The sequence below is a fragment of the Columba livia genome, chromosome 4 (genome assembly GCF_036013475.1).
Source record: "Columba livia isolate bColLiv1 breed racing homer chromosome 4, bColLiv1.pat.W.v2, whole genome shotgun sequence".
Lineage (NCBI taxonomy): Eukaryota > Metazoa > Chordata > Aves > Columbiformes > Columbidae > Columba > Columba livia.
Genome location: NC_088605.1, coordinates 25,630,184 through 25,746,329, shown reverse-complemented (window position 1 = coordinate 25,746,329; position 116,146 = coordinate 25,630,184). Strand labels below are relative to the sequence as shown.

General features: G+C 38.8%; 3 protein-coding genes across 6 annotated transcripts; 1 reads left to right on the top strand and 2 right to left on the bottom strand.

Annotated features, from left to right (window-relative positions):
* Positions 1-1,102: 1,102 nt before the first annotated feature.
* On the top strand, positions 1,103-34,028 carry BEND4 (BEN domain containing 4). 2 transcript variants are annotated; one of them, XM_065060785.1, is made up of 5 exons: positions 1,103-1,773; positions 10,284-10,850; positions 23,593-23,684; positions 27,592-27,832; positions 31,066-34,028. In XM_065060785.1, the coding sequence occupies exons 1-5, from the start codon at positions 1,419-1,421 to the stop codon at positions 31,281-31,283; spliced, it is 1,473 nt and encodes a 490-aa protein (XP_064916857.1). In that variant the 5' UTR covers positions 1,103-1,418; the 3' UTR covers positions 31,284-34,028. The 2 variants fall into 2 exon arrangements, with proteins under 2 accessions (XP_064916857.1, XP_064916858.1); XM_065060786.1 differs by having other exon boundaries at positions 1,253-1,773; positions 27,592-27,761; positions 31,066-32,743.
* A 10,300-nt stretch (positions 34,029-44,328) lies between these two features.
* SLC30A9 (solute carrier family 30 member 9) lies at positions 44,329-81,119 on the bottom strand. Of its 2 annotated transcripts, XM_065060784.1 has the most exons (18): positions 80,850-81,026; positions 78,787-78,963; positions 75,300-75,362; positions 72,531-72,630; positions 71,060-71,152; positions 70,604-70,686; positions 69,501-69,559; positions 68,639-68,706; positions 63,846-63,948; positions 60,184-60,239; positions 58,705-58,840; positions 58,260-58,299; positions 57,750-57,821; positions 57,186-57,293; positions 55,748-55,913; positions 49,442-49,571; positions 46,850-46,963; positions 44,329-45,341 (listed from the first exon to the last, which is right to left on the bottom strand). In XM_065060784.1, exons 1-18 carry the CDS (start codon positions 80,944-80,946, stop codon positions 45,297-45,299), a joined length of 1,710 nt encoding a protein of 569 aa, XP_064916856.1. In that variant the 5' UTR covers positions 80,947-81,026; the 3' UTR covers positions 44,329-45,296. The 2 variants fall into 2 exon arrangements, 1 of the variants encoding a protein (XP_064916856.1); XR_010472193.1 differs by lacking the exon at positions 49,442-49,571 and having other exon boundaries at positions 45,110-45,341; positions 80,850-81,119.
* A 9,539-nt stretch (positions 81,120-90,658) lies between these two features.
* On the bottom strand, positions 90,659-99,641 carry TMEM33 (transmembrane protein 33). Of its 2 annotated transcripts, XM_065060787.1 has the most exons (8): positions 99,500-99,641; positions 99,352-99,416; positions 98,116-98,210; positions 97,503-97,690; positions 96,485-96,552; positions 95,576-95,709; positions 93,842-93,925; positions 90,659-92,460 (listed from the first exon to the last, which is right to left on the bottom strand). In XM_065060787.1, the coding sequence occupies exons 2-8, from the start codon at positions 99,406-99,408 to the stop codon at positions 92,331-92,333; spliced, it is 756 nt and encodes a 251-aa protein (XP_064916859.1). In that variant the 5' UTR covers positions 99,409-99,416; positions 99,500-99,641; the 3' UTR covers positions 90,659-92,330. The 2 variants fall into 2 exon arrangements, with proteins under 2 accessions (XP_064916859.1, XP_064916860.1); XM_065060788.1 differs by having other exon boundaries at positions 99,352-99,584.
* Between the last annotated feature and the right edge of the window lie 16,505 nt (positions 99,642-116,146).

The following is a 116,146-nucleotide window of genomic DNA, read 5'->3' as shown; positions in this document are numbered from 1 at the left end:
TGTCAAAAAAATCAAAATCAGAAACAACCCAGCTCCTTCTACACCTTGCACGAAACAAATGCCCAGCTTGTAGAAGTTAGCTGACTTTCTGCAGGAGAGGGGCCAAAGACTGCAGGAGTTAATTACATCAGCAGAGAAGGGCTGCTTTTCATTTCCAGCGAGCCCAACTCTGACTAAATAAATAAAGCTGAAATGGGAGAGCAATGAGCACAATAAGTAGCCGAAACTCCACGTGATGACAGAGGAATGATTTCCCACCGCCACCGCTTAAATATAACTAAGGTGTTCTGTAATTTTACTTCCAAAAGCCAGAGGGCTTATTGTAATCCTGATAAATTATAGCAGCAGAAGCAGGAGAGAAGTGGGACAGAAGAAGGGAAATGTTAATGCAAAATATAAAATTGCCTCACAGAAAAGAATGGGGAGAGCAAGCAAGCGGTTTGTTATCGTTTATTTTTCTTCAACATATCATTCAGTTTCAGCTGTCTCCCATTGCACCCAGATCACCATTTCTCAGAAACGTCTCTCGATGGCATCTCATTCTCTTCCTGTCTTTCACCAGCGTTTCATTATTTCTTAACTGTCCCTGAAAGGGTCTGGGCAGGAGGCGGAGGAGAGAGGCAGGCAGACGGGAGAGGGACGAGGCTTCGCCTCACGTGTCACCTTATTTAAGCAGTTTCCAAAAAGCGGGCGGGGGGAAGAGGGGAGGAGGAGACGTTGCAAATAATGTTAAATGTGATTAATCTCCCGGATTCCTGGAAATCTGACATGCATGAGTTACAGCGAAACCTCCTTTATTTCTCCATGAAATGCTTTTGCATAATGAGAAAGAAAATGTCCTCTGTGCCCTAATCAACTCTGACAGGTCCTGGACTCCCAAATACTTTTATTTATGGCATTATTTATTTTATCCCTAATAACCGGGGAGGCGGGCCCTCGACTCGCTCCGGGCTGGGAGGGGATGGCCGGGCGGCCGGCGGGGCACGCGCGGCGGGGCTCCGCGCCCGGCGGAGGGGCCACAAAGTTTTTGCGGCGGCTCCGCGCCGCGCGGGGCGGGGCGGTACCCCGCGGCCCCGCTGGGCCGGGCCGGGCCGGGCCGAGCTGGGTGGAAGCGGGGGAGGCTCCGCGGCCGTGCGGCCCCGGCGGCGGGTCCCGGCTGCTCACCTGCCCCCGCGGGGGAGTGCCGGGGGCGGTGGCAGCGGCCCCGCCAGGGCCCGCCTCCCCGCCCCGCTGCCATTAGCAGAGATTACCCTAAACACTTGCCGGTCGCCGCCCGTCTCCCTCCAGGCATTGGCGCGGCCGCCTGTCAATCAGGCCGGCGCCCCGCCGCGCCGGGGCTCCGCCGTGCCACAGAGACGAGCCGCGGCGGCGGCAGACACAGCCCCGGAGCGGGGCCGCGCCGGGGGAGGCGGCGGAGGATGGAGGAGGAGATGCAGCCGGCGGAGGAGGGGCCCAGCACCCCCAAAATCTACAAGCAGCGGGGCCCCTACAGCGTCCTGAAGACCTTCCCCGGGAAGCGGGCGGCGCTGGCCAAGCGCTACGAGAGACCCACCATGGTGGAGGTGCCCCGCGGGCGCGGAGCGGGGCAGCCCTTCCCGCACGCCGCCGAGCCGCTGCCCTACGCGCCGCACGGCCCCTTCCCCAACGGGCCCGCCCGCCCCGCCGCCGCCCCCAGTGCTGCCCAGGGCCGCCCGCCGCCGGCCCCGAGCTCCTCCGGCCGCTACGGCCCCTGCCCGGCGGCAGCGGGGGGCGGCGGCGCGGAGCTGAGCGCAGGTACCCGCAACTCCTCCGCCGCGCAACTTCGCGGGGCACTTTGCAGCAGGCGGGAGCGGAATGGGGGCTGCGGGCTACCCCCCCCACACACGCTCCTCTCCTGGGGGGCTGGCGGCGCGCTCGCCCCCCGCAGGGTTTACCCCATCGGGGCTGGCGGTGCTGGGCGCTCCGAGGATGGGTGCGAAGGGAACTCGGCGAGCGGCTGGGTCCGTCCGTCGGTGGGCCACCGTTAAAGTTCCCGGGGACGGGTGGGGCCGCTGTCCGGCCGGCATCGCCCCCGGGGCGGCGGGGGGGAATCGCTGCTGCCCCCGCTGCCGTCGGGGCGGTGCCAGCAGCTACTCGGGACTTGGCGGGGCAATTGGCCGCCGGCCGGTTCGCACCTGCGGGAGCGGCGCCGCCGTCTGCGGGGCGCGGGGGGGGCCCGGGCCGGCCGCTCCGCCGCGGTAGCGGCTGGGGAGGGCGGCAGACTGGGGCTGGCTGCCGGGGGGAGCTGCTGGTAATGGAGAGGCTGCTGTGGTGGTGATTTTAACAGAAAGAAAACAGATCGGCTGCTTGCCTGCACCGTTTTCCTAAGATGCAGCGAGGAACAGGAGATCAGATGTTTTTATTTATTTTTTTTCTTTAAAGGTGTAAGATACCGAGATACTGAAAGCATATCTTTCTTCTAGTGATGGCTTGGAGTTAAAAACCACGTAGATCTTGATATGCAACCTAAATTTGGCATCAGGAAATGGGAAATTGCATCTTTAAGCAGAGTACAATCAAAAATGAATTACAATAAATCCTATATAATTGCATAGGTCATTCTCTTTAATGAGATTTTATTAACCTGACTGTCAAGCTTTTGAGTCAGGCAGATATTTTATCTTCTTCAACTGATAAAAGTGTCAGCTATAAACCACCATATAAATATTCATAAATCTACACATCTGTGGCAGCCTATCAGCATCATTCTTTTGGACATTAAAAGCATTCTAATTACTTTCTGTCTAGCAGAGCTGAAATGCTGCCTGTTATAGTATGTGCTTGGCAGGCATGATTGCTTTTGTTTGCCATCACAAATAGCAGCATCCTATTTTATATACTGATGGTCCAGAATATATTCAGGGTTTGACTGAACAGGATGAATATTATGAAGCACCATCTGGTTTTGATAACATCGGGTATATTAACTCATCTGTTAATTTTTGACACATCATTGATTTATTTATTTAGAAAAATTGGATCCTGTTTTTGTATGTTGCTGTTTGCCTTTGTAACAAATGTGATGACATTTCCTTACTAAACAGGGAGATATGCCAGTTAATAGGATATATGGCTGTGTTTTAATGCCTGTTTTTGCTCAGAAGCAGCTGTATACTGGATGAATTTATTATGTCTTGTTACAGATAATTCAAGTACTTTACCAAAAAAGTTTAGAATAGATTAGGCTGAAAATTCACAGCTCTGACGCATGGTCCCGTGACCCATGGAAGAAGGTCATCTTTTCTTTTTTCTTGAAACTACTTCTTATTTTAAATGCCCAAGTGGTGGTAGTTCAGTATTTTTTGTGGCCCAAAATCAAAATGCTGCTTATGAGTGTGACACCTATGTTTCTTTACAGAGGCACATTATGCCATGGAAAACATTCAGCTGTCTCCTAGATGATACATGGGGCCATATTCACAGTGAAGCTCTCTGGGCTTTCATGAGCAGAAGTTTGGACTTTGTTCTGCCTCTGTAGATTGTGCTAGCCAAGAGCTAAAGCAGGCTTCAGAGTTTGTCATTGATTCAGTCCTGTGCTAAAAAAAAACAACCAAACAACCATAGTTAAGGGACTGCTCTTTGTGCACTGAAGTTCTGTGAAATCCCTGTCCCGTCACCTGCACATCCAGGCTTTACTTTTACTTTAGGTTCCTATAGAGGTCCCAACATACCCTTTTCTCAGCTAAGGCTTTTAAGTCAGAAGCAAAACAGAATAGGAGAAAACAAAACAAAAACTTACTGTGGTGTGCTGAAATGGAATTTTGAATAGAGTCAAAGTTTAGACCTTTTGGGTGTTGTAGTTCCTGAGGTGCAGGTGCTTTGCTGAGCTATGGACCTATCATTCCACCTTTGAGATTAAGAAATACCAGGTGCCTTGTGTTGGAGGAGCTGTAGCACAGTTAAGCTGAGCAGGGAGCTGTCGAGGGGTAGCAAGTTGGGGCCTTGAGGCTGTAGAATCATTGAATGTCCTGAGTTGGAAGGGACCCATGGGAATCATAGAGTCCACTTCCTGTCCCTGCGTATGGCAACCCCACAGTTCACACCATGTGTCTGAGGGTGTTGTCCAGTCTCTCCTTGAACACTGTCAGGCTTGGGGCGGTGACACCTCCCTGGGGAGCCTGTTCAGTGCTCCACGACCCTCTGGGGGAAGAACCTTTTCCTCATGTCCAACCTAAACCTCCTCTGGTACATCCTCCTGACATTCCCTTAGGTTCTGTCACTGGTTGCTAAGGAGAAGAGTTTGGCACCTGCCCTTCCTCCTCTCTTTGTGAGGAAGCTGTAGACAGCAATGTCTTAGTCTCCTCTTCTCCAGGCTGGACAAACCAAGTGACACTTTTCATAGGTCTTCATCTCCAAACACTTCACCAACTTTGTAGCCCTGCGTATATATGGGAAGTACTTCCATCACGTCATCCAGAGCCCTGAAATCCTCTTAGCAAATGTGTGATCCAGTTTAATTGCTCAGGCTGCTGCTGGGGAAGCAGAGCTGGGGTTTTGCCCCTGGGGATGGGGTGCTTTGCATGTGCTCCATGCATGGTCACTCTGTGCTTTGCCCAGTGCCTGCAGGGTCTCTGCCCAGCCATCTCCTGGGTTCCTCGCAGCAGCAAGGGGCACAGACTTGGCCCTTTCCAGAACACCTTGTTGTCAGAGGTTCACCTCCCGAGTGGTGGCTGTTGTAGTGCAGGAAGGATCCTTCCCTTAGCAGGTATCCAGCTGCAAGTCTGCTGGGTTGTTCTTCACAGAGCAGACAGTCACCATCCATGACTACTATGATTTTCCCACTTAGCTTGGTCATAGCACTTAGCAGCTATTTATTTGAGTGAAGAGGTGGAGGGCTGTAGGTCAGTTTTATAGGGATACCTGTTTCATAAGCTCAGTTTCAGAGATTCCTCCCTGTTGCTGATACCTCTTCACTTGTGTGGGCAACAATGAGCAAGCTGGCAAGTAAAGCACCATTCCTGGGATGTCTAACTCTGCATTAGCAACTTAAACAATTAATGCAGTTGATTCTTAATCCTTAGGCATGACATTTCTGTCTGCTTCGGATTCAGAATACCAACTTTGTTTCTGAGAGTTGGCACCTCAAACACAGCTTCCATATTTTGAAGCTTTTCCTGATGGTTAGAACTCTTTCCAAGAATGAACGGTTTCTTCCTCAATTCCTCTTGAAGACACAGCCCTGATTTCCATCTCCAGAAGAATTGCAGAATGAGGGGTTAGGTGCAGGAGGAAAAGCAGGTGTGCACCCTACACCATGGTGAGGAAAGCTCTCACTTGAGATCCCATCTTGTACGGAAATATCCTGCATGAGAAATGTCATCTTATGATAGGAAATGTGGAGCTGCACAGCAACATGAGCTTTCTCTTCTAGTGAACAGTGGTTATGCTGACTGCTGCTGTGGAGTAAGCCACACAAATGGATGCATTCAAAGCACCAACAGATACCCATTTTATCCTGTAAAATATTAGTTCTTTCTTAGTCTATTCAGATTTTCCTGGATGAAAATAATGTTTGTCTTATTGAATATTTACATGCTACATTTACATGTGTCATAGTCTACCAAAGAAACTCCATTTCCTTAGGAAATCATGATGCAGACCTTACAGTGTGCCTTAAATTTTAAGATGGAAAGCAGAGAAAGAACAGAGCTGTCTTAGACAGCTTGCTCATTGTTGCCCACACAAGTGAAGAGGTATCAGCAACAGGGAGGAATCTCTGAAACTGAGCTTATGAAACAGGTATCCCTATAAAACTGACCTACAGCCCTCCACCTCTTCACTCAAATAAATAGCTGCCAAAAACATGGCATGTTTAACATGACCAGTTAATCAACCTTTATCGTGTCCAGACAGAAAAAAAGGTTTTTATGCAAACAGAGAAGGTGAAGATCATAATTTTGGTCTTAGACAAGAAGCTGGGAACCCTCATCTGGAAGTAGATCTATTGGATCAGTCCTGAAATGGCCAAACACTTGTAGTCTTCATCCGCTGGACTGCCTTGGTGATCTTCATGCAAAATGCCCCAGAAATCATCACTTAGTCAGGATCGGGGGGGTGCCAGATGCTCTTGAGTTTTGTGACTCAGGCATAGATGTTTGCAGCAGTGTTCATATCTAAAAGCATAATGAGAAAGTCTGTATGCATGGATGAAGCCATTTGAGGGGTGCAGAGCTGCTGCCCCAGGACCTAAGGAAATAATAATATTATTACAATCCAACAAATAAGGAAATACAAATCATCAGGTGAGAAGACAGAAAACACTGCAAGGTGAAGAGTGAGATGATTGAAATTGCTAAGGAACCTGGACTTTCAAATCTTGCTGAAAATTAAATAGCAATGAATACGTTCCCCACAGGCGAGAATATACAGTATTCAGACCCACTCAGTAGTTATAAAGATGGCTTTTTAAACCTTATGCGCAAGATTACAAAGGAAACTATTGAAGAGACACGATCTGGATCCAGAGCCATTGAGACCCAACACAATGCCTTATTAATAAAGCTGTGTGGTCTTAAGTATTGAAAATATCATCAGGTGTAAGAAAAGCTGATGTTATACCTGCCAGTCTTTCCAAATATCTTTTCTGATGCATTGGTGTAAGTTGTCAAGTTGAGTTTCAGAAGTTTGCTCTTTCTAAAACCCTGGTTTTAGTCTGGCAGTTGGATAGCGAAGAAGCCCCATAGTTCGGCATCAATGAGGAAAAGATGTAAAGATGAATGCTATATCCAGGAACTGGTACCTGATTTACCATATGATAGTGTCTTCTGGCTGCTTGCACTCTCAAATAATCTAGTTAGGAATACTTAACACTTTTAGCAATTTAATCCTGATGTATTAGCACTTTATGGGCTTGATCTGGCAAGTCTACCTTCAGGCAAAAGTCTAGTTAAAGTCCTTAAAAGTTCTGTAAGACTAAAGAGTGCAAGGTCTGAGTCATTAGAATTACATGGTTGGTGAGCATCATAATAAGGAAAAGGAATATCACAATAAGACTTTATTAAAGTGTTTACACTGTTTTAGCCTGGTGGAGTCTTCAATAGAATCGTCCTTTCCTAGAAAATATACACATTACAGTAAATCAATTAAGAATCATAGATCAGTGATTATTCAATAATATTCACATAAAACCAACTTTTTGTCATTTCTTAGGGACTAGATGTTGCACAGTGCCTGCATTTCTAATGACAGTCAGCCCATAAAAGCTGAAATCCCGGTTTCTATGATAAATGCTAAATGGCCAGCATTTGTTTTTTCTCCTATACAAGAAATAACCATAACTATCTTTCTCATTTAGGATTGTTCACACTGTGGGTACATGTACTGTTGTTGGTGTAGAAGTCACATTGAAGTGGTACCTCCTTCAGCACAGAGATGGATGTTTCCAGAATGTGTGCTGAGAGCATCCCTCACTATTGCTGCCCAGTGGCACCCACAAAAAAAGCATTTGCAAATCTTTCTGCTAGCATTTCAAAATAGCCCTGCCTTGTCATGACTTTCATTTTTGTATCTTTGAGTATGGGTTAAAGTTAAGAAAAAGAACAGTAATTGCTGTTATTGTGTCTTTGTAGTTGATCTGATACTGAAGATTAAATCAATACTGTCATTTCTGTATAAAATTTCAGCTATTATCACAGTGAATATGCCTAATGCATTCAGTTTTACAACAAAAGTAATCATTAATTTTATCTTTTCTGATGATAGTGTGTATTACAGCATTCTTCAGAACTGATATTTGAAATGTCAGGTTACTTTTCGCTGTATTTTAAGAGAAACCATAATATTAGTCTAACATATCTTATACTAATCTAATCCCTTTCCAGTTTCATTCATATTTTCTCTCCTTGAAACAAGGATATGCGAAGAATGAGTAACTGTTTTGTCAACAGGGACCATAATGATTAAAATACAAACAGTAAATATGACTTCAAGTCTGGAATCGGATTATAGGATTAAAATGAATGAAAAACTGCTCCGTAGTAGGATTGCAAAGTTCCAATTAATATCATCCTGTAATAATTTTAAAGGGAAAATGTGGGAAGTAAAGAAATCAGGCAAAGAAAGCACAGCTTAATGTTGTTAGTGATGCTTGAGTTTCTTCATTTTCTTTTGGTTTATCAGTAAGTTCAACCTAGAAAGCTACAATGTCACTGGGGTTCCATGCTTTTGATTTACATTGCACCTGTTGTGCTGGGTTATTTTGTACTTGCATTGTAAAGGTTAAAGACAGCTGGCCTTAGGTGAGTGCAGTAAGAGGAAAGGAGGGACAGCAGGTATGGAGGCTACAGAGCACCTGGCACCAGCATCCACTCGCAGAGAGCATTCTTAGTATTTTGCATCGAAGATGTGTTAGAGTAATCTTTCCTGGTTCATCTGAGCCCATCTGTAAGGGTGTGGTACGACTCATTAGCACAGGAGGCTGATTGCAAGGATGCTTTAAGGGGTCTTAGGGCCACCCCAATCCTTCAGGTGCCAGTGGGCTCCCTCTGCTTGGCCCTGGGCAGCCTCATTGCCCAGGGCCACCCCAATCCTTCAGGTGCCAGCGGGCTCCCTCTGCTTGGCCCTGGGCAGCCTCATTGCCCAGCGCTGAGCATGTGCTTGTTCTAGCAGCCCCAAGTCCCTCTTCATACAGGTGAGTTCTCAGGAGGTCACATCCATGGGTTAGTGCCAGGGAGGTCTCCTCGGGCTGCATTCGAGATGGAAAGCATTTGTATGCTGCTTCAGCCCTGCCGTTTTTACAGAGATCTGGAGAGTGGTGAAAATGCCAATTAGTGTTGTTTCAAATATTCTTCAGGCCAGCTGTACTAACCTCAGTGTGAAGTAGATTTTCCACCAGAAGGTATGTCTTTTGGATCATGGAGAAGTACCGTGGGAAGTGCCATTCTGAATGTTTCTGTTCTTTATGTATTATCAGTGTGATGAGGCTGTGCTTTCATCTCTAGTGATGAAGTTAACATAAATGAAAGTCTGGGGTGCTTAGTCTCATGCATCTGTAGCAGGTTGGCTTTTCGAAAGTCAGTGCGTTTGTCACTTTCTAAAAGTCAAGCCTGCCTGAGAAGAGCTCTCCAAATTTGGCAGCACTTAAATCTACCTTCTTTTTTTTTTTTTTTTTTTCACGTTTTCTCCTGCAAAATGCTAGCTGCATGATTTTGGGCACCTAGAGGAACTCAGCCAAGAATAAGCTAGGAAATTTGTGAAAGGCATTATTTTGGGGGGTGAACCTAGCAAGTCATACCATCAATTAGAGCCAAATGTCTTGGTCATTTTCCATCTGGGTCTGAGAACTGTTAGAGCAGATTGACTCTACATACATAGACAGTCAGAAATGAACCATCCTACTATAGAGGTTTAGGCTGTAGCCGCTATTGCTCCCTGAGATGTGACACCTCGTGTCACTAGAGGCAAGGCTGACTAGGTGCAGGGTGGCATCCTTATCCTGTTTCCAGAGCTGAGCTGCTGCCGCCAGAAAGTGCTGCGCAGCCCCAAGCAGAGTTTCCTGATTATGTCCAGAGCAGCTTGAAGAAGCGTGCACTGCTCTCCACCGTGTGATATTGGCCTACACACAAACTCTCAGGAGGTCAGCAGGACCGAATTCCCCCTCTGACCAGAGTAGCTTCAAATTGTACATTTTATACCTTTCCTTGGTGTAAGAAGAGCGTTTTGCGCTTATCACTCTTGAGTTGTTCTTGCACAATCCTGGAACCAAGAGGAACAGAAGCACAGTCCATAAAACTGAGGGTGGGTCACAGGAAGTGTCCCACGTCCAATGTCATGCAAGTGCAGTAAAGATGAAAAGGAGAAAAAACAACACTTGGAAGTCTTGTTGGAGAGGAGCAGGGCATAGGAAGAAGTTATAGTGCAAAGTCCTGCAAAAATGTGCAGGTAAAGCCCACCAGCAGCTTGAAACAGGCTTCCATAGAAATAATAACTTAAACTTTTACTTGTAGCAAATCGGATGGAATTTGTATTTTCTTCCTCATTTTCCTGTCTTAATCTGTCTGAAAGAAGATGGCAGTAAGCAGTGACTATCATCACAATGCATTTCTGATTAACAGCAAGGGCACAAGGGCACTCTCAAAATAGAAGCAAAGTCGGGATTGTTTTAAATCACAGTGTTGCAGAAGTATTAAAGCAGAAGCCATATTTTTAATGTGTTCAGAAATAAAATGCATGCTACTGTAAAGGGTTGTGTACATTCATCTAGCTGCTACTGCCTAGCATAACCTTTTGCATCAGGTTTCTGTGATTCATCTTTTCTTTTGTTTCAGAGAGTCGAATGATTCTGGATGCCTTTGCCCAACAATGCAGCCGGGTTCTAAGTCTCTTAAATTGTGGTGGAAAACTACTGGACAACAATCACTCTCAGTCCATGATTTCATGTATAAAGCAGGAAAACCCAAATTATAGTGAAAGACAAGAGCAATGTCAGCTTGGGAAAATGGTCCATAGTCAGACGTCAGACATTTTAGACATAGAGATGCAGTATATGCAAAAGAAACAACAAACCTCAGCCTTTCTGAGAGTTTTTACCGATTCCCTTCAGAACTATTTGCTTTCTGGGAACTTCCCTTCTCAGAACACCTCATCAGTAAATGATTTTAGCCATTTGGCAGATGTGGATCCACTTTCAACCTCTCCAGTACACACTTTAGGTGGATGGACATCTCCAGCAACATCTGAATCACATGGTCACCCATCATCTTCTACACTTCCAGAGGAGGAAGAGGAGGAAGAGGAAGAAGGTTACTGCCCTCGGTGTCAAGAGCTAGAGCAGGAGGTAATTTCATTGCAACAAGAAAACGAAGAACTTCGTAGAAAATTGGAGAGCATTCCAGGTAAATAATCCTCTGCCATATAATATTGTCACTCACTGATAGAAACAGCTTAGAAAGGAGTCTGTTTTAAGTTCTAGTTGTCTTTTAAGGTCGCAGTCCTAATAATCAAACACTGGAATTTGTCTCCATCCAAAATTCATTTAGCTGTGCCCACTGGAAAATTATCTGCTTATACTCATCCATACAAATTGTGAATCCTATACTAGTGAGCTGTGTTCAGGATGAAATGTACTTGTAATCCCAAATATCAGGTGATTTGTCATGGCAATTTCAAACATATGCTTTTATACTTAATTATCTGTATTATTCTTTAAGTGTTGTTGCAGTTTATAAAGCTATTTCATTTTTGGGGCTCCTTTTTTGGTTACTTCAAGAAACTATTCAAAGTTACATCCATATTTTTATCCAAAATAGACCTGGCTTCTGCCTCAAACAGTATCTCTTAAATTGTTTGTAGTTGAGTGAGAAGCATAAATACATCTCCTCCCATTCATCTTCAAATAATACCTGAGAAAAGGTTTCACAACAAGTTCTCCAGTTCAGCAATACCTAGTTGCCACTGGGGGAGAGAAAGCAGACAGAAAACCTCATCTAATTGAAACACCCTCTGGGAAAATCTTCTCTTGCCCCTTTAAACTTAAGACTTCTCACTGTTAAGTTCCTCTGACATACTTGAAGACTGATATTGGATGAGAATGAAGTATCTTGGGCCCCTATCCTCTAAACTTTAAACAGGCAAAAATGGACCCCAAATAATACTACTAAAAGCAAACTGAAATTTAGAAAGGAAAATAAGTAGACAACAACTTCTGAAATCTCTGTAAGTGCTACAGAGCTGCGCCTTTGCTAGCTAAGTTTGAGATGCCTTGGGTAGGTCCATGCAAAGTTCACTGAACTAATCCCTGAATAGTGAGAAAGTCATTTCGCGTGGGCTACAAGAGAGAAAGCACTCCAAAGCTGCTAACTACGCAGAAGGGAAGATGGCAGCAACCAACCACTGTCCAAAGATGTATGCACAGTTGCAAAGTCCAAGCAAAAAGCAAGCAGTAGTTTTCATCATTCTTTTCCCCAGCTATCAGTGATGTATTATGAAATATTTGTGGTTTTCTGTTGTGCATTGGTCCCTTGGCAGTAGCAGCAAATCCCATAACCAACATTGTGCAGTGCAGAGAAAACCCAAAGTTTACAATACTTTCCCCACCCCTCTCAAAATCTAGAGTCGCCATAACTCTCACACTCTCACTGGATTCAGTAGTGGTTTCTACATCACACAGAAACACTGTGTGACAAATGTGACAAAGGGAATTGTGTGGACTTTGACTCCTGTTAGGTCCTAGCTTCAGTAGAATAACACCAAAGATTATCATTAGGGTCTATAATCTCACCTACAGCTTTAATTCAATGACCTGTATTGAACCCAGTGATGTTTTCAGTTTTGGCTAGAGCGTAGTTTATATTTGGGTCAAGTAATATCTTGGAAGTCCTCCAGTCTGGGGTTGGAGACTCTGGTAAGCAGTGGCTATACCTCTTACTCTGACAGTTGGCTCCAGTGGAATTACACTGGTGAAAACGTATGCTGAATTCCCTGCCTGGCTATCTGCAATCATCTTCTAGTCATTGACTTGTGCTTTGCTCCACTAAGTGAAGTGCTGTATAGGACTGGGTGCTTTTTTTTCCAGATTAAGGTACTTAGAGATTGAAAGCTTTCCGTCTAAGCAGAGTTGTTTAAAATTCTTCAAATGAGTTGAAACCTTTTTGTAGTTCTTTACTAATTTCTTTGAAACTTGGGCACTGGAAATACATGCCTAAGTGAAGGTGAGTAATTTCTTTGTTCCCACCTGCAGTCGCCCTGGTCATTTGGCCATTGGTTGTGCAGCTGAGCTGCTCATTCTGTGTGCATTTCTTTCTACACTTATGTACTTTGTATTCAGCTGTGTTGGTTCACTAAGTGATATAGATTGCTTTGGCTGCCCTTTTTTCCCCACTGATGCTGGTTCACCAATTTTCTGTATCATCCAGAATTTTTTTGGTTGTTTTTAAATTAACTTTGTGATCCTGGTTAGAAATGTTGAATGGTATTGGGGCTGCTGTCAGTCCCTGGTGAGCCTTGCTAGAAACACTTCTGTTCATGATGATTCCCCCACTGACAAATACTTGAGGTGTCTGTAGCAAGTTCTTAATCCATGTGTGCTCTAGTCTACTGATGTTATGTGTTGCCGCTTCTGCAATCAGATAAGTCATGGTAGTAAGCTAAATGTCCTTCAGGAGTCTAGTTATAGTACATCTCTTCAACCTAACTTTTTCAAGCAAACCTATAATCTCATCAAAGAATGACAGTCGGGTTAGTCTTGACAAGATCCACTTTCCGTAAGACCGTTTTGACTGGCATTAATTATATTCATGTTCTTTAGCTCTTAGTCAATTGAATCCTGTTGCAATTGCCTGTATTTTACTAGGATTAACATGAAGCTAAGTAGCCAGTATTTGCCTGGGTCATCACAGTTACCCTTCATCACATTCTAAAAGAGAGAGAAATATACATAAATACAGTCCTTTTTTCACCTCTTGGGAGTAATCAAACACCTTGTTAGTGGTATATCAGAGGAAGCAGACAAACATAAAATAAATGTGCAAGGATGTATGACCTCATCAGCCAACATAAAATCAACAGCAGCTGCATCTGCTGCCATCTGGGTGACATATACAAATAGGTCTGAAGTGACCTATGTGTTTGGGGAAGTGTTAAGAGCCACAGAAGGTGCCCTCAGATTTTGCTACATGTTAGGACAGAGGTCTGAGCTCCCCAAACAGTCCCACAGCCACCATTGAGAAAGGCTGATCAAACATCTAAAGGAAGTCTCTGCCTCCAGTGCTGATTTTGCTCCAATGAGCTTCTGTTACCAAAGAAGCTGGCAGAAATTTTTGTGGGACTTGAAACACCCAACTCTGTATGTAACCAGGCACAATGCTCATTCTGTGAGCAGGCTTTTTTTGCCACTCAAGACATGTGCCTCAGGAGGGAGCCAGAAGGCTCTCTGCAGAGGGTTTCAGTGGTGTTTGCCACCATCCATCACATCAGAGTCATCTCAGAGCACAAACTTTCTTCCTTGCTCATTCACGTGTCCCACGCTGGGCACCTGGCAGGCCAGGCAAGGCAATTAGCAGCTGTGATGGCAGCCAGATGAGCATGGAGGCTGCCGTGCTGTCCCATCAGGCTACTGAAAGAGCACATATTTTTGACGTAGGTGATTTCCCTCTCATCGCTGGGGGAGCCAGGCCGGAGCTGCTCACTGAGGCTGGCCGGGGAGCCTGCGGGGTGCGGGGAGACGTGCACCGTGCCCTCCCCATGGTCCCTGGAGCTCCCGCCAGCAACTCTGTCAGCAGCAGATAAAAGCACCAACCCTTCCTTCTGCTCTGTAACTGTCTATGAATCACTTTATCCTTTTCCTGAAATACTTTTTTTTTTTACTTTCCATATGCAAAAGCCCCTTTTAAAATCCATGAGAGTTTGAGGTCTAAAAATAGTTACCACTGTACATCTCTGCCTCAAGCTCTGCAAAGCACCATTTGCATGGCTCACAAAGAGACGACCGGGAAGAAGCGTGTTTTCTCAGCAGATGTAAAGGCAACAACTTTTTTTTTCTTCCTTTTTTTTTAATGAATATTACACAAAACATCCTCCTGTAGCTTTTGAACAGAGAAAATAAGTTTTTTTCTGTTTTCAGGACTCTGCCCTGTTGCTGTAAAAACCTTTTAGTCCTATAGGTTCTTTTTGCCCTTAGCCTAGCATGACTCTTTGGCAGACACCACTGGAGAACAGCAATTACATGGGTGAAATATTGCATATGCTTTGGTTGTTGGGGTGTTTTTATCTCAAAAAATACCCATTTGACTTGACTGAAACAATACTTAAATTTGTGTGAAATCTTAATTGTTTCAGCTATGAAATAAATGAAGAAAAATTCATGTTTCAGTGGTTTGGTTTTAGAGCAATATGACATCTTGCAATTTGTGCAGTTTTCCCCAAATTTTTTTTTAAGGCAAAAACATTAACTGAAGATTTTCAGTTCAACTGAAAAAAAAAAGAGAAACATTTTTGTTCAGTGTGGGTTTTTTGTCTTGTTTAAAAAACACTGAAAGATTTAGTAATTTCTGGAAGAAGTTTGGCAAACTTGTCATTGTCTTTTCAGGGTTTTGAGACTGTCAAGAACAGAGCAAAGTAATCTATCTATATGAGCAGAAAAATGTTTCCTAATCTCTTTCCTCTGTATGAAAATTACTAGGGCTCTGATACATTCCCAATAGTAAAATTAAAGACTTATTTGTGAAACTGCATGTAAGACCTGGGTGTAGACCATCTAATATCTAAGGCTATTAAGCAGTTCTTCTTCGCTGTTGTCAGTATGATCTTCTCACAGCTTTCAGCCTAGAACAGAGAAAATATTTTCAGATGGTTAAAGCAAAGGCCAGGAATCTTGAGTGAGGGTTTGCCTCCAGGTGCTCCCAGCTTTGCTATGTGGTTTGGGTCCAACCAGCCGGAAAGTAGTGAAAACGTACAAGTAAGTAAGGTAAAGCAGTGTGTGATACAGTAATTATTCTTACCTCACAAGCCTGGCAGCAAAAAATACCCCACTGAAAGATGGAAGACTGAGGGTGAAAAAAACCCTCAAATGTAGAGAGATGATAACCTACAGAGAAGATGTTCATGGTGGCTGGAAGCAGCCAAAGCAAAGTGGGATCTGCAGGTAGAGTTAATATCAATGTAATTGAAAAAGTCAGACGAGTTTTCTAGAAGGTTTAGTGTGCCGAAGGCTTGACTCTTTTTCCTGACTATATCGGATGATCTAATAAAAGATATTACTTTTCCCTACAAATCCTGTCTCCTTTATACTTTCAGAGCATCGCATTTCCGAAGAGCCTACCACAGCCGCAGCGTAGATAAAGCAGCCATCAAGGGTTGTGACAAACACTTTTTCATGTGCTTTCTTTTTTGTCCTTTTTCTTGATGTTCACGTTTAACCACTTCTTTGGTCTCCTTTGATGTTCTGGATGTTTTGGTCTGATCTCTGGCCTTGTTCTGCTGTTCAGCTTCAAAGTGTTGAAGTTACTTTGGGAAGAGGGAGCCTCGATTGCAGTCGCCCAGTGTTTGGCACGAGAACCCCTTTGAATTTGCAGCACACCTTTGCTGGCAGCTTGGGGGTGCCAGCTTAGTTTGCTAAACCAGCCTGAGTACAAAAACTTACTGAAACACATAGCTGCAGCAGACCGGGGCTTAATTAGCTGTTTTTTCCATGCTTCTGCTTAAAAACCCATGAGAATTCGGGGAGGCAGGTTTCTTTGCCTGTCTTGGGGAGAAAGAGCTGGTGGGAGCTTTGTGGAGGGCTGGTCGTTCAGCCTAGCAAAGCCACACTCCCTGATTTCAACTTTGTTTTGTGTTTTGCAGGTCAGTATTTAGCATTTTAGTGACACAAACTGCTATCCCTGCTCACTGGGGGCTCCCCTGTTGTTTTATCAGCAGTATGAATGTGTGAAGACGTTAACAGGGGATTTCCCTGTCCTGAAAACATCATGGCTGAAAGGGAGGACAAGAAGAGTTACTTTCTATTAAGCAGAAGAAAAGTTAGGGAGTGCAGATAAAAGTAAAAGCCACAGGAGCATGTGGTAGCATCGCTTAAATGAGAGGTGCACAGTTGCCTTGTTTTATCTCATGTTGTTCAGGCAGAGGCGTACATCCCAGGGCCGTATGGAAGTGGCACATTCTTTCTTTATTTCTGGAAGAAATATTCTTGCAAAATAAAATGGAAAGAAATACAGTAGTTTTTCAGATGCAGATTAACAGAAGTAAAATGGTTTTCCACTCCACCTGGAAAACACAACTGAGAGGGATTTTAAAAGTAATGGGATATTTGCTATAATTTTTTCTCTCTTCCCTGCTTTTGGCAGGCGCAAGAGGTCAGTTTAGGCAATCTTTAACACCCTTCTGCATGTAATGTCAATTCTTCTGCTTTCTGCTGGCTGCTCTCATTAAGAATGTGTGCTGGTTTTATTTTACCATCTAATTACGAACATCCAAATTTGCAGAGTCTCGAGCACCAAGATCAGTTCCTCATTACTAACACCATCTCTCCTCACCCCTCGCTCTTCTTCCAGCTCACCGCACCCCAACAACTTGTCTTCACAGGCTGTCCATGCAGATTTCGCTGGCTTTCAGCTGACTATTGAAATAAATGAGCATATGAGCTAAAGTGATCCAAGTTGTGTTATACTGCACACTTGTCCAAATCTCAGGCAGAGAAGGCATCTCTGTTAATGTTACAAGAAATTCACACTGCCATCTAGTTCGTCAGCAGTTTCCGTATCATTTGTTACATCTTTTTGACAGTTGAGCATCAATTTAGAAATGCCCTGCAATGAACTCAGAGTGAAGAATTGCTCAAGGTCAAGCAAAGGAGGATGCATTGCAAAGCTGAGCCAGTCTTAACTAACAGCTGCCAGTCTGAGTGAGGTGGGTGCAGATGTACACCCTTGCCAATCCTTCTCCTTGCTGGCGAGTCAGAAGTAAATAGTCTTGAGTGCTAAGGGATTCATTTTCTGCTGTGGAAAACACCAGGAGGAATACTAGCCAGTGTCAGCTACAGAGCACAAAATCTCATTAATTAACAGAATAACCAGATTTGTTATTGTCTGCTTATGGGGGCTGAGGCCACCATGGGTAGAGACACGGCTGAGCCAGGGGTGAGGTATCCCTTCTGGCGAGGGCTGTCTGATGCCCTGGGAGAAGCTGGAGATATACCTTATTTACGTTGGCAATATGCCTTACTTACAGCAAGCCCAAGCATCTCTTTATAACACTGTGCTTTGGCAACAGAAACAGCCCCAGAGTCTGTTACACTGGAAGTCGCATTTTAGGGAGAATGAGCCTTCATTTTGACAGATACCGATATGAGTGGCTCAGTAACATACATAATAGAGATGTTTTTGGCACTTTGTAAACCGTTGGAAACAATTATCAGAGCCAAAGGCTAAAAAAAAAAAAGAGCGGCTGATAATTGGGAAATGTTTAAAGCATGTTGTTGAAGAGCCTAAAAGAGTATCTGGGAGAAAAATTTTCACACTGGTTCTGGAAACAACCAGTTTAGAGGCAAAGGAAAGGAACAGTGAGTATCATAACAAGTGGAGTAAAGTGGAAGTTGATGGTGATGAGTAAAAAGCAAAGGTTAGGATCTGTGGAAAACTCCACTCTGTAGAGAAGATATTGTTTCCTTAGCAAATTATAGGACGAATATTGAGTCATAATAACAGTATCAGGCTGTTATCAGATGGAGATAGTGGGTTATGCCAATAATAGAGGACTGCTCATTGCATATTTCTGTTCTGGTATTCATGGGGAGTAAAATGATGCAGTCACACCACCATACAATGATGATGGTAACCAGGTAGAAATATTTTCCATTTCCACCATAACTCTGGGTGTTAGTACGCATTCAGTAGTGGCTTCAGGTGGGACTGCAACCTCGGCTGTCTTTTACAACTTCTTCCAATGTCAGGGACAACCTAAGAGCTTGTTAGTCAGCGCCAGAATTGCTGGCCCTTTTAGAAATGTTGAAGACATGCTGAGCCCAGCTCAGGTTGTAAGACAGAGTGGTTCAAGAGCAGAGTCAGAAGTCTCACTTTTAGAGACTGGCATCGCCAGGGGAGCCTCAGCACAGACCGCTGAGAGCAGCTACTACTTGGGCACACCAGCTTCTCGTCCCTAAGAGCCCATCAGCTTCTTACCAAAAGCATTAGGCAGCTGCTACCGAAGTGTGATTTTGCCAGAATCATGAGATCTGGACAACCCACTTCACGAGCTAGAACAAAAACACGAGCTAGAACAGCAGTAGACAAAGAGGGCTCTGACTATGATTTTCTTTGTGCTTTGGAATATTTGGGATGCTCCAGAAGACTGAAAGACACAAATACTGTATGTTTTCTTCTTTAAAAAGGACACATAAGGTGTCCCAGATGATTGTCAGCTCATTGGCCTGATCCTGTTCCCAGATGAAGTAATTGCACAGCTGATGCTAGATTAATAGAGTACTAAAAGAGAATAATAGTTAGTATCAGGCAACATCTTGCCAAATTATGGTTTTGATGAGATGAAAAGTTTGGTCGATGAGGGTATTGCAGATATTCAGGGTGTTACATAACATTACATTTTTTAAAAAAGTTATTAAAAAAATGCAGATGCATTTGTATTCAGGCCATGATGCAGATGAATTTCTGGAGGGAGTCACAGCCTGTGTTTTTAATACTTCATTGGCGAAAGAAAGCATACAGTCATTGCTCATGGCTTGTGGGTGGTGCAGAGGCAGCAGTGCATGAGGAAGACCATGAGAGGTGACAGACTCAGCCGAATGTGGTGTGGCTTTAACATGTACTGAGGCACAGAGAACATGGCTTGTTCTTGGTTTCAGCCCCTGGAAAATGGGTATTGAGAAAGACTTTTTGGAGGCTGCGGTGGCTGAGTATTGAAGCACAGAGTGTGGTCTTTGGCTGCCCAGACGTGTAGGTAGGTGCAGGGACTCTGCTTTTAGCATGAGCCCAGCATCTCAGGAAGGTTATTGTTGAGTTTGGCAAAGAAAAGACAGATAAATTATTTGACCACTAATTAGAAATACGTAACAGGTGACAGGCTTTTACAATTTCTTTTCTGATGATTTATAAAACCTAATTGAAGGAAAACAAAATGCAGACTTGAATTAAGGTGAATGTTTCTGAGAATGATCTATTACATACTGTAACAACAAACCAATGGTAGAATCTGCATCTGGGAAATGATGACTTGAGTTGTACTGTGTTTTACCTGCTGATGTAAAGAGGATTTAATCTGGGGAGTTGCTGCACCGTGTGGCAGGTCACACTGAGGGATCACACCCTGGCTTTTGGCATCAGCACAGTCAGTGGCCTCCACACCGTTCAACTGTTTATTAGGAATTAGGATACTCTGCAGAGAAAGCTGTGACAAGCTATGCCAAAGCAGCACTTACTACAGCGTACAGATGCCTAGAATAACAACAAAGTCTTACAGCTTGGATCAATAAACAACAAAGACCTGCTACCTCTTGTGTATGTCCTGCTTAGTCACTGCTTAGCGTCTTAGCAAGGCCAGCCTTCCCCAGCACACCACGTTCCCTGGAGCATCTCCTTCTCGCCTTCAGCTCCTGCAAAGATCGCACTCTTCTTTCACTCGCTGCAGGCCAGGTTACTTTGCCACTTCCAGTGTCTTTTCTGAGTAACTGGCACTTTCAGAAAGTAAAGGCCATGGAAACTTCTTCCTAATGGGCAGGAAAATTACTGCCTCCACACAGGCTTTCTACTAAATTATGACAAGCAAGTGTGGTTTCTACATGAGCATCTCTCCCGTTGGTTTCAGTAGGCACAGATCCCTGTTGGTGGTGTTAGTGGGAGTGGGTACATGCATAAGCACGCAGAGAATCCGCTCTCGGGGTTATGGTCTTCTTAACTCTCCAGAGACCACATCAGAGTCAAAGAAATACAAAATAAATAAGCTAGTAGGTTCAAATGATTATTTGTACTCACAGCAGGGAGCTGCAGGCTCTCACAAAGTTATGTTTGCTGCAGGGTTTGGAGGTAACAGTTCCTCTTAACTCTCAGCAGAAAGCATGTTTGTAGAGCCATCAGAAAGACAGAGAAGCAAAACTGAAGCTTTGACTCTCAGCCTCATGTTACCCAGTTTGTGGCTTCCTTTAGGCTTTAGTTAATGTGGCAGCCCAAGCAGCTTGGCTTTGTAAATAGCATCTGGTGTTTGAAGGGCTGAAGTTATTTGTACCAACAGCCGACAGTGTGATGTATGGTGGCTTTACAAATCAAAAGTGCTCAGAGACCCCCAGTAACTAGAAGGAAAACAAAATCATACAATTTTGTGGTTGAAACATGAGTGCTTTTGTGAAGACAGAAGTATTTATCAGCTTCGGCCAGCTTTTAGTACCTTTGTATTTCTCACCAGTAATGAGAAGCGTTTTATTAGCAGAATACAGTTAAAGTAGAGATGTACTTCATCTGCTAGGGACACAGCAGGTTAAATGATTTCCTGGTGTCTTCTCGCTTGTGCCTCATCCCTTTGGAGGAACGTAGGTAAGTACATCTTTCAGATAGCCTGCAGTGAAATTACTTACTGTGGGTAAAATACCATCCTGCTGTGAGATCAGCCCCTAAAAATTAGAGATTTTTTTATGCATTATATTCTGCTCCCTTTCAGGCCCCACATTGTTTCACATAATTACAGGTAATAGTACCAAGTACAGCTGAGAGCCATCAAGACATCACCAGGGACTTTTGCTAATAGAGATAACCAGACAAGCAAGTGCAAACTTCACAGACTGTTTTAAGGACAGCTTCAGGGGGACCAAAGAAGTCTAAAGCTTCCAGGTACTGCTGATGCTTTGGCAGCCATGTCCTTAGTGAGCTTGCCAAACAAAAAGTAGCATATATAGAGCAGGAAAGGGATACTTTGCAAGTGTCTCAGATTTCCCAAATATCACTCAACTGTCCTCCAGGTCCAAGTATTGAGCATCTTTTCTTTCAAGCAGTAATACAATCAGCCATCATAGCACAATAGTCCATCTAGCCCCTTCCATCCTCACAGGGGATCCAGGATCTCACAGGAGATGCTGGGTACGCACAGTAACTTCCACCCAAATGGGAGGTTTTGCTGAGCTTGTCACAGGGTTTCTGATGCTGCTTGGGATGAGATTTCATGATCCTCTTTCTTGGACACCTGCTAAATCAGTGAGTAACCTCTGCATGAGAGTTCCCAGTTTAATCTTCATTTTGGACATGCCAGGTAGCAAACAGTGTAAGAAAAGGGTCTCAAAATACAATCTTATCCTTCAGCCCATCCACATGGAAAAAGAAATATTTTCTTTTTTCCATGTATGCTTTCCTATGTATAAAAATGGGGGCACAGGAGAAAGTCAAATCCTTTTTTGCCACACCTTCTTATGAATATCCAGTGTACTATTATAAACCATTACCTGTGGTTATTTTTCTCCTTTATTCCATGTGAGAACTTGGTTGGTTGGTTGCTTGCTTGCTTGCTTGTTTGTTTTTTATTGTGGCTATATGCTAAATACAACAGCTCTCGTTACAGGAAGGCCACAGAATGTGTTGGTGGGACTATTAAGCTTGACTGCCCTTCTGACTTTATAATAATTGAAATGTTTTCTAAAATCATCCATGGGGTTTTTTTCCTATGGGAAAAAAGTATCCATGCTCACGTACTTGGGCAGAGTCACTGTGTAGCAGCTACATCACTGAGACACTGCCCTGGTCTGGCCATGAGCAGTGAAGTCACTGGAGAAATTAAACAGGTACAAGTCACTTGAAATCCTAACTTCTGCCTAGTGCATAACCCCCTGCGGCAAAGTGTGATATGTCAAATGGAGCAAGAGTAAATACACGGGTGGCTTGTCTTTACGGAGGAGTCAGCATGGAGTGAAATGACACAGGACTTTATTCTCGATGCGAGGCACTTTGCATGACTTCTGTATGTGGAGTACTGAATGTAACGCTGCTTAGCCTTTAGTAAAGGGTCTGTTTTGCACAAAGTAAAGGTGTTTTGCACCGTCTGCCTAGACAGGGCCATAGTTATTGCACAGTGTCACTGCCCACGAAAGAGTACAGAATATATGTAAATCCTGCCTTGAGACGTTCCCAGAGATTTCAGTGCTTGCTTTCAGATTGCCAGCTTAAGACAAAACCTAAAATGCCACATTTTTCCAGGTGTAAAGGCTAAATGCCAAGATTTTTTTTTTTTAAAGGAACACTGAAATATTTTTTCAGGAATTTTAGCTGAAGCTAATATTTCCTCTGAATATTTTACAAAAGCAACCCATATGAAATGTGAGAGTGATAAGGTACCTTAAAAACTGTGCTTATGTAGTCTTGCACGAATCCGTCATAATGGTGGGTTAATATCTGTTTAATTCTCCTATGATGTTTCAGGCTCAGGAGAAAAGCACTGTATCTCAAAAATACTCCAGAGTTAATCAGGGATGTGGCAGCATCTGCTTAAGAGAGACCCGTAATTGAATCATCCCTAATTAACCTATCACCTCAGCAGAAGGGAATAGGACGTTGATACCACTACTGAAATGGATGAGAGTGATGGGAATGGAAAGGGGGGGAGGTTGTGGGAAAGAGAAATAAAGCAATTTGCCTAACACCTAGTTTTGTAACAAATTTGGGAGGAGGGAGGGAAAAGAAATTAAAGTATATGAATCATTAAATCTGTTCAGTATAGTTAATCAGACTGTGGTTTCAAAAACATTTGAGCATATTTACATGGTAATCAGTACATGATTTAGGTCCAAGAAATGTTTTCTCCTTTGTATGGTTTGGGCTGTTTACAATATTTACAGATTTTTTTTTCTTATTATCATTAGTGCTGACCTAATTTGTATTTGTAATAATTATCATTTCAAACTAGGAAAATAACCTTCGAAAGCTAGTGGGCAGAAAATAAAAGCATTATCAGAGATCTCAACATAGGAAATACAACATCTGTTGTATATTTATTGAACGAAATGACTGCACAAATCAAAATGAGAAGTATTTCCTATTTGAAATAAATCTCACAGATGTACAAAACAGATCCTGAAGAACACTGCTTGATATAATATTGTTGTTCTATTTTGTGCTAGATAGCTAATATACAGTAATTGCAATTTGTTTTGTGCAGTGCCCTGCCAGACTGTTTTAGATTATTTGAAGACTGTACTTCAGCATCACAACCAGCTTATGGTACCACAGCCAACAGACCATCCGACTGAGGTAGTATACAGTGAAGACGAGCTACATCTCTGTATGTCTGACAATTCATTGAAAACATGTAGGCAAATAAGTCAGCGGGTGCTGGAAGAATATATTTAGTAGTAAAAACGTAATTAAAAAAAAAAAAGGTAAAACCTATTATTAAAGTGTTATTCTTAGGTACAGTAATCCCTCAAATGGAGTAGACTCACCACTAGTATAATCTAGGATGAGTTTTACTGAGCAGAATGTAAATCCTTCCATCAGCACCAGCTGCACTTGCCTTGCGTGGAGAATTTTTCTCACTTTTATGGGTGCACTTTAGGCTAGGGCTGGCCTGGTGAGAACCAGAGCTGGCTGATTGACGGTGGCTGCCGCGGTGGCTGTGGGTGCACAGAGGCTGCAGCCCATGCTTGGGGGCACCAACGTGTCGTGTGTATGGACACATGTCTATACACTCAGTGTAGCTCTCATGCAGCCCTGCAATGGTTAACTCTAAAATACACGTTGCCTTCATTTTGCAGACAGACCCAAATATAGACTTCTGCAAGTCTTTGGAGTGCTCTTGGTTTTCAGCAAGCATCCCAAACAAAATGTTGAGTGTTGACAATTTTGTACTTGATACAGAGTTTGGGGATTTTCGTAATTATGTTGTGTTTAAAAGCACTGCAGTGCAAAAGCAGGAAATATAAGTCCTCCCCTTCTCTATAAGATAGATGTATAGATTTCTCTATCAGCTCTAGCGTAACGCACGCTCCAGTGTGTTTCTATCCAGGCTTGTAAAAATGCCTCAAATGAAGTGATTTTTTGTTCAGACTTTTCTATTTTAGACTGTCTGTATTTGAGGCTCTTGCTACACATTTTTGTATATGTAGTGTATATGTGTCACTACCTGTTATTCATGCAAACAGAATCAGAAGAGGGAAGACAGGTCTAGTCTGACTCCCCTTTGCACATAAATGATACGTAGTGCAAGCCTCTCATAGTCCAGCTTACCGTAGTTTCACTCAAGTTGCTTTGCAGCAGTTCAGGATGTGCATCACTTTGCTCCTCCGTTCAGTATTCATATTTATATACGACATCAGCTGTTATTGCTCAAATGTATTCCAAGGATTCATTTTCCTTTTTCTAATGCTCTTTTGCTTAACTAAAATTTTCAAGCACTGTAAAAAATGAGGCTTTTCTGTAATATCCCCCATGAAATAGCTTGTCATGATGTGACAGAATATTTATTCAATTAAATACATAGATGCTAATATTTTATTCATAAGCTTAATCATGTACAAATACAGCATGAATGCATTTGTACTTTGGTTATTCCTTCACGATTGGCTTATTTAATTTTTGGAAGGTTTTCTATTTGTTTTAGTTTAATGACTGCTGGACACACCAAACTGTATCATATATTTACCAAGAATCTTTTGCCCAGAAGTGTTTTACTTTCAGAGAATGTAATGAAATTGTATCTGTAGCAGGAACCCAGTAATCAGTTAACAGGGTAGTATAACACGGACTCATGCCTTTGCAGAAGGAGAAGGAAAAATACCCTAAATTTCAGGGGAAATAAGAGAGAAGTAGAATAAAATTGGGACTGAGGAAATTACACAAAATTTACTGCCGTCTCCTCAGTTAACAGTAATGTGAGCTCTCATGAAATTTAGATGTTGGGCTTTTCTGAACCCTATTTCCATCAGTGCAAAACATTTAAACACAGAGGTGACTTTTAGGTTAGCTTGCTATTTAGCAAAGCCACACATGAGCATCCATCGCTAACACACATGAGCAAGCCTGTAGCCTTACATTACATTGCTGGTTTGCATTGTGTTCCTCCTGTCTGCCAGGGCTCCAAAGCAAGGCAGTGCCTACAGAGTTAGCTGCAGCTTGTTCTTTGCACAGTTATCAGTAGGAAAGACCTTGCCTCACTGCAGTTTTTTTAATAGGGAAAAAAGTAGGTTTCAGGAGTCTCAGGTAGGAAAATAATTATATATAAGGGATGCTGAGCTAGCTGCTGAAAAAAAATCAGTACCACTGTAGGGATCAGATGGTCCAGTGTATTGCCGCTGTGATCGAACAAGGCAAGGAGATACCAGGGAGCAGTCACAGTTGCTTCAGCATAAGAGCATCACACCCCCAAAGAGCTTCCCATGCTGCCCCCCTGCTCTTCCTCCTTCCCCAACCCCCTTTCCACATTGGCAGAGGACGAGGAGCTGGGCTGGTTGTTCTTTCTACAGCAGAGCTCCCCAGCCATACTGTTGGCTTCCCAGGGGTGCGTGTACCCAGCAAAATTAAAGCAGGTTCTTGTGTCATGAGCGGAGGGGGGTGAATTGACCCTGGCTCTTTTGCAGCAGCAGGAGGAGACAAGCAAAGTGCAAAGAGAAAGCCTCAGATTATAGATAGAGTTGGACTGTAGGTGAAGGGTCTTTCTTTTAGGGTTTACAAGCTTGGATTTACAAGCTGGAGGGTTGAGATGTTTGGGGAGAAGGGGAGGGGCCCATCAGACAGACAAAGCCCATCTCCTCTATATTTTGGCTTCCTTTGCAGGGGTTTAGATTTGCTTGTAGCTGCCTTTGTCAGCAGTTTGCACCAGGCAAGCAAGTAGCAGACAGTCACAGAGGCTCAGCTCCCGGTGATGCTATCCCCCCTGGGAGGTGGTGGGTACCCTGAGTCATACCAATTCTTCAAGGACTCTCATCACAGTCTTCACTAAATTCAACCTTCCACATATTCATCAAACTTGCAAAAAAAATAAAAGCAAATAACCTGAGGAAAAACTTCAAAGATGTTCCCAAGCTGGCTGCCAGGATGCTCTAATAAATACAGGAAAGGAGGCAAGGGTATTCCTTAAAATAGTTTTAAGGTATCAAATATCTGGAAGCAAGGAGGAGAAATTTGTAACAGTTGCCCATAAGTGCAGCGTGTGGATGATCACCTCTATTGAGCCTCAGACACTTTTTTTTTCTAGTTAACAGTGAGCTCCTGTCTAAGCTTGGGGTTATGCAAATGTTTTACTAATTGGGCCTCCAGATTTACGTGATTTAATAAAGAGGTATAGCTGCAAAAGTGCATGAGTCTCTAGGAGGGTTTGGTTTAGGTTTTTTGTGTACTTCAATTATTTCAAGTGTATTAGCAATACCGTTTTATGTTAATTGGGTAATCCTGAACTATAGCATTTTATGGGCAACAAGAATTAGATAAAATTTAGGTACAGTTGACTGAAGAGGGCTTATAAATGTGTGTGGATTACAGGAATTCCCCAAATTAGCCCCACAGCATTCTTTCAACGTTGGAATATTGAAGCATACAAGTTATGAAGGTTAAAAGCAGAATTTTTTTCCAGCTGACATGGTGGCATTTCTGTAAATCTATAATTTGAGTTAATAAGGCATTCATTAATAATAATGAAGCTTTTAGTTTTCCCAGTTCCTTTATTTATTTTCTTTATATTTTTCACAGTAACATAACTGCTGTCAAGTTTCAGGTGTGTTCTACAGAAGTAATAAATTTATTATAAAAATAGACCAAAAGAGTCACCTCTGAAGTAAACTGTCAGCTGCAATGAAGTGATCCATTTGATCACACTCTTCAAAGACCCTTCTTATGCATTTTAACAGACTAAGAAGAAAGGTTATACTTAAATAGTATAGCTAGTCACTGGTTCTTAATTCTTTTTAACCTACTTGTTAAAGTGGAAATTATCAATAGCCACCTCTCAAAAAATAGTCCTTGTACCTCACCAAATGCAAGTTCCTAGAAAATTGAAATGTAATTTTAAAAGTACTTATTCACAGTAAGAGCAATTATGTGTTCACTTCAGGATGTGTTTTGCTGTCAGTATTGCAGCTAGTTAAAAAGGGTATTTTTTATTGCAACTGACATCTTTACTTATTTGCCTTGTAAAATAAGCAATGAAAATATTTCACTTTTTCAGGGGAGCAAGCAGTTGCTGAACAACTACCCCGTCTACATCACTAGTAAACAGTGGGATGAGGCTGTAAATTCCTCCAAGAAAGATGGACGACGGCTCCTTCGCTATCTCATCAGATTTGTTTTCACAACCGATGAGCTTAAGTACTCATGCGGCCTTGGAAAAAGGAAAAGGTCAGTGCAGTCAGGAGAGACAGGTCCTGAAAGACGTCCTCTGGATCCAGTTAAAGTAACATGTCTCAGAGGTACTGCATCTTTTCGCTCAGTGTCCACCATATGTGATCTCATTTCACCACATTGGCTCTGCCTCAATAGAAGCGTTTAGCTGACAGTTGCAGAACTAGAAAGGGTTTCACAGGCAGGTAACAAACAGCCAGAAACCCCCTGTGTTGTTGGTTTTGTTTTTTATTTTATACATACATAATCATATGTATGTATTATATATGTGCACTATTTTTTAATGGGAAGAAATAGCACTGCTTATTTAAAATAAGAGACAAATACAAGGGCACAACAACACACTGATACACTTGAAAAAGAAAGAGAATCAGGCAATCCTAATAACGCTCTTTTGTAATAAACTAACAGGGCATTCTTTGACACTGATACACAGCAAAACTAACCAAAGGAGTATTTAGAGCCTAATGTGTAGTGAGTGTAGGGCACTCAAGGCCACAGTGCATCACTGGAGTTAAAAGCTAACTGAGTTTCAGAATAGGTTTGAATATCTTGTAGGGCAAATAACATCTACTGGTTAATTACGTACAAACTGTATACCAATGCATTGTCAAGGATTTAAGTTCTTTTTTGCGTACTGATGCACCATTGACTGAAAAATTTAGGGAACAACTTTCCTTGATGTTTAGCATAAAAGGAGGCAGAGTTTTTGCAAGCATTTCACAATGTCAGAGGGCAAGGATGTTGGACAATACAGAGAAAAGGTCCAGACTGAGAAGAATTATCTGTTATGGCAGTTCATGCTTTGGTTTCCTGAAATTGTTCAAAAGGCCTGATACTGAGCGTTATAATGAAACATACAGAACAGGACTTTTTAAAGGCCAGTTAAAAACATGTTTGTAGTAGCATTTGCATTTTAGAAATGCATATGCTTATAATTTCTTTAATTAACTCATAGTTAACTTTATAGTATTTCATGAGCACACACACAGAATTTTGGTTGAACGGACTTTGAGAACATTCTACTAATCAGTACAGTGTAAAAAGCTATATTTTTGTCAGTCAGTGATAAAAATACCTTTAGTTATCCAAGTGGAGTCCAAAGTTGTTATATGCATCAGACAGAGCCTCTTCCCATCTAGGACAGAAGAACCCAACAAGGCCAAGTAAATAAGACTTGGGGTACACTGATGTAACCAGGTAACGAACTCAGATTTTACATACAGCCAAATTAGGCAAAGAGGCTCTTTTTTACTACAAAGGAGCCTGATAACCTGTCCTATGATGCTCTACCAGACCAGTCAGAGCTTAAGAGAAGGGCAAGTCTATTGCACATCATGCTGCACAGAGGTCTGGAGCAAGATTCAGGGTCCCAGAAGTTCTCCTGGAAACTGAAGGCTGAATACAAACTCTTTACTAAACTACTTTAAATTTCATCTAGTGATTTATGCACAAGCAGAGTGATAATACCCATATGTTCCACTTTCTTTTCCCTGCCTCCCACCAGGACTATCAGTAAATTCACCTGTAGATGGACTTTTGCTTATGGTCTCTCTCCTTTCTGGTGCCCTGGACATAGAGTATGTGTGGAGTGCTCGTTTCGAGAAGGAGAAAGGCCAGTTTCCTTAATTTTCAGGAACTTGAGGAGGGAACCAAAACATTAAGTATCTAAGGATGAGTTAAGAAAGCAGAGTAGACAGCTCTCCCTTTGGCCTTCCGTGCGTGGGTGGGAATGTGACAACTTTCTCCAGTGCCAGGAGTTGGCCACTGGTGCTCACTCACTTGCAAGCCGAGGCAACAAGTGTCTGACTAATTTTCAGCACATCCTGTTATGCCGCCTCACCATAACACAGAGGACAAACTGCTTCTCTCCCTGCACTCAGAGTAGTTTAAACATCTATAAATATTTTTAATAGATTCCTGCAACTGACTGATATCTGGAACCAGCTTTAAAACAACCTGGCATACTTAAGTTATAGCATTACACCTTTATATAGCGGGTAACCATTTCTCTGAGAAAAACACCGGTCTGCAGAGCCTCACGTGAACATAACTAGGTAGGGATTACTGTTGCCTGTGTGGATTTCCAGGGAAATGAATTTAAAAACCAAGATAGCTATCAGTTTTGCAGACACACTGCTGGAGGAGCTTTGCAAAAATCACGTCCTCATTGTCCAACAGATGAGATAGCTTGCAGGCACGGGCACTCACGTAAAAGCACTGCATTCCATTGCCTCGAGATGCGGTGACAGCAATGAAGTTACCTTACGCCACTTACTGTGCTGTTGGCTTGTCAACAGTAGAAAATAGAATTTAAAAATATCCTGGGACACACAATACCATGTGAGGGAATAACTAATGTTACAGAATAAATAAGAAGCTCAGTTTCCATATGAGTTACAGTGTATTCAATATATGTAATAAGGTGCCCTCACATTTAGAATCGTATTTGGACATTTCAAAGTCCAAATACACCTATTTGAGCTATGTCTAGCAGTTACAACTCCAGAATTGGTAAGATGCCTTCTGCAAGCTTAGCCTATTACATGTCAAAGAATCTGAAAAAATAAATGTAAAAAATGCAATCATCACATACAAATAGCTATATGTGGAAGCAGCAGCTACTTAAATAGCCAAATTACATGCAGTACAATTCATTTTCTCCTGCATTGAAAACTATTGCAAAGCTCCCCAAATTAGCCCTCTCATCTCATTTAGCTATTTCTAAGGGAAATTTAGTCTCTGAAAAATAGGTGTCAGATTCAGGAAGAGGGAAAGAGCAGGACTTAAAATGAAAGATATTCCAAACAGAAAGGAGCACCAAACTGAAAAATAATGGTAGTGACAGGCTGTGGGCTACTGCAGCCTGCAGATGTTGAAGCAGCCAGCAGAGGGAGATCATGAAGATCCATGAGAGTAATCACCTTAAGGTACAAATACACAACAGGTTGCAAATGAAGTACATCCTGGTTCATGTTAACTCCCACATGTTTTGCACATGCTGAATCACAACCACCTCTTCGAATTAGTTCTTTTTATTTCCACAAGAAGGGACTTTACCTCCAGGTCCCATGTATCACATAGCTCAGGTATAACAAAATACGCTGCATGTGGAGGAACACACTTGTGCAGAAAGAAAATAGGTCCAAGTGGCATTATCATGACATCCCTCATAAGGCTTTACTCCTGCTTAAGTAGAGCAGTAATGCCCCTTTCTTGTTTCCCATCAGCTTTAGACACCTGGGCGATAGCAAGTTCCACAAAGACAAGTTGTTTTTTATCCATGCATGTTTTCCTGCAGAGTTCATTAGGATGCATTGCACTTCCAACCCGGACTGGTGGATGCCATCCGAAGAGCAAATAAACAAGGTATTCAGCGACGCAGTAGGACATGCTCGTCAAGGGCGTGCCGTGGGGACTTTCCTTCACAATGGGAATTCATATTACGAAGGGACTGACCACCCAGGATCACAGGACGAAGTCTTCAATAGAGGTATGCAAGATGGATCTGGTGATTGATGGCAGTGAGAAGATCCTCATACAACAGTAGCAGCCACTTAATTTAGGAGAGACTATCTGTTAAACATACTTATCCTGCTGTCATTTAAGAGTCCAAAGCATGTTTGAACACATACTGCTTACATTTCAGCTTCTTCATCCTACCATGTCCCAGTTAACAAAAAGAAATCCACTTCCAGACCTGCTATGTGGAACTTCTCAGTGCCTATTATTTGCAAATCTTTCATAGCACTCTCAAAGGGAAATTGCAGCTCATTTGATCTAGTTCTAGAGGAAAGGTCATTTTAAACTATAAAAATGTCAAAATAAACAGCAGCTACTCTCTTGTCTGCCTACTGATAACAAACCCAAGTCTGGACCCAGAACAGCTAGGTACTATTTGCTTTCCTTGAGTAGATGTAAGAACAAGTCTGCACGCTTATAACAAAAAAAGAAGTGGTCTCCCACTTCCTAACAGAAAATACCATAATTATAAATGCTACCTTAAAATATAACACAAAATGAAAAATGCAGGGACTTCCTTAAGCCAACTCTGCCAGGAAATTAAGCTTCCCGGGTAAAACAGAAGCACTCGACAACAGCAGAATCCTTCAAAGACCCAGAACAATAACAGGCACTTCTAATAGATAAAAATTGCTTTGTATATCAGATAGACACTATATTTATCTAGATTTCTTGGGGATTAGAGTTGATCATGACAGTTTTCATTAAAACAAGATTGCTAAAAACAAACTGCCATTTCAGAATAAAGGTTTTCCTTTGTCTATTCCTATCCTGCAGCCGTATTATGTAGCTTTAGAGGCTTTAAATTGCCTTTTCTTGGTTTTGCTTTCATTTGCGTTATATATCCATTTCTTCAAATAGATAAGGCAATGTGCTGGTCTTAAGAGTCAGATGCTCAGAGTTGCATTCAGGGAGGGGCTGGGTAAGAAGCACCTAATTTAACCTTCTGTTGTAAGTAAACACAGGGTCCCAAGTAATAGCTGCAAGAAAAATTCTGATGTGCTACAGCAGAATTCATAATGGCACACAACACTGGAAGCTGATTCCAGCTTTAGAAAACAAATCAGTCCACTGAAAACTTTTAATTTTAAAGGCTTAGGACTCCATTGTCCCTCCAATTTGATGCACTCCAGAAACACACAATGCCAAAGAAAGTAAACCCTTTCCTTTCCACATCAGGACGTTTCCATCTCCTTACTCTTGTCCGGTCGCTCAGGCCGGTGCTGGTGTCCTTCACAGCCTGAACCAGCTCTCCTTGAGTCAACATTTCCCCTCTGATGGGTACAGGGAACTGTTTTTTTGGAAAGAAAGTTCACTTTGCTTTTAACCATCCTTAGTGCTACCTCATCAGCATTGACTCTCCTGAACACTCATACTCCCCAGCTTTCCTAGGCACCTTGCGCACGCCCCAAGAGAAGCTACTAATTGCTCCTTTCGCCCTTCTCTTCTTCCCAACCTTCTCCCCATGCACCAGGCAGGAGACACCCAACCCCTTTCTCAAAGATAAGGAAGGTCCCCATGGGGTGAAGCGCTCCACTAGCTCCGGCCTGGTGACAGATGGAGGGCTGAGGCAGTCTTCTGAAGTCTGGCTCGCCCACACGATGGTTTCTTCCCACCATCTGCCTCCTCTTTGCTTGTGGTTGTGACCGGTCTCTCACAGCCAACCTGCAGGGTGTCCCGGAACATGGGCTCCACCATGCACCACAGTAGACGGGACCTCAGCCAGCCAGTATAGGCTTCAGGCCCTTAAATGTCCAATACCTCTTGATTATTTTTATTTCTGGTGATTTTTTAAAAGGTGGTTGAAAGGCACTCAGTTGACCCAGAATAACTCATTTATTTTCTAAAAGTGAATGAGCAGTTTAGTCACACTGGACCTCACCAGGCCCAGGGGTTTGGGACACCATCCCTCACCACAGGCAGGAGGTGACCGTCTCTGAACAGTCAACGTTGCGTGGTGGCCTCCAGCAAAGAAACTCAGTGTATAGAAATGTCACAGTACGGATAATCCTATAGTAGCTTTTCAGTGTTGAACTTACACATTTTTTTAAAAAAAGAACTATAATAGAAGATGTTACATTGCTCAGATGGTGTAAGTCTTGCTGGTCTGTCTTTAATGTGGTGACACTTGCCAGTACTACTTGGTAAAACATGTCAGAATGTGAGTCGACATTATACTGTAAATTTGTCCACAGCAATATGTATCATGCTGTATTTTTGTAAACATTGTGATGGTTTCCTTTTAAATGTTTAATTGTATGAGGTCAAAAATACAAATACGTCATTTTTAACAGTCACAGAACAGAATTACTGGACTGGACAGACCTCTCTCACTTAATAACTTGAAGATTTGCTGAACTTACTAGTAAGCCTAGCTTTATTTTTAGTGTAAAACATGTAGCCAGCCTCCTGGAACCACTCACAATCCTCTACTCTCATATTGTGCAAAATAACCAAATGTATAGTTTCATCCTGAAAGCCACTTTAGCACTAGAAATGGCTTTGCAGGTTTGGACCTTTCTTTACAAAACTCTGCCCTTAGTTGCTTGTGTGCACTGGCCAGTGATGTGAATTGTAGTTACAGACAAGCATTAGCAGACACCAGCTCATCTTTTTTTGTTCATGTTTGGTTTTAAAATAACAGAGCACAACAACTTTTCTCAGTTGTCTTTGTGTTTAATTACCATCATGGCCACTCGACTCTTGACACACTCATTTCATTTAAAAAAAAAAAAAAACAAACCTTCCACAACAGCTTATTTTGATTAATTTGTTCATGAGACATTTTACATTCATACACATTGAAGTGTCTAAATATCCACAAGATGTTAGGTGTAATAGTACAGGACCTGAAATAAGGGATAGCACATAAGCCCCCGCAGAGCGAGATGCCCGCATTTAGGCGGTGTGCTTTCTAAATCAGCACATCCCTTCCCAGCTCTGGATGTCGACAGCCGGCTTGCGACAGAAGGAAACTGCTATCTATCATGTCACTCCAGAAAGTCCCAGGAGGATAGAGATTCTTGTCTTATCCTTCCATACTCTTTAATCTTACTGTCATTTATGTATCTGCCTTCTCTCAAACTTTGTGTAGCAGTACCGCACTCCCATCTGTGCCAACATGCCTTCGCTATATTTTCTATGACAAATATTTGTGGAGAAACTGTGATTAAAAAACCATTAATCCTGATATTTTTATTGTTATGGTGTAGTTAATTCTATGAATACTTTCTAATGATGATTGTACTGTGTAGAGTAAGTACAAGCTAAGGATAGACCTTTACCAGATATTGTAAAAAAAAAAGTGCATAGTGTAATATAGACTAGTAAGGTTTTTGTGACGATTTCTATAGGATGTGTGAATTGTTTTCTATGTGGCAACACACATTTCTTTTAAAGAATATAAAATCTTAGAGAATTTTTTAAACAGCCAATATTTTTTAATTATAAAGACATTTGTTACCTACAGTTTACTATTTCCGGTGTTAATTCTAATTTGAATATTTGTTTTATTACTACATACCTCCAGTTCCATTTGTTCTGTTGCATAAATATGAACAATAAAAGTTGGTCTCTGGTTAATCTCTCTCTTTCTATATAGGCATTATGTCAGTGTGACACCTGTCACAACTGGCTCTCAATATATGTATATATATATATATAAATATATATATATAATTATAAGTTTTAGACCTATATTTGTATAAAAGGCTAGAGTGTTGTCTTTTATGTTAAATCCTTGTTTGGTATGAAGCACCAGCAAGCACAGTGAAAGATTATGAAGAATTAAACTATGAATACAATATAAATCATTTTCACCTCAAAATATAACCACATATATTTATGTGCTGGCTAGATAGAAAGACTGTTCAGAGAAAGTACCCATCTGCAATCTTAAGACCTGGATTTTCAAGTGGTGAAGTTTAAATCCCATTTTAATTCAAATTTCAGTGATGGCGGAATGTCCCGTTTTCTTAAATGCTTTAGAAAATCCCGACTCCAAATAATTTGTAGAGGAATTAGGGTGACAAACACCCAGCATGGCAAACCCCTTCTGCTGGGCTGCGAAGCAAGACGGGTCTGGGTCTGACCGCAGGCTGGTGCCACCATCAGAAACAGTTGCAAAATATTTCCATTATAAAACAACGCTTTCAGGTGCCTGTAATGTTGCAATACTAACTAGGGTTGGGGTAGTATTTTCTAGACTATTTTTTGTGAAAACCCTTATTAGTGAAACCCTCACCAAAATTATTTCAGGTGATTCTGCAAAATCTAAGTTTAAAAAAGTGTGTTAAACCCTCTGAAAAAAAGGACAATTAACTTCTCTGTAAAGTTTTAACTTCCCAGCCCTTTGGGCAATGACTTGAAGTATCAGAGGGCAGATGCAGAGGCAGGAATGAAGGGGGACAGGCAGAGGGGGAATGGCAGGGTCATGGGACAGGACAGGCAGCAAACCAGCAGGGAAAGCTGTCAGGGAAGGAGAGCACAAAGGTGTGCAACTAGAAGCAGCAGTTGGGTTTTCAAAGCTTGGAAAGATCCACACAGAGGTGAGATCTAACAGCAGAGTCTATAAAAAGCTGATAAATGTGAGAGGTAGCAGCTGGGGCTGGAGAGGCAGGGAGAAGAGTAAGGAAGGGGTCCCTGGGGTGAGGGAGAACCAGGCCTGGGAAATAACTGATGTGGAAAAGGCAGCACAGCTGGGGGTGTGATTCAGTGTGGTTCAGTAATGGCACATTTTACCACTCTTCCACCTGTTAACCATACTGGCAGGGCAATAGTTAAACCATGCTTCTGCTCTGCCATAACACTGGGCCATTCAGAGAAGCACAGCCCACTGCTGCAACTATACAACTATGCAACTCAAGTGCCAAGATGTCCCCGAAGAGGATCTTTATGGTCCAAGTCAACCATTGAATCTCATGAAATAATTTAGTTTTTCACTGATTTTCTTAAAAAAAGCTCATGTGCAAGCTCACATTATAAAAATATTTGTAATATTTTGATAAGATCAGTTGCAAAATCTAGCCCTCAGGAGTTCAGCTAGGCAGGAACTGCTGTTTTCTCTGCTACCTTCCCTCTGCTGAGGCACCTCTGTGACCAAAGCCAGTGGAAGGACGGTCAGAATAGGAAGTGCGTCCACCACAGTGAGGAGACTGAAACATCAGCATTCCAAGAAACACAGCATGAGATGATATGTTTCAGCCTTCAGCCCACTGCACCTAAAACCCAGATAGTTCTACCTCTCCATGAGTGTTTTGTGAAGATTAGTGCTACTGCGGAACCAGAGCTATAGTGCGAAGCACAACAGTAAAACCCTTGAAGAAGGTAACAAGCCTTCCTGCAGAGTAGTTTGAGTGCATGCAGTACACAAAACCAGGCCACAGATCAAATCATGAGGATAAACCAGAACATCAATCTCTGAAGGAGCAGCATCCTTCTGTGGGAGGCTGGGGTGCTGAACAGCTGCAGCACTGTGGAGTAGATGCAAGGACTCACAGGCACAAGGAGACTGAGGTTATGTTAGCAGAGCAGCTTTAATTTTGCTCTGTCCTAATATCCAAGTCCTTAAGATACTGCCTTCGCAATGTCCTCTTCTCAGAGATTTGCAATCATCAAGCTCACTCAGCATGGATGACAATGGAAGATGAGTACTGACTTGCAAAGTTTAGCTTTGGTTTGTAAACATGTACATAAATGACATCTCAAAAGGAACAGCAAAGAAAGAACTCATCTTTCCTTACCTGGCACTTATGCTCATCAGCACCATGGGTGACTACAAATGGTTCCTGAGGGCTTCAGCAGAAGGAACGTATGAATACATCTTCAGGTGTCAATCATTTAAATCTTACTGATACAGCAAACCAACACCACTGATGAGTACTCCTTGAGGGTGGCCTTTTTAAATCAAAGGTGCTATCTTGGTTATTTGCTAGCAAGTTCATACACGAAGAGCTCTCCAGGGACAAATCCTCCTTGCTGCAGCATGGAGTCCCCTGGCATACTGGGCACATCTCTGAATATGACCTTGCCCTATGAATACAAAAACCTTCCTCAATAACCTTCAACATCTGAAGTATAAAAGCAGCTTCTACTACAGATGTATGGCGTTAAGGGAAAAAAAACAAGCACAACCAAGCACAAGCAGCCACCACAAACTAGGAGTTTACTTAACTAAGTCAAGAGAAAAAAAAAAAAAATGTGACATGAACTTACATAACAATGTTGGAAAAAATCTAAAAAGCCCCTTTGTCCTTAAAAACGCTTTACTCTCACTCATCTGACAGATAAAATTGCCACTACTAAGGCAGCCTTTTTAGAAAAATGGAAAGAAATAGTTTTGCTAATGATTCAAAGTAGTTTCCCATTAGAAAAGTTATTATTAAATTTAGTTCTCATTTAGGAACAGGGTCATAGTACAGTAGAAAGTCTAATTAAACCTTTCAAAAATGCCTTGTAGTAACTTTAAGTGAAAAACTGAAAAGTCTTCTTGCAAAAGGATGTGAACCTGAAGAGCCAACAACTGAACTAATTATTGAACTGATGGAAAGAGGGATTATTTTTCTAAAGGGCAATCCAAAGTGAGAAGCAGAGCAGCAAGCAGTTCTAACACAATCTCTTGATAAGAAGGAAGTGTAGGAAACACCCAGGTTGTCTTTCCTGTCCACAGCCATCAGAAAGACAGTTCCAGTGAGAGACTAATCTTACTAATTGGTGTTGGTATCACCACCCAAAATAATGCTGCTCAACATGAGCTTGTGACACGCAGTCTTCAACAATCCCAGCACCACACATTAATATCCAGTGTGTTCCTGAAAGAAAATACCTTGAAAAAGGGAGTTTCTTTTAAGAGAGAAATTCCAATGAAATGAAACACCTTCATCATTTCAGACAAAAATGTGGTTATTGACAGGTTCATCTTCAAGTCACAGGTTAACCCAGTTTATTTTTGAATGCAGAAAACTGGTACCTGAAGCATTACCTGCATGTGCTGATGAATTTGAGTCTTCTAGCAACCTGAACTTGATCGTTACGGCTGAGGTGAACAAAAACCTTCTCATCTTTCCTGAAGTACATTGCTTGACCACCTTATTTCTCATAGCTGACACCATACAGACAAAAACTCCGGTTTTTCGAGTTTCTCCAGTTTAACGCGCAGGCTTCTTCCTTTTTTGTTTCCTCTTGACAACCTCACACAGATTTTTTTCAGCCCAAACAGAAGTAGAGATGACCAGTTTTCATCAGGATTAATGATAAAAAAGGCACTTTAATGAAGCAGACAGTATGTTAGATCCTAAGCTGACTAATTTCAAGTCAATACCTGGCTTTGCTGGGATTGTCATGTTACATTTGTTACCTAAGTCTAATACATAAACTCAACCTCCTCAAGAAATTCTCCATACTGTTGACTACACACAACTAAGGAAGCCATCTCTCTTACTACCTTTCTTGACATCGTCTTTAGATCTGGCCCAGGACAGCCGTCCAACGGTGCCCTGAGGGGGTGAACAGGATGAAAGGCACAGTTGCCAGGGAAGTTCAGAGTATTAATAAATATGGCTCGGCTCTCCTAGGCAGGTTGCTCACGTACTGAGTGCACACTATTTAACAGAGTGTATACTGTCGACAAAGGCAAATTGAATAACTAGCACAAATAGATGGATATAACCTTTGTTTTGCATCTATACAACACTGATATATGCATTTTGAATTCAGAAATGTAGCAAATCATCAACTGCCTAAAGCCACTGTTATTGCTTACCTTTACGATATACATAAAATCACTTGAATTAACAGAACACAACCTTTACTGGCTATGCAACATTTTACTGAATAATTACAACTTGCAGACATTTTACAGGCTGGACGAAAGAAAGAACATATGCAGAGAAATATTTAAATGCCTACACTTCACAAATCAAAATGACTTCCCCATACTAATCTGAAGTAAACAAGACACAGAATGAAAAAGCCAATACACCGAATGGGGCGAAGAGAATACATTCAATTAAAAGGTTGCATGGAAAAACATGGTTCAACTTTGAGATTGCCCTTTGAAAGTTCTACCACCAGTGAAAATCCTCACCCTTGACTTTCAACTTTAATACAATTTTGGTAATAGCCAAAATGTTTTCCTAATGCTGCTTCTCACATAATTCTTCAGCATCTTTAAGAGACACTTACAAAAAATCCTTTATATTACATCATTTCTACAACATGGCGTATTTTTTTTTCTTCTGTCTCAAGGTTTGAAGCAGCTGATCACAAACTCAAAGCTTTAAACATGATCTAAATTTAGGTTACAAAAATCAAACATATCCTTGCTTGTGGAGCTGAATTCCACTATTCTAACGGACACCTTCTCCCCATAACAGCACTGGGAATGCTGGCAACACAAAAATTTGATCAGGCTTACTGTTAAGGTAACACTTCTAGAAAGTAAACTAGAACTTTTATTTTAATTGGTGGGTTTGATTTCCACAGAAAAGGAATTGTCCTCAAGAGCATTGTGTAATATAGAACAATTTACTGCCTATCTACTATAAGCTATTTTTTATTGTCTGTGGTATTTTAAAAATATACATCCTTTTCACATTACACTTTGAATGTTTTCTTAAATCATCACATTCTGCAAAGGAGTTAAAAAATCTTGCTGATCCACAGACATTTAAGGAACCTGAAAAATATAGACTGACATATTAACCAATGATCACAGTCTGTTTTAAGAATACCATAGACCTTAGAAAACCACACCATTTTTGCCTCCCCACAACATCTTCAGTATGGTGCTTCAATCATTTTCTGGCTGAAGAATCATTTTCTCTTTAATTCACTCTGGCTCCCGTTACCACAATTAAAATTACTCACCCTCCACACCTCACCAACAAAGCTCCAGACTGAGATTACACCATCACCCTTAGCAATAAGACTAAGTTTTCAGAGGGCAAATAGGTTTATACCTGCAAAGCTGAAGACCATATAGGGAAACGGTTAAACAGAGGCACTGATTTTCATCAAAGGAAAAAAGGAGATGAGTTTTTCCTGGGAGTGGGATGGAAGAATCACCTTCTTAATACTACTAAGGGCATGTCATACCACATCATTTTATGCATTCTAACTAAATACAATTTCTTACTGTTCTTTTCCTCTCCAGTCATCATTTCTTATTTCTGGCCACATTTTTTTAGATTGTTCATATTTTTCTATTCTCCAGTGCTCAACACCTTAGGTTTTTTTCCCTTCCTTGTATTCTTTTCTTTTTACCACACACTTCATTATAGTTTCTTTTCTTTTGCTTCAGCAAAGCCTGATTGACTGCAGTTACTACAGCCTATACAACCTGGCACATTTTATTTTCCTCAAAGGACATTCATTTCAAAAATCTAACTATTATGCTTTAAAGCCTGTTTCCCGTTTCTCTATAAAGATATAGTCTACTTTTGATCTTAATCATTTGTGTCTCACTAACAAGAACGGAAAAATTACTTAAGCTACGCAATCCCTCTCCACAAAAAAAATCTTTTTGGTACACCTCAACTTCTCATGTATATTAAGCAGGTAAACTGCAAAAGAGATGAGAGTGCTACTCTCTGCTCAGAGCTAACAAGAAGAATAGAGGCAGCACGTTACTTAAGCTAGAAGAAAAAAAGCACGTTTTTATTTTATATTCGCTTCTGCAGTGCGGGCCTTTAGGCATGCACAGAAGTTCACTTTTTGTACAGGAGTCAATATTAATCAATCGTTCTATCAAGCCAAAATGCCTTCAGCACATATGACTATCAAATGAAATACTCTTCTTTCAAATCTTAAACAATATGCTTCTGTGGATTCTTTCATAAGAAACACATATAAATCAACTTTAGAAAATGGATTATTTAATTGATAATTTTCAAAAATGGCCACAGTTTCAATACACAAAAGCCTAAAAACCCTTTGCCGCAAGCCTGCATTGGATGCACACATCATTAGCTCAGGTACTTCCACAATGCAGATTTTTTTCTTTGTTATGGAAAAATGTAAGTCAGCTAAAATGATAACAACTAAAGAGAGCACAGAATTGCAATCAGTGTATTATCTAGACAAAACACACGTAAAGCTCTTCCCTATACTCTTCTTTATCAAAGAGAGGCCAGTAAAAATCTCTCAGTAAAAACTCAGTCTTCAGATATAACTGAAAAATCTGCATCTGCCAGAATCCAGAAACTCTGGTAGTTGTGGCTAACGTGATTTGTAGCTTTCAAAACAGGAATCGCTATTGTCAACTATCCACGACCAAGAAGTACAGTACAAAATCCAGAGATCAAGAGTAGCATCTAGCCCTGATATTAAAAAAAAAAGGCTCATCATGGCTTCCTCCTCTAAAAGTTATTAAAAAAATAATAAAATCTGTGCAGGAATTCAAGGAAGGAGAAAAGCAGAGGCTAAAAATCCTTCAGCTTGAATGGAGTCACAGAGGATAAATGATCCAAGTTGTCCTTAAAACATAGGTTCTCCTGTTCCCTGAGTCCCTGCTACTCCTAGACCAGAACAGAGAGCAACAGTCTCTGCTAATACCGTAGGCCACTGAAGCAGTTATTACAACAAGCTTAATGAACACTTTACAAAGCAGAGGAGTAGAGGGGGACCACATCAAATACTGAATTCCACAGTGTATTAGGGAGACAATCTAGATTTGAAACAATTTAAATTTGAAAATCACTTCAGAATTTTATCTTTTCTAGAAAAACAAATTATACAGGAAAACAGCTATTACTAATGTCCAGACAACTTTGACTTAAAACACATTAAGATCATTGGGCATGTTGGAACACCAAGACAATTTTTTCAAACACTGCAGGTTTTACAGAATTATGAGACATTGCACAACACGTAAGCATCTTTCACAAAGCAGCGGACACCAGTACTTTGAACAACATTTGAAAAAATAGAACCTGCAAGGTCATTCTACCGAGATAAATTTTAGAAGATCACACCTTAATTGAAAAAAATCCTAGAATGTAACTTCATTGTTAGCTAAATCCTCACTCCTCCTTAAAATCAATCTAAAAGAAACATTACATTTGTGATAAAGAAAAAAAAAAAACAAAACATTCCTCCACAAGTTTTCTTTAATTCTGAGAATGCTATTTCATGAGTGTACTAGCTGAACATTTTCCACAAAAAACACTAAAATAAAAGTAAACTAAGTACTTGGACCCACATCATCTCAAGTTTTAGATCATAAAGACAGAAAAGGAAAAAAAAAGCAATAAAGATATCGAAACTGTTAAAAACAATCTGCAAAGTATAATATATATTGAAATGTAACGCTTCAGAATTACTTTTCCTTTCCCACCTGACAGGCTCAATGAATTGACATTTTCATCCAACTGCAAGACAGGCAAACTCACAAGGTACCATCAACGCCAGCCTGCATACCATCTTGTGGTACATCACCATCCAGGTTGTTTTCAAAAATGGAACTGGGTCCTCAAACTACACAACTGTTAGATACCCAAAAACATTCAAGTTCTGGATTCTTAAATTTAACATATTGTGATGCTATAATCAGTAATGTAACTAGGAGACCAGGACTTGAATTTTATCTTGGAATACAAACAAAAGGTCTGTGGATGGGTATGCTTCTGTCTCAGATAAGGAAATTAAGACTAGAATTCATAGGAATTACATCTCTGATGAATAACAAAGCATTTTTATAAGCTCTTGGAGCAAATGCTCTGTAAGAATATAAACTCATGCCCCATCTTAAACAAGATTTGGGAACGCCTCAGTATTGAGATGACATTTACTAACCTCTCAGTGAAACTCCTGCCCTGAAAAGCACATACTACCACTACTCATTCATCAGTAACTCCAGCACACAAACCACTCTGATCATACTGGCTGGCTTCACTAACCTCCCCAGTAAGAGCATATTCTCAGTTTGACTTCTCTGCAGGTTTTTAAGATTTCTAGAATAATGGGTTTACCAACATGTTTATTCAAATTCAAAATCCATTTAAATATTCTAGGAAGAAGGAAAGAGGTTATGCATTATCAGATTCCAGTGCTCTTCATGAATGAGACGAACATCAGCAGAGTGCATAATGAAATGAGATGAAGTTTACATGGAAGAGTGAGTAGAAAGGTAAATGATTTATAACGTGCTAAAATATGCCTTATTTACTTGATACAGTGTTACCTTTAGACTGCATTTCAAATCATCAGGTTTAAATATACTAACTAGTTCTACAATAGGAGAAAAGATAAAGCCTTCTTTCAGATTAGACATAATAATACACTATAAAGAAGCCACCAATGAACTGGAATTATAGACTAAAGAGCCCACTTTGCCCACAGCTACTGTATGTAAATCCCCATCTGTAACTAAACCCTGGAATGTTTTTCTACTGAAAGTGACCAGCATGCAAAGTGCTTTGCAGTTGTCAGAAGGCATGCTATTAATATTTTAAATTCTCATAGTTCACTGGTGACACTTAGTATGAAAAAAAAAAAAAAAAAAAACATTTTAAAAAGCTTTTAGTCAAATCTGTACATATTGGTCTCCACAATTATTATTTGCTGCAATGTTTATAATTTTATCTTAAATTGATGTTTGAAGATTTGTGTTTCTTATCAACATTTCTTCCTTAAGCAAGTCAGTCATTACTCAGCGACTGAGTCACTAGGAGGGTCTTACTACCACCTCTCACCCATGAGGAATTCTCATTTTACTGAAATATGTTAAAGTGCATAAATGGTTTCCCTCAGAGTTATTTATATGCAGTGATTTCACATTTCAACTTGCATGATCAGTACCCTTCGCTTTACTAATAAAGACTGGGTCTCAAAGAATCTGGTACAACTTGGGTGCCTACTGCAGAAAGGCTTGAGGCTGATTGTGTGAAGTGCTAGAATTGCACATTTCAAAGTTATAAACTCTAAGCACTTATCTCAGGATTACTGAGGACCACTGATAGATTTACTTTCCCAAACAAGCAAGGTCAATTCTTCAAAAACAGAAAGTGGTTTAGAATTCAGATAACAGAAAAAGTCTAGAGGTAAATAAATTAAAAATACAATGTATTCATTTGTTTAATTATAAATAGTTCTAATACATTTTTTGCTATTGTAACTTCCAACTACATCTCTTACACCTTCTAGCAAAGACCATTTCTGACAAGACAGTCTATTAAAAGTATAAAAAGCAAAAAGTGCCAGGTAACTTTTAATAGGCGCTACCATAAATATCTCCCAGATTACATCTGAAGACGTTTACAAATAAAAGAACAAGTGTCAAAGTAGAGAATAAAGAACAAAATTTAAACCAGAAGAAGTTCACTGAAATCTCTACACAGTAATTTCTTCACAGTAACTTAAGGTATTCTGGCTAACCACATACAGGTGACTCCACTGAGGAGAAAAATCTTATTTTTCTGAAGTGCAGCTGGTAATTGCAATGGTGGCAAAAAGCAGGTTTCCAGATCATGGTACTTGACAGAAGGTCAGTGCCTGTTTGAAAGAACTTATCTCATAGAAAAGAAAAACTGTGAAACAATCACACAGTTGAAATCTTACAATTAGTTTAAGATTGGCAGGTTCCACTGGAACAAACTCTTCCTAGCTAATCTTAATATCTCCCAAGAATCTTTAATGACATCTTGAAAGAAACTGGAGAAGTGCAAACCCACTGCATAGGGACACAAATGGAAAAACTAAGTGTGTTGTATATTTTCACGGGCAGCTAATATTTGCCTAACTAGACCTCAAGTTCTGAATTGCAGTAAATATACTCTGACAGACTCTCCTGTGGAATTTAAGTCAAGTAGCTTTTTCAAACTTATTTTGCCATAGAAATTTTTGTCTGCGAGTCTAGCGCTCTTCCAGAAACAGAGCAGTGCGAACAGCCCAGGAAGCTCACAGCACATGTAAGCGAGGTACGGTGCTGAGGTCGCTGCAATTCCAGAAGCTTTTCAGCCCTTTACACGACTTCTTTCCCAAATGGCAGCAACCTGAAGATTTCTTCTGCCCAGTCTATAGTATCTCCAAATCCACATGACGAACGTCAGGATTTCGTTGCTGAAATAAAATTCAACAAAAAATACGTTTTTTTTAAAAAATATTCAAAGATTTTTGTACACGGATGCAAATAACATTTTTGGTATGGTGTTGGCAACTGGATAACAAACTCCCTTTTCTGGTAAGATAGGGACTATTTTAACACAGGGACTACTTCAAACCAAGGAATAGCTTCAACAAACACTGCCCATACTGTAAGCAAGTTTTTGAAGACTAAGTCATCTTTTTGTTTGACAAATACTTTTCAATGCCACAGATAAATTAGTTCTTACGCTTTATAAATTATGAAGTAGCTCTCTTGATTTTAAAAAAGCAGTTTTTATACAAAACTCTTTAAATAAAACTTCCTTAAACTGAGATATATATGTTTAACAGATATTTTCCCGAATAACAGATAAGATTGCTGAAATAATTTTTTCTGTGCCATTGAAGCTATTTATAAAGATTCAAAATACTGTTTCTATTAAGAAATCTGCATTTTCGGATATTGCAGGAAATAGGTTATTGTCATTACACGGATTGTAAAATCCATGAGATGTTTACTGAAAGTCACTGACTTCAAAGTCATCTGGCATGTAAATCTGACTAGCATATTTAGTAAAGCATATTCAACAGCAACACGATCACTGAAATCCCTGCCTATACCAAAAAACAGTATTCATGCTTATAAAATAATTAGTCATGATTCTGCTCCTCAAAAAACACAAAGAACTAGATCTGCTGGTACAATTAAACTCAAAAATAAATTTTGATTTTTAAACAGCATCACTGTAGGAACAGGAACTAAAACTAGAATATTTATCAAATATAATAAGAAAGGACATGGTCTTGAGCAGTGTCTCCTCATGAATAGGAAAGGCAGTCATAACAGGACTGTATTTGTATGGCAGTCAGTACACTTATAGTTCTGTATTCATGCCAGAAAAGGTAAGATTAACAGCCACAGTTATACAATTAAAAATGGAAACAATCCTGTGTCGCATCAACCAAAGGATATTTATATCGCAGAATGAAAAAAAAAAAAAAAGTAAAGTTATTACAGGTTTATTAAAGAAGTAAACTGTACTACTTCAAGAAGAGCAAAGTCCTCATCGCATACTGATATATTTAATACAATGCTAAGTACCAGATTTAGAGAAAAAAAAAAAAATAAAATAGAAGATTGAAATTTGCTTCTTTACAATTAAAATAGAATTCAGTAAGTTGCAACTAACCTGATATTTTGAGAATACAGTAACAAAGACACGATTAGGTCTCGTTTCGCAAAAATAGTGTTCTACAGTGTTATAAAATTGAACAAAATATATCACAAACAGATCAACAACAAAGCAAGGCTTTCCTGCTGGTCAGAACTTTGTTAATGATTCTATAGCAAGAAAATTTGCATTAGGATTATCAACCTCTTGCCCCTCACATATTTACAAACAAGATCCCAAAAAGTAGATACAGTGATATTGTTTAAATTATATCACAGAATAAGTACTCCCTAATAAGCAGCTACATTTTACCTTTAAGTCCTTCTCAAGCCTGTCTACTTCAGCTCCCAGTGTGTCAATAATATTCTCACCATGCTTAAGCATGAAGGCTTCTAATTCTTCAAGGGTTTTCACTTGTTGAATTTCCTACGAAGAAGTCAAATGTAAGAGACTGAGGTGAGTGAAAGAAAGGAATAACACTACAGAGGGTCCTGACATATTTCAAGCAGGAGGGGGAGGAGGGGAGGAAAAAAAAAAGACAAACAAAAAAACACACAACAAACAACAACAACAAAAAACCCACCAACCAAACAAAACCAAACCACAGAACACCCACTTCTCAGCTTTTGCCATTTCCTTTCAAAGCAGCCTCGACTCTTTAGTCTAAAAGACACAAAAGGATAGGACAGCTGGCTTACCATTACACCTGCATTTGACATAAACCCTTCTATCTTTAATGGGTTTTCTCCTTTATTTTCCAAGTAAGTTTAGAGAATTTCACTCATTTTCTAGAAGTTTCTGGGATATCCCCTGCTCACAGCAAGGCAGAGCAGGGTACTCCTATGTATTCTTTCCTCATTTTCATACATTCTCGCTGTTCCATTGCACTGCTTACTCTGGGCATCACGTTACCAAGTCATCTGAAAACCCGTAAGGATTACTACGAATGCTGCTGCTGTAAATACAGCTCCTCCATAATATCAAAAAACTCAAAGGCAGTTGGTAAGAACTCAGACTGGAGACCCACAGCTTACAAAATTGAAGAGACAAGGTTAAGGAGGACAGGACTCTATGCTCCTCCCTCCAAAAAGCCATAGGCATCAGAAGCACCAAAGCAGGTATTACCGCATCATCACGAGCCTTCCTTAGAGGCCATACACCAAGAACCAAGTCAGCCACCAGCCATTTGCCCTGTAGTATCTCACGGTATTTTAGGTGATACAGCTGCAGTATGTTTATGACAAATAGGTTATTGCTAACAGACACAGTAATTATTAAATAGCTAATTCTTGTATATACAGTTAGAACACAACAGCAATTCAGTACTTCCCCCCATTACTCTAAAACTGAAGAGGAATAACATAATTGAATAAGCTCAAAAGACATCCCAACCACAATAACCCAGGATCATGGCAAGTCTAAAAAGAAAAAGAAACAAGATTAATCTGAATGACAGCAATTCAACAAATATTTCACAACTTTAGAAAGAGTAAATGTTGCTATCAATGCTAGTAACAGCTAGTTTTTTGAAAAAGGCAAACACTAAGTTTGCCCTTTACTTAGGGCAGCTGAGTCTCCCTGAAAGCAGCTATCCTGCAATAACAGCTCCACAGCTGACACCAGCTTACTACATGAAACTACCACAACCTGTACGAGCAACAGTTGCCAACCTAGAAACAATGAGGAAGAACTTTCCCAACAATACCAGCTGGAAGAACCAGTGAAGACTGCATGCAATGGCCAAAGGAAATAGTGGATAAGGATCAGAAGCCATCAAAGCCTTTGAAAGGAAAAGTCGCACACTGAACAGCTGTAATAGCAAAGCAACTGAGACCTGGCAATATAAAAGCAAACAAAGCTGCAGAGCCTCAGTTGTAAAAAGCTGACAGTATTCTTCCTCTCAAAAATGTATTAGATTGAAATCCAATGCATTAACAGATCGCTTAGTGCACTGTGTATCTATAATATACATACATTCTTATTTTGACATTAAAGGGCAGTACTTTTTAAAATCTGGGACAATAACTACTGGTTTTAAAAATTGCAGTAATTTAAATGTAAACTCAGCTTCCAAGTTGTGTTTAACAAACAGACATAGAATGCAGACACATCTGATACCTACTTTTCATTTTGAAAGGGTAGCAAAGACAGAAATCTCGTAGGTAGACAAGCAAACGTGTATAAGCATATGACTGGTAAAAATAGGTAAGCAACCAAAACATTTTGCCCACTTAAAACTCTTTGTAATTTAGATAAATTATTATTTACTTCATAGCTTTGCCACATGGAATCCAGCTGGAAGCAATTTTGCATTTCTATTTTGAAGAGAGGGATTAAGAAAAGCTACTCTGAACTACACTAAAATCAGAGACAGACACTGATTTAAGGTTGTTTAATTGCTGAATGCTGTCAAAGTGCTCACTCGTGTGATGCACGCAATCCACATTCAAGCCCAGCCTGAACGGCAAGATCTGTAAACCCTAACAGTGCATCTTCAGCACCCAAGGTGGATGGCTCTGCCAAAACAGATGCTTATCGTCAGGTAACAGGCTTCCAGTTTTAACTACAGGCCTTGTTAATTCAATTTAAAAAAATTATGAGAAAAATTACATTCTCATCAAAATTTTTTTGGACAAATCTGCATTTTCTAACAAAAAATTTAATTAAAAACACTACCCAAGTCGTGCTCAACCCAGAAGTGGCTCCATTTCAGTAGCACATAATATTATTCTGTGTATTGATATTTAACACACTTACACAAAGTAAAAAAAAAAATCCGCAATTCTTCAAAATGAAGATGTGGAATGTATCTCACCACTTGAAAATCTTGTTTTCAGACATACTTGAAATTGGAAAGTAAAAATCAAATGCTAAAAGTTACAAAATCATTTTTTAAAAACATACTTGTAGCAGCTGTTCAATGTCTTGTTTTTCCAGGTAAGAACGAGTAACAACCCGTCCATCAAAGTCTACTTCTGCCTTGAATCTCACTTTGCTCATTCCCATGTCTGTGGCTTTAACATCATGAATTGCTCTGAAACACATAATTTTTGAAGAAAATGTAGAACAACATAAAACAAACAACTAGCTAGTTTGACTTCTGATGTTAACAATATCGTCACAGTAAAATGATCATGTAATTTTAAAAGGCCATTGCCTTTGACAAACATATCCTCATTTTGTCACCACACACTGCCATTAAATACTAATCTAGATTTAACCAGTTCTACCACTTTCACAGGTATCTGCTATACCAACACAAGTATCCTGCATCTATAAAAGGCTCACTAAAATAAAAGACAGACTACAAGAAGCATCGCAAATTTTAGAACTAGACTAATTGTGTTAAAAAATTGTCACATAGAAGTGCAAAATTCCCTAGTCTTGAGATAAAACTTTTCAGTTCAACTTATTCGCTACTGCACAGAATGCAACTATTTTAAAATCTTTCAGTACCCTCAACTCTGAGGTAAAGAACAGTAACTTCTTGCCAGTTACTGAAAGTACACATTGCAATTATCTAAGTGTCCTTTCCTAGATACAACTACAATTTGTAAAGGCATGACTTCTGGAAGAAGTCATTTCTATTCAAAATTACAACTGATTTAAGAAAAGGTTATGGATATTGTGTTTGGAATTTATTTTTGATCATACTGAACTATTGATCATGACTAATCACAATACAGCTGTTTGTAAATGCTGCACTTGTGTATTTATTTGAAATTTTCTAATAGATGATAGAACACAAATGTTCCAATATGTTTATTTTGGACATTTGAAGACTTCTGTTTGTTCTATAGCACAGTTTTGCTCCAGTTTGTTAGACAAATTCCATGACATGAATACAGGTAATAAACAAAAAGTCCTCTTTTTCAAGGACAAAAATATATGTAGCAAAGTCAGGCCAGAAAAAAAGACTAAAATATGGGATCTAAATCTCAAAGAAGTTTCAGATTTTTAAAATTCTTTATTTATTCATTTCAAAAGCAAAACAGAAAAAGAAGTATCCGAGGTCAACTATAAAATATTCCAAAGACTTCAGTTGTATTAACAGAAAAATGCAATCTTGACAATTTTTAAAATTCTAACACAAAATTTAGATTTGGCAAGAAAGCTCACTTGATGGAAAGCACTAAACATTTTTCCTGTTCATTTTACTAAGTTGTGCAACTTCCCAGCATCTTGTAAATTAGCGTGCTCTTTGTTTTAAGCAAATTTACTCTTCCCAACTAGAAACGTTTCTTCTCATCTTAATATTTGTAAATGAAAAGTGACTTCACAGGGGGAGCAGGAAGAAAGTGGAAGGCATGTATTCAAGAAGCAGCCTTCTACAGGGAACTGCCTACAAAGAACAGGAGGCAAAAATTTAAAGAGTAACAGTCACAGGAAATGTTTATGGAATACTGGTTGTAATGCTCAGGGTGGAGGAGGGGTAGCGTTAAGCACATGGAAAAAGAAACAGAACATGAACTAAATATAGAGACACCAAAAATCATATCTTAGTAAACATTCAAGCAGATTAGAAGAACTATCAGCTTACTGGTAGCAACTGAGAATTTCTAGCTCAAATCCCATTTACACAGCTATTCTGTGGGACGCTACGAAACAGTATTAACTGGAGTAACCTAACTGGCATCAAACGACCTCCTCACACAAGAGGGTATTTAAGATAATGGATGTGGTTCAATGACTGTTATCAAAAAGATTTTGAAACCATGAGATTCAAAATCTTGAAGATACATCAAGTGTCTATCAGAGCTAAGCAAGAAGATAACAAGAGACATTTGAGATTCTCATTAAGCAGTAACCTGATAAAATTCAGCAGAATGATGCATATTCTGTAAATGTGAAGGGAAAAAAAAAATAAATCTACCTTACTGCTTATAATCTGTCCAGGAAAGATAAGGCAGTGAGTCAGAAATTTAAAAAAACACTAACAATTCAAAAATACAAATGTGCATGCTAAAACTTAAGTTACAAAGCTTGCTCATGGAAGCTTCTGGATAACTAGTAGACACCATCAATTCAAACTAGGGAAAAGAGCAAGTTTCCCATTAAAGAAAAATTTGTCAGAGGATGTCGAGTTACTGGCTTTGAGCCATCAGTTGTCATACTTGCCCCCTTCCCAACCCCCCTCAAAAATGACAGATTTTCCAGCACAACAGCAGCACAATTACACAATAGTTGCTACAATGAAGTAAAAAATTAAAGATGAAACTGTGAATAAAATAGTTTATGACTAGGGATCCATTAATTCATTCCATAAGAACAGAATCAGGACAGTCTGTACCACATCCTATATTTTATTACACAGTTCTGAAAGCTCAATCTCCTACACTTCAGTTAAACTGAACACAAGAAAGATTTAGGCACCAAAGGTGTGAGAGTTGAAAATGTAACGTTTTTGTAGCAAAAAATAAAATTAAATAATTTTACAGCTGAGAAAAACTCGGACTGAAAGCTCATTCCAGATCAAATGAAATAAAGGCTACAAATAGGAATTACCAAGCAAAATGGAAAGAAAGGGGAAATAAATAAACACGGGCCTAAGAAAAGCAATTATGAAGTCCAAAAAACTGACAGAAGCATAAAAAGGCATTGTCTGTGATACAAACCAACATCTTTTAAGCATAGCAGAAACAAATTATAACCTGGAAACAAGCCTGCTACTAGATGGAAATGGTAAAATTGTTACTAATGATACAGAATAAGCAGAAACAAGCAATAAGCATTGTTCTCTTGATCTAAAAAAGCACAACACCACATTAGTACAACAAAGCATTTCTCTATGAGTAGAAGAGCAGCATACTGGATATTTAAAAGGAAAAAAAAATACTGCTAATTCAGCAGGGTCCGTAACCTGCATTCAAGAGTAAAAAGAACTAAGAAAACTGTGAAGGCAAATTAATTTTTCATCCTGCAATACTGATGAGAACTAATAATTAAAAAAAAAAAAAAAAAAAAAAAAAATAAAAAAAGATTAACAACAGTGTGTCAAAATTTAAGAAGGGCAAATGAGGCAATTAATTTAACTTCACCTGACAACCCAAGAAAAAAATGTGAAAGAGGTGGGGGAAAAAATAATATATTAAAAGCATTAATTCCAGTCATTAAGATTTTAGGGAATGTAAGTCTATGTCAAACAACCTCATAAAAAATTCAATATTTAGCTGAAAAAACAATCAACACAGACATTATTTATTTTAGTAGCACAGCAGCTAGTATTGTCTGATAAAGTGAATACTTCATAATTAGCAGTGGAACATGATGTTCACAGTATCACAGAATGTTTGGGATTGGAAGGGACCTCAAAAGATCATCTAGTCCAATCCCCCTGCTGGAGCAGGAACACCTAGGTGAGGTTGCACAGGAACATGTCCAGGTGGGTTTTGAATGTCTCCAGAGAAGGAGACTCCACAACCTCCCTGGGCAGCCTGTTCCAGTGTCTGTCACCCTCACTGAGAAGAAGTTTTTTCTCAAATTTAAGCGGAACCTCTTGTGTTCCAGCTTGATCCCATTACCCCTTGTCCTATCATTGTTTGCCACCGAGAAGAGCCTGGCTCCATCCTCATGGCACTCACCCTTTATATATTTATAAACATTGATAAGGTCCCCCCTTAGTCTCCTCCAAACTAAAGAGACCCAGCTCCCTCAGCCTTTCTTCATAAGGGAGGTGCTCCACTCCCTTAATCATCTTCGTTGCCCTACGCTGGACCCTCTCCAGCAGTTCCCTGTCCTTCTGGAACTGAGGGGCCCAGAACTGGACACAATATTCCAGATGTGGTCTCACCAGGGCAGAGTAGAGGGGAAGGAGGACCTCTCTTGACCTACTAACCACCCCCCTTCTAATACACCCCAGGATGCCATTGGCCTTCCTGGCCACAAGGGCACAGTGCTGGCTCATGGTCATCCTGTTGTCCACCAGGACCCCCAGGTCCCTTTCCCCTACACTGCTCTCTAATATGTAATTTCCCAACCTATACTGGAACCTGGGGTTGTTCCTGCCCAGATGCAGGACTCTACACTTGCCCTTGTTAAATTTCATTAGGTTATTCCCCGCCCAACTCTCCAGCCTGTGTTCAGGCAATGTACTGCTGAAATAGTAAGTTAAGTAGTTGTGGTGGTGGTGATGGAATCAGAACCTCTGGATCCTTTGGTCAGTTTGGATCTAAAATAGCTTCTGACGAAAAATAAATTATTCCTTAATACATCCCCCTCATATCTGGCAGAATACATTTGAAAATAGAGACTGCAAATCCTTCCTAAAAGAACAAGGAAGGACTTAAGGGATACAGCAACTGCAAAAAGGATTGCATGAGAACTCAGGTACAGTCTGATAGATTAAGACCCTGAAAGGCTGAAATAAAAAGAACAAATTTTAGTCACAGCTGCAGAAGCACACCAGTACTCGGGAGGTTTTTCTTTTAGATTGTGTGTCAGATGGAAAAATGTAAGAGTAGGACATCATACTACACAACTGCATTTCAGAAAAAGATAATTTGAACATTCAAAAAAATGCTGAAATTCTTATAGGTCCAAAACTACATTGATCAAAATGTACATCTAGTCTTTTTAAGAAATACTTGATGCTAAAAGACTTCCTCATTTCACAGAAAAAAGCTGAAAACAACCAGAACAAAAAGAACTAACTAACCATAGGTTGGAGTAAAAAAAGAATTAGAATAGCTTTTCCCAAAGGAGAGGGAAAAAAAAAATCAGAATTCTGAGATGAAGACCAAATGTCTTATAAGATGATGTAAGTTAATGAAGCTCAGGATATTAGTGTTGCTACAAGAAGAACTTGGTGAAAAACAAAGTCAGCACTAAAAGAAATCAAAGCAGATCACGTAATGGATCTAAGAAGATGACTCAAGACAGTGCGCACAGAAGCTACTGTTACAAGAAGCACCTAAATGTATTTAAGCTTCTAACCTTAATAAGAAACTGTGTGTTTTTCTCAAGTCTTTGCTTTTTTTATCCTTTGTTTTTTTGGGTTTTTTTTAAATTAAGTTACTTTTTGTTTAAAAAACTGTTTACATTGAGAGGAGATGAACTATGCACTGTTGAGAAGTTATAGCCATCTACAGAAAACACTATAATACAAAATGGTGCCTGGGATAGGAAAAATTTTATGATCCAGCCTGGAACAAGCAAAAGCCACCTGCACTTTGCAAAAAGAACTACAGAAGTCACGTACAAATAACCATGTAAACTCACCTACTCTAACACAGCACTGTTGACATATGCCCCAACACTCAGACTAATCCAGGGTCACCACAAATATTTTAGCAGAGTTCAGTTACTGACGTGAAAATTCTAACACAATCCTATTCCAAAACAGGAATCTTTTTAGCTTCTGGAATGCAAGGCATGTTGTTCAGACCTGTTGCTTGTAACTGAGATGATCCAGCACTCAGTAAACACCAAAATACATGGAAGAACCTAATGGTCTATTTTTTTTTTCCCTCCAGAGTTCAGTAATGGCTACAAATTAAAAAAGCTTTAAAATGTTCCAGTTGATTTAGACCAAAATATATTCCTGAATAAAAGATTAAGAAAATAAAAGAGGTTTTGCTTCTAGATCAAGGTTAATAGGGTTAAAATAATAGCTCCTTAAAAACCATCTAAACAAGATTCCAGAGTTACAATGGTCTATAAGTTTATTTCACTGCAAATTGCAGATTTCTGAAAAAAGACAAATTAGCATTGAGTTCATTCTGTAAGCATCTAACATGCAGAATCTATTACATCGTAACACTACTGCACCACTTCACGGCCAACTGCTAGAGAATTCCAGACACCGAATATTAACAGTAAGAGAATTTAAATATTTAAGTGCTAATAAACTATAAAAGCAACATTACAGGATCATTTAAGTGCTTGCATTTCACACATCTGAAAATAGTTTTAAGTTTGTGACGGCTTTCTTGTTAAGTCATTGTCAACTCCTGTAATTTATGTAACTGTTAGAACATATTTGCAATTTTATTTCAGCTTTGGAACGTCTGAGAGATAGGAGTATTCACTTATTGCCATTTTTAGCATAGAAAGAGATGTTAGTAAAAAGTAAGATCCTAAAATCTCAATACATAAGAATATACCCTACAAATAATCAATCTCACCAGATTGCTCTCATTTGAAGTGCTTGAACTATTTTTTCCAGATGTTATTTTCCTGCTTTTTCCTGTTCTTAGCTGTAAAGATTCTTACCTTACTACAGGATCACTTTCCAGTAACTCAGTGAGTCGCTGCAGTTGTTCAGGCTGAATGGATCGTCCCAGCAGGGCTTCAGTATTAGTGTAGATTAGAAATGCTGACACAGTCCCTAACAAAGTTCCAACACCTAGAGAACCCACGCTGTCATAATATGGATTTCCTAAACAAGACATGCCAAATTAGTTTCACAGAGCATTTCTATGACACAGCAGATAATTCAGATTTCACACTGGATATAATTTTTGCAGGTTTTTTTGTTTTGCTTATTGGTGGGACTTTGGGGGTTTGGTTTGGGTTTTGGTTTTTCAGTTGGTGGTGGTTCAGTTTTAATACACTGGCAACTCTTTCATACTAAGGAACAAGCTGAAGCTGGAAGAAAACAAATTATCTTAAGATAAAGCCTAAAGTCCCCTCCTCTCCCTCAGCCACTCCTGTCTCCAGCAGCACTAATAAATGAGTATACTCTTGTCAGCTATTTGGGTTTCGGTGTGCAGTTTTACCTTTATTAATATAAAATTATATACATCTAAACACAGGTAGTGCAAAAGTCTATTCTTTTCTCAGTAACTCAAAAACCCGTATTAACCATTTCTGGAATACAATACTTTAAATGCATATTCATTCATACTCAGATTTGTAGAAACAATAACGTATTTTTAACTTTATGAAGGAAATTAGAGATGGAATAAAGAACTGTCTTCTATATAAAAAATGAAATTTGGAATTAACTTATTAGAAGCCACAAAAAAAAATTACCATATTTATTTTTTAAACAATTGAAAAGCCAAAGCCAATGCTTAAAAAGCGATAGATAAATCATCTTCCCTCTTCAGAAAACTTAACTCTTCAGCAAAGACAGATTTTTAATCCGTTGCCACACAGACCACCCTACCTGTGTGACTGAAGTTTGCCACACTGTTCAGGAGCAGCTGTTGTAATCTGATGACAAAACTAATACCACTACACATCAAAAGGAAGGGAAGAACTGCTTCCTTAAATCCTCCCCACGTGCACACGGAGCCTCACACCACTGAATAAGGAAACTCTAGTATGTAATTCCACCGTGGCACAAAGTGATTTATAATACGTAACTGACTACAATAAATATACCTTTAGTAAAAAATACATTAAGTTTGTATGACAAAACAGCTCAAAAGGAAGTCAGACCCATCTGCACATCCTCTTTCAAGCTTAAACCTACCAATAACATACATGAAAAAACACCACTTTTTATTTTAAATATTTTCAACTCAAACTACTAGAAATCAGATCAGAGAACAGTATAAATCTCCAGAAGCTTACAGAGTACAAATATCAGAAAAACAGTAGAGATGTATTTAAGTCAAACAATATAAACTAAATGCTCTGTGTTCATATCATGCAGAGGAGGAAATTCATATCCTGCTCACCTCAGTTTGAGGCAGAACTTTACCTGTTAAAGAAGTCAGACCCATACAGGTAGCAGCTACAGCCACACTCAGAACTGCTGCAGCATCCTCCAGTAACACCACATTTGTACTAGGATCACGACTCTGCACAACTACGCATAGAAAAAAGAAATACATTGCTTTAGAAAGCTTAGCTTTACTACATTGTGCACAGCTTTTCAACTATACTAACACCAGCAACTTAAAAGAAAAATTTCTGCAACTACATATGTGTAAACTGAATTTTTGCATATGCACAGACTTCTGAAAGCATTCATAAATACACAGAACAAGCCCTGTACCCATTACGGAAGCCTCTCCAAAGTGCCCGAAAAATGTTAAAGGGCATATATCCTGAAAAATGCAAGTAGTTTAGTAAAAGTATCTAAGCAGTGTTACTTAAATCAACAGGCTTTCACCTTATTTGTAAAATGTATTTGTTACTAGAAAACATATCAGTAAAGCAAGGAAAGGGAGAATAAACAAAATGGTTTCTATCATTATGCACATACAGGTTAATAGATTCTGTTTTAAATAACCACATACCTTATTGCTATAATGACACATACCATATTGATAAAATGACAGACCCTTGGCTCGAGCACTCCTGCGAATTTCATTTATAGCAACAAGAAGGGTAGCTGAAACAACATCAAAGTAGTTGCTGAAAATTATTAGAGGCAAAAAGAATTGTTTCCATTTTGTAAAAAAGGGAACTTTTCTTTATGTCATAGCGACAGATCATCAAGAAAGCGCTGATTATTAATACTTCCAATAATGACAAAGCATAAAGTTATTTTATTTTCTACATGCATGTCTCCCATGCAAATTGGAATAGTTATATTCACTGATAGTTTAACATCAACATTCTATGTGTACTTTCCAAATGATGTACTTTTCAACTTCTTCTTATACAGACAGAGAAGAAAAGCAGTTCCCTTTTTTGTTTGTTTGTTTACAAGTAATCTGCAACAGAGCTCAAAACTTTACTGTAAGCAAGAAGCAATTGTTACTCTAATTACACTGTACTCTCAAAGATTACAAATACTTAAATAGAAATATTTCTTGAAACTGCATACCTCCTTCAGAAACCAATGACCCTGCTAGTATGCAGTATGCCTGTGGGGAAAAAAAAGAGTCTCAATTATTATGTAAGATGCGTGTTTGTACGGATCTCTTCACCACAGATTATTCAAATGCAGCATTCCAGAACCCCATTACCCACTGTGCTGTGTAGCTGTCCCTAAACTGAAGGCAACTAACAATGTTTGAATTATGCAATATAGTGCAAAATAAGAAAGAAGACCTCTTGGTAGGAATGAAGATGCAGGGTTTAAAGAACAGCTTCATTTACTATAAGATCAGCTATAGTATTAAGATTACTTTTTCTTAAAACACATTCTCACTAAGGAAAGTTTGAGTTAATTGGGATTCCAACTGACTCAGGAAGTGGATTTCAGACTGTGCCATTACTTCCTATGAAGTCGCTAATGTTAGATACAATATCAAACACTATTAGCTTACCCAGAGGAGAGATTCTATAGGATGAGGGTGGAGTAAACCCATGATCCCATGATACCAAGAAAGTCCTGCACCCATCATGAAAATGCCCACCCCACTGATCAGGGAGGCAATATAACGCATGTTTGTGAAACCATACCTAGATGAAAACAAAGAAAGTGATTCAGGAAAATAAGGTTCTATATGTCTGCAAACATAACTATACATTTTTTCCATTAGTTTTTATATGTCTTAAATTATCATCCTATGACCAGGCATCTATTTAAGACAAAGCTGCTAAATTCAGCCTAATCCAAGGGGGTAAAAAAAACACCAACTAAAACTACCTGGAAAAGGATATCTAGTACACACAAGGGCATTAAGCACAGATATTTTTCTAATTCTTTTCTAAACAAGCTATTTACATAGCTGCATTAGCTCTTTTGTAGAAACTGAGGATTTTACCACTGTAAAAAAAGAAATTCACGTCACTTTTTACTGAAATGCTACTTCTAAAAGAAATTTCTAGCCTGATAGGCAGCCAGTCTACATATTTTATCATGTTAATTTTAAGGGAATAAAACCTGTGACACCTTTATGTAGTTCAGCTAACTGCAGACATTCAACACTTGCAGTTTTTAAGAGCAGTGAGAAAGGTAAAAGCAATATTAAAAGTGTACATTTATTCCTTTTCTTGTTATTAACGGCTACTACGAACAGTACACTTCTTTAGCAACGTTTAAAAATCAATAGTACAAAAGACTATATCGAGGAAGAAGGGGAAAAAGTGAAAAGGGGAAGGAGATACAAATATACAGATAAATTTAAGATTAAAACATTTTTTCAAATTACCTGACGCTCCTAATGAAGAAAAACTTAACTTATTCTGTAAATTAGACATATTTTGAACTAGTGCTTACACTATGAATGACTTGCCCAAACATGTGAAGTGTAAAGCAGATCAACACCAAAAAAATATCACGGAGAGTAGCTTCTAACTTTCCTGAAATGTTAAGAACTTATCAGTAATACCCCTCTTACTCAGATAAAAACAAAGAGGAGTTTGAGTCAAACACACTTAATTATGATAGAAATAGCTGCCTTGCAGACAACCACTTTGTTGAAAAAAGAAGAGGACAGTGTTTTTTTCTTTTTCAAAAAATCTTGTCATTGACATAAGTGTTTAAAAGTCAAGTAAACCTATCTATTGGAAGATGTAGAAGAGCCCGGAATAATTTAAGTCAATTAAATTAAAACACATCCAAAAGCATACTGCAAAAGAAAAATCATTAAATATAACATGTATCTAGTCGCTGAAGCTAAAACTCCTCCAATTTGGAAGAAATCCCTTTTCTTATTTTATCTATTACAAAATCAGAAAAAATGCATTTCAGAAATGATACAAAACAGTAGATTAAAAACAACAAGGTGTTGCACAAACAAGAACTACTCTTACTGATTATATATAATTACCAAAATCACTATTTACTCAAAAAACCTTACGGATGACTAGGGTCAGGCGTCCTTGCAGACTGACTGATGCCCAACGCTAGCAAAGCCTATTTAGGACAAAAGGAAAAAATTCTTTGTTAAAAAATAAATAAACAAATTTAGAAACATTCTGTATCAACTGAACTTGAAAGATAAAGGCAGATGCAATCTGCTGATGTGCACATATGCTTTGCTAATGATGCTTTATTAGAGCTAGAATATAATCCTCAAAGTCTGTAATTTAACTCTACTGCCCCCAAAAAACTGTTAATTATACCTATATATATATAATATATAGGGAATTATATAGTGTGTTGTCCTAGTTGCAGCTGGGATAGAGTTAATTTTCTTCCTAGTAGCCAGTATAGCACTGTGTTTTGGATCCAGAATGCGAAGAATGTTGACAGCAGTGTGATGTTTTAGTTGTTGCTGAGCAGTCAAGGACTTTTCAACTTCTCACGCTGTGCCAGCTGAGTAAGAAGCTGGGAGAGGTCACAGCCAGAACAACTGACCCAAACTGGCCAAAGGGATATTCCATACCATGCGACGTCATGCTCAGGATGTATTTTGGGGGAAGGAGGAGTTGGGGGGGGGGGACATTTGGAGTTACAGTGTTTGTCTTCCCAAGTAACCCTTAGGCATAATGGAGCCCAGGCTGAACACCTGCCTGTCCATGGGAAGCAGTGAAGGAATCTCCTGTTTCGTATTGCTTTGCTTGCACACGCAGCTTCTGCTTCACTTACTAAACTGTCTTTATCTCAACCCATAAGTTTTCTCACTTTTTCTAATTTTCTCCTCTGTCCCACTTGGAGGGAATGAGCAAGTGGCTGCGTGGCCCTAGTTGCTGCCTGGGGTTAAACCACAACAACCTCTGTACTCTCCAAACTAAAGAAAAAAAAATATTTTGATGGAAGAAGTAAAAACCTCTTGCTATTTAAATGGCCTATTTGAGATATAATTGATTAGGCCAGTATTAAACTATTCATAAAGTAAGTTATAAATCTAGACCTCAATTTTGCAAAGCACATGTTTTGGTTTAGGACTATAAATTATTGAAACATAGTAACAAGTATTAAACTTTAGACACTTCAGTCTTTGCAGCAGCAAGCTACCTCGAGGCAGCAACATTTCTCCTGTGTTTTCCCCAAAACCACATACTCAAATATTTGAGCAAAAAAAACCACATTTCCAGCAGACCATTTAACTTCCACATTTAAACCAGAACAGCTTCTGTAAGTGGGAGATAATATCACTATCAAACTTAGTTCACCTATAAACTGACATGCATGGCCAAATGAAATGCCTCCCCATAAATGTAAATATTATCAGTCGAGTTACTAGCACACCTGCCTTCACTTTGCAGCTGAAGCAGCTGAGAGGCTGCATAAAACCACTTACAGGAGGTTAGGATACAAAAACGTGATTCTCCACTTGGTCTTTCTGGTCAGAGACCCATGCTAGGAACAACTGAAGCAAAAAGGTAGCCAAAATTATGTCTGAGTTATTTTTAAGATGCAAGTCTGGTCTAAAGTTCCATGTATTTGTCAAAGTCAGAGGGCTTTTATGAGTCACAGGCTATTCAAGGACTCCTCTTGCTTGAGCTGCAGGAGGGTTTCAGTCACACTCATCTTTAAGTATTTTTGTTTCCAAAGCCTTGCTACATCAAAAGCTCCAACAAGAACAATTATTTCTACGCTAGGAAAAGGGAAGATTTCAAGGCCTCGTAATGTATACCTCAAGCTCACTAAACAAAAACACAGGAAAAACAACACTAATTTTGTCCTTGCACACTAATATTACATGCCCAGTTCCGAGTCTGCCGTGCCACCTATTCGAAGTAAAAGTGCCAGGTATACGGCTACTTGTGTTGTGAGTGGCTGCTAAGGCAGTCTAGGAATAGAAAAGAAACTGAGATACTCGAATTCTCATCATTGTTCTACCAAGAGATGACTAAGCAACAAAGTCTGTCATTCTGTTACAATACCCGGCAGGAAAAGTATTTTGGGAGGCATACTTTGTACATCATCTTAGCTTCACGTCCCACTTACAATCTATGAAGTAGCTCAGTATAGTTCTGATTATTACAACTCCTTTCTTTCAACTCATTTCTACAAAAACTTAAGAATCTGTATTCTGACTTGTCAGAATTAATACAAATTTTTAAACACTCTTTTATCTGGACAGGAACTCAATAATACTTTAAGATGACCATACATCATTCTTTTCTGGGAGGGCTGGGGAACAAGGCAGAGAGGACTGAGTATGTAACCCAAATTACTGAGATTTTTTTCCTGACATCACTTCCTAAAGGTAGGGCTGGTCACACTGTGCCTATGCATTGTGACCAAAAAAAAAAAAAAAAAAATTCAGTTTGTCCTGGGACTTATTTCCTAAATTTTATGTATTTGCCTAACATTATGACCCATTTAACCTTTTTTTGGTGCTCTTGTATCTTGATAGTTATAGGGAAAATAAATTGCAGCTGAAGTATGGAACAATTATAGGAAAAAAACAATAGTTTAGAAAAGAAAAACAGAAGTATTTCAAACCACTTGCCCCAATTAATGTAGATGCATTGCCAACAGTATTATATTAGCAGAAACAGTAGTCCAAACACCTTTGAAATACATTTTATTTCTAATTACAGGTGACTTTCTAGATTCCTTCTGCATTTAAGGCTTCTAGACTAGGTCAGTTATTTGACTGGTAGCTTACAAACCCTCCGTCAAATTACTAGCATAAATATAAGAAAAAAGAAAAGAGCAGTTAGATAAACCTGTAGAAAACACTAGTTGAATCCACGAAGTAAATTTGCAACAGAGTAACAACAGCTTTGCATTCAGACTGGGGAAAAACAAAAAGCTCTGGGCTTCGCAGTATTTCTAAAGCACTGTGAATTTCTGACAAAATGTGCCTTCATCTGCCTACAGTTTGATAAAAACTGTATATAAAGAATAACATTACTCTGTGATATTTACTTTTGCCTCTGGGAAGCTAAAAAATACACATGTATACTACACATACAAAGAAAACAATACATCTTCCTCCCACTGCACGCATGCAGAGCTTGTCACACTCTGGGCACACTTCATAATCTGAATTACTTAAACCAGAAATTATTTAATAATAAACTAAAACACAAAACCACCTTCTCCTAAATGAAATTGTTTCTTTAAAAAACACCTTTGAGACTGTTTTGCCTCAACATTGTTTAAATGGCCATCAGATTAAGTACTAGCTTTTTTCCTCCTAAAATATATCACTATCAATTCTAGGGAGCATGTAAACTGTACAAAATAGTACAAAAGTGATCACAGGTATTGAAGGGGAAAAGCATTGTAAATACACACCACTGCAGAATCTGAACATCATTTTTAGTACGAGTTGTGGCCAATAAACTTGGAATTTCCAGGCTTCTCTACAACGCCAATGTTATCTGTGAGCAAACTTTGTAAAGAAAAATTAAGTATTTTGCCATGAGCTCTAGTCCTACTAAAGAGAACACTGTTTTCATTTCTCTGATGTTTATTATTTATACAGTACAGACAAACTAAAGAACACTAATAGACTCGATTATTACTTTCAAGTGTAATACAACTACTTTAAGTATCTGTCTTTATTCCTGAAAAATTATCACAAGTGCTAACCTTAAGCAGCACAGAAGAAATACTCACCTGGTTACATGTGTCTGCCAAAGAATGAATGGCTTCTGAAAACATACTTGCAGAACCCGTGTAAACCCAAGCAAGTAGCTTAAAGAAAAAATTCAACCCATTTCTGAAAACAAAGAGAAGAAATAAGCTAAAGAACAACAGTATGTTTGGTCTGTAATATTTTCAGCAGAACCACAAGTGCTGTACAATCACGCATTACCTCCCAGCAAGTGGTGAAACCAAGTATCAGTTCATTAGAGACCTGGACAAGCAGATAAGGCACAGACATTTTCTGCATGGTTACTGTTGAAAAGCTCTTCCAGCTAAAATTGGTATGTAAAGATATACAATTTATTTTTCAAAAATCATTAACTTCTAAGAAGTCCTCAATAAGTTACATTTCCTGAAAACTACCATCACATTCACTACTCAGAGCAAATAATTGCCTACCAGTGGGAGAACATAAGCCTTAATGATTTCCTTTTCTCTCTTGTCAATCTTTTGCCTCCTACACATCCCCTGCTCATACTGGAGTACAAGGTTCCCCACTTCAGTGTCAGCTTGGGCAATTCCCCATAGGATACAAACATAAGACAATAGACAGGCAGACACGGCTGTCCTTAGATTACACTGTAAAAATTATCTACGGAACTTTTCCATTAAGCTGTCCAGCATGACTTCTCAAGCCTTTTTTAGGTTATGAGCTCACTTGGATTAAGTATTGTGTTATGTTGTACAGTGGAGGGTAACTATTAGCACCAAAATCCAGGTCTACATTCTCACTTCAAACATTCATTATCAATAGCTTAATTGTTACAATCATATTACAAAGAAAATCAGGCTAGAAAATTATAACATTATTCTCCATCTTTTTTAATACATTTGAGTTTAGCTTATTGGCATTTTTTTTAAGTATTCACATGAAATCACATGTTAGAATTAAGTATTAACATCTTGACGTTGCATTTTCAAACAACTATATGCCAAGAAATTATATTTAAATCAGAGGAAGCACAAGTCCAGCCCCTCACCGCACACCAAATTATATAGTTGATTAAATAACATTCATTTCCAAGGTTATCCTTAAAGAATTTCTGTGAGAGTACATCGACTTCTTCAAGCAAGAGGTAACACTGTTTGTTTTCTAGACTAACTTCCATCCAAGGACCTGAATGTGCTTTACTATTTTTCATTTAGTCTCACTACCTGAATGAGATGGTGAGGCATCACCATAATTTACAGGTGGGAAGTAAAAAAACAAAACAAAAAAAAAAAAAAAAAAAGAACAAAAAAACCCAACATAAATTAGTGGATAATCCAAGAAAGGAAAGCTGTTGGAGCACTAAACCTCCCTGACTCCCTGCGTTAATTACAAGTTCTTCCAACTCACACTATAGCGCATCGTTATCATAGAAAGAAATGAAATAAATTACAGTGGGATTCAGGATCACAGTCTCTTGACTTTTGTATTGTTCTTCTCAATGTTGTATTAATGGAGTTGACAGCTTATCTGAAGGCACTATTCAGCTGTATGGCCCCTGCCTGCTCAGGTTACACAACAGGCTCACAGCTTATATTTTATTTCATCCCTACAAATTCTGAATATGTAGCAAGATTTGGCATCCTAGCAATCTAAAAAGAAACCACACTAAGATTTTCAAATGTCCAACCCAGCAAAATCAGTCTGTTAATAACGCCCAGGAAGTTGGAGACATGAGACAGAAAGATGAAGAATGCCACATGGGAAATAATTGCAAAAACCCTTGTGAGTCTGCAGAGCCACCGAGGCAATTTTGTGGTTCCTGTCTGACCAGATGTTCACATCAGTATAAGACAACAGATAGAAGCCAGGTTTGAGTTTAAAAAAAAAAAAGTCAGGTTTTTACTGCAAGTAAAATATGTATTCCTTTAAAAAACAAATTCACCACTGCATTTGAAAATAATAAGCCCTATGAAAGCCTAAATTCTGTTAAAGAAATACTACAAAGATTTTAAACAGCAGAGGAAAAATAATCCAAAACCACCAAATTCAGAGAAGGTAGCTAAAATACTCTGAATCATTTTGAAACAAATTTATCTTTTACATCAGTGACCACCAATTCACGAAGTATTTTGTCTGCTGTACTGAAGCAAACTGACTGCATCGTTCCTATCCGCATGAACCTAAAAGAGTAGGAAAGTTTAAGAGAACTTAAACCAAAGCTAGGTAAAGTCTGAAGAAGATTTTTTGTAATGTTTTGGACATCATGCCAAGACATAACAAACAAACAAAAAACACCATAAAAAAGCAAACATGATTAATTAGGTACAATTCTCTTGCTTATTAAACCTACTACCGCACAGCATTTTCTAATAAGCCTCTCTTCTGCACCTAGAAAATAAGCAGTTTCGTTTAACATAACTGTTTATAACTGTATTAAAAAGTCCACAGAGGAGACCAAGAGAACAAGGGGGGGAAAAAAATTATACATCTTCCTTCCTGCCAGAAGTCTTGTCAATTTTAGTGTAAAGTCTAAATTGAATTGGTAACTTCCAAATGTACTGATATGTGAACAACATAAGCCTCTCTGAAAAAAAAAAAAAACTACAAATGTAAAAGTAGATCAAAAGCAAATATTCAAATTGAAGTTCGTAACTTAACAATTTAAATTACAATTAAAACAAATTCAAATAAATCTATCCTGACTGAACTGTAAAGTTGAAAACATTAAAGGGCATTAATATTTCCATTTACATATTTATCATTCCAAATCTGTTTCACAGATCACCACCTCAGAACATCAAGATGTATATGAGGAACAGGAGTTACAGGCAATTGGGACAGACAGCCAGAGAGATAGATAGAATTGTACCATCATGTGATTGCTCACTTTTTATACTCAATTTTACAGCATAAGAGAATGGTCTAAAAGGATATGGTCTGATTTCCATGACCAACCCTGTCTACCTACATAAAATATTTAGGCTTTTGAAAAGACAGTAAAAAAGAAGCCAAAATTAAAAAGAAAAAAAAAATCAAACTGAAATATTCAAATACATTGTAAATCTACAGAAAGAAAAATCTATTTGTGCCCTAGATTTGAGAACTAAACACATTCCATCACATCTATTTCCAAGGCAGCAGTAACATTACTAAAATCCTTCACCGCTATTATTTTTTTTTAACATTATATACCATGAAAACTTTGCATTGTTTAAAAGTAAAGCATTAGCTTAACAACAAAATCATTTCAACAATGCCAGAGCCCAAAGAAAGTTTTGCTAATAACAGATCAATACTTTTTTGATAAAAAACACTGCCTTCCTGTATTTCTGTAACAGAGCTTCAAAGTTCTTCCTCGCACAGAGAATTCCATCAACAACATGAGAGTGAGCCAGTGCAGCTGGTTTACACCCTCGCACGTGGATCCAGACTCTGCTTTTATTGAACCACATTTCGACCTTACTGTGGAAGCATGAAGTTTGTGAAAAGCCAACCAATCATTCCAACTGGAGAAGTTCAGACAGACTGGCCTTTCTTGACCCCAAACCAGAAGCCATTAAAAATCATGCTGATGTCAAGAAGCTCAGGACCACAAACAAAGCAGCACTGATGGTGGCCATGACTTAAATCTCTGAAAAGTCATCAGGTATTTGAGGGCCACAAGAGATCCTTTAACTTCTAAAAAAGCTCCACTGAGAATATAACAGGCCCTATAAACTTCTGCCAGCCAGGGTGCCAGGCATTCGTCTATAAAAGTGCCTAATCATCCAAAAAGTATTTATGAAGAGAGTGCAATGCTTATTGCAATGGCCTATTTACAAAACAGAAAAGACAAGGCTGTTTTCTCTAGATCATTTTAAGAAAGTGAAGGAGGTGAAAGTGCCAATACAACACTCCTCCCTTTTTATTTTTTTTTCTTTTTTTCCCCCATTAGAAACATCCATACTAGCAATTCTTACATGTTTTAACTTAGGAAGGCCTTAACAGTTACTAGTAGAATACTCAGTAAATAAAGGAGGAGGTTTTCAGTCAAACTGTGTTTTTCTCCCAAGTAAAAAGCATATAGTTTTGTAGGAAAACTCAAAGAGTTATCTCCTGTCCAAAACATTTCCTGTGCCAAAAAACCAAACACACCCTATATTTCTATTTTGCTGCCTTATATATTGTCTTTGCAAATAAATACCGTTTATAAAATCAAATTTCTTTTAAAAATTCATATTTTATGATAAGTAAATTCTAGTCATCATTTCCTGAGAGAAACTTCACCTGCTTCTATTTATTTCATGCCAGACAGTCTCTGTGTTTATTTGCTTTAAATCACAATCATTAGTTTAGTTTTGTTTCATTTCATTCAAACTGGTAAGATATGTGAAAGGCAAAAAGCTCCTAAAATATCACCTTTTCAGTTAGGTGAGAAAATAGTTGAATAACAGCAGAAAGAGAAAAGTGAATTATTTTCTGTTAGTTTTATGAAAGATTGTTTAAAGCTTATGAAAACCTCCCCTCAAGAGGAGCAAGAAATATGGACAACTTTAAATGTCTGCCTCTCCACGTCCTTCAAAATTTTAGTTTTTACTTTAAAAAACTGTTTAGTCTAATTTAAAAAATTTGCTCTGCTCTGATCAGAGATATATTCTGTCCCCGGTCTCTATACATTGATGAATGTATTTACCTAAACTCACTTCCATCAACAATGAATAAACAAATCTATTAACTTCAGTTACAGAGACTGAGGTAACTTTAGGTTGAGTACATAGACTGTTCTCATTTCCAGGATAATAAACTGTTTTATACTTGCATAAACAAAACATTTATTTTTTTTTAAACTTACATGCAAATGGCTACCATTACCACCTTCCCTGGTCCCTTGAAAAACATAGCTGCTGCACTGGAGCGTGGCTACATAAAGAAATAAGAGATAATTACAATAAAATAGCTAAATTTTAACCTCATTAAGGACCTACCATACAAATTATTAAATAAAAACTCTGCATTGCCATGTATTGCAAAAGGCAGGCTACTGTCCTTGAAGCCTATTAATTTACTATGGAATGCTCACCAAAACTGCAGTTGATTCTCAACATTTCTACAAATGGATGGCTATAAAAAGGATAAACAACCAAAGCCTCCAGAAGGGGCCACTGCAACCATAACAACAGGAGGCAGCTGTGCAGCAGAAAAATTAAGAAATCATTCTACCATGGCAAAGCACCTGGGTTTGGGCAACGGCTCTGCTTAAGCAAGGAGGAAGGGCCAGTAGAACACAGAGCAAGTGTTAATGTTAAGTGTTTCTTGTTGTTTTGGTTTGGGCTTGGTTTTTGGTGGGTTTTTTTGTCTCTTTTTTCCTTAAGAAACCTATTTCATCTCCTATCAATGTATTTACTATAAATGTTTATCAGCTACAGATAAAACCACAAATACAGCTGCAATTTTGTTAATAGGAATGCAATTGACAAAAAGAAAAAGGCCACCTTACTGGTGGATTACACTGCCACAGTGGGAATCTTTTTAAAATGGCATCATAACATTTACCACTGCATTACACTCAAAGATAGATCTGGTATACTATAGTACAAATAGATCTTCCAAGAACATTTAGTTTGTTAAGCTTATGCAACAGTTTCATAACTTTTTCCTTCAAAATGTATATCTCATGGCATTATTACAGCAAAAAACTTTAAAACATCTCTTACCTTAGTATTTCCAAAGAACTCCTTATATTCTCTCAACAGCCTTTGGTTTCTAAATAGATCTGCAATACAAATTTGTTTTCATGAATACTAACTAGTAACCAGTAGTTTCAGGAACTGAAGTCTGGTTTTTTTTTGCAGCAGCAAACTTCTAGGAACAGCTACATGGTCTATCCTTCTATTATAACCAGAAACACACATTGTTATATACCCATGCAAAATGCCAAATACAATCTGTTATGATCCTATACATCACTGCCATTTGTACCAACAAAGTATGACACACAAAGGAAAAAAAAAACTCAAAACACACTGAACCAAATCTAGGCCATCCTACTGCACCCCTCCTGCCCCTTAACCACGAAGGAGAGTGGAAAGGATATTTCAAAGAAGTCTCTTATCATCAGTATTTTTCCATCCACTGATGATGTTCAGTAACTTCAAAATAAACACTGGTATACTACAGTATCTAGAAGCTGCAGTGCTAGATTCTCCCCTACAAAGTTATATAAAATACACAGTACACATTAATTTAAATAGATTAAAACAGACAGTAGACGACAAGGCTGGTCTGTAATGAAAGGGAGTTACCACTTCAAGTATATGATTTTTCAGCACGATATTATGACTGGGTAATATTTTTTTAAACTCACTTTTTGGATTATGTCCAATAATTATTCTGCTGGTCTCTAAAAATTTTGAAGCTACTGACAACATTGACAGGTACCTTAACAGGTACCTGCAGCTCTAGTCTTTTTACTAGGACAGTGTTCCAGGGACACAACTGTTTCAAAAAAAATGAAAATACCTCTATAATTTATAGGCACATAATGGGGGTAAATACCTTGAAGCAATATCACCTCTCCTGTGATTTTAACTGACCAGACAGATCAAAATCCATTACAAACTACTGATCTGACTGCACCTGTTATTGACGATACCAGCAAGGATGGCAACAATAATTTTAAGAAAAAGATGGTTTGAGGGTGTTTCAGCCCTTTCTGAAGCACAAAGGTAAGCTGAATTGTCAACGAAATAACACCCCACCTAGCAGATTTCTAACAATGCTGTATAGATTTGCAGTTATTAGAGAACTCCATACTCACTTTCCCTGTATTTGATCTCTGCTTCTTTACGTCGTTTTCTTTCTCTAGCAAGAGCCTCCGGACTACCCCAAACTTCAAGAGACCTGCACACAGTAAAAGCACCTTAACAGTGGTTCTACTTATGCAATTTCTTTCAGTTTGATCACATTACAAATGCCTTTCCTAAAAAAAGAACATCACATTCTTTCTGATAAAAAGCCCCGCAGATTACTTTACAGAATAAAAAGCCGGGCAAGATGGAGCTGAGGACAGGCACTAGGCGGACACATGAAATATACTCTCCAATTTTATATACACCATGTAATTATTACAATGAGGATATAAAATGTGTTCAGATAGAATATGGAAAACATTAATGCCCTTTCACGTTATTAACCTGACTGTTAAAAGTTGTCTCTCACTCATGTAATCCATTTTAAATGATCCAAATATTTTTCTTCATAAAAACGTTCTTACTTTGCCTCTACATCCGCTCTCAGGTACACAGTGAAAGTCTCAGTATCATCATGGGGGCTTCGTCGTTTAATTTTCCTCAGCTGGTCTAAATCACTAAGGAAAGTGGACAAACAGTTTAGTGTAAGAAAAAGTTCTTATTATTCTAATTTTACTTTTATGTCTGGGGGATCTTCCACAACTTTTATATTATTAATTTGCAGTACAAAAAAACCCCATGAAGTTGTTTACTTGAGCCAAACAGAACAGATATGCGATAGGAAGCACGAGATCTCTATTATGCTATTGCAAAGTACTATGTTTCACACCCTCAAAAGTCCAAATCATGTCCTCACACTATTAAATACTATACATGGAAGACAAAGTAATGAAACACTGAATAACAGAACAACCAATGAAGGATCTGCATGTAACTGATAATGTGCACAAGTGCTAAAAAAGAGGGTTCATGGCTTAACATCTCCAAGTTGAAATCAGAAGTCATGTAACATGAAAAGCTAAGAAATTTAACCTCAAATCCTACACAGCCTGCACAAAGTTGGAGATACCAAAACTGCTTGGAGGAACAGATAAATTGCCTGTGCTGAGATACATATTAGGGTATCTCCACTGAGAAGCATCAAGGATTTTTTTTTTAATTTTAATACAACAGAACATTTCATTTTTAGCCCAACCAATTCTCCCAATTATCTAGACTTTTTTTTTTTTTTTTTTAACTGCCTTTTGGTCAATCCAGCAAACCTTTATCTGGTTATTTCTCTGCACAACAAACCAGTTATGATAAAAATATGGCAGAGGACTAAGCATAACTTGATACTGGATCTTCACCAAAGACCAAGTCTGGTGACATACACTGTATGTAAAAACTTGGGAAGAACAGTGGCAGCATAAAAAGCTAGAAACAAAGGTGCTAAAGCCTTTAGATTTAATATGGGTCACACACATAACATGCAGGAAGTGACAGACACCTCAACTATAGCAATACACAGTAAGACCTGGTGGCAGGCACGGCACATAGTAAAAGGCAGCAAATGTTAATCAACCAACAGTAGTTGTTACAATGAACCAGATTATATTTTATTCCAAATTACAGACCTCACACAACATGAAGTTTCCACCGAACTTTTAGAGATGGTAACATCAAACCATCGTGACCTCAAAATTCTGAAACGAGATATTTGCCATTCCCCCCCAATAACTAGCTCCTCTAGAGGTAGACTCCCCCCAACTAGATTCATGGTCATATAAGTACAAATAAATTACTTTAGGAAGCCACTATGGAAACACGCAAACTAAGTACAAGTTCCTAATCCACTGTAACACTAAGTAAACAAGAACTAACTTCAGCCACTTATGATTACGTATACCACAAAAGCATTTAGAAGTTGCTGTGTAAAATCCCTCTCCAATCACAATTATTTTTGAAGTACATACAAACAGTAACAATTTAAATTTCGACTCAAAGCCATCATACCTGGATTTAAGACAAAACTCATTTATTGCTCTGACTCCAGTGATGAAGTTATTCTGTGTGTATTTTGGTCCATACTCTCTTTTTTTAAGGACTGCTTTCACTTAAAAACAGAAATGAATAAGCAAGTTAAGTCACTCATGGAGACCCCAGCAGAAACTTCAAAAGTTAGTTCGCTCTAGTGTCATATCATGACACCTCTAAATGGAGATCTGAAAAACAATGTTTGTCAGTGAGACGGAAAACTTAACAGTGAAGAGAAAGGAATGAGTAAGAGTAGAATGATTTACCTCCAAAAATGCTACTTGCTAAACTGCAGTTCAGGTGTCTCAAACATTCCACACACTTAACTGCCACTTTCAGCTACTTCTGCAACTTTGATGTCAGAGATGGTGTTTGGCTACTAAGACAGCATTAAATACAGTAATTTGGAAAGCCTTGCTTTAGAAACTGAAATGGCAACACGGAGCCCCATTTCTTTGTTTCCAACACTTAACCAATTCCACCTTCTGCAGACAAGATTTTTGACCTTTGCAGACCATCCAGAGAACTGAGACAGACTGTACACATTGTTTTTATCAACTATTACTTTCAAATTAGTGCACTTAATATTGGGCATTTATAATAAAAATACACATTCTTTATTTCTAACGCTTTGTACATCTAGAATATACATTCTTATCACATCAGATTTTCATGTGCAAGGAAAAGAATACCACATGTATTCAGAAAATGGAAAAATGGAACTTCAAATTTATGCCACTATTTCCTGCTTGTCAATATGTTCCTAACTTCACCTTATTTCCACGTGTAAGTCACTATACACTCACTTCCGTTCGTTACACTTAGTGGAAGAAAAGTTACAATTGCTGAAGAATTCAACAATAAAGAACACAACTGAAAACAAAAAGCTCACACTCTGCAGGTGAGAAGACTTATGAACACACATGAATTTCCTGCATATCACAGGATTGACATGATTTCTACAGCGAGTCCAAAAATTCTCCTTAAGTCACAAGACAAAGATCCTATATTTAAACATGTTGAGAATAGACATTGTAGAACTCTGATAAAATTTATTTCTGAGTTTTGAAAGCTTAAAAGGCAAAATATATTGCTTAACACTCAACAATCCACTGACATTACAGATATCAATATTTACCATAATAATCGGATTTCTGTCATCCAGTTTGAACTTAAACAATTTTTTTAAGTACTTGAGTAAGCACATTCATCCCACAATGCTCCTGAGAAAAGGTGACAAAAAAACTAGATATTTCCTAAAAACAGTCCATCATTTACCCAGGTTAGAATAGGGTGAACGTTTTAAAATAAGAAAAATGCTTCCCATCTCTTCTTATTTAAAACAGATAATATATCCAAAAGGTATTAACCTTTGATAAATCCACAAGTTATTTTTTACCAACACTTACTAATCCATCTTTCAGAAATATAGGTAAATTTCACTAACAGAAAATACTATAAGCAATCGTACATTGCAGAATATCTCAGTAGTCCTACTGTTACTTCAAATAACTGTATAAAACTGGCAATAAATGTAGAGAAAAAAATGCTATTTGGAAGAGAAGGACGAAGCCAAATAAAAGACGATATGAATGAAACATTTTTTTAAGTAGCACATGATTAGTGGTTCTTTAAAAATGTCATTGCCTTAGTAACACTTGAATCAGCAAGTTTTTAAGTCACAGCAGCATCTAAAGACAACTGCGCTTTTTAAACCCAATCAAAATATTTATCATAAACATTCTTGCTTGCACCTCTATAATCTAAAACAGCAAAACTCTCTTCTCACTGAAAGATACATCTATTTTTACAGTTATTTCACAGTCTAATTTCTCCTATCTTGTACATTCCCTTTGCACGCACACACCGACAACAGACCCAAAGAAACTGACTTAAAGGATGTAGACAAAAGTGTACAGAAAATATACACAGACACTGATCTCACCTTGTTACTGACAAGTTTTACAATTTGATATTTCTTTAAATTTGGGGAAAGACACGACAGAATTTTTATACAGTTTATAGTCACGTTCATTCCAGACTTTTTTTTTAGTGGAGTTATTGATAAAGTTATTTCCATGCACAGATGGCTAGGAGTGATCAAAAGCACAAGGGTGTTTAGTAGTATAATTCTTACAATAACATAATAGAAACTAGCAGTGTGAAGATGGAGTGAAATCAAGTCATGATAAAAACATGAAAGAAAGTTATGCTTTCATTTTATCCATTTATGTTTTTAAATGATGCAACTAAATACAAAGCATGTATCCACTGCAGGCACAAATGGGAATATTACAGGACTCAGATTAGGGAGTTCATGTGGTCAAAATATATTTAGAAGCAACACTGATCAGATTAACTCAGCAATAAGAAGGAACAGAAGAAGACTTAAAGCAAGGACCAGGGGAAGATCAAGTATCCAGCTTAACCACATGAAGTCTGAGTTGGTGAATGAGCATGCCTAAAAACATGCAAGGAAGACAGACTGTGATAACAGATAAGAAAACAAAACGGTCTTTTCCTGAGAAAAGGAATGGATCTTAAATGAAACAATCAAAAATTGATACAGAAGAGAGAGTAATTTGAAGGAATACTGCTATATTGGATTTTTCAGAAGTCATTTTCAAACAACTGGGTACCAAACAAAGCTGACTTACAAGTGTGTTTTAAAATGTTATTCACATAACTTGTTACACAATTGAAGAGGAACCAGCACTAAAGTTTGAATACAGAAGGTATTTTCTTTACCTTTTACTTGAATTGGCTCTTTAAGGAAAGACTGCTTTTGACCTGCATTGCTCGTATCTTGTCCTGCAAAATAAAAATAAAGCTTGCTGTAAATATGGCAGTACCTACTTTTTATTTTTAGTAAAGAGACTAGTTAACATAACAAAATAATACATCTTAATATTGCTTTCCATCCTGACAATAAAAACCCATTTTTGCTCTCAAAAGAAAAGACAGAAACGGTGAAAGAATAAATAACAAAATAAAACATTTAATATAGTGTTGATCAATAAGAGCACCAACTTGCAACGTACTTCAGAAAGTAATGTGAATTTTCAAAAAATATTTTAACAGTATACTTACAGTTTAGAGCAAGCTTTAGGCAAAATTTTATATTAATAAATATAATGAATTCTATATAGTTTATATCAACCAAGTCTCATAGAGCTTTCAAGCTGTAATTCAATTTTAAGGAACTGAAGCTTTTTCACTTACAAAAAGGTAGTTTATTAAAACACAGAATATGTAAACTAAAATCCACAATGCTTGTGTCACAAGCTGGAGCTAGAATGAAAACAAAGTATTTTAGCTCGTTTTGAAATCTGAGGATATGACTCAACAAAAAGCCAAGAGTACTGTTAATTTAATCTTTGGAAAATAATAAATTCCAGTAATTTCAGTGTGATTTCTACTTCAGAATCAGAAGTAGCAATTGAAAACACAGACAAATATTACATCTGTATCTCACAGATCTCAACTTAGCTTTCAAAACAAAAACCTTACGATTCTAACATGTCAAACCAACATGACCCCTCTTTTATGCCCTTACACTCCCTAACTTTGGACACTTGCAACACATGCACAGTCATTAATAAAACTAAAACTGACCTTATTGAAAGTGAGATATTAAAAAAAAAAAAAAAAGAAGAGATTTTTCAAGCAGGTTAGTGTTAATTAATGAGATACTCCTAGCTTAACATGCTACCCAAATTACTCAAAGGTCAGATATTCTTGAAGCTTGGACTATCTAACTATCTTTTCATCAGGCAATTAGTTATTGCCCTAACAGCAACAGAGGACTAAGGCTAATAACAATCCAAATTTACCTTCTTGGAAGAATAACACAAATTTATGAAGCTAGTCTTATTACACAACATATAAGGCTGGACCATACATAATTTGCATTCCTAAACAGTCAGCCCTATCAGCTATTGTTTGACTTGAAAATAAAAGTAAAAAACCCTTTGCTGTTCCTTTTCCTTCTTTTCTTACCTAGTTTAAAACATCAGGCAGACAATCTACCAATATTCATGATAAAAACTTCAGCTAGGACTGCTTAGCAAAAACTGCATAGTAGGTTATTTTTCAGAAATTCTGTGTGCAACCAAATGAGTGCAACCAAATGTCATTAAAAGAAATATCACCAAAACTATTTAACAAAAGATTGGGTTATAGGAATTCAGGGGAGCAGGGGAGGCCCAAAAATACCAAGATTTATATCTATGCACAGAGATGATGTCAAGTACCCTTTCAAAGTTTACTACCTAGTTGGACAAAATTCACAGTGTATCAGTGAGAAGAAAAGAAATATATATATAGTGTATTTAAATTCACAACTACTGTTTTTCAGACAAGCAGAGGTTGATATGACAGAACTTTCAAGATGAATGCATTAATATTTTCAATATCACATTAACAGGAAAAGCACTTCCCAGGTTTACTGACAAAGAGATAGAAGTGCAAAAGAGATCCATTATTTGCTATATATTTAAGTTACAGGCAAATTATAGGAATCTTTACAAGTAGTGTATTACCTTTTCAGAATCCTACCAAAATACCACTTTTTAAAATAAACAGTAGTATTATGTCCATAATGCATAAGAATGTTCTATTCACTAGGCCCCAGAAGACACCCCCGATATGAGATGCACATAAAACAAGCATTCCAAGATAAACTTGAAAGTGGTTATTTGTCTACACATAATATCTCTAGGCTGCAGTTTCATATACACTCACACACGTCAGTCCCCACTCTCAACAAAAGGTAAGTCCCCTGGTGCCCCACAGTTCTGCTCTCAGCTGACTGTGACCCAAGGCCACATTGCCACAGAGGGCAGCATCTCTCCTCCAGCCACACTAGAGACACCAAGCAGGAGCAGCTTACTGACCCATCCTACCTCTACCCCAGCTCTGCAAAAGAAAACAACGATTTTTTCACAAAACAGGCCTAAACATCATTAATGCCAGCATGAGAGAAGGAGTCATCAGATAGGGGTGAGAGAAGGTGGGAACACTCCTTCTGATGACAGTTAACGATCAGCTTGGGGCAATCATGAAAGCAATAGTGCTGGACTATTTTCACATGTCCCATTTTAACACCAGTAGCTGCTCATTAAGAACCCAGAAAACATCAACAGCTACAACTGGCTCTACTGTATTCAGGCAGACACGCTTCTGCAAGAATCTTGCCCTCTGGTAACCATCTTCAGCAGTTTCCAAGAAACAGAAATGGTATTATACTCTTCCAAAATCCAATCACAGACTTCAGAAACAATATCTGATTGTTCCACTTAGAATAACATTGAAGATCCACTTTTGCACTTTCAAACATCAGAAAAGTAATACTCTTAGCTGGCTATAGTTACTGCTTTTTAAAGATTGCTGCAAGCCTCAGGAATTTACAAGTTACTAAAGAAAAAATTAATACCTGCTATGAAGACAATGAAGATTTTCTTCAGTAGACCACTAAGTTTTAGACAAAAGCATACAGAGCGCTTTATTTTTAAAAGCATTTGTTATCTCTTGAGCACAGTAGCATTCCAAACATATCTGTGCAGCCCTACACTTAATAAACAGAAAAAAAAACAGGACGCTACGATGGAGTAGAGACAAGACAGTTCTGAATTTCACAAGTACCTAACTAGCACAAGACTGACAATCAAACTGAACAGCAAGGTGCGTCAGGTTATATCCATTATATCAAGTGTTTAATGCCAATGTTGCAGTTCTGACAACTGTCAGATTTGAAAGCTCCAGCAGATGAAACAGCTCAACTCTCCTTAGCAGTCATCTATAGCTTGACCTGGGGAAGTCACAGTGCTCAGTATTCATACTCATTCAATCTTTATCACTAGTTCATTTCACACAACAAACGTGAAATACTACAACAAAAAGAATTAAAGCAAGCAAAGTGGTAAAAGACAAGTAATACATTCCATTGCTTATCCCTTAAGTTACCTAGTCTCTTCTGACATCCACATTTTATCATCACCACTTTGAATGTGATTAATCTAAACTTAAATCCTTTAACTACTGGAATGACCAAGAAATAAATTTCAGCATTCCTCCCTGCTTATGCATTTGAAACTTAGATATAGATACCCACAAGCAACAAATACTAAGAATTCTGTGATCATAACATCACACAGTTGTGAAAAAAAAAGTTAATTGTTAAATACCAAAAGTTTATACATTTATATAAATACTCTTTATTTTAGCTTAGAACTACCTGTTCCAACTTTATGCTGGGTTTCTCCGGGGTTTGATCCATTTGTGTCTTCTGATCCAAGATTTTTTTTCTGACCATCGGAGGTATAAACTCTCACTTGACTCATCAACTGCACAGGCAGACGATTGCATGGTAGAATATAAGACAAACTCCCACTTTTTGTTGAAGCTTGCCATCCTAAACAGGGAGAGGAAAAAAAGATGTTTTAGGTAACCATTTTTGGAAAGAAAAAGAAAAGGGTGGGGGGCAGGGGGAAAGGTGATCCCGCTGTATCAGCATAAGCTATGGAAATTTATCTTTTAAATCCTGATCTATGCTTATTTTACCCATGTTTTGGAATTACAAAATGGGAGTACATAGCATGCTTTCAGTGCCTCCCTTCAAACATCCACTTTTAAAGTTCATTCTAACGTTAGGAGGTTTTCCCATACAATCCAGTATACATTTTTTCAAAAGACCTCTAGATGATCCTAATGGTGTTTAAAAAAACAAACAAAAAAGAAGAGAGAGAGAAAAGATACAAAGCTATTTGGTAAGATAGCTGACACATTAAGTCCCATTCTAGTCATACGGCACCAAAATCTTTAAAAAACAAGTGTTGATAAAAGAACTTAACACAGACCACCGTAAAACTATTAGCCAGTGTTGCCACTCCATTTCACTCTATGTACACTCTGTACAAACCACAGCTTACCAATTAAGAAAAACCAAACTGTGTACATTACGCATCAAGAGCGACTTGCTACAGAAATTATGTAGAAAAGCATACAACATTGTACAAAACATTTTATACAGAAGAATCTTAATTTTTGCAGCACTTGCAACAGTGAAATTAGAAGATAAATCCATAAAAAGTCTATTGAGAAATCACCTTGGGCATGCAAAAGACTAGCCAAAAGCAGAGTTGTATGCAGTACAGGCCAACCTGTATCAGGCAGCACAAACGCTTCTGCAGGGCGAGTATATAACTCTTCCAACCAGAAATGCAACAGGCAAACTTGCTGTTTCAGAAAGCACTCATTAAAAGAATACATAAATGTAAAAAAATAAATTCATAAATAAAACAAAAATAATTAAGTAATGCAGGTAAAACAAGCCATACGAGGCATGACTAACCACATACGAATAATACGCCTCTCAACAAAATGATAATTCTTTATAAAACTGTTTATTCCACAGAAGTCTCAACAGCTTTCCTTCTAGTTTAGTCCTCTACAGAACAAAAGCATCTGCATGTGTGCACACACCAATCTGAACCTTAGAAAAAAACGACTTCACCAAAAACAAGTCAGATAAGCTCTTACTACTAGTTACTGCTAATGTGACAAAAGCCCAGAAAAGTCAACTCAACACAGCTCAGTGAACTCACTACAATAAACACATGGCACAACAGGAGCAGCGTTGTTTCCTAAGCTTTGGTAATACCGGAGCCATTGAAAGAGAAACTTAATCAGCATGTTTAGAGGACGTTTCTCCTGCTAATCCACACATACACAGGAAACCATTAACAAAATAGGGTATTTGCTGCAATTCAACAAGGAGTGATAACATGAAGGGGGACAAAACCACTCAGAATTTAAATTTCAAGGGATCTGTGGCCTAAAGCAAAAGCCAGGGCTCACTCTTCAGGCCAACACAAACCCTGAAAGGCTGCTCTTCTTTTTTATATAATTACCGCAAACTTCAACACGGGCGTGACGTATCAGTTTTCCGCAGGGCTGGGCTGACAGGGCAGCCGCCCTACGTGCGGGAACACCCGCGACAAGGCACCGTCAGAACGCGGCTCGCCTGCCCGAGCAGCTACGACCTGAACATCTCCGTTTTCCGAGCCGATACTCGGATGGCAGCCTGCGCTCTCCGACGGCCCCCGGCCCGCAGCGGCCCGTCCCTCTCCGCCCCTGCTGGCGCCCGAGCCCGCCCGGCGCCAGCTGCTTGCGAGCGCCGGTACTCGCTTCTCCGCACGCGAGCACGTAGTTCGATTACACCTTCCTCCGAGACTCTACCGGGGGGAGTCCCGGCAGCCCCCCGGCGCCAGGCAGCGCGCCGGGCCTTGAGGGACTCACCGTGGCAGCTGCGGGGGAGCGGCGCCGCCTGGCACCGCAGGTACAGGCGGTAGAGGCCGCGGCAGCCCCGCCGGTGGGCGGCCAGGGCCGGCATCATGGCGGCGACCCCACGCGAAGCGCAGCCGCTCCCCGCCGCACGCCAGCGGCCGGTGAGGGGGCGGCGATTCGCATGGGAGAATCGCTGCGCGGCTGCGGCGCGGCCCCGCGGGTCCCGGGCGGCAGTGGCAGCCGGGAGCCCGGCGGTGGGCGGCGCCGCGGCACCCGGATGTGCTGAGGAACCTCGGGGCCTCCCGGCGGGCACGAGGCGCAGTGGCCGCCGCTGATTCACCCGCCCTTCCCGTGCGCTTGCGCGGAGCGGTGTCGCCTCAGCGATTCAGCGCCGCGTCTGTCTCCGGCTGGCGGTTAAACCCGGCTCGACCGGAGTGCGGGTCGGGAGTATCATTAGTCCCCCGGCATCACATTATACATACACTCTTTTATAAAAAAGCATTTGGACACTTTTAAGTTTCTCCAGAATAGCTTTGATGCCAGTTCACATGACTCTGACAAAATGACTCTGGCTTCCTTGTCCTTGCGCACTGTGAAGAACACGGGAGCTCACCAGAAGTTAGCTTGGCAGGGAATTCGTATAATTAACGTACCTGATAATACACAAAGCATTTGCTCACCGAGGAGAATAATTACAGTGCCTGTCCTTAACATAGCCAATTAGATTGTGAACAAGGTTTGCTGGCACACAAATTCTTTACCAGCCAGCTGGGAAATTAGCATCACCAATACAAGTTTTCCTGGAAGCCCAATGAAGGCAGATTAAAGTAAACCATCTTCCCAATAGTCTGATAACAGCCACACCAGGTGAATCAGGAGCACTGCAACAGATGCTGTGTCATTAAGTACCAGATGTACAGCATCAAAATATTAGATTCACTGCAAGTTGTAAAGTAGCAAAGGTGAGGTCAATTCACCAATTTTAGCTTGGGTCTAACATGCAGCTGATGTATGTTTTGCTGGCTGCTTGTTATTTTGGCAAGGGCCTAGCAGTAAAAAAAGAAGAAACATAAGGTTAATAGAGTTCACTTTCTTTTCTCCACATAAAGATGTTTGAAATAATATAGAAATTCTTGAAACATTTGTAATTCCCTAAGAGTCTCTGCTATACTCTAGAAGAGGTGCTGTCACAGTCACATTACTTCTAAAAATACTTTTCTTTAGGTTTATCTTTTGCTATCAAAAACCAGATGGAATTACTAAACTATTTTATATTCTTTTATCCAGCTGAATAACCGACCTTGCCTTGTCTAGTTTTGTTGTTGTAAATATGAAACAGGAAGGAAAATTTAAAAAGCTAGAATACCGTACACAGATTAATAGATGCTACTGGTGTGGCTATCAACCAGGACTTTCATGATCAAGGGCTCTGCATGAAGATCTTGATAATTTGGCTCATAAAAAGGAGGCTGGCTTCTCTATTGGGGTCATCTTCTCATACATGCTTTTGCAAAACTCTATAACTTTGTTGTATAAAGCATATTACCTTGCCAGTAAACACTTACAATGTTAAGTTGCTTTACCAGGTCTTCGGGAAGAAGAGGGACTTCTAGGATCTGACTGGATTACTCGAGCTACAACAGTAGATCATGATGGAATTCCCCAGTGTCTTGCCTAGCAAGAAATCTGTGATATCTGAAGGCTAATACACAGTGAAGGATTTTAGCATTCCTTATATGAAAAAAAAAAAAAAAAAAAAACAAACTCATGTAATTTGTATTACCAATTTGAATATTTATGAATCTAAAGTTCATTCAAGATTTCAAGTTCATACAGTGGAGGAGACTTGCAGTGTCCCCAGATCAGCAGCAAGAGCTGAGGTAATGACTTAATATAGTTGAAATTACTCTTTGGGATTAACAAAACATCCTGCCTTGTGCATCTTTCATACAGCATAGAAAGGTTTTTAAAAGGGAAAGACTCTTTTAATTTTGTACTTTTTATGAGCCTAAATGTGTGTTAACACAAAGCAAATACATACTGATAGTTAAAAATTTAAAAAATAATGAATACATGAAGTGTCTAGCAATCCCAAACAGCCCTTAAGTTTTTCAGGTGAAATGTTTAAAATAACAGATAAAGAGAAAATATTTCACAGCAGGCATGTGCATGAGGGGAATGACTCAAAGCACAGAATGGTTAATCTACACAAGTCTGCGTAACACCACTCTGAGTCACATAGATCTGTAAAGTTATTTCATGGTCACTGGGCCAAAGACCAACGTACGCTAGAAGTTAATATCTTTCATTTCCAGCACGTGGGTGTTCTCAATTATTTGCATGCAGTTCATTCACCTGAAAACCAGCAGAGTCACCTGCAGTTTTTGGAACTGCCCGCTGGAGCCCGGCAGCAGCCAGGCAGGGCAGGAGCTCCTGCTGCTGGAGCAGCCTGCAGGCCTCTCCCAGCATGGCTGGGAACCACAGCCTTTCCTCAGGAACCCCGGTGACACATGCCCCATCTTCCAGGACACTAAGATGACATCAGTTCTGCAGAATCAGTGAAAGTACAATAAAGCAGTGGGAGGAAATCCCAGAAGAGAGAAAGGGTTTCAACAAGAGCAGACAACAGGACATAGGAGAAACATGGGATAAACTTTGAGGACTAGAGATTGACAGCAGACATGAAGGCAGAATTATCATTTGGCCCTTTATTTAGTGCTCAGAAGACCTCAAGACACCACATGTTGTCTCCCACCATTGCTATGTGCACTTGGTACACACTGGAGCACCTAGTGGTAATGCAGCCCCCACACCAGAAAGGCTGTCTATCCCAGAGACTGAACCTTGTTAGGACCGAGCCTAGGGCAGATGTTCCAGTTTGGTTTCATTGTAAATGAGAACAACCAGGGCATTCACTGAAACAAAATAATAACCACCACCAAATAAACCAAACAAAATCTCAAAACACAACACTACAATCACACATTATGGCTCTGATTTAACATGACATTGCAGGCACCCCTTTTAGGTATCCAGTACACTGTTTTCCTAAAAGTAGGCATTACACTTTTATATAATTTGGTCTCCCACTGGGGAATGGAGAATTGCTTGCCTATCTCAACAACAACAATCCATCAATCAGTAGGAGTTATACTAAGACACATGTAGCTAAAACCAAATTAGGGAAAAAGGAAATATTCATACAGTGTATATCCAGGAATGTGTGCTTGATGATTATGTAGGGAAAATATGAAAATATTACTGTTCTTGGACCAATAATCCCACACATGTAGGAAAAACTTCAATTGTAAAGCAGTAATGTCCTAAGCAAAAAGGAATCAGGATTCTGCAAATATAATTACCATGCTTTATGACTGCAAGGATTTGACAATAAGTGTTTTAAGATCTTTATTATGGGATGCTCTCACAGATCATAGTGTCTTTTAGACTCCAAACAAACATTTGGGCTTGTGAGTAGTTACTTCTTTAAAGAAGCCTTAACCATAAATCTGGTTTTCTTTTGATCTCCTTTCAAATATATAAGGCAGATAGATACTTGCAAAGCCCAAGTACAATAAATCATGAAGACATTTTATTCTCATGAGAAATTTAAAGAGAAAAAGACTCTCCCGTAGCAAATAGACATGTGAGGAGCACATTAAATTACTAAAATGTTTTGCTTCATAGTTGCAAACCAGACACTAGAGGTCAGTAGCTTGGAATAAAAATAGCACCTGGAAAAATCCAATTTCATATCAATTCATCAAATCATATAGTCAAATTCCCAGTCTTTGAATAAGGAAAAAGAACTCTTAAGGTTAGCAGCACGTCTTTATCCTAACACAGAAAGCTAGTTTAAAATTCTTACAAACAATATTAGGTACATAATATATTGAAACAACTGCTCTTATCTCTACAGTAACATGCAGACATGCATAGGAACACAGGACTGGAGGAAGCTTTCTGCATCACCAGGTCTAGTTTAGTGTTACTCCACCTGTCATTCCTGCTCTTACATGAACAAATCAAGGATCAGCTTAAAAGCAGCTTAATTCTTTTGCTTGTAAGAAAAAAAAAAAAATACAAGAATATGAACTAAACTTGACTAGTACTTTTCAAGTGTATAAAGGTTAGAAGCATCAATGCACTGCAAGACTTTTCTAAAAACTGTTTTCCTTACAAATGAGTAACACTCTGAAAAAAGAGGAGGCTGGCAGAAGGCAGGAAGAGGCTTTATGATTAAAAGTGCATTAATATGTCCAAATAGCAATAAAACCCCTTCAAAATACTACATTTTGTCATTTATCTGCTGCTGTAAATATACATACACACCATCGATCCACAGCACATGTACATTGATGCAACCAAATGTCATGCTTACCTCTGCCCCAGGGTGATGTTAAAAAATTTGTGAGAATTCAAAATGTGAATAGAACCAGTGGATGCTCTACAAATGCACAATGAACTAATGCCTGGTGCTGCAACTGTAGTTTCTAAAGTTTCAATATTTCTCTGTATTATACAGTTACACAACTGATAAAACACCAGTGGATACAGGGGAATTTAGAAAGTCAACTTCAGATTTCCATCTGCCATTACAAAAAAAAAAAAGCAGCAGCAAACAAACAAAAAAACCCACAAACAAACAAAACCAACAAACACAAAAAAACCCAAACCACAAACCACCACCACTTCCTAATAATGGTTTTGATTTAAACTTTATCACTAAAAGGAATCACAATAATTTTCATTGTACTTTAGTAAGAACCTAACTGAAGTTGCTATAGCAGAAAGTATGCTGGGAAGGGATTGCAATATGCAAATATCTGTCATCTGAAAAGAGTTCGGTCAGGTTTTGTAGATTAAAAAATTAAATTCAAAAAAATGTTAAAATGCTAAGTTACAAATACCATGTTTTATATGTCTTTGCACACAGAAACAAACATACCCTGTATGCATGGGAGTTTGTCCTCATGTATCTTCTTTTAGATTGCCAATATAAAAATGTAGCAAAAAAAAAAAAAAAAAAAAAGCCCAGTAACAACATAGACCATTGTGTTTATTTCCACTACAGGAGCTTCAAACACAACAGACAAGAACGCATAATTGCACTGTAGCTGCTTTCCATTTTAAATGAACCAAGATCAGGCTGTCAGCTCTTCTACAACATGTCAGCATCTGAACATGCTATTCCGAGAGTATTTTAATAGAGACTAAGTTGGAAATAATTTACAGCTAGAAAACTAAGTACTATCCAGAGGATACTGATGGCATAAAACCATGAATGGTGAACTGGGGTTTGTAAATGCAAGAGCACCCAATAGGATTACCATACATCTTTTTATCACATAGATCTGAACTCTTGTGCATTCTTCTTCCCATTGTTCTTCCATCTCCTTCTATTACATTTCTACCTTTTTGAAAACCATAGTTGACATTGTCTTAACCTTTGCAGATAATCTAGCCCTGCATCTTTGTCATTTCTGATTTTCAGCTTAATTTTCCTGTGAAATATCTCAACCAACTGATGCGTCGTCTTCATCCAACATACTGTCGCTCTTAGCACCAGCAAAGGTGCATGAGTGAACACACACAGGAAAACACACCACAAATGAAAACACCATGATCTGCACTTGTTCTCAAGGAAACCAGATTCCTCACCCCAGACAGGAGTCTGGACTGCTACAACACTTCACTCACCTCACAAGCCTGATACCATGGTCAGGCACATGGAGACTGGGATAAAGAGAGATGAACTCAAATTAAGCATTGTTTTCTTTTAAGAGCAAAGTCATTCCTCAGAATACAGTCCACACTACTGCTTCTACAAAGCTGCGGCTGTGTGGTGGTAGCTCGCTGCGGTAGAATAAAGCCCACCTAGTGGGCAATGGGGTTGAGCAGAAGTCAGCTATTTAGCGTGCCAGCACAAATTAACTAGGCCTGGCCCACAAGAGAGTAACACTGGGTCACATTATTAACAACACTGGTTTACAATTTTGCATACTAGCTGCAAACTGAATTATTACTATTATATTGATATAAATGTTAAGTAATGAAGCACCAGCTACAACTTATTTTCATTTCAGCAGTGGCACTTATTTAGGCAGTAGGATGTAATCATAGAAAGCAACCTCTTTTAAGGTTAAAGGGACAGGACTCCTGTCAAAATACAAGCGTACAGTCAACTTTCTCTGTTAATACCTGCATTGAAAATACAGCAGTAAACTGAACAAGTAGGTACATTTTTTCACAGGACTCAGTGTTAGCTGTGCCATGTGTAAAGCAGCATGGCTCCAATGACTTAAAGACAGGGATCGGCTTGCTTTGGCTTTCATATACAGCTTTATCTTCCTTTTTCTCTGGAAAAAGCAAATGGGAAGTTGCAGTAGCTCACTGCATCCTACACTGTTACAAACACACAAAATACCCAACACACACGTAACAAACCAAACACACGTCTAGAACACTTAACATGGAAAACTGTTCGTCACTAACTCAAACTTGGAGATTAGAACTTAACAAGTGCTGTTATGCAACACAACATTGGTAATATTTTAAATCCAGAAAAATAAATATACAATTTGATTTCAAGAACATCAACGAAACTGTAGCTATATCAATACAGAAAACAATTTAATTTGTTTAGAAATAAATATTTGACATACAAAGCACATACAGTGAAAAAGGGTCACGATAAATTACACATGGAGATACCTGCTAGTTCACCGAGAAAAGCCCTTGGTATTTCCAATTTCATACCAACAAATTTATCATTCTTGCTGATTTAAGCACAGCACTAAACAAATATGGATCCCAGTGCTTTCTTTCACAGGTACTGGCAGGGATAATTTACTGCAGTGATGCAATTTGAAAATCAGTAGGGACCAGTAAATTGCTGCATAAAAGAAAGAGCGAATGAGGTGCTTTTTCCTTAGTGTCAGCAGCCTGTGATTATTATGTTTATTAGATTTTCTTGAAAGGGCTTCACATTTTCTCAAATATGCAGGAGAACTGTATTTCCCCTCTGAGCCCTTGCATTAGCATTTTGTGCCTCAGTCCTTGAATACAAGTAAAAGATGAATTTTTCCAATTCATTTTAGAAGTTTGTACCATCTGGATGGCACAAAACTAAGCAATGAAACTCCCTTACCTGCACAATATCTGCTATTATCACAGAGCAAGCTTCTGCAGAAAAGTTAATAAGTGAAGTTGACATTTTAGAAAAAGATATTTTTGAATCCACATTTAAGATTAAATTACATTATCCATACTGATAATGCGTTTTTGAAATAAAGGATGGCTTAAGGTTCTGTCCTTAGAAGGTGATTTAAAACAGCAAGGCCTGACTCTTGCTGTGATTTTAAGAAAAATATAGCATAAGAAAAGTTACAGTACAGAGATACACTAACCAATTTCAGTATAGTTTAACCATAAATACTTGCACTGCAACAATTAAAAAATTACAGACAATTACAACAGATCAGCATACCCTTCTAACATCTAGTACGTAAACATTTGCAATCTTATTCTGTTGCATTATTTCTCTTGACCAGAAAGATGACAATACCAGGGCCCATATCTAGGCTCTTGCACACAGGAATCAGTTTTTGACACTGCTTTAAAAGAATGCGCTGTTCTAGCTCAATGGTCTTTGCTACCCTTAATTTGAGCACCGTGAGGTACAGTACTTTTTGAAATTGTTTAAGCAGCAGATAGTATCATTTTGGAAACAGGACCACATGATCCTATATGGTGTAGAAACAAACCACAGTTCCCCTCAGATGCTTATTTATTTTATTTTTTTTTTTAAATTTCCTCCTCTGCCAGAGCTCTTATATCACCTCAGGCAAATCAGTCTTCCATGCTGTCTGTAATCAGGTTTCCATTTCTGTCTGTAAAATGGGCAAGAACTGCACTTCTTTAATTAATGAAGGATCTGTACAGCAAATGTCACAATACTGGTGCCTAACAATAAAGAGTTCCAAGACAGACTGTACAAAACAACCAGGTATCTTGTTTGTTTGGACATTACTATCACATATATAGTTAGCAGCTCAGAAACTGTTGGAAGAAATAGCGGTTCATGATTACATTAAAAAAAAAAAAAAATCCTTAACATGTAACAAGATATTAACAGATATTGCTCCCCTTGAACATCCATCAAAGAAGCCAACACAACATAAAACTGACAGCACAAAAATGACAATAAAATATAAAATTAAATAAAAGACAATAAAAGAAAGGATGGATGCATTAGTAGACTACTTTGTATGTAAGAAATCCCAACTGGCATTAGCCACTCCAACAGACCAAATGTGTCCTGGTATTTCATTCAACTACAGCTGAAAATAGAAGTCTCACACTGGATCTACAGCAAGCTTGAGCACAGGAAGGAGTAGATCTACCCACAGAACCTATGCAGCAGCACTTTAGCTCAGGAAAGCCAAGATGATAAAAGCAATCACAGGTGTGATTTACACCAGTACACGTGATAACCACATTAGGTAGACAACCTTTCAGCAAGACAAAAAAATCCTCTGCTTCACATTTGAGGTTGGCAGGCATTTTATGGTCAGCTGCAAAATTTCTCTACTACCACAGACTTCTGTTACATCCCCCACATCACAGAATGGCAGCATGAACATACAGCTCTTTTCACCAGAAAAATCTCAACCTATCAGGACACAACCAGCATTTCGTGCATTTAATTGTACCATTAGTATACAAGCAGTCACAAACTGTGGGAAGGAAACAGGCGCAACGACAGAGTGGTTTTGCCAGCAACGAGTAAACTTAACAGTGTTATCACTTAGGCAGCCTAAAGGCTACAGTAAAAAGCATAGTTGATGCAGAGTGCAGGTCAGTTGCTAGATTTGTTTGGAAGTTATTCTTATGCCATTGTTCCATGTTTTCTTGGCACAATAAAGAGGTAAGTTTTACCAGGCCACAAGTAAAATCCAAGTTTAACTTGTCAAGCAATTCCTTGCAAATCCAAGAATATACTACTAGCCAAATCAAATCCCATTTATGAAAGATATTCCTCCTCTTGATTCTTTAAGACTTTTCCTAGTTAGAAAGAGTTAACAAGAAATCCACGTAAGCTCTGCTTCATGGCACTGTCTTCCAACTCTCTACTTACTGCAATCTCATTCATTTATTCCTTAAATCTTCTTCGTCCATTCACAGAGTTGGATCTCAAGACTTAGCATCCTTCAGTTAGTTTCAATACATCATATCCAATTTAGACTCCTCTCTAATTTAATAACAGCATACAATTACAGGAACAGTAGACTGCACCATAACAGCAGTTTTACACCACAAAAATTTGCTCAGAAGTAACATGTTATTTTGCTTATATTAATTACAAGAGTATTTCTTTGCCTTCCACTCTCAGTATGGGGAAACAAACTCAGATGACTAAATGAATTTTTACATCACAGTGGTGCAAAGAGCTGAACAGAGTCTGATGTCACAACTCAAAAATATACAGCATAACAAAAAAGAGGGTCTAGAACAGTGCTGAAGAACTGAAATGATGATAACTAGGTCTAGATTTCTGCTCTGATTAGGTATCTTTGTTGCTGCGCTCATTCTTGGGCTAAATTTTGAAGGAGAGAGTCAAATATTTGCACTTTAGAAGGCAAAAATTCTCTATAAAATAATTGAGAAACGCACTGAACGTTATGTCCTAATTCAGAAGCAGCACTGGGAATATAAGAACATGCACACATACGCACGGGACAGCATTCTGCTCAACTTCCAGGTGCAAGTATGTCAGTATGTTCTGTTAGTGAGAAAATAAGCTTGAAGAGCCTAGCAAATTACATTTAACACTCCTTTTATTGCAGTAGAAATTTTAGTTTTTATAAAATCCTCAAATTACAGGATATACATATAGTGAATCTCATTGCAAGTCTTTAGCAGCTGTAGAGCATTACTGCATGCAGTTGCTTCTGCAGTGTGCAAGTGTTCTATAAATAGCTAATCATGTTCAGAGAGCAAGACAAGTAGTCAAAGAATATCATATTCAATTACCAACTAGTTCATCAGTATCAAGAGGTTGAGCAAAAAATAAGGTTATAAATACAGGCTGTGATCTAACAAACTAATACAACTGGGAAATATGAATGATATCCACATCACAAACAAGATAACTCAATAGTTACAGGAAAATACTTTGCTTCAAGACTGTTTTCAAAAGTGTTTCACATTAACATTTCTCCGACCAAGGAAGAATAGTTAAGTACAGTGCTATAGAAATTTACAAAAGGCCAATGAAACCCATTTACTTTATGCAATTAGAATACTAACATTAACTACAGAAGACTAGGCAAATACTTTGCCTTGAATTTACGGAAAGCAGTTGTGTTCAGACAGATAATATTCTTTGTCCATGACCTACCTTCCAGCTGCTGGGTGAATACATAATCAGCACTCAATTTAATATTCATTTCTGTAGTAATGACACTGGCTTCAGATCAGTCAGACAGATTTATGCTAAAAAATCCTACACCCATTTGTTTCAGGAGCTGCCTAAACAGGTACAATCCCTTATGCAAATTTCCCATCACAATGAGTCTCAGAAACCGTAAGAACAATTTATATAGAGCTAGCTACTGATTAATTTTCTAAAAAGCTGACATGCTTGGATTATTGCAGTTTCACATTTGTGTAGAAACAAGAACAAATTTGCAACGATTCTGCAAAAGTTACTTAGTTTACATTGATTAGTTCACTTAAGAGATGGTTAAAAGTTTAAGCATTGCAGTTTTGCCTGAAAAGCCCACAGGTCAGCAATGCAGCTTGGTAAAACATCTTGTTATGGCAAGATAACTGCACAGAGTTTCCTGCGATCAGAGTGTTGAGATTTCTTCCAACAACATGAAGACTATTTCACAAGGTAGAAACTTGGAAGAGTTCTTTATAAGTACTGCAAACAGAAACAGCATCTCGTTCAGAAAAGGTGTTAACTATGTCAGCTTGATAGATTTTAATCTCTTTTGTGAAATTCAAAGTGGGCCATATTTTTTGCATTGAATATAGTAATTTAGAAAAAATGGCTCTACAGATACATCTAATAAGCAGAACACTGTCCAAAGCATATTGCATAGGTATGCATACCAGCTGCTATCCACTGGAGACATCCTACAGAATCTAGAGATCAAACTAACAGAAGCCTACTGAGCACAGACTTCTAAAAGTTTTAATCAATCTCAAACAATCCTCGATTCCTAAAAGTCAATTCTGTATGACCGGGCATGTTTTGGATAGTACACAGCTACTCTTTTTCACCAATTACCAATACAGCACAGTAATTTTAAGTTTCCATGACTTGCTTTTGATATGCTAAACTTCATATTATCTCCAAGAAAAGCATATACACATTTTTATACAGCCTGGAGTGAGACTGGTGTAAAACCAGGATTTTATAACCATCAGCAGAAGTACCAGCTGCTCATAATGTTCACAAAACACAGGAGACCTGAAATCTGGCTATGCAACAGTTGGTGCCAATCTGCTTATAAAGGAAATGCTGCTGAGGCATAGTCTTCTTACAAAAACAGGGCATGAGGGCTTCATTATTAAGTGTTCAACAACAATCCTCAGCTCGGTGAAGAGAGTCCTGAAAATCAGATTTAAAGAGAGTTTTAAAATCCTATAGCATTTAGCAGAAGTATAATCTAAATCTATCTTTTTCATTCACTACTTTTCTCAACACATCCCCCCCCCCCCCCAAACTCTAGCTAGCAAGTTCTTTAGATCAACTCAGTGTTGCAGTATCTTGCAAGAGCTTCAGAATTCTTATCCTTTAAACATTAACATTTTAATTAACTTTAGTTCAAGGTAAGTACAGATATAAAACCAGCAGAATTCTACCTTCAAGAAAAACAAACAAACAAACCCCAAGCACTAAAGAAAAGTAATGCTCCATCAGAAATAGTGTAAGGAGTCGGGAGGTAATTGTGTGTTTGCACTGCTTCTTGACAGAATGCAAGAACCCCGCACTCTAGAAGCAACAATTAGAAGACAGACATGAGAAATAAAACCCACAACACCAATTTCCTTTGAAAGCACATAAATGCCAGAACATCTTGGATAAACTAGTTTGAATATTGCAAAACTTAAGTTATTTTAGATACCAAAGTAGTAAAGCACCTTTGTAGATATTTGTTGTTAAACAAAAAAAAAAAAAAACAAAACAAAACAAAAAAAAAATCCATGTACTAAGATGGAGCAATTGATCTCTTACAAAATGGTGAGGAATAGGAGGCAATCAAGTTTATGATTCTCAGACCTGTCTTTGCATACAATGACAGCCAAAGTCACTTACTTGGTACTTTAGCAAAACATTTTCTAATCAAGTAGTGATCATACTGGAAAGTTCACAAAATCTTACCCTATGCAATGCTTGTAATAAGAAAAGTTCTGAGAAAGCACTACTCTGAGCAAATCCTCATAGAAATATTTATGGTTTCAAAGCCATAGCATTGATTTGACCAACTTTCAAACAAAATCAAGAAAGCTCTATTTCGGTTATAATTAACCTGACTTAAGAATTTAACTAAAGGAAGTAATGAACATGCTTAAGATCACCCACAGATTTTTTTTCTCTCAGCATTACACAAGTTTGTAAGTGCCTGTTCACGTACAGACTTAGCCTCAGACAGACCTGGAATCTAAAATAAGAATATCTTTCTGGTAAATGGTCACAGAACAATTAAAAGACTTTCCTCTCCCAAAGCATAGTTTTAATTACAAAGGCATGTTCTGAAACCTCCCACTCAAGGTGGTACATTTTAGAGAGGTTCAGTTACATGAAATAAACGTAGCCTTAAACCAGCTAGTTGGGTATTTTTTTTAGCATCCAAGTATATTCCACATTCTATAATTACCATTTGCACATTTAGTATTATAAGTTATGCATTCATTTTAGAATGAAAAATTTCTGAATGCCTAAGACTACGCAGTTTAATGTTAACTTCCAAAATCAACTTCACGCTTACCGACAGTACGGATTTCGCCGAGAGGAGTAGCGTAATGTGAGAAATCTATAGTAAATGAATGGCTGAAGCAGACTACCTTGCCCACTGAAAGAGAACAGAGAAGTAGAACTCCTTAGGATCAAACTCCTTAGGATCAAAAAGGCTACATTGGGATCACATTGGTTCAGATAATCTACATGTGACAAGAAAAAGTACACAAACTTACACTTAGGAAAGCAGAAACATTACAGAATAGAAGTGTTCAATGAAGCAGTTTTTAATTAATATAAAATCAATACAAGAACAGCACTTTAAGTTTTTGGTATATCTCACTTCTGGTGGTGGACAAAGAATCACAGAAGTGGTGGTGGATGCCTGTTCAGTATTAAGAAAAAGCTTGCAGGCCAAGCACAGAAATTGGCTGACATAAATAGTCCAGGTACAGCAAGCTTTTTCAGCCCTCATCGTAGCACTTTGAATATACGGGCTGCATTTCTAGTATCTTTCGCAAAACTTCCCAGTACACGCTGGACACTACTATAGATGTATTGAGACATTACTGTCAAGCCAATATCTGACTATTTCAGTTAAAATGAAATTAGGTTTTGATACTTTACAAAACTGCTGTTTCACATGAAAGTGCTGTAAAATAGTGAAAGGGTAGCATAGAAACCATACATACCAAAGCACAGAAATACCATGAGTAATTTCAATGACTGAAGCTTCTTTATATAACACAATATTAAAAAGCTCTATTTGAAGTTTAACATGACAGTCCCAGTAACTAGAACACATTCAAGCATAAGCAATATCTTTACCCAGAAGAAAAAACAAAGTGAAAATAAAAGTGAACTACATGAGAAAATCTTGCACCTGTACAGTTTTTACAAGCATTTATATATGCTAGGGCAGTTTGAATAACAAATTCTCACAATCACTGCACTTAACCATTACACAATTTTAAAATTTGGCATATGATCTTTTATAAGCTTCGTTATCTACTACATGATGTATCCAAAGTAGCAACACTTCTCATACTAAAGTCTCCATAGAGATAGGAAAAAAAAGAAAAAGGAGTTACCCTAAAGAGAAGTTTTAAATACTTCAATGTTTCAGATATTGGATACAGAGAGTATCCATCTCTCAGTTGGTAAATGGCCTTAAATGAAATGCAGTCCTTCAGGACTGAAGCAATTAAGTGTTCAGCTGACATATTAAAGACAAATGATGTATTCTGTCAGCTTCCACAAAGGTAAAGCCTCCCTTCTGCTGCCTGTGAGACCACTCAAGACAAATGTTCTCACTGTGCTACAACTTGTATAGAAAAAAGGACATAACCTACTCCTGCTTGCACACTTTTAGCAGAATGAAATATCATGCCACCTTAATTTATGGAATCTAATAGTAAAAAAAAAAATAAGAGTTCACTTTCAATTATATTACATCAACCTAAATGAACAATGTAGCAGAACACGAGTTAAAGGCCCGAAAAACTTTGATTTAACCCAACAATGTCACCCATGCTATGACAGGGAAGCATTTTTGGTGCTTAGTTATATCAGAATTAATGCTTTTTTGATTTAATGATGGACCAACTTGAGAAATCTAGTATTCAAATAAATGTAGCTCCAAGTTCAAGCCTTGGTCAGCCAGAACCATACACATGGAGATCTATGACCCACAGAGAACTCAATTACAGAAAGTAATCCCACATAGCAAGTTTCTAATTCTGAAAATATTTATGGTAATTCTTACCTGAAGAGCATAAAAACTGTAGCTGGCATCAGGAAAATCTCATTGCAAGCAATGAATTTTAGAATATTCTGTTGATTAGCATTCAGTTTCTCTAAAAGATTTCTCAGAAAGGGCAAACTATTTGAACTCCGTGCCTTTGAAGAAGAAAAAAAGATTGCGAGAAAACATACAAGTTACACCCAACTTCTCCAGCACAGAGAAATCAAAATACTAACAATTATCATTTATAACTCATTTAAGTATTTTAAGACTAAGTCATTTAAAGGTATGCAGATCAGTATCTCAAGGAAAACTACTGGAAGCTTGGAACTCTGCAATTACACAGAGTTCAATTAAAATCACGAGGTGCTGCAGTTCCCTTCCACACCCTTTTTGGTTCAACAGCAGGGAGAAGGCCATGAGCCTTATGCTGCCCACTAGGAGGAAGCACCTATGGCAGCAAGACAGCCCGGGTAGGAAGACCAAAGGTTGGACTTGCATGAAGCTGCACAAGGCAGTTCACTGAACAGCAAGTCCAATGGCAAGTATTTTCCTTGCTAGCCTCGCCCTGCATTTTGTTATTTTACTACTGAAACAGAACATTCAATTTCACGGACTATGGTTTAGCTTGAAAGCATGTCTTAAGTTTCAATGTAACCACTACACAGCTTTTGCTTCCTTCAAAGAACATTTGAAGAAAAACAACTAGTGTCAACTCCAACATGGTTAAGTCATAACAGAAGGGGAAAAAAAACAAACCACCAACATAAAAAAAGACTTCTCATGTTCCATGTGCTGAGATTCCATACTACAACATCACTTTAACTCCTCTAGCGTAGCTAAAGGAAACCATAGCTGCAACTCAAACCTGTTTATAAAACCCAAGAATACCAGCAGTATTAATTGTATCAAAAAGCATGTCATACTTACATCAAGAACCTTCTTCGTATACGTGGCAGCATGAAGCAAAGAGAACAGCAGAACTGGAAAAATACTCACTGAAGCAAGCGATAAGGAAAATTATAGGCTGCACAAGTGCTTCATTTCTCCGTGATGTTAACACACAAGTAACAGCTTGATGGTTGGCTGAAATTATCTATGCTGTATTAAACCATGTATATGTCTAACATCTGTATTTATAGCTCTTTGCTTCTTCCACCTCTTCACTATACGTTTTTATTAACTTCAAAATATGCACATATGTAGGTATGGAAAAGTACAACATACACCATTACACATCAGTGCATTTCTGCTGGAGTGCATTCTTTCTGCGTGGAAAGACGTGTGTGAGGTTACTACTTAAGATCTATCAAATACATGTAGTAATAATACTTTAATTAAGAGATGCTACAAAATGCATTTCTCTACCAAAGAACATGCAGTTGCCAGCCATTCAGATTTGAGAGAGCAAGAACATAGACATGCCTCTGTCAGAAACATTTTAAGAGTAGGATACTAAGCATATACACAAAATGGCACAAAAGAAAAGTTGGTTCTTACACATCACCTTTGACAGGCCACAGGACTAAGTCTTTTTTTGAAGACTTCATCTGTTTAATAACTTATCTCAAAAAGCTACTACTGTATAATTATCTCTCTACATTATACGTGTCCTACTCACAGTGAGGAGTCACATATAAACTCAGTACTGGTAATAAATGAAAGCTAGCAACTTCTCAAAGTATCGTTTGAGGCTGGTCATAAAATCCACCAAAGTCTCAGGTAAAGAAAGCCTAAGTACGCAGAGACTGCAGTGCACTATAGAGGTAATTAATCTGAGTATGGATCAATCAACATAAGCCTCTCCTATTTTACACAGAATATTCTCTATGAACAACAAACATATTCTAGTTTAAACTAGTTTTTCAACCCACGGCACAGGTGGTGAGAAGAATCAAGTTTTTAAGATATTTAAAAACATCACCAGGGTGACCAAAGCAAAGGATACTTGTAACAGGGTAGGAATTCACAAAAATAAGTGAGTACAACAGGTAGTGGCAGCTGTCCTCCAGCAAGGCCTGGGCCAGAAACGCCCTGCTAAGCTGAAAGTGCGGTAGCCTTTGGTGTAGTCGGAGGGCACTAGTAAGAGCGTTAGCCAGCAAGGCACGCTGATAAAAGCTCGCTGCTTCATGCAACCTGCAAACCATCAAAGGAGGCGTTACCATATGAACCAAGCCCCTGCTCAGAAGTCTTCCACCCTTGAGAATTGCATCACAATTGCACAACACCTGAAGTACTTCTATTATCATACACAAGCACTATTATCAAAATACAACTCAAAAACTTGTAACACCGACTTACTGCAGCTGCCAAAGGTAAACCAACTCAATATATGACTCCATAACCACAGATAAAACCACACATTTGCCAGTACTTTACATTTTCCAAACGTGTCTACAAGTGTTTCAAACCAACCTAAAATTAATAAACTGTTCTTACAGAAATCACTCGAGTAGGCTGAAAAACAAAAATTTACCCTAACATGGAAAACAACTCTTTGAAAAGGGAGTATATCTACTTTGCAAATATTTAATGCTATTTTACAAAATTACAATACATACCCTAGAAGAGGCAGGACAAATAAAGCTGAGCAGTAAACTGTGAACAAGCGGGAAATCCACATTGCTGTATCCAGCTTGTTAGCCATCAGAAATTGCTACATCAGAGGAAGAAAAGAAAAAAAACAACCCCCACAGATGTTGATATCTTAATATTTGCATACAATGAACATTCTTCTGTTCTATATTAAATTGTAAGTTTTTCTCCAACCTTGAACAGAATCAAATCATAACTTGAAGCAAATAGCATCTTTCTCATCTGTATAAAACTCGACTCATACAATGTTAAACATCAAAAACAGCTTGGCTGTCTCATAATCAAGAGGCTCCTTTGTACACTGTAATAAAACACAGTAGTAAGATCTTGTGTGGAGGTAGCTTTTCTGAACAAACCAACCTCACAAGACAGCCAGCTTCCAAAAGGCATCATGCAAGGTCTGACTTTCGTATCTATTCCTTTAAGTTTCCTTTTAAAATACACTTCACACACCTAGGGCTAAATCACATTTCTTATGAAGGCGGAAAACAGAAGGGGTCTGGGAGATTTAGCATAGCTACATCATAAGAAAAGTAGCATCATTTTGGCTTACATATTCTTGGCTGCAAAAAACAACACCACAAAAAAAACAAAATAACAAGAAGAAAAAAAACCCACAAACACCCACAAAAAACCCAACACAACCAAACTTTTAACAGTAATCTAGCAGCTCTCCTTAATCACAGTCCTCTTCACACCTGATGCGGTCTCGGTACCAGAATGGCTCTAACATCACATGCTTTGAGACAGTAGGTGCCTAAGAGACAAAATATCAGCTCCCTTTCACCTGAAAGAGCTCAAGATGTTTTTCCGAATTTGAACCTGCTTTTGAACATTGCTCTTTTCCTCCACGTTCGTAGACCGTTTTTATTAAAGTGACCAGAAATTAACCTAACCTGAAAGCGCCTTCATATCGTCATCTCCTAACTTACGTAATATAACCACAGACACATGGTTGCTGCCGCACAGAATTAGTTCTGATTGAGGCATTTCCCAGAACGGCGGCGCAGCAGCAACACGTTTTCATCTAGCAAGTGGAAGGTCCGCTTTCCCCTGCTTGGGCGAGCAGCACAAGGGGTGCCCGCGCTACCGGGAAAGCATCGTGGCCAGCACAGGATGCTCCCGCTCTCCCCGCAAGAGCCGGGCCGGCGCCGCGGCCTGCTGCCCCCCGCACGGCCGAGCCGGGCCGGGCCGCTGCTTACCACCGCTCCGCCGCCGGCCCCGCCTTGCATGGGCCCGTTCTGTGTGGAGTCTGCCATGGCTGCACCTGCGGGGAGAGAAGCGCCTCAGCAGGGACAGGGGCGACCGCCTCCCGAGCCCGAACTGCCGGCCCGGCCGCCCGCGACCCACCGCAAGCGCCACAAATGGCCAAGCACCACACACCGCCGCACTCCCCGGATCCGGCCGGGCGTCACTTCCAGCGGCCGCAGGGCCTGCCGGGCAATGTAGGCGACGTGACGCCTGCGACCGCCCCAGGCGGCGTCACAAGGCGTTGTCGGGGGTGGCGTGGGGCTGCAGCTGCCAGGGGACACGAGTGGGGCGGAGGTTCGCTCCGGCCCCCGGGGCTCTGCTGTCTACAGCGGGGCCGGCCACTGCTCCTCTCAAAGAGGTTCTTCTGTATTGTGACAGCGACGGTATCAGTGCTCACTTGGGCACCTGTCTGGAGAGCGTTTGCTCACCGACGGCCAGGCAGGCTTTGCAGAGTCACTTACCGAAACACAGACTTAAGAATCGTAATGTCCCAGGTCTCAGACGGTGCTCTCCAGTTCCCCAGTGCTGTAGTGTCATGGTGGTGTCACACAAAAATTATCCAAATAAAAATTAAATATCATCCTGCCTCAGGTGGTGTTTTGGGTGTTACTGGTTCCCTATAATGTAAAAGGGAGGAAAAAAAAAAAAAAAAGCAAGCTTTTTTGAAGCTTCATGTGCCCAAACATCCTGCAAGCACTATTAAATTAAAATGCAGAAGCTTTGAAGTAAGTTTCTGGAGTCTTTGGTCTCTAATCATTTAACACGAAAGCAAAGGAGCTTTAATCAAGTACTGGTATACCAGCAATGTTGACAGGAGGACCAAGCCGGATAGCACAAAGTGGAAGCCTCCTGCTCACTCTGCAACATGTCACATATGAGATGTGCAAGATTTTGGGGAAGGTTAATCCTCCATTAACCTGACCCTTGTCTTAGTATTGGTCTTTTGGTTTGGTTTTGGGGGGATGGTGTGATTTTTTTTTTTTTTTTCAATGGTGCTAGATAGCTATGTGAACATGTTTCTGTTCTCAGCTGGACATCTGTAAATCTAGTATAACTTGGCTGAAGTGATATCAAAGTAAAATAAAATAAACTGAGGGCCTCGAGATAGACCCCTTTGCCTTTTAGCTCCTGTAGCCTCGTGTGGTTTGTACTCCCAAGTTTCTCTCAAGGATGTGCAGCAGGTTCCCCCTTCTGGCAGCATGGGTTCCAGGACAGCAAACCATCTGCTCCGGTTTCTAATCATTCCCAGGTGCTTTCAATTACTCTTTAGCAGCAAAAAAAGACATATTTTTGTGACCAAGGATGTTGGAATCAACATCCACAATAAGCCTCATCTCTGGTTTGTGATGATTAAACTTGAAGATTGATGGGAAGAGACTTGGGAAGGCATCAGGAGAATGTGTAATGAAGTATGGTGATGGGGAAGGAGCAAAATGAGAGTCAGCTGATAGGGATTCTAATAACATAACAATTACAAGTAAACTAAGGCTTGAGGCTGATTAACACTTTTAAAATTGAAGATGCAGAACCTGATTTTCCACTTCTTTTCCCAGCCACTCTTCTCTTACTAAAGCGGCTGCAAAGTAGGCACAAGATTTACCTGCTGTTTTGGGACCATTTTTGTGTGGGTGGAGAACACTGTGTATAAACAGCACGAGAGAATTAGGGCTCTCAGTGTGTCTGCTGGATGTTCTCAAATGCATAACATTATGCTAAAACAAAATTAAGGCTTTGAATATTGCCACAATGAATTTAGTTTAACTATTACCAAATTATTTTCTTTATTACAAAATAAAATATTGGTATATCTAGATTTCTTTAGATGCAACTGAAATACACATTGAAAACAAACAGATGTTTAATGTTGCCAAACTGAAATGTCACAGGTGAAAAAAACCTTTCGACCAGTCTACAAGATTAGGTATTTCTTAAACAGACCTAGGATGACAAATCCATACCTATACCTATACCTATATGCTTATTTATTTCTTAGCCAGGAGACCTACGTAGTTAAACAGGGAGCTGCTGGGTAAGCTCAAGTGGAAGAGGTGAGTTTACAGATCACAGAAGGAAGGGCTGGCCACTTGGGGAGAATATAAGGCTGTTGTCAGAGGGTGTAGGGAGGCACCTAGGAAAGCTAAGGGCTCCTTAGAATTAAACCTGGTGAGAGGGGTCCAGGACAACAGAAGGAGCTTTTTCAGATACATGGCAGATAAAACTAACACCAGAGGCAATGCAGGCCCACTGATGAATGAGGTGGGTGCCCTGGTGACAGAAGATATGGAGAAGGCAGAGTTACTGAATGCCTTCTTTGTCTCTGTCTACTCTGCCAGAGGCTGTCCTGAGGAGCCCCATATCCCTGAGGCCCCAAAGGAAGTCAGGACAATGGAGGAGTTTGCCTTAGTTGATGAGGACTGGGTTAAGGGGCAATTAAGCACTCTGGACAACCATAAATCCATGGGTCCATATGGGATGCACTCGTGGGTGCTGAGGGAGCTGGCTGAGGTCATTGCTGGACCACTCTCCATCATCTTTGCCAAGCCTTGGGAAGCAGTAGAGGTGCCTGAGGACTGGGGAAAAGCAGATGTCACTCCAGTCTTCAAAAAGGGCAAGAAGGAGGACCTGGGTAACTATAGACCAGTCAGCTTCACCTCCATCCATGGGAAAGTGATGGAACAACTTATCCGTGGTGCCATCTCAAGGCATATCAAGGATAAGAGGGTCATTAGGGGCGGTCAACATGGCTTCACCAAGGGGAAGTAGTGCTTAACCAACCTCGTAGTCTTTTATGAAGACATAACGTGGTGGATAGATGATGGCAGAGCGGTGAATGTGGTCTACCTTAACTTCAGTAAAGTATTTGACACAGCAGTGTCCCACAGCATCCTTACAGCTAAACTGAGGAAGTGCAGTCTGGATGATCAGGTAGTGAGGTGGACTGCTAACTGGCTGAAGGGAAGAAGCCAGAGAGTCGTGGTCAATGGGGTGGAGTCTAGTTGGAGGCCTGTATCTAGTGGAGTGCCTCAAGGGTCAGTACTGAGGCCAGTATTGTTCAATATATTCATCAATGACTTGTATGAGGGAATAGAGTGTACTATCAGCAAGTTTGCTGATGACGCCAAGCTGGGAGGAGTAGCTGACACGCCAGAAGGCTGTGCTGCCATCCAGCGGGACCTGGACAGGCTGGAGAGTTGGGCAGGGAAAAAATGAATGAAATATAACAAGGGCAAGTGTAGAGTCTTACCTCTGGGCAGGAACAACCCCAGGTTCCAGTGTAAGCTGGGGAATGACCTATTAGAGAGCAGTGTAGGGAAAAGGGACCTGGGGTCCTGGTGACCATGAGCCAGCACTGTGCCCTTGTGGCCAGGAAGGCCAATGGCATCCTGGGGCATATTAGAAAGGGGGTGGTTAGTAGGTCAAGAGAGGTTCTCCTTCCCCTCTACTCTGCCCTGGTGAGACCACATCTGGAATATTGTGTCCAATTCTGGGCCCCTCAGTTCCAGAAGGACAGGGAACTGCTGGAGAGAGTCCAGCGTAGGGCAACAAAGATGATTAAGGGAGTGGAGCATCTCCCTTACGAGGAAAGGCTGAGGGAGCTGGGCCTCTTTAGCTTGGAGAAGAGGAGACTGAGGGATGACCTTATTAATGTTTACAAATATACAAAGCGTAAGCGTCACGAGGATGGAGCCAGGCTCTTCTCGGTGACAACCAATGGTAAGACATGGCGTAATGGATTCAAACTGAAACACAAGAGGTTCCACTGAAATTTGAGAAGAAACTTCTTCTCAGTGAGGGTGACAAGAGCACTGGAACAGGCTGCCCAGGGAGGTTGTGGAGTCTCCTTTTCTGGAGACATTCAAAACCCACCTGGACACATTCCTGTGTAACCTCGTGTAGGTGTTCCTGCTCCAGCAGGGGGATTGGACTAGATGATCTTTTTAGGTCCCTTCCAATCCTTAACATTCTGTGATTCTGTGATTCTTAGCATTTGTAATTTAGGAAGGACTGAATACACACACAAGCAAATCATTAATTTCTAAGGCCTGGTTTTCTGTCTGTCAGTCATAACATTAAATTTTATGTTTTCTTTTAGAAAAAGTTATCTTTCACAGTAAATAGAATGTTAAACCACTGTTTATTCCAAAAAGCTAATGGCTTAAGAAGTACCATCCTTTGGCAAACTTAATAAGGAATATCACACTTGTTCCTTTGCAGTCAAGAAGTCTCCTTTGGTTTATATCTGTTTTTCTTTTCCCAGCTTTCCTCTTCACTTTTTTTCTGCATTTATTGTTGCATCTTTTTTGATATGGTTTCTCCTGTTGAGCAATTTGGACCATGCTACTGTTTACTTTAACTTGAGAGAAGACATTAAATTGTATCTTAAGAAATCTAGTGTCAGCTTGTCCCTTGCCTGATTCTCCTCTGCTATAATACTGCAGATTGAGCAGAGAGGAGGAGCAGAAATTTATTCCTGTTTTATTAATGATCTGGTTTCCAACAGCTGTAAGGGGATTCTTCTGGCACCAGTTTGCTTTCATTGGTGATGAATAGTTCAGATATTTAGAAGAGTAATTGTGATTGCCAAGAACTTATCTACCTCATTAGCAATACAGTCCTATTTCTCCTCTGTGGCAGCCCATCACAATCAGCACAGACATATATAAAGTTGTAACTAATATAGCTCTCTACTTCCCCCCAGCAAACTGAAAAGCCTATCAGAGAATTATTGGCAGTAACGATACTTGGGATCAGCTCTCAATTTAAAAAATTATGGTTGTGAAGAGATATATTTTGACCTTTTGGGCACAAATGTATACACCTACTTCCACTGACACACTTTGAAGTCTCAGATTAAAAAAATAAAACACCTTAGTATGTCTTTAAAACAATACACATATTTTAGAAATATATGAAAGAAAATACACAATGCTTTGCATTTGCTTAGCTCTGGCTGAGACTCTCCAGACACTGCGAGTTTACTAATGCTCACAACATCACTATTAGTTAGATGTTCAGTGAGGACTTTGAGTCAAAAAGGTTAGTAATTTTCTTGTAGGCACACGAGCAGTAGCATAGGTGGGCTGGAAATCACAGAATGGTTAGGGTTGGAAGGGACCCATGTGGATCATCTAATCCAACCCAATGGAATCCACAACTCCTGAGTCCCCATTATCACTTTCTTTCTTAGTCACTGTGTGTTTTCAGATGAAAAACTCTATATATAATTTGAAGCCATTTTGAATATCCAAAGAAGAAGTAGGCTTTTAGGGTGTTTCAGATTAACTACTGAGAACCTCATTACAGACACCATGGAAATATTTTATAAACAACAGTTATTGTTAAATAAATATTGTCAGCCACAATAAGTATTTTATAGAAACAGTATTTTGCATTACAGGTTGTTTTAAATTTGAACTTTTAATTGTCTTTTTAAAAGCATCACCATCAGACACATGCGATCTTGTATGGTCTCCAGTGGCCTCAATTCTCAATTGTTTTAACAGAAGCTGATGTTGCGTTGTTTATGTGCTGTTCACCACCTTGCAGCATGGGGCACTTGGGGTTCAGATAATGATTTATCTATTTTGTCCTTCTTGATTTGAAAGAAGATACTGTTGCTGACATCTGCATACAGTTTCCATTTATTTCAAATAAAAGAGCATTCTTCCAAGGCCAATAGGATGGCAGTTTCTCATAGCCAAACTAGCTCCATTATTTGTATCAGTAGTGGATAACGCAAAGCTAAAACAAGTTTTTATGCAAAGTTGTAATGAACAATTTGGTTCTTGTTTGTGGTTATCTCAAGCTGGCTGTCCAAATCTCAAGAAACAATGAAGGACATCGGGTCAATGCCTGTTACATTTTTCAGAAAAAGATACAGAAGTCTTCTGTCTCTCTCTACCAGATTGCTTTGTGATTTTTTCTCGATGGTCTGTAGCAATATCAAACATGCTCTTCTTTCTTTTTCCTCGCAGCTGAAGTTTCCATTTACTCACCCTTCCTGGAAGGATGACCCTTTTAATCACTAAGTGCCTGCCAAAGCAGTGAAAAAGAGAAACCACAACCTTTCTGAAGATGTGCAAAATAGGAATATATTTCTTCCAGTTGCTTTCTGTGACAGTAGTTTTGTAACTTTCAACATTTTGATATATCCATGTGTTATTAAAAGGAGTGACACAGAAGCTGTGAGTGTAAGCTTACGATGGTACAAAGAACTATGATTAATCTATATATATTTAAAGATTGGAGGCTTAGCATGTAATTGAATCAGTGAGCAGCCTTACCAGTGTATTTTTACAGCCCAGCCCAGTAAGGATATGAAAAATATTGGAAACTGAAGAATGGAGAGAAAAATGGGCAAGTGTTCTTTTAATAAATGCAAGGAAGGTTAGGAAGATTTTAGAATCCTGCAGCAAGAGACTATATCAACAAATGGAGGGCCAGAGTGAATTATAGATGTGAACTTTTGACTACCTGTACTGCCTGATTAGAAATACCACAGCAGGAAAGATCGATAAGCATTTTCTTGCAATCTCGAAGAAGTATCTGGAGGTGTATTGATCAATGCTGAACTCAGTTCTGAGTTGTTGGTAAAAGGCTCCTTTTCTCCTGCTAATCACAGGCTACAATGAGGAAATAAAAAGAGGACAAGGGAAAAAAACCGGAAGCTGTGACATTTCCCGAGGATGAGCTCAGTTCATGATGCAAGGAATGTTACATGTACATATGCATAGAAATGTGCAAAGAAATATTCCCTTTCCGTAATACTATCCTATGAACTGAGCAAAAACTCCACAAATTTTGGTGTCAGTAACATCTGAAACAGTACTGCACTAATAACTAAAGACTAATGACACTATATCTGTGGTCCAGTCTTTTTCAGCAGAGATATTAATGAGAGGGGTTACACTTCTGCCAGTCATTTGGTATAAGCAGATGTTTGCAGAGAAAGAATTAGGGTTGCGAGCTGTGTAAACTGAATGAAAATGAACCACCAAGAAATTTGTTGCTTTTCTCTGAAGGTGACACAAGCCAAAGACTTCCCTTGACATAAGTGCACCAGTCAGAATGTGGGGAATCCCAACCCATTCACACACAAAACTTTTCTCACAACTACATCAAACATGAGGGCTGCATTTTTTGTTCTCTGCACCCACAAAGCTGCCTCCAGTTTCATCCACAAGCATCTTTAGATGTTTGTTCATGTCTGTCAGTATCATCTGTACTCTCAAGATAATTACAAGCGTACCTAGGCAGTAAATGTGTTACAGGTGTATATATAAATCCTTATTAAAATTAGAGGAAGCTTCAAAGAGAAGCTTTTGATTTTGGACAGTTTTTACACAACTCAGCACGTCTTCCTAAACAGGGTATGCTCCAGTGGTCTTATTTATTGCATAAATTCTTCTTGGATCTTTTACCACATACTGCAGGTGCTGAGTTTTCAAAAGCACTTTGCAGTACATAAACTCTGAAAACTTTCTGCATTCTTTGTGAGATCCCGTTCAGAAATTCAGTTACAGAAAACTGGTTGGATAATTACATGATAGGGATATGTAGAAATATTTTTAATGTTCTGTATTTGATATTAAATTGTTTAAAAACAGTGGACTGACATGTTCTGCAGACATTTTATTGTGGTTTTTTTTTGAGGTGGGTACTTTTATTCATTGGGGTTTATTCATTCACAGCATACCAATCCAAACCTAGGAGGCAAATGATCCAAGAGTTCCAGTTTATATAGTTAATACCTCTATTTTTTAATTTTATTCTATATAATTTAATTAGATTAATCTAGGTTTATAATCATTGCCAAAAAAAAGAAAGTAAATGCATATTTTATCCAACTATTTCTTGTGGCTAGTCATAATCAATTAGAGTTTCAAACTTAGAAAAGATAAAGAATACATGGAAAGACAATCAGGTTAATTAAATTTGTCCTTCCAGACAGTAATAGGTAAAATCCATCCATCTAAATCTGATCTAATCGTGTGCTGAAGTGGCGTGAAATCGAATGAAATCAAGCTGTCCATATTCCAGAAAACATTCTTAGTGAGATGTAAAAATCTTGAAGGATACCAGGTAGTCAGATATTCTACTGATAAGTCAAGGGTAAGTTTCTCACTCAGTCATGATGTTTCTGATTTATATTCTGACCATGGTGGCTGGTAATGGACACTTATTCTTCCATGTTCTGACTTTTGCAGAAAAGAACTGTCTTATATTTCTTCTTTGACAATTTTGGTTGCTTGTACAGAGCCACTTTATTAGAAAATTAAAATACAGGGAGGTTAGGGTTCAAGGGAGGTATCTGGCATTAGGAAGAGGAAACTGTAGGCAATCTGGAGAAGGTCACAAGTAAAATGGAGAGTTAAACACAGAGCATGATTATTGACATGGATGACAGCTTCTGAAATATAATGGTCAATGATGTATCAGTCAGTGGCACAGGAAGAGATGCACAGGGAATTCAGGGAATGTCTGTAGAAAATTGTCTATACTCACTGTTAGTTTCACTGCGGTTTAGGAAGGCTTTTGGGGATATTATTTGGGTGATACTGTTATTTTTGATATGAATTTTGATGAGATGCACACATCCAAAAAGTATGCAAATGTCCTTGATCTTATTTTCCTAATCAAAAGATAAAAGAGGATTTAAAAAAATTCTTCTTTGTCATAGATAAGATTGTCTTACATTACAGTTTGTCCAAGACCACTACAATAGTTCTTTGGTAAGATAAGATGTCTGGCACCTTTGTTTTAATCTTCATGGATGACATTAGGTAAAGGGCCTTTATTAAAAGCCCTGGTATATTACAAAGTCTGGCTAGCTTGTCATGTGATTCCTTCAGAGTAATTTTTCTGCAGCAAAAAACAATGTGGAGATGTAAAGTTTAAAATAATTCTGACAGGAAGAGGAAAAAGTTCTGGAAGATCACCTGACATGACAAAATTCACATTGCCATGACTGCATGAGTGATTAATATCCTGGGAAAGATGCTTAAAGGAAAAGGAACACAGCCAATACTCAGTATGGTTCCCGTGATATCCCACTGGGGAGGCAGAAGCTATGAGAAGATGTCCTCAACAGGTAAGTTCATGATGGGTGATATAGGAAACACATGAAGATGTTGGACCATGAGTCACTCACGCCAAGGGTTTTAAGCAGCATTCTAGGATTCAGACTGGCACAATGGATAAAAAGGAAAAAAAAAAAAAAAAAACAACCAACAACAACAACCAAAAAAAAACACCACCAACAACAACAAAAAGATGAAAAGGGAAAGATGTAATTCACATACTAATTTTAGTACAAGTAGAAAAAAAATCAGAGAAATAGAGTTATTAAAATAGATAAAGAAACTTCAATCAGGAGAAGGTTGAAGTGCAAGAAACTGTAGCAGGTAGTGTGCTTAGTGACAGGAATGTGCTTGAGAAATGAGAGATGAATAATACAAAATGAAAGAATAATTTCCATACAGTGGTATATTTCCCAGAGGTACTGGAGTCTGTATCCTTGGAGATTTTCAAGACTTGTCTAGAAAAAGCCACAGGTGACTGAATGTCATGTTGGTAATGCTCCTGCTTCAAGGGGGAGGTTGGACCACCTGGCCCCTGGGATCCCTTCCAGTCAACATTTATATGATTCTGTGAAAAGTGAGGGTCTTAAGCAGCAAAAATGAAGGAACTGGAATAACTAGTGATGGGTGTGATATCCACCATTGTCAGGATAACAAATACATGATGGAATAGCAGGCATGGTTGTTAAGGAGTACTGAAGGCTAATGACTCTTAAGGATTCATAGAAATTAAAGTGATAAATAACAGGGAAGGTTAATAACAGAATAAATGTTCTCAGGAATTCCATTATTATGAAAAATGTTGATTTCTAAGATAGAGATGAAAGAATACAGATTATTTGTAACCATACAGTGCAGCTATTCTGAAGTGTTACAGATCACAAACTTCCTTATCAGTACTGCATCAACAAGCTGAGCTGCTACATCGATCTTGGTTTTGGAAATAATACAAATATTGTAAGATAACCATCTATTGAAAAAAACCCTAAGGATATGGTTTTAAATAAATTGAAGAACAAACAAAATATATTTCTGTAAACTTTTTATATTTTGCAAGAATATTAATCAATAAATTAAGTAAATGGTTAGTGGGGTCATCTATACAGAGGAATTCAAGTAAAGGTGAAATAAGAAAATAAAAATTATATATGCTGTAGCAGGATGTCTGTAATTTCTTCCCCAGTCTCTGAAAATGGCAAGGAGGCAAACCTCTCAATTTTAGGTAGTGTAGGCTGCTGGAGGAAAAGACAGGGAGGTTGCTACTGATGCCACCACCCTCACATGATCTGAATGAAAATGTACTTGAGAAAATATATTGGAAGTAAACACAATGGATGAGATTCCTTAATGTAACAAACAATTAAAAAATCATTACATTGTAGTTCAGCTAGAAGTCAATATAAGTTTATGACAGGTGTCAAATATACTTGTCTCTCTATAAAAATGAAATGCAGTAGATTTCTGCTATCTCAACAATTTAAAAAATTGCTGTGATACTGCATGGCACTGCTGGGGGATAATGAGAAGGGTATTAGAAGAACTACGGGTAAGTAAGGAGCTGGCTCTGGCAAAGATGGCAAAGATTAGAAGTGGAAGACTGATGGGTACTTACTAATGTAGTTCCTTAAAGATAAATTGCAAGACTGTTCTTGTTCATTATGCTCATAATTGCATAATGGCATAGCTATTAGTATGGAGATAACATTATCTGCAGTGTTGCAAAGACAGGCGGTATCTTCAAGACAAAAAGAATGCAAAAAAATCTGAGTGGCTTCAAGAGCCTGAATAACAGAAACAAGATCGAATTCAGTAAGATTAAATGCAAAATCCTAACCATGTGGTCTCAGGAAAACTGGTAGGGGAAAGAGGCATCATCTGGAAGAGACCTCGGTGGACCTGAAGGTACCAGGCTACCACAGCACAAATATGAGCTGCCAAAATGATAGGCAATGTGAGGGATAAACGTGATCCTCTAGGCAATAAGAAGAAATGGGGAAATATTATTGTCATTGTATGTGGCACAGATGAAACCTCATCCAGAACACACTGCACAGTTCTGGTGATGTAAGTTCAAGAATAAGGAACTGACACAGAAGTATAGAGAGTTGTATTCTCCAGGGGAAGAGCTGGCTTTATGGGAGGACAGTAGAAGATAATTGCTCTGTGTTAGTTAGGTAACAACAGGACAGCCATGCAATTAGTTAAGTTGAAGTTGATACAAAAATTAATGGGTATTAATTGTTATTAATGTATTTAGAGTAGAAACAAGAAGCAACCTCCTAACCAAACAAGCAGAATATGTACCAGCCTTCCAGTGAGAACAGTGAAATTGAAACATCTAAATACTCCTAAAAGGGAGTTTAGTAAGTTCATGCACCTTGGCAACCCAGGTGTTTCCTCCTGAGATGTTAAGGAGAAACTCTGTGTGAGTCATCATTAAAGACTTTCAGTTAATTATATCCATTCATTGAGAGGCATAAAACAGCATGACATGATTGTTTTTACTGTATTAGTTTAAAGGACACTATGAGCATATCCACAAAGTTAAGAAAGGAGTTAGTGCATCCTCTGGGATCTGCTGCTATATTCGTTTGTTACCTGAAAAAAATGCTGATAGTGTTGATATATTAAAATTCTTAAAAAAAATATTTTTTTCAGAGCAGAAATGTTTTTTTCCATCATGAGTTTTTTTTCCAATGTATGGAAATTAAAATATTTTGTATTTATTTTTAATAATCTCTAATCTCAAATCAAAAAAGTACTCTGCGATTTCTGAGGGGAAACCGTTTTCCAAGATGGCTGGAAAAAAGCATCTCTGAGGTTCTGTTTTTGGTCAGGACACCAATTATTCACCCAGTTAAGATGGTAACAACTTTCAGTAGTTGTCCATGGCCAATATAAGGTTGCTGTCAGAATTGTATGGTTGAAAGTGTGGTAGCCTTGGTAAGTCTGACTGCCCAAATTAACTACAGTCCTACATAAAACCTGCTTCCTCAAGAATATTTTCTAGTGCCTTTGCTTTTATGAAGTCCTCTATTTAAAAGAAGCGTTTTTTTTTCCCCCCCAGAACAAATACTAATATTGGTAACATTTGCTACTCTAACAACCTTACTATCCTATAGTGACAGTATACACTTCTAACTGCTACATATGACCACGCTATTTTACAACAGTTTTAAGTCAGAGATGCCTCAGGCGTAAACCGTAAAATTTAATTATCTTCGCCTGTGTGCATCAGCTTGTGCAATTGAATAAAACTCATGTCAATCAAATATTTCTTTGTCTTGGCTTTGCATAGTGCTTATCGGGGGATTTATCACTTAGCAATAAAACTGGAAAATAATCATTCAAAATTCAAACATGCATAACTTTAAAAAGCATATAAATAAGAACATGTAGATCTGTCTTCTAACTGTAACTTCTGATTGATGATAAATTTCCAAGTGAACCATTGAATTAATGCATTTCTGTTCCTAAAGTATTTTTATTTCTAATTAGAGTATAAACTAAAATAGGCATTTGATACATGAAAAAAAAATATTTAGTGTAGGACAATAAACATCTTTTTGTCCTCTTTACTTGATCAAATACATGCTCACCATAAGGACACAAATGCCTCTTATATTAATCCTCTTACCAGGATGGTACTTTGTGTTCAGTGGACAACCCAGAGATGAGACTAAACACTTCAAAACTGATAAAAATTTGAATGGAGGGCCAAATAGTAGCTAAAGGCAAAGGCAGGGTTAATAATCAAATATATTACATTATGCCAAAAGAATGAGCTGTGGTTTCTCATGTCTTCTGAAGATGCCATCTCTTGCTCTACAAGAGGTCAGAAGACAGATCTGTTTTCATTATGTCTCTGTCAGTGCTGGAAAACCTCACAATTGATTCTGTTGTGATAAGGACATCACACCAGGTACAGTGCAAGCCTTCCTCTCACTAAACCCCAGTGAATGAACAAGCTGGGAAGCCCAATATCAATAACATAGCAGATCATTAGTAAACTTATTTCTGAAACATATTTTGGAATTCTGCAGTTATTAAGACTTCTTACATAATAAATGGGTGAAGAAACTTGGCTAAATTTCCTGTTTCTTCAGTTTTCTAGGGATTCAATTTAATGGAGATTTAGAGCACTATGATCTGATGATTTGTATTCCATGTGTAGTGGAATATTAACTTTCTACCACACCTTTCAAGTAAGTTTGTTCGTGACAATTTGGATATCTAATTATCCAGAAACGGGATTGTGTCTACTTGTTCGTGAAAACTGAACACACAGGTGTGCTTAACTTGGTTGAAATGACCCCACTTACTTCAGCCAGGACCTCAGACTGCAAAAGCCCACCAAGAAAAAAAATGTCTTTTCATCTGAGCAAGTGCAGCATTCAGCAAAGCCTCAATAGCCTCATTTAAGGTCCTTAGAGGTGGCGATAACAAAAGCAGTAAAGCACAGAATGATGATGATGGCAAAACAGTAGTGGTAAGTTCTGTTCGTCGTTTATTACATAATTATCTCATAAAATTTCATTGGAGACCCTCACACTAAGATTCTTCTTGTTTAAAGTATAAGCCAATCTAAGAGTGCAAAAAAGGTCATTAGAAATGAATAGTGAATAATACTTGTGACAAGAAGGGTAGTTAGGAGAAGTATTTAACATATTGAAGGACTTTTTCAGTGGTGTTGGCATCTGAGTCTTTCTGGCATTTGCAGATATAGAATTGCATGATATCTTGCAGGAATGGTATTTCTCAAAGAACAGCGAAGTTTACTAGGAACCAGAAATAGTGCGGGGGGGGATTTCTTCTTAAGCTCTTAAGGGGACTTTCATGCCATTTATCTATTCTTTTGGAAATGGAACACTCATGCCATCTAATCACGACTTCCTCGGATTCTGAAAGACTGTTAAAAGGAGCACATTGATACTCAGTGAATAGAAATACAGTATCGCATTTTGGATTTGATCTGTTCTGTGCATTCTTTATATTCAACCCATAATATTCAAAGATTGTTTTCATGAACCTAGCTTGTTCAGTCACTAGTCATCTGATTTCATTCTGCTCTGGAGATCAGTGTGAATAGTTTTTCTTCCCTATTTGAGTATTGAGTATCAAGCCATCTAATTCGAGAAATACTTTAAAAGATGTCTACCATATGTATTAGTTATACACAAATAGAGATAGTGCTTCAATTTCTGTCAGTTGCTAAAAGCTTTTTCAGTAGTGCTATCAGCTGAGATCGGTTTGAGTAAAGGCATTAAGATCTGGTATCAAAATAGAGCTTTATTTTATGAAGAATAAACTCCTAAGGCTAATATCAAACAGTTAGGTGACTTGAGATTAATCTTTGGTTAGATCTTGCCTCTAGAGACCTACTGTGAAATCTTGTTTTAAAATCATAAGTGAAAATCAGTTTAGTGGTTTCATACTTGTTCCTTGTAGGTATTTGTCTAGGTAACAAAATCACCACACAATTCAGTGTGTTTATCAGTCGAAAAGTAAAAGCAACTAGAAAAGAAAAATATTTTTCTAGATGAAATAGAGTTTGAGTTACATTTTAAACTACAGCAAAAACCCATGGATGAGGAGGCTCGATTTCACTCCTTTTGTGCTAAATACGTGAAATAGATGGGCAGAAATGTCAGCACCCCTGTGCCTTAGGATCATAACCATTAACAAGGCTGCTGAAACACATCCTTACAAAATGAAATTACAATCTTAATTCGAAGACCTGTCTGTAAAGATCCTTTTCCTGCCTGTTTAGGGAAGTCATGGACTCTTGGCCACTCTCTACAATCCCACATAGTCATCTAGTAGTCCTGAGATAACATTATTTTGAAGATACCATGTTCACTTGGAACCAGGATAGAAAGTATAAATATGAATGATATAGATTAATGTGTTAATTCTACACCATCATTTCCCATTGCACTGGAAATCCAGGGTAGTCAGATTGACACTGGCTCATTTAAACTATTTAATAAAAAAGATTCAGAAAAATGAATTTGAGCTATTGTGGTAGATCATCCACACTGCCAGCTCCTACTTTGCTCCTTGTTTCTGCTCTAGGTTGCTTCCATTAGTTTTCTCCAAAGCAAATCTGTAAAGGAGCCAGAAAGCAGTCTAAACACAAGTTATTTGGTCATTTGGACTCGGTCATACTGCTTAGTCCTTTTTGATTTAGCAGTATAGACTAACTAACCTGTGAGTTATTGCTGAGATTCTGATACACAGGCACCTTCTGACTTACCCTGGGCAAACATAGTTCTTGCCCTTTACTGAAACAAAGAAGCTGTAGAGATAGTGCAAACTGTGTATTCTGGTCCTTTTTCTCCATGCTCATATCATGCACTAGGCTCAAAGTGTCTTTGTCGATGGGACATTTTAACCAGGGAAATAAATTCTGTCAACTCTATTCAGTTCCTGTTGGTTTTTAAAGAAATGTCCCAGCATAAGAGAAATTTCCTGCCTAAGATCCAAATTGCTCTTGATATCTTAATAATTGCTGTACTAATTAAAGATGTTTCTGTGGCAAGATTTTGTTGTTGTTGTTACATAAGCTGTAACCAAATGAAATCTTACTCATATTCTAAACTCTGATTCCATCAGAATGGAATTGGTTTCTCCTGGATGTTTGACTGCATGGTAGGAAATTATTTGGTTCAAGGTTTTTTACCTAATAGTGCAAGACAAACAGGATAAAAAGAACTTATTTCTTCTTTCAGGTATTTGTAAAAGACTGTATGAGAAAATGACCATCAACATAAATAAATAAAATGGGTCAGGATGTGTTCTCTGGGTGTATGGATAAACTATACAACCCCTGCCAGTCTGCCAGAACTACTTATTTGGAACAGTCCCAGCTACATATTTTCCCCCAAAATTATTCCCAAATAGGCCAAAACCCTGCCAATGAGCACGGTAACAATCAAACAGGTATGGGCTAATACAAGCCACTTATAAAAATTATTCAAAATGTTACGCAAAAGCAACTAAAATCACAGGCAATTACAGTGTTTAGTCTTCAATCCTTACCATCAGTCTGGCTATCACCGCACACAAAGACTGGCCATATCCTGCCATCAAGCTGTCCACAAGCTCTTTTTACCAGAGGAAAACAGACATATGATCAGATATATTTTCCTAAGATGCAGCACAGTACACAGCCACGTAATTGAATTATACTACTGGTCCTGACTGTAAGCAATGAACCTGGCAAGGCAGGGTTCTGGGCTAACAGTCCTAATGGGCCATTTCAGTTGTTTGTTTGCAATAAAAAACCTTCTGCATTATATACCAAGATTTAGGATCCTTAGAGAAAGTTGTTAAGCTCGATATAGTCTGTTCTGGCAGCAGCAGACTTAACATAATACAGCAAATTTTTAAAGAAAGGTTGGATATTTCAGTCTTATATTAAAAATATTTGCATACTTCTATTCAAAATGTCTGTCTGAACATGTTACTGAACACGGCTGAGAAAAATGCTGTGTGTGGCAAAGGTATGATAGGCCTGGATTTTAATAAAAAAGTATGCATTATTTGCCTTTTCCATTTATTGTTGATACACAGATTGAATACAGAAGGGTTTGTTTCTTCCCTGGATGGTTAAGTGTATATTAGTCTGCAAACTGGGGCGCACAGAGTGTATTAAGTACTGTCT

Excerpts from the sequence above, each read along its gene's own strand:
- TMEM33 (XM_065060787.1), bottom strand. The coding sequence starts at position 99,408 with ATGGCAGACTCCACACAGAACGGGCCCATGCAAGGCGGGGCCGGCGGC. Across the intron at positions 98,211-99,351 it reads GGGCCGGCGGCGGAGCGGTG|CAATTTCTGATGGCTAACAA; the intron begins GTAAGCAGCGGC and ends CCTCTGATGTAG. Across the intron at positions 92,461-93,841 it reads CGGCGAAATCCGTACTGTCG|GACTCTCTTCACCGAGCTGA; the intron begins GTAAGCGTGAAG and ends TCTGATTTTCAG.
- SLC30A9 (XM_065060784.1), bottom strand. The coding sequence starts at position 80,946 with ATGATGCCGGCCCTGGCCGCCCACCGGCGGGGCTGCCGCGGCCTCTAC. Across the intron at positions 55,914-57,185 it reads GGGTCTGACTTCTTTAACAG|GAAATCCATATTATGACAGC; the intron begins GTAAAGTTCTGC and ends TGTCTTGTTTAG. Across the intron at positions 49,572-55,747 it reads GAAAGTGATCCTGTAGTAAG|AGCAATTCATGATGTTAAAG; the intron begins GTAAGAATCTTT and ends TATGTGTTTCAG.
- BEND4 (XM_065060785.1), top strand. The coding sequence starts at position 1,419 with ATGGAGGAGGAGATGCAGCCGGCGGAGGAGGGGCCCAGCACCCCCAAA. Across the intron at positions 23,685-27,591 it reads CAACAGACCATCCGACTGAG|GGGAGCAAGCAGTTGCTGAA; the intron begins GTAGTATACAGT and ends TCACTTTTTCAG. Across the intron at positions 27,833-31,065 it reads TAAAGTAACATGTCTCAGAG|AGTTCATTAGGATGCATTGC; the intron begins GTACTGCATCTT and ends GTTTTCCTGCAG.